Here is a 144,179-nt window from a genome sequence, read left to right as displayed (position 1 = left end):
AAATTTTCTCAAGTATTTATTGAAAGTTTTGTTTCAAACCAGTGGTACTTAAGGCATGATTCAAACGTATGTAAAACGCAATAGCACCTCCCGCTGGCCAAATTTTTTCACATTTTGCACAGGCCTATTGGGCCAAGGGACAAAAAGGCATACCAAGTTTAGTTCTGATCGGCTTTATTTAACCCTTTATAAAAGCTGCTGAAAGTTTTTACATATGTTTTTAAAGATATACGACTGTCCTCATTGACCTTGATGGCACCTTGGACAAAGACACTGCATGCAAAATTTTAAGTCGATCAGACCAACAGTTCCATAGTTAGAGCCTTTTATTTTTTTATTAACATTTTTTATTGATTCCAAGACAGACAAAAATAAATTTAACCACAAAATTATGCATTAGGAATCAACTTTTAACCCTTTATACCATTAACCTTCCCAATCATCGATAAGTGTAATGAAGCCCATCTGTCCACATCATATGAAAACCTTTTTATTAAGGGATCAAAATGAACTCTGACTAAATCAGACAAATTTGCTGGGAATAAAATTCCCAAATACTTAATGTCCTGTTTGGGCCACTGGAAGGTGCCCGGCTGGAAGGCCATTACTGGACAGTACACCGTCAAAGCCAAAGCTTCGGATTTAGACCAATTGACTTTGTACCCTGAGAACTTGGAAAAGGAATTAATAATTCTGTGGAGGCAAGGCATAGATCTAGTGGGGTCGGAGACGAATAATAAAATATCATCTGCGTAAAGCAGAAGCTTATGCGCCACACCTCCTGAAATCACCCCTGGAAAATCATCCTCCTTTCTTATCGTGGCTGCTAATGGTTCCAGGGCAAGACAGAACAATAATGGGGAAAGAGGGCAACCCTGCCGAGTGCCCCTATTCAGAGTAAAATAATCTTTGTGATTGTACCACTGCTACAGGGTGTTTATAAAGTAACTTAATCCAACCAATAAATGTACTCCTGTACCCATACATTTCCAAAATCTTAGAAAGATAATCCATTCTACCATATAAAACGCCTTTTCGGCATCAAGTGAGATGGCAGCGACCGGAGACTGATCATTCGCTACTGACCACATGATATTGATGAGACGCCTGATGTTATCAGAAGAGCTACGGCGCCGAATAAACCCTACCTGATCTATATGTATAAGAGATGTCATAACCTTACTTTATCGGTTAGCCAAAATTTTTGACAACATTTTTACATCTAGTTGGATCAGGGAGATTGGATGGTAACTTTTACACTCACTTGGATCTTTGTCCTTTTTAAGAATCAGACTGATCCGGGCTTGTGTCATGGTTGGAGGAAGCTTTCCATTCTTTAATGATTCAGTATAAACTTCTAACAAAAGTGGAGCCAGTTCTGTAGCATAGGATCTAAAAAATTCTGTGGCAAAACCATCTGACCCCGAAGCCTTGCCAGTAGGTAGGGACTTAATTACCTCATCAAGCTCCTCCAAGGTTATCTCAGAATCAAGAGAATTATTTTGCTTAGTTGTCAGTTTTGGGAGATCTAATGGTTCCACAAAGTTTCTAATATCTTCATCAGTAGACGAAGACGTGGAACTATAAAGATCAAGATAGAATTCTTTAAAGGCTTTATTAATATCAATGGCTGTAGTAAAAATTTCACCACCAGCAGATTTCACTGAGGGAATGGTAGAAAAAGACTCTCTCTGCTTTATATATCTAGCCAAAAGCTTCCCTGCTTTGTCCCACGACTCAAGGTATGACCGTCTTACCCTGAATAACCAAAACTCCACTTTCTGCGACAAAATAGTATTATATTTATATTTTAATCAGGTCAATTCTCTGAGGCCATCAGATGACATACGGCGCTTCAGCTCTGCCTCTGCACTTTTAATATTTCCTTCCAACTCCACGAGTTCTCGTGCTATGGATTTTTTGATGAATGAGGCATATTGTATGATCCGACCCCTGAGAACCGCCTTAAGTGCCTCCCAAGCCATGCCAACAATGGATACCGAGGACCAGTTGGTCTCTATATAAACACTGATTTCAGTCTTTAACATTTGTTGGAAATCAGGATTTTGCAAAAGGGATACATTAAGGCACCGACTATATGATTTATTTTTCTCTATATGTGGCAACACTTCTAAACTCACCAAGGCATGATCCGAGACTAAAATGTTTCCAATTGAGCAATCAACAACAGATGAAATGAGGGATTTGGATAATAAAAATAAATCTATTCTAGAATAAATCTTATGGACTGATGAAAAAAATGTATAGTCTCTACCAGATGGGTTCAAAAGTCTCCAAAAATCTGTAAGAACAAGATTTTTACACATCCTGTGAAGTGTCAATGTTGCTCTAGGGGTTTTCACTATGATCAAGGACTGAGTCCATCAAAAGATTAAAGTCTCCTCCCAAAATTATATCATGAGGGGTGCCAGCGGCTTGCAACATCCCTTCAAGATCTATAAAAAAGCCCTGATCATCAGCGTTAGGTGCATAAATATTAGCCAAAATCAGACCTTGCCCCTGAATTTATGCTAAAACAATAATGACTCTTCCTAATTTATCATTAAACTGTTTGAGAAATTTGATTTGTAAATGTTTATTTATCAATATAATGACTCCCTTGCTCTTACTTGAGCCAACACTAAAGAAAACATGTCCACCCCATATCTTCCCAAATTTTTCAGCTTCCTGCAGGGAAAGATGCATTTCTTGAAGAAAGACTATATCATATTTCTTACGTTTAAGAAAAGAAATAACCTTCCATCTTTTTATGGGGTGCCCCAACCCATTCACATTCCACGTGGAGAGAGATAGTACACTCATATTAACATTTGACAAAATTATGAAGACCACATTTCAACATTAATGCAACAATAAAACCCTGAACTTCCCCCCGAACAAAACAAACAGAAAAAAGAAAAACGTGCGCATTAACCCTTTAAACTCAAACAGTCCATGTATGCCTACGAGAGCCCCCCTGACAACTTTGCCATCGGATTGCTCAATTTTGCCTCTCAAATTTGTAAGGCAAAATTACATAACATCAAATATTTTGTAAAACAAACCCCAGCCAATAGGCAGAATAAACACAAAGAACGTGTAGACTCATTCACAGAACTGTCTCAAAGGTGTGTTCCTTCACAAAACAAATTCCAGCCGATATAAAGCCGTTCAGTTTCCTCGGACAGACAAACGAATCTTCAGTGAGCCAGCTGATGAGTGCAGCAGATGACATAATCATTCCAATGTCCCATGATAATACTCCACAAATCATACTCCAGCCAACAGGAGGCATAAGCACAAGGAACTGACTGATTCATCCATAACTGTCCCGAAGTAATGTTATTTAACAAAACAAGCTCCAACTGCTAGGCGGAACCAGCACAAAAGGAAATGAAACGCGCATCCCGGTTCCTCGGATGGTCAAGAGTCAATTCACTCGGAGGCCTCATAAAATTATATCCCATGATTTACACAGTCTGCCAACTTTATAAATAACATCCTTTTGTGTGGGCATGTAGATATTTTGTGGTCATCCGTTCATTGTAAAAGTGATCTTTCGTAAATGCAAAAGTTTTTTAAGGAAAAGTGTTAATCCACAAAATAAATCAAAATCCAACCACTCGGCAGAGCCAACGCAAAAGGAAACAAAAATGGCGCCCAGCTTCCTCTGAAAGCCAGAGTATGTACAGTGAGTCAATCCACTCACAAGAAAAACACCCAATGGTTACTCACCCATTGTTTCAATAAAAGACATTGCCTGATTGGGACATGTAAATACTTTGCTGCCGTCCTTGGTGTTTATTCTCAGTCTGGCTGGAAACATCAGAGCAAAAGTGATCTTCAGCTGATGTAAGAGTTTCTTGCATTCCCTAAACCGATCGCATTTTTCTCTTGTCGAGTTCGCAAAGTCCGGGAACAAGAAAATATTGTAATTCTTCCAAGAAAGCTTTCCTTTACTCCTCGCCTGGAGCAACACAAGATCTTTATCGGATGATCTCAAAAATTTGGCCAGAATCGATCGGGGCCTTCCTCCCTCAGCAGATCTGTGAGATGGGACTCTGTGAGCTCGCTCGATTTCCAGCTTGTGGCCTGTTATGTCGAGCAGACTCGGGAAAAGCTCCTCTAGGAATTTCACCATATCTCTGCCCTCCTCATGCTCAGGAATTCCAACAATTCGAATGTCATTCCTGCGGCTTCTATTCTCAAGATCTTCAAGCTTTTCAAAAATACGTTCCAAATCAACTTTGTTCACGGGCGGATTAGCGGCTAATTCCCTCTCTGATGACTCCAAAAAATCAATTTGTTTTTCGACATCTGTCACTCTTGTGACTAGCTCAGAGAATTTATTTCCATCGCCGTAATCAATCAGCATAATCGATCGGCGTATTACAGCGAGATCCTCCAAGTCTGCAAGTACCTTCGTCAACATCACCGACATGTTGGACAGTTGACGCTGGATTCCTTCTCCCACCGTGCCATCAAAATCAAGTCCCCGGTCCACAAGCCTCTCTGGGCTTTCATCTTGAACCTGTAAGTGTCTTTTAATGTCTCCAGAACCCGAGGATTTTGACTTCTTTGCCATGTTTACCTCAATCAGTAAATGTGTAATTGGGTTTATCGAATTTCACTGGATTATATCATGAAAATAATTGTAAAAAATTAGCAAAGTGCGCAGAGCTGTCTCGCACACGTCTGCCCTTCGCATCACCGTAGTCTCTAGTTAGAGCCGTTTTTAGTTTTTTTATTATTATAGCACCACCAAGAGGCAAAGGTGTGCAATATTTTTTGTGTGTACTCAGAATGAGCCCATACATACATGTACCAAATTTGGTGATAATATGTCAATCCGTTCAAAACAATTTTAGTAAAATGGACATGCCCACTACGAACGTTTTGGCGTACCGTTTGATGATAATCAGAATTTCAACTCTGCTGAATCTTTCTGCCCTAGTTTGGTTCTGATAGGGCAAATGACCTAGGATGAGTGCGTTTTGAAATTTTTTCAAACAATCCAAATAGTGGGAAAATGAAGGGGTAGAATCAGCAGCAAAACCCTTTGGCATGACGCAAGGAATCAGAGGAAAAAATTATTTTGTTCCTAACCCTTACGGCCCAAGAGTTATGGCCCAAAATGTAATTTTGGTTTGTTTTGTTCACAATATCACCACCTAGTGTCCAACAGATGTCTGTCTGTAGGCCTGAGTAGTGGGGGAAATTTGGAACCATCCTGCCAAGTTTGGGGTCTCTACGACCTACGGTCTCTGATGGCCAGACACTTTTAAGGCAGAAAAAGAATAATAAAATGTAATTTGTGTAACTGAAACATGGCTTCAAGAGAAACATCCTGACTGATTAATCTTCCAGGATTTTCATTTTACAGCAAACTAAGAAATCATTCTTATGATCAGTGTGATACAAATTTGGCTAACTTTAAAATGCAGAAACATGGTGTTGTTGTGTGTCATATAAAGGAACTTGAATGTTGCATCATTGATTTGCCGTGTGTTAATATTGAATGCTTAAATTTTAATGTACCTTCTTTGAACACAGTAATAGCAGTATTGTACAGACCAACGTCTTACAAACTTACAACTTTTCGTCAAAAGCTGACAGAACTGACTGCTTTTCTTGACTCATTTACAGGCGGTAAAATGATCATGGGAAACTTGAAATGAAATTTATTTCACAGTGAAGCACTCATGTCATTCATGGAAAATTATGGGTTTACCCAAGTTGTAAAATGAAGCAACCACTGAAAGTGGCACATTAATTGATCATGTATACATAAAAGATATTGACACAAATTAAATTAGCATTAATATATTACCAATTTATTTCAGTTATCATCAGTACTTGGCAATTACCTTACAATAAATTACCACTAAAAACCTATTGTACACTAATCTGTTAATGAATGCATTAGTTACAATTAGATAACTTTCAAAACATGCAATGAAATTTGTCCACTAAATGTGTGTGTGTGTGTGTGTGTGTGTGTGTGTGTGTGTGTGTGTGTTATTTTTTTTAAATAATGTAAATATGTATTTGCTTTATGATTACTTTTTTATGTTTACATTTCATTTGTTTTCCCCCTTTTAGACTGTTTAAACATCTTTCAAAAAACTCAAATTTATCCACCACTTTTCAGTGCAATGTTTTAAAAATGTTACTTGGAAGTATAAACTTGAAGTATCAACAATACAACTCTACTGCTTTATACTGCTATACATTTTCATACCCACAATGAAAACCATGTATTTTCTGGAAATCCAACATCTTCTTTGATCAGCCACACAGCTTTTCTGAAAGGAACTTCTATAATCAAAAGAACTGTCAATGAAACCTATGCTCTTAAATGGCTGTAGTTTGGTAAGTGCCTTGTCTAATAAAGATCATGATAATTTTATTAGTCCCTTATTTTGTCTATTTATAAACATAATTTTATACTACTTGATTAATATTTACTGTCATCAGGTAATTACTGCCTGTATATCTGCATATGTCACACAGACTCTTGTGAATCATCAAGTGTACGTCTCTTCTACAAACCCAACATCTCCTCTCACCAGGCACACCTCTATAATCAAAAGACCTGTCAATGTCACCTTTGTTATTGCCACTGATCATAACTGGGCAGGTGTCAGGTTATATAACTTCGTGATATTGCTATGCTGTAAATAATATTTTGTACCAATAGATACATTTTTCAAATGCCATCAGGTAATTCCTGCCTGTATGTTTTAAAATGTCACCTGGGCTCATGAGAATGGCCATTGTGTGGTAAGTGTATTCCTGTCCTACCAGATTATAATATTACTAGGAGTCCCTGTATGTTTTTCTTGCATTACACATTATTTTGCACTAACCTTGAACTTATATTACTATTTTCTGTCACCAGGTAATTGCTGGCCATTTGACTACAGATATGTAAATGAAAAAAAGAAAGAAAAGGAAATTAAGAATATATCAATAAACTTGGAATGACATTACACAGACTAGCAAAAAAGAAAAAGAAAAGAAAGAGAACTCTGGAGAAGGACTGTCCCACTAATTTGGATTCCCTTTTGCTTGCCTCAACCCCATCTCGTCCTACCATTATATATATGTGTGGCAGCGGGGGCATGGTCAAGCATCTCTCCGGAGAGACAGAAAGCGGTAAGGGCGCTTACACCTGAGCTAAATTATGTCTAACACCTGTCTCTAATTTCAGTGAGCACGGGGAGAGCCACATGATATTGTTGACGTGAAATGTTAAATGAATGTTTGATTGTAAAGCTGTGGACTGTGAAGCTGTGAGCATTAACGTGAATAATAAAACTCCTACCTGAACCAGGAAATCTTGCTTCTCGCCTCCTCCTTTCCACCGAGCCCCCCTTACAATATGGTTGTCATTGTAGGTATGAAAATGGATAGTTTGCTCAAGCATAAATTTATTTAGGCTCTGCATATATGTTCTATGCTAACATAATTACAGTTTTGTTCATTGGTAATATTAGATATCTATATAGCTAAAAGTTTGTGGACATCCCCTTTCACTTAACATGTTTCGCTGTTCCATTAATTCCTGTGAAGACAAATCTTAATGCTAAAATATACAAAAAAAATTTTAAATGTATTGCTTCCAACTGTGTGGTAACAGTTTGGAAATAGTCCTTTTCTGTTCCAGCATTACAATGCCCCTGTGCACAAAGCGAGATCCACACAGAAATTATGTAATTAATCAAAATTGGCCACATGCAAAAGCATGGTAGCTTATGTCTTTTGACAACTTAGAGTCAAAAGGTTTTCATAATGTTTTGTCAAGGGGGTGTGCGCATGATGTATACCAAATTTATGGGGAATCGGACAAACAACCTACAACAATTTCAAAGCACATTTTGAAATTAATTGTTCAAAAAGCACATACAGGTGCATCTCAATAAATTAGAATGTCATGGAAAAGTTCATTTATTTCAGTAATTCAACTCAAATTGTGAAACTCGTGTATAAAATAAATTCAATGCACACAGACTGACGTAGTTTAAGTCTTTGGTTCTTTTAATTGTGATGATTTTGGCTCACATTTAACAAAAACCCACCAATTCACTATCTCAAAAAATTTGAATATGGTGACATGCCAATCAGCTAATCAACTCAAAACACATGCAAAGGTTTCCTGAACCTTCAAAATGGTCTCTCAGTTTGGTTCACTAGGCTACACAATCATGGGGAAGACTGCTGATCTGACAGTTGTCCAGAAGACAATCACTGACACCCTTCACAAGGAGGGTAAGCCACAAACATTCATTGCCAAAGAAGCTGGCTGTTCACAGTGTGCTGTATCCAAGCATGTTAACAGAAAGTTGAGTGGAAGGAAAAAGTGTGGAAGAAAAAGATGCACAACCAACCGAGAGAACCGCAGCCTTATGATTGTCAAGCAAAATTTATTCAAGAATTTGGGTGAACTTCACAAGGAATGGACTGAGGCTGGGATCAAGGCATCAAGAGCCACCACACACAGACATGTCAAGGAATTTGGCTACAGTTGTCGTATTCCTCTTGTTAAGCCACTCCTGAACCACAGACAACGTCAGAGGCGTCTTACCTGGGCTAAGGAGAAGAAGAACTGGACTGTTACCCAGTGGTCCAAAGTCCTCTTTTCAGATGAGAGCAAGTTTTGTATTTCATTTGGAAACCAAGGTCCTAGAGTCTGGAGGAAGGGTGGAGAAGCTCATAGCCCAAGTTGCTTGAAGTCCAGTGTTAAGTTTCCACAGTCTGTGATGATTTGGGGTGCAATGTCATCTGCTGGTGTTGGTCCATTGTGTTTTTTGAAAACCAAAGTCACTGCACCTGTTTACCAAGAAATTTTGGAGCACTTCATGCTTCCTTCTGCTGACCAGCTTTATAAAGATGCTGATTTCATTTTCCATCAGGATTTGGCACCTGCCCACACTGCCAAAAGCACCAAAAGTTGGTTAAATGACCATGGTGTTGGTGTGCTTGACTGGCCAGCAAACTCACCAGACCTGAACCTGGTATTGTCAAGAGGAAAATGAGAAACAAGAGACCAAAAAATGCAGATGAGCTGAAGGCCACTGTCAAAGAAACCTGGGCTTCCATACCACCTCAGCAGTGCCACAAACTGATCACCTCCATGCCACACCGAATTGAGGCAGTAATTAAAGCAAAAGGAGCCCCTACCAAGTATTGAGTACATATACAGTAAATGAACATACTTTCCAGAAGGACAACAATTTACTAAAAATGTTTTTTTTTATTGCTCTTATGATGTATTCTAATTTTTTGAGATAGTGAATTGGTGGGTTTTTGTTAAATGTGAGCCAAAATCATAACAATTAAAAGAACAAAAGACTTAAACTACTTCAGTCTGTGTGCACTGAATTTATTTAATACACGAGTTTCACAATTTGAGTTGAATTACTGAAATAAATGAACTTTTCCACGACATTCTAATTTATTGAGATGCACCTGTACTGTATGAATGCTGGTGTTCAGTTGTCCACAAACATTTGGCCATATAGTGTATACTTCCATAAAACGTGTGTGACCCTCTAACATATGGATAATTTCACTACTCTTTTGAACTTTAAATTGTTTGTCAAAATGTTTCAAATGTTTTAAAATGTAATAGTAACTACTAGTTAAACACAACAGTTTTTGCTGTGTGTATATTGAAACTCCTTTAATACTGTTTAAAAAGCATCCCAGGGTCATACCTCAGAAAACTGTTTGAGAAAATGCCAAGAGTACATTTCTGAAAATTCTAGGCAAAGTGTGTCTACTGTGAAGATGCCAAAATATAAAATTGTTTTGATTTTTGTTGGATTTCGTTTTGGCGCCCATATTAACAGATGACACCATTTACACTACAAGCTTGAGTCACGCAGTGAAGTATCCCGGAAGCATCCCAGACACAGCAGTGAGCGGATAGTTTCGGCATTGAGCCTATTTTTGCCGCACGGCTCACGCGGAGCTCAGTGGCTCTGGGTGCTGTACAACACTAAAATAATAAGGAGTTTATTGAAAAGACACAAAAGCAAATCAAAATTTTTAAAACTGAACCTATAGTACACTACAATTTATATGTTTGCATGCAAGTAAACTCATTAAAATATAACATAATAAAGGAAAGGATTAATAAACTGCAGGACCCTTTTCCATTTTGTATATATGTAGATGTATAGTACAGACAAAATATTAACCAATCAGGACCAAGTGTGTTGATAAAGATGAAGTGCACATGACTGCCCACTTTTTTCCTTGAAGCAGCAATAACCTCAGTTTTGCGAGGCTACTGTGATGGACGACGCCAGACTGATTGTGGAAGTGGAGAAATACAAAGTGCTTTACAACCCTCAGCATAAATACAAACTAAAAATAAACAAGGTCTCTGTCATTACTTGCCCGTGTTCATCTGTATTGCTCCTAAAATATTTTTCACAACCTTTTAAATATGTTGCTAAACCATAAATAACTCGTGCACTACTCACCCACTGTTTGAGAAAGGTAGGCTGGATGCAAACTGTAGACACAGGGACACAACAGTTTCTGTTCTCTGAATGCAGAGACGAATGCAGAATCACCCTGTGTGTGTTGTGGGTCTATGTACTTTATTTAGCAAATGTGCTCCTCCTACTCATCAAGTACATACAAGTTCATGGAGAACACATTTATTTACAATTACCCCCTCTCAAAAACATATTTGTATATAATTTATGAACTTATTTAAGGAAAAATTGGTTTAGGGACCCAGAGATAAAAATTTTCCTGCACAGAGGCACAGCAGATGCGGCCAATGTCAACGCGACTGCCCCGCTCACGCACAGCTCACGGAGGATGTGTGAACCCGGCCTTACACTTATATGGTTGTAATTAGGCACACAAGTGTTTATTTTATTATTCCTATCACAGCACTAAATAAGTGTCTTTATGGAAACATTATTTTATATATTCTATTCATAGAGACAAATAATATTGTAACGTTCACGTCCTACGACACCTGGTAACACTGTACAGTTCAGATATCTTGATATAAAAGTGCAATGATAGTAATGGATGACAGACACAGGAAGGTAAAACCCACAACCTTTGGTTTATTGAATCAATATAAGTCCTTGAGGGTTTTATATATACACAACAAATAAACATAAAACTAACCACCTGCTTCAGAGTGTCTCTCTGCATGTTAATAAAGTGTTTGCTGCAGGGTTCCACTTTTATATATATATATATATATATATATATATATATATATATATATATATATATATATATATAAATCTCAGTAAAAAAAAGAAACGTCCCTTTTTCAGAACACTGTATTTTAAAGATAATTTTGTAAAAATCCAAATAACTTTACAGATCTTTATTGTAAAGGGTTTAAACAATGTTTTCCATGCTTGTTAAATGAACCATAAACAATTAATGAACATGCACCTGTGGGATGGTCGTTAAGACACTAACAGCTTACAGATGGTAGGCAATTAAGGTCACAGTTATAAAAACTTAGGACACTAAAGAGACATTTCTAATGACTCTGAAAAACACCAAAAGAAAGATGCCCAGGATCCCTGCTCATCTGCGTGAACATACCTTAGGCATGCTGCATGGAGGCATGAGGACTGCAGATGTGGCCAGGGCAATCAATTGCAATGTCCGTACTGTGAGATGCCTAGGACAGCACTACAGGGAGACAGGAAGGACAGCTGATCGTCCTCGCAGTGACAGACCACGTGTAACAACACCTGCACAGGATCGGTACATCCGAATATCACACCTGCAGGACAGGTACAGGATGGCAACAACAACTGCCCGAGTTACACCAGGAATGCACAATCCCTCCATCAGTGCTCAGACTGTCCGCAGTAGGCTGAGAGAGGCTGGACTGAGGGCTTGTAGGCCTATTGTAAGGCAGGTCCTTACCAGACATCACCGGTAACGACGCCGCCTATGGGCTCAAATCCACCTTTGCTGGACCAGACAGGACTGGCAAAAAGTGCTCTTCACTGACGAGTCGTGGTTTTGTCTCACCAGGGGTGTTGGTCGGACTCGTGTTTATCGTCGAAGGAATGAGCATTACACCGAGGCCTGTATTCTGGAGTGGGAATGATTTGGAGGTGGAGGGTCTGTCATGGTCTGGGTCGGTGTGTCACAGCATCATCGGACTGAGCTTGTTGCCATTGCAGGCAATCTCAATGCTGTGCGTTACAGGGAAGACATCCTTCTCCCTGATGTGGTACCCTTCCTGCAGGCTCATCCTGATATGACCCTCCAGCTTGACAATGCCACCAGCTATACTGCTCGTTCTGTGCGTGATTTCCTGCAAGACAGGAATATCAGTGTTCTGACATGGCCAGCGAAGAGCCCGGATCTCAGTCCCATTGAGCACGTCTGGGACCTGTTGGATTGGAGGGCTAGGGCCATTCCCCCCAGAAATGTCCGGGAACTTGCAAGTGCCTTGGTGGAAGAGTCTCACAGCAAGAACTGGCAAATCTGGTGCAGTCCATGAGGAGGAGATGCAGTACTGCAGTACTTAATGCAGCTGGTGGCCACACCAGATACTGACTGTTGCTTTTGATTTTGACCCCCCCTTTGTTCAGGGACACATTATTCCATTTCTGTTAGTCACATGTATGTGAAACTTGTTCAGTTTATGTCTTAACATGTGTAAATATTTGTATGAACATAAAAAGATTCAACAACTAAGTTTCTTTTAAAAAGACGTTTCTTTTTTTGCTGAGTATGTATATATATATATATATATATATATATATATATATATATATATATATATATATATATATATATATAACAATACTGTCTTTCTGGAATGATCTCACCATTGAGTGAAAGCCTGAGAGCGATATTCCATATATTCCTCTGGATCTTCATGAGTTACAATGTTATGTTGGATCTCAACATGAAGGTTAATCCACTGAACAAGCGTAATCCAAGGTAAGGAAGACAGTTGTTATAAACAATGAGTGAGCTGCTATTAATGTCTGCGTTTGTAAAGAAAATATTTTTTTTTCTTTGTTGCAAACACTTTCCTTATAAACATTCTTTAGAATAGCCACGTTATACCTTCAGGATAACGCAAAGAGATGATGTCATCAGGCAAGTACGGAGTCTTTGCAAAGACAAAATTCAAACAACAGGTGCTATACACATTGGCTGCATCCGAAACCTTAGGCCTTGTTGCCTCGCTGCCCTAACAGTCAGTGACTTCACAGGCAGTGTTTTGTGTATGAAGGTACCTCATAAGGAAACTGCTTTCAGACAGGTTTCAAAGGCACCATAACATCACATCTAATGATCTAAAACAAATTCAAGTGAGCTTTAAACAAAATCAAGTGAATATTTAGTGACTAAATGCTTATTTCTCTGTGGAAATTTATTCATTAGATTAAAAAAAATATTAAAAGGACATTTATGAATGAAATTACTCTTTTCAACTGCTCTTTCAGATGCCATTTAATTTTTTTCCACCAACCACCATCCTGCGTGCACAGGATTGTGGGATATCATAGGCAGTGAAGGCCTGTTGGCACAATTCTGTCCACTGGACCGGATCGGGAGCCCCGTTTTTAGTAAGATCAGTCAGCGGGCTGGTGACATCAGAATAACAAGGCACAAACCTTCAGTAGTAGCCAGCTAGCCCCAAAAACTGCCTTACCCCCTTTTTGGTCTTGGGCGCCGTGCAGGCTGCGATCACTGTGGTTTTGTCAACCTATGGACGCACTTGCCCATGACCCAAGTGGAACCCCAGATACCTAACTTCCACCTGCCCAATTGCGCACTTCTTCGGGTTGACCGTGAGTCCCGCCTGTCTCAGCGCTCTCAGGACCGCCCTCAGATGTTGCATATGTCGCTGCCAATCATTACTGTAAATGATAATGTCATCTAGATATGCGGCGGCATGTGCTGTGTGCGGTCTGAGGACCTTGTCCATAAGGCGCTGAAATGTGGCAGGGGCTCCGAACAAACAGAACGGAAGAGTCACAAATTGGTGTAATCTGAATGGTGTGGAAAAAGCAGTCTTTTCTCGGGACATTGGCATTAAAGGGATCTGCCAATAACCCTTCGTTAAGTCCAGCGTCGAGTAAAATTGAGCTGCGCCCAACTGATCGAGTAACTCATCAATTCACGGCATTGGATAAGCATCAAATTTGGACACCGCATCAACACAGAAGAGGACTGAGCCGTCACTCTTCGGTACCAAAACTACCAGGCTGGCCCAATTCCTGTGCGACTCTTGTATTACGCTCATTTCAAGCATTGCCTCTAATTCTTCCTGAACAATCTTTTTCTTGTGTTCAGGAAGACGATAGGGGCGGCTACGAACCACCACCCCCAGAGTGGTCTCAATGTGGTGCTCTATGAGGTTTGTGCGACTGGGTAGGGAAACACATCTGCGAACTCCGCTTGCAACCTGGCAATATCTGTAAGCTGCTACAGCGAGAGGTGGTCTCCGCAAGGGTGAATGAACTTGATTTGGGAAATACCTCTGGCCCGAGCTCCGCCCTCTCCGGAACTACCGTCACCAAGGCTACAGGTACCACCTCCCTCCATGGTTTGAGGAGGTTGAGGTGGTAAGTTTGACATGCCCCTCTCCTATCTGTTCGCCTAACCTCATAATCGAGATCTCCGACTCGTCGTGGGACCTCAAAGGGTCCTTGTCAATTGGCAAATAATTTGGAGCTCGAGGTGGGCAGCAATACAAGCACTTTATCTCCCTGTGCAAATTCCCGTAGTCGAGTGCCCTTGTCGTACAGTCGGCTTTGACGTTCTTGCGCTTGGAGCAAATTCTCCTCTGTTACCTGCCCCAAAGTGTGGAGTTTTGCTCTAAGGTCAAGAACGTACTGAATTTGATTTTTACTACTCGAAGGTCCTTCCTCCCAAGCTTCCCATATGACGTCAAGCACGCCGTGCGGCCGGCGCCCATGCAGTATTTCAAATGGGGAAAACCCGGTGGAGGCTTGCGGGACCTCTCGTACTGCAAACAGCATGGGTTCGAGCCACTTATCCCAGTTTTTAGCATCTTCGTGTACAAACTTACGAATCATGTTTTTTAAGGTCTTATTAAATCGTTCGACCAACCCGTCGGTTAATGGGTGATAAATGCTGGTGTGAATCGACTTAATGCCTAATAATTTATATAGTCCACGTAGTGTACGTAGGGTACGTGACATGAATGTTGTGCCTTAATCAGTGAGGATTTCCTTTGGAATCCCCACTCTGGAGATAATTTTGAAGAGTGCCTCAGCAACACTACATGCTGAGATGTTGCGCAGGGTCACTGCTTCCAGATATCGCGTTGCATTGTTCACCAGAACTAATACAAAGCGATGTCCGTGTGCAGTCAATTCTAATGGCCCGACGAGATCCATGGCAATTCTCTCAAAGGGGATCTCGATCAACGGCAATGGGCGCAATGGCGCTTTTGGGGTGGCCGGTGGATTTACCAACTGACATTCATGGCACACCGCACACCACTTGCGAACGTCCCCGTGAATGCCGGACAAAAGAAACGGGCCATTATACGGTTCAAAGTCTTTTCGTGACCTAAGTGGCCAGCCACTGGATTATAGTGAGCCACCTGGAAGAGTGTTTCCTGACAGCTCTTTGGTACTAACAGCTGAGTTGTATTCTCTTTGGTTTGAGTTTCCTGCATCACTCGATATAACCACTCTTTAATAATAGAAAAGTACAGGTATGTGAGCGCAACACCGGGCTGGAGATGTTGACCATCAATTACTTTCACTTAGTCGAAGGCGTGCTTGAGGGACTCATCACGCGACTGCTCCAGAGGGAAATTCCCCTCAGGTAAGCCCCTGAGAACGGGAATTCCCTCGTCTGCATCATCCTGACACGGAGCCGATGTTGACGGCCCTGGCACCGCCTCACCAGCCATAGTATCACACATCTCCGAGGTGCCGGAACTGGGCGGGAGTGAGAGGAATGGGGGGAGGGGTGGGAATATGTGGCACAGGGGGTGGAGAGAGAGACGAGAGAGAAGAGACTGCTTCGCCACCTCCTGGGAACGCCGCCATGTAGTCCTCTGCCAGCTGGACGGCTCCCTCCAATGATGCCGGAAGGTGGCACTGGACCCACTCGGACATGCCTCGGGGGAGTTGGGAGACGAACTGCTCCAGTACCACCAGATTGACCACTTCCATGCCACTGTGGGTTCCCCCAACAAGCAGCCATTTCCAGCAGGCGTCATGGAGCTGCTGCGCAAAAGCGAATGGGCAGCCGTCCTTCCCGAAGCTCAACGAGTGGAAGAGCTGCCGACTCTGCTCTGGGGTCTGACCAACCCATTTCTGGATGGCCTTCTTCAGGTGATTGTAATCCAGGAGGCTGGCTGCAGGGAGTTGTTGTGCCGCCAGCTGCGCCTCCCCGGAGAGCAGGGGCAACAGGCGGGCCGCCCACTGATCGGGAGGCCACCTCCAAATCTCCGTGGTTTTCTCAAAGAGGTCGAGGAAGGCCTCCGGATCGTCGTTTGGTCCCATTTTGTAAGGGCCACAGGTGGGACGGGCTCCGAGGAGGTCGCAGCGCCAGCCCCTCCCTGGTGATCAGGCTCCGGAGCACTTGCCGGTCCTCCCCTTGTGCCTGGAGCAGGACTTGAAAGCATTGTTCCTGCTCCTGGCGTACCTCAGTGAGGGCATGGTGTTGGGACTGCTGGATACTGGAGATGGTCTTGAAGACTTCGCCCAGCGGTGAAGTCTCCATAGCAGCGTTCTCCTCCAAAGCCGGGTTCACACACACATACGACGTAACTGTCGTTATAAATGTAAATGTAACACTCTCAGAAGCTCTGACTGCTGTAGCTTTCTGGTCACTCTCTCCCTCTCTGATGCTCTGGCATGCCTTTTAAGTCGTCCTCCGCCATCACTATATGAGAGACAGGTGTTAGAGATAATTATGAACCAGGTGACGAGCCTTACCGCTCTCTCTCTCCCACAGACTGACACATGACCATGCCCCCCATGCCACATAAACACATAATATAATTCCAGACATATGTAAACATATCCCTAAAATAATGTGACATTTAATCATATCTGGCAGCTTCACAAATATGTTTTCAATATTTTAAGGATATGTACAAATTAAGGTGACATTTGATTATCTATAATAATTTTGGAAATCACAGATTTATTTGCAAACTAATATTATAAAAGTCAGAAGACAATGTCAGTGTGCCACGTTTCTTCAAATAAATGTATATGCATCCATTTCTTATACTGTGGCTCCCTCCGATGGACAAAAGAATATTATTACAGCTTTCATTGGTCAGTTGAAATGGCTGATTATTTAAAATTTGCTGTTAGCCCCCGTACATCATAAATCCATGAAATTTCGTATGATTCCTCAGAATGTCCTGTTTTCCAAATTTACACAGTTTTGTGAAGTTTGACCTTTGTGCACACAACATACAGGAATATAAGTCATAATGGGCCACACTAGTCAAATATATTGGATTGTATCTTCGAGAGGATTTAATGGATCAAAATTATTTTGATAACTTTTTGCCTGCATGGTCTAGCGCTGACCTGGGCCAAGTTTGGTGAATATCTGATTAATGCCCTAGGAGGAGTTCAAAAAAGTAGGGTTTTCAGATAATGAATGGCAGAAACATTTTATAAAATGAAATAAAACTGAGATATACATTTTGTAGGACTTGACGCAAGGATTTAGAGGAAAAAGCATTTTGATTTTAATATGCTCAGATGCTGAGTTATTAGTAAATATTTAAATGTTCTTGTTATAGTGCCACCCTGTGGCCGATTCTTACAAAACTTGGTACACAACCTCATTTTGACACTGTTTCGTCATTCAGATTTGATGTTATTAACTGCTGAAATTTGATTGGCTACTGGCGGCCATGTTCGTTGATTTTTCCAAATGATATTTGAGTGATATTTGAGCTTTTGGGCCATAGAAGATGCATACCAATTTTCAACATCATCGATCAAACAGCTGTGGAGTTATGAGCATTTTTCAGTTGTAGCGCACCTTATAGTCAGAATTTTATGTGACTTGGAGTGCAGCCTCAAAATATCTTATTGTCTATATGTATAAAGTTTTGTTACGTTTGGACTTTTAGTTTGGTAGATATAGGTCAATTTCGATTACATGGATGACACCTGACCAGTTTGTTGGCTTATATCTTCGTAATGCTTTGACAAAATAAAATTATTTTGATAACTTTTTGTCAGGAGGTGATGCATACCAAATTTCATGCGAATTGGACATACGGCCTTGGAGGAGTTCGAAAAAGTAAATTTTCCTGAAAATTCAAAATAGCGGAAAGATTTTATAGACCGAAATCAAATCAGAGATATACGTTTTGTAGACCTTGACTCAAGGATTCAGAAGAAAATAGAATTTTGATTTCTGACCATCCCATCAAGTTTGGTGTCTCTGCGACTTACGGTCTCTGATGCCCAGACACTTTTCAGGCAGAAAAAGAATAAATAATAATAATAATAATAATAAAAAGAAAATCAGAACAAATACAATAGGTTTCCAGCACTTCATGCTTGGACCCCTAAATATAGCCACAAGCGGCAATCATTGGGGTTCAAGCACATTTGAAGAAATAACCAAAATAATCAGAATTGACAGAAATGATCCAGTGAATGCCAAATAATACAAATTAACAGAACACATCCTGCCTAAATTAAATTTGTTGAAAATTGTGTACCAAAATTTTTAAGCTGTAAAAACCACATAAAGGTAGCATAAAATTAACCCATACGACTCCAGTGGTTGAATCCATATCTATAGGTTTGGTCTGTAGGATCAGTTTTAGGGCAGAAAAATAATAATAATAATAATAATAATAATAAACATCCTTACAAAAACAATAGTGTTTCTAGCCCTTCAGGCTTGAACCCTTAAATATAGCTGCAAGCAGCGATTAACGGGGTTCAAGCCTTTAAGGTCCTTTAAGTTCACATGCAAACAATATTAAGTATCAACTAGATTGAAAAGTTTGTGGACACATTTTAGGTTGGCTTGAAAAAGCCTAGTCTGAATGTTTATAGACAGACAGATAGACAGATAGATACATAGACAGATAGATAGACAGATAGATAGGCAGGCAGGCAGAGACAGATAGATAGATAGATAGATAGATAGATAGATAGATAGATGTGTTTCTGTACTTGGTTGCTAGGGTAACTCCATTTGGTTGCTAGGCAGTTTCCAATGTGATAATCAAAAGGCACATTGCTACCCAGAGTAAAATAAACAAAACCGGTTGAATCTACGATGTTCTGGTGCAGATATATACACACACACACACATACGACATAACCATCGTTATAAACGTAAATGTAACACCCTCAGTAGCTCTGACTGCTGTAGCTTTCTGGTCACTCTCTCCCTCTCTGATGCTCTGGCGTGCCTTTTAAGTCTCCCTCCGCCATCACTATATGAGAGACAGGTGTTAGAGATAATTATGAACCAGGTGACGAGCCTTACCGCTCTCTCTCTCCCGCAGACCGACATATAACCATGCCCCCCATGCCACATAAACACATTATATAATTCCAGACATATGTAAACAAATCCCTAAAATAATGTGACATTTAATCATGTCTGGCAGCTTGACAAATATGTTTTCAATATTTTAAGGATATGTAAAAATTAAGGTGACATTTGATTATCTATAATAATTTTGGAAATCACAGATTTATTTGCAAACTAATATTATAAAAGTCAGAAGACATTGTCAGTGTGCCACGTTTCTTCAAATACATTTATATGCATCCATTTCTTAGATAGACAGATAGACAGACAGACAGACAGGCAGGCAGGCAGGCAGGCAGGCAGAGATAGATAGATAGATGTGTTTCTGTACTTGGTTGCTAGGCAGTTTCCAATGTGATAATCAAAAGGCACCTTGCTACCAAGAGTAAAATAAACAAAACCGGTTGTATCTACAATGTTCTTGTGCAGATATATGTGATTTGTTACTCGGTTGCTAGGGTAACCACATCTGGTTGCTAGGCAGTTACCAATGTGATAATCTAAAGGCTCCTTGCTACCCTGAGTAAAATGAATGAAACTGGAAGTCTCTCTGATATTCTGGTGCAGAGATATGTGATTTGTTACTTGGTTGCTAGGGTAACCACATCTGGTTGCTAGGCAGTTACCAATGTGATAATCTAAAGGCTCCTTGCTACCCTGAGTAAAATGAATGAACCTGGAAGTCTCTCTGATATTCTGGTGCAGAGATATGTGATTTGTTACTGGGTTGCTAGGGTAAACCCATTTGGTTGCTAGACAGTTACTAAAATGATACTCAAAAGGCTATTTGGTACCTTGAGTCAAATGAATGAAACAGGAAGTCTCTACGATATTCTGGTGCAGAGATATATGATTTGTTACTGGGTTGCTAGGGTAACCCTATCTGGTTGCCAGGCAGTTAATAAGGTGATACTCAAAAGGCTCCTTGCTACCCTGAGTCCAATGAATGAAACCAGAAGTCTCTACATTGTTATGGTGCAGAGATATGTGATTTGATACTTGGTTGCTAGGGTAACCCCATCTGGTTAATAGGCATTTACCAAGGTGAAACTGAAAAGGCTCCTTCCTACCCTGAGTCAAATAAACAAAACCAGTGTATCTACGATTTTCTGGTGCAGAGATATATGATTTGTTACTTGGTTGCTAGGGTAACCCCATCTGGTTGCTAAGCAGTTACCAAGGTGATACTCCAAAGGCTCCTTGCCAGTCTAAGTCAAATGAGCCAACCCAGAAGTGTCTACAGTGTTCTGGTGCAGAGATATGTGTTTTGTTACTCGGCTGCTAGGGTAACCCAGTCTGGTTGCTAGGCAGTTACCAGGGTGATACTCAAAATGCTCCTTGCCAGCCTGAGCCATCAATGGAGTCTCTACAACATTCTGAGATCACCATCTAAGCATTTTGTATGGAAGGCAATAGGGTTTTTTTTTTTTTTTTTTTATAATTTTCTTTATTTATCACACATTATACATTTGCACATATACAGTGAAATTCTTCTTTTTCACATATCCCAGCTAGGCTGGGGTCAGAGTGCAGGGTCAGCCATGATACGGCACCCCTGGAGCAGATAGGGTCAAGGGCCTTGCTCAAGGGCCCAACAGTGGCATCTTGGCAGTGCTGGGGCTTGAACCCCCAACCTTCTGATCAGTAACCCAGAGCCTTAACCGCTGAGCTACCACTGCGGTTTGGTTGCTAGGGTGCTCTAAATAGTGGCTAGGGCATTGCTAAGTAGTTTCCATGATGATACCTGAAGTCTGATTACTCACCCAAGTAAAACAAGCCAACTGTCATTTCTCTAGTGCATTCTGATCCAAAGATATCACTCTCAGCCTTTTTGAATGGAAGTCAATGGAGTTTGGTTGCTAGGGTGCTCTAAATGGTTGCTAGGGCATAGCTAAGTAGTTTTTCAAGTGGATACATGAAGTCTGATTGCTCACCCAAGTAAAACAAGCCAACTGTCATTTCTCTAGTACATTCTGATCCAAAGGTATCACTCTCAGCCATTTTGAATGGAAGTCAATGGGGTTTGGTTGCTAGGGTGCTCTAAATGGTTGCTAGGGTGTGGCTAAGTACTTTCCATGATGATCATTAAGGGATGTAGAAATGAGATGTGAGGAATCTGTTGTCACGGTCTCAGTGGGTCCACTGGTTTGTTTTTGTTTGTTATCAGGTTCTCTGTTGAGTCATGTGTTGCTGACTCACGTATTCTGCGTTGCCATGGAAGCCCTGATTGTTTCCATAATAATGTTGATCATGCCAGCTTGCTGCCAACGAGCGGCACCTGATCGCCATTAGTTCCCTGGCTATATCTACCTCCCTCATATCAACACGGAATTAGTGCAAAATACAAAAGCTCACTTAAAATGGACTCCAACTGATATTAATAATCCATTTGAACATGAATAAATTCTTGCAAAATACAAGAGCACTTGAACAGACTACAAATACTTTTAATAACAATCCATGTGAACATGAGATGAATTCATACAAATAATACAAACATTCATGTATTTATATAAATAGCTAAATGGAAGTGCATGTTTTATTTTTCCAAATGTTTTTAAAATGAAAGGAACACGAGCATGGATTTTACACGTGCAGCTACAAAATAATGAACAAATCACTCTCTGAGACTACTCGTTTTCCAAGTCATATAAAAGATTCGTTCAAAATTAACGAATCGTTCATGAATGACCCGTCACTAGGAACACATTATAAATTAATATCACTTAAACGTGATGTAGTAATTTGGCACTTATGGTACTCCACTACTTGTTGAAAAAGCTGCACAACTTTAAGAGTATAGATGTGTCACACTACTACTGCACCCACAGTATTAACTTAACTGCTCCGTATTCTTACCTGTTCTCTTGCAAGTGATAGAGGTCCCATGAAGTCACGAATTGAAGACGATCCAACTTGAGAAACTGCCGCCAAATGTTTCGACCCCTTCATGTGGCTCTTCAGTGGCCTTCTACAGGTATGTGAGCGCAACACCGGTCTGGAGCTGTTGACCATCAATTACTTTCACTTGGTCGAAGGCATGCTTGAGGGACTCGTCACGTGACTGCTCCAGAGGGAAATTCCCCTCAGGGAAGCCCCTGAGAATGGGAATTCCCTCCTCTGCGTCATGCTGATGCAGAGCCGACGTTGATGGCCCTGGCACTGCCTCACCAGCCATAGTATCGCACGTCACACCCCGTGCCACTACTTTGCAGGACCCATCCACACATATTACCCTCAATAGATTTTTAAAACCGGGCCAATTGGTTCCCAGAATTAGTGGATGGGTGAGGCGGGGATTAACCGTGGCCTCGACTCTATGCCTTTTTCCCCTGAATCGTATCTCAATGGTAACCACCGGATACCTGTGAATGTCACCATGCACACACATCACCCTCACCAGTTTATTTTTATCCAATGCCCCGCCTTGCACCAAGCGTTGGTGGATCGAGGTTTGAGAAACATCCTGTATCTACAAAAGCTTGATATGTATCCCCTTTTACCCTTACCGGTATCCGATCCGCCCCTGCCCGATCGGGGGCAGCCTGTGGAGCATCGGGGATCCGGACCAGTGTCCCCACCTCCATTACTGGACACCGCTCCTGGCTGTGTCCAGTTTCCCCGCAGCTCCAGCAGACCAGCCCAGGTCTTCCTTCCACACTCATGGGGGCGGTCTCGCCAAACTGGAGGGGATAGCAGAGAGAGATGGGTGGTAGGAGAGACAGACAAGAGGAAGGGACCTCTGGACCGGGGGCAGGGTTTGGGCAGGCCTCCCCACCTCAGAGGAGCCGGAACTGGGCGGGAGTGAGGGGAACGGGGGGAGGGAAGGGAACATGAGGCACATGGGGTGGAGAGAGAGAAGAGAGAGAAGAGACTGCTTAGCCACTTCCTGGGAATGCCGCCATGTAGTCCTCTGCCAGCTGGACGGCTCCCTCAAACGATGCCGGGCAGTGGCACTGGACCCACTCGAACATGCCTCGGGGGAGTTGGGAGACTAACTGTTCCAGTTCCACCAGATCGACCACTTCCACGACGCCACAGATTCCCCCCACCAGCAGCCATTTCCAGCAGGCATCATGGAGCTGCTGTGCAAAAGCGAACGGGTGGTTGTCCTTCCCGAAGCTCAACGAGCGGAAGAGCTGCCGACTCTGCTCTGGAGTCCGACCGACCCGTTGCTGGATGGCCTTCTTCAGGTGATTGTAATCCAGGAGGCTGGCGGTGGGGAATTGTTATGCCGCCAGCTGCGCCTCCCCGGAGAGCAGGGGCAACAGGCAGGCCGCCCACTGATCGGGAGGCCACCTCCAAACCTCCGCGCTTTTCTCAAAGAGGTCGAGGAAGGCCTCCGGATCGTCGTTTGGCCCCATTTTGTAAGGGCCACCGGTGGGACGGGCTCCGAGGAGGTCGCAACGCCAGCCCCCTCCCTGGCAATCAGGATCCGGAGCACCTGCCGGTCCTCCACTTGTGCCTGGAGCAGGACTTGAAAGCATTGTTCCTGCTCCTGGCGTACCTCCATGAGGGCATGGTGTTGGGACTGCTGGATACTGGTGAGGGTCTTGAAGACTTCGTCCAGTGGTGAAGAATCCATAGCAGTGTTCTCTTCCAAAGCCGGGTTCTTGGCAGCATTGTAGCAGATCTCTTAGTTCAGGCAATGGAGGAGTCAGGAGACAACGAAGCAGATTCGAGGTCAGTCTCTTTAATTTGCTGTTTTTCACACACAAACATACAACGGTAACCGTCGTTATAAACGTAAATGTAACACTCTTAGAAGCTCTGACTGCTGTAGCTTTCTGGTCACTCTCTCCTTCTCTGATGCTCTGGTGTGCCTTTTAAGTCTCCCTCCGCCATCACTATAATGAGAGACAGGTGTTAAAGATAATTATGAACCAGGTGACGAGACTTACCGCTCTCTCTCTCTCCCGCAGACCGACACATGACCATGCCCCCCATGTCACATAAACACATAACATATCCCTAAAACAATGTGACATTTAATCATGTCTGGCAACTTGACAAATATGTTTTCAATATTTTAAGGATATGTACAAATTAAGGTGACATTTGATTATCTATAAACATTTTGGAAATCACAGATTTATTTGCAAACTAATATTACAAAAGTGAGAAGACATTGTCTGTGTGCCACCTTTCTTCAAATAAATTTATATGCATCCATTTCTTATCCTGTGGCTCCCTCTGGTGGACAAAAAAATATTATTACAGCTTTCATTGGTCAGTTGAAATGGCTGATTATTTAAAATTTGCTGTTAGCCCCAGTTCATCATAAATCCATGAAATTTCATATGATTCCTCAGAATGTCCTTTTTTCCAAATTTACACAGTTTTGTGAAGCTTGACCTTTGTGCACACAAGATACAGGAATATTTGTCATAATGGGCCACACTAGTCAAATATATCGGATTGTATCTTCTAGATGATTTAATGGATCAAAATTATTTTGATAACTTTTTGCCTGCATGGTCTAGCGCTGACCTGGGCCAAGTTTGGTGAAGATCTGATTAATGCCCTAGGAGGAGTTCAAAAAAGTAGGGTTTTAAGAAAATTAGAATGGCAGAAACATTTTATAAAATGAAATAAATCTGAGATTATACATTTTGTAGGACTTGACACAAGGATTTAGAGGAAAAAGCATTTTGGTTTTAATATGCTCAGATGCAGAGTTATTAGCAAAAATGTAAATGTTCTTGTTATAGTGCCACCTTGTGGCTGATTCTTACAAAACTTGGTACACAACCTCATTTTGACAATGTTTTGTCATTCAGATTTGATGTTATTAGCTGCTGAAATTTGATTGGCTACTGGTGGCCATGTTTGTTGATTTTTCCAAATGATATTTGAGTGATATGTTAGCCTTTGGGTCATAGAAGATGCATACCAATTTTCAACATCATTGATCATACAGCTGTGGAGTTATGAGCATTTTTCAGTTGTAGCACCCCCATAGGCAGAATTTTATGTGACTTGGCGTGCAGCCTCAGATTGTCATATTGTCTATGTGTATCAAGTTTCGTTACGTTTGGACTTTTAGTTTGTTAGATATAGGTCAATTTCGATTACATGGCCGACGCCTGACCAGTTCCTTGGCTTATATCTTCGTAACGCTTTGACAAAATAAAATTATTTTGATAACTTTTTGTCAGAAGGTTCCATAGATGATGCATTCCAAATTTCATGCGAATTGGACATGCGGTCTTCGAAAAAGTAAATTTTCCCAAAATTTAAAATGCCGGAAAGATTTTATAGACCAAAATGAAATCAGAGATATATGTTTTGTAGACCTTGACTCAAGGATTCAGAGGAAAATAGAATTTTGATCCTAGCCCTTACGGCCCCAGAGTTATGACCACAAACGCAAAGGTGCTTATTATAGCACTACCTAGTGTTTGACGGGTGTGTGTGTGTGGGTTCTGAGTAGTGGGGGGGATTTCTGACCATCCCACCAAGTTTGGTGTCTCTGCGGCTTACGGTCTCTGATGCCCAGACACTTTTAAGGCAGAAAAAGAATAAATAATAAGAAGAAGAAGAAGAGGAAGAAGAAAAAGAAAATCAGTACAAATACAATAGGTTTCCAGCACTTCGTTGAACCCCTAAATATAGCCACAAGCGGCAATCATCGGGGTTCAATCACATTTTAAGAAATAACCAAAATAATCAGAATTGACAGAAATGATCCAGTGAATGCCAAATAATACAAATTGACAGAACAGATCCTGCCTAAACTAACTTTGTTGAAAATTGTGTACCAAAATTTTTAAGCTGTAAAAACCACATAAAGGTAGCATAAAATTAATCCATATGACTCCAGTGGTTGAATCCATATCTACGGTTTGGTCTGCACAATAATAATAATAATAATAATAATAATAATAATAATAATAATGATAATAATCCTTAAAAAAACAAAAGGGTTTCTAGCCCTTCGGGCTTGAACCCCTAAATATAGTTGCAAGCAGCGAGGTTCAAGCATTTAAGGTCCTTTAAGTTCACATGCAAACGATATTAAATATTAACTAGATTGAAAAGTTTGTGGACAAACTTTAGGTTGGCTTCAAAAAGCCTAATCTGAACGTTTATAGACAGACAGACAGACAGACAGATAGGCAGGCAGTTTCCAATGTGATAATCAAAAGGCACCTTGCTACCCAGAGTAAAATAAACAAAACCAGATGTATCTACGATGTTCTGGTGCAGAGATATGTGATTTGTTACTGGGTTGCTAGGGTAACCCTATCTGGTTGCTAGGCAGTTACCAAGGTGATACTCAAAAAGCTCCTTGCTACCCTGAGTCCAATGAATGAAACCAGAAGTCTCTACATTGTTCTGGTGCAGAGATATGTGATTTGTTACTTGCTTGCTAGGGTAACCCCATCTGGTTAATAGGCATTTACCAAGGTGATACTCAAAGGCTCCTTGCTAACCTGAGACAAATGAATGAAACTGGAAGTCTCTGTAATTTTCTGGTGCAGAGATATGTGATTTGTTACTTGGTTGCTCGGTTAACCCCATATAGTTGCTAGGTATTACTGGGTTGCTAGGGTAACCCTATCTGGTTGCTAGGCAGTTACCAAGGTGATACTCAAAAAGCTCCTTGCTACCCTGAGTCCAATGAATGAAACCAGAAGTCTCTACGATGTTCTGTTGAAGAGTTATGTGATTTGTTACTTGGTTGCTAAGGTAACCTCATCTGGTTGCTAGGCAGTTACCAAGGTGATAATCAAAAGGCTTCTTGCCAGCCGGAGTCAAATTAGCCAACCTGGAAGTGTCTACGATGTTCTGGTGCAGAGATATGTGATTTGTTACATGGTTGCTAGGGTAACCCCATCTGGTTGCTTGGCAGTTACCAGGGTGATAACCAAATGGCTCCTTGCCTGCCTGAGTCAAATGATCCAACCTGGAAGTGTCTACGATGTTCTTGTGCAGAGATATGTGTTTTGTTACTCGGCTGCTAGGGTAACCCAATCTGGTTGCTAGGCAGTTACCAGGGTGCCAGCCTGAGTCAAATGAGCCATCAATGAAGTCTCTACGAAATTCTGATCCTAAGATCACCATCTAAGCATTTTGAATGGAAGTCAATGTGGTTTTGTTGCTAGGGTGCTCTAAATGGTTGCTAGAGCATGGCTAAGTAGTTTTCATGATGATACCTGAAGAATGATTGCTCACCCAAGTTAAACAAGCCAACTGTCATTTCTCTAGGACATTCTGATCCAAAGATATCACTATCAGCCATTTTGAATGGAAGTCAAAGGGGTTTGCTTGATAGGTTGCTCTAAATGGTTGCTAGGGCGTAGCTAAGTAGTTTTTCAAATGGATACATGAAGTCTGATTGCTCACCCAAGTAAAAGAAGCCAACTTTCATTTCTCTAGGACATTCTGACCCAAAGATATCACTCTCAGCCTTTTTGAATGGAAGTCAATGGGGTTTGATTGCTAGAGTGCTCTAAATAGTGGCTAGGGCATTGCTAAGTAGTTTCCATGATGACACCTGAAGTCTGATTGCCCACACAAGTAAAACAAGCCAACTGTCATTTCTCTATGACATTCTGATCCAAAGATATCCCTCTCAGCCATTTTTAATGGAAGTCAATAGGGCTGGTTGCTACGGTGCTCTAAATGGTTGCTAGGGTATGGCTAAGTAGTTTCCATGATGATACCTGAAGTCTGATTGCTCACTCAAGTAAAACAAGCCAACTGTCATTTCTCTAGGACATTCTGATCAAAAGGTATCACTCTCAGCCATTTTAAATGAAAGTCAATGGGGTTTGATTGCTAGGGTGCTCTAAATGGTTGCTATGGCATGGCTAAGTAGTTTTTCAAGTGGATACATGAAGTCTGATTGCTCAACCAAGTAAAAGAAGCCAACTGTCATTTCTCTAGGACATTCTGATCCAAAGATATCACTCTCAGCCATTTTGAATGGAAGTCAATGGGGTTTGGTTGCTAGGGTGCTAGTAGTATTAACTTAACTGCTCCGTATTCTTACCTGTTCTCTCACAAGTGATGGAGGTCCCATGAAGTCATGAATTTAAGACGATCCAACTTGAGAAACTGCCGCCAAATGTTTCAACCCCCTCATGTGGCTCTTCAGTGGCCTTCACCATACTTGACAGCCCGAAGTCTTTTTTGCATAACTTACAATGAGCTCTATGTACATTGCTCGTGTCTGGCAAGAGCCAACCATAATAAAGTGTCAATGTCCAGCTATGCTGGATTGAATTTACACTGATCAGGCATGATAGTTATCAAAACTATGACCATTACTAAGTTTCAAATTAGCTGATTCACAAAAATGAGCACACAAAATCAACTGAATCTGAGCATGAAAATGTCACAAAATTTTATAAAATTCATCAAATGCAGTGGTAGTTGTAAAAGGATGGGGGAGGGGGACTCCACTGTTAACACTAATTCAAGCTAGAAGGCAGCTGTACTGTCAGTCACACAGCTCTTCCAATCAAGGGCGTTTTTTGTCCTGCCTGCGGGGAATATTACAAATATCATTATAGACTTTAATGACTTTTTTATAATTTGTACAAATCGCATACACATTCAATTTTTAATTTCAAGCACTTTTAAGCACTTTTCCACAATCTAGTCGATTTTTCAGGTTTTCCAGACCTTACATTTCGAAAAGCTAAATTCAAGCACTTTAAGGACCTTGTGCGAACCCTGTTATTACCTTTTTTCATTAAGCAGACACTTTTATCCAAAGCAACTGACAAGCAGATGCTATTCTTCCAAAGAAGATATTAAGAATAAAAATGCTGTTAATTTAATAATTTATTTGTCTGATTTACAAGGAGTGGCTGAATGGCAAAATATTTTAGTATTAACTGTTAGTAATCTTTGAAGACATTTCTTGTCGTGGGGCTCCCTCTGGTGGACAAAAAGTACAACAGCCTATTTATGTACAATTACAGCATTATTACAGTTGTAAAAAAACAGCTATTTCTTATGTTATAGTTCTGCCAAATTGATGAAAATTGGCATGTTACCTCATAATGTTCTCAGAAAGTTTTGATAAGTTTTGAATTTTTCACTCACAAGATACAGGCCACATCCAAAAACATATTCGCTTATATCTTTAAAATGATTTGACATATCAAAATTCTTTTTATATATTTTTGTCAGGAGGGTCTACAGATGATGTATACCAAGTTTTGTGCAAATAGGACAAACGGCCTAGGATGAGTTCGAAAAAGTATGTTTTTCAAAAAAATCTAAATGGTAGAAAAGATTTCATGTGGAAACAAAAATCCATGTGATCATATCCTTTAAGGGCACTATCGGATTTGGAGAAACAAATATATATATATATATATATATATATATATATATTCTAGTCTATACAGTTCCGAAGTTATTAGCAAAAATTTAAATTAGCATATTATAGTGCCAACATGTGGCCGATTCTCACAAAATTTAATATACAGCTTCCTGTAGAGACCCTCCTTGTGTATAATAAGTTTCAGGACCATCAGCCGTTCACAATTCAAGTTATTACATGTTGAAATTTGATTGGCTGCTGGTGGCCATTTCTGTTAATTTGTCGAATGGATTTTTTAAGAATATGTTAGTACTTGAACCAAAGAAGATCCATATTTAATTTTAACTTTGTCGCTCAAATGGCTGCAAAGTTATCACAGTTTTTTAGTTGTAGCGCCCCCTAAGGGTGGAATTGTACAAACTTTGCTGACATCTTCTAAACGTCCTGTTGACTATGTGTCCCGAGTTTGGTTATGTTTGGAGTTTGTATTTAGTAGATATTGATCAATTACTCAAATCGCATTTAAACTAAGGAATTTTATCGTTAATATCTTTGGAAAGATTTTACATATTGAAATTCTTTTGATAACTTTTTGTCAGGGGGGTCTGCAGATGATGTATTCCAAATTTTGTGCTGATCGGACCATTCAAAATGGCGGAAAAAAATTACAGACGGAAATGAAATCGGATAAAATTAAGGAATCAGAAGAAAAAATAATTTTGATTCTAGCCCTTATGGTTCCAAAGTTATGAACACAAATGCAAAGGTGCTTATTATAGCACCACCTAGTGTCTTATGGATGGGTGTGTGGGTGCCTGAGTATTGGGGGTGATTTGGAACCATCCTGTGAAGTTTGGAATCTCAACGACTTATGGTCTCTGATGCGAATAATAACAATAAATATAAGAAGAAAAAATATAGCCGCAAGCGGCAATCATCTGGGTCCAAGCACATGTGAAGAAAGAACCAAAATAATCCGAATTTACAGAAATGATCCAGTGTATGCCAAATTATACAAATTGACTATATAAAAACTGCCAAAAGCTGATTGGTCGATGACGGCCATGTTTTTCAAAATATGCAACTGTCCTCATAGACCTTGATGACACCTTGGACAATTAAACTGCATGCAAAATTTCAAGTTGATCGGACCAATGGTTCCATAGTTAGAGCCAATTTGTTTTTAACCATTATAGCACCACCAAGAGGCAGAGGTGCACAATATTTGTGTGTGTCCTCGGAATGACTTCATACATAAGTGTACCAAATTTGGTGATAATATCTCAGTCTGTTCAAGAGTTATAACCATTTTAGTAAAAGTGGCCACATCCATTATGAACGTTTTGGCATACCGTTTGATGATAAATTACAATTTTAAAATTCCTTTGATAACTTTTCATTTTGGGACTCTAGAGAACGTTTTTGCACTGGTCTGGTTCCAATCGGGTGAATGGCCTATGACTAGTTTGAAAAGTATTCTTTTAAAATAATCTCAAGTATTTATTGAATGTTTTGTTTCAAACCAATGGTACGTAAGGCAAAGTTGTTTAGAATGAGGAGGTTTACAGCATGGTCTGAATAATGTGTTATACAGCAATATATACAACAATTTACATGCATGTAAAAATGGCCCGCCCTTTTTGAAGGTTTTGGCATCCCTTAGCGACCATGAGTCGAAGTTTCAACTTTTTTTTTATAATTATTGATAAACAGACGCCAGAGTATATTTCTGCACTGGTTTGGTTCCGATTGGGCAAAAAAACCTAGGACTAGTTTGCAAAAGTAGGTTTTTAACATTATCTGAAATATTTACCGAACGGTTTGACAGACACCAATGCTTCTTGAGGCAAAGTTGTTTAGAATGAGAAGTGCTATCAGGTGATATATGTTACTTGTGTTTTTTCACAACACTGCATTATATACAACCATTAACACCTACACAAATCGTGATAGCACCACCTAGTGGCCGATTTTTAAAAAATTTGCACAACCATCTCAGACCAAGAGTCAAATAGGTCCACCAAGTTTCGTTCCGATCGGTCATTGTTAACCTTGTGTAATAGCTGCTGAAATTTGATTGGCCGATGGCGGCCATGTTTTTCAACATACGTTAATGTCCATATAGACAATGATGGCAGCTGAGACAAAGACAATGTATGCAAATTTTGAAGTCAATAGGATTAACGGTTTCATAGTTACAGCCAATTTCATGTTTTTTTGGTATTATAGCGCCACCATGTGGCAAAACCACGCCAACTTTTCTGGACTACCAAGATTGACCTCTTACATAAGCATGCCAAGTTTGGTGAAGATATCTCATTTCCTTCAAGAGTTATAGCCATTTACATAAAATTGGCCACTGCTACTTCCGATGTTTTCGCATACCATAGCTAGCTCAAGTCAAAAGTTCAAACTTTTTTTGATAACTTTTGATATTAAAAAAAAAGTTTCAAGTCTCTAGGCCTTACGGTTTGCTCTACCCAATTAGTTTTATGGCGAAATAATAATAATATATAGCTGCGAGCAGCAATTAACAGGGTTCAAGCGGTTTAAGGCCTTTAACCACATGCATAAAAAGGTATTATGTTTTATTTAGCAAGCATGTAACCACCTAGATCATAGATGGAATAGACCATTTATAGCCAATACAGGCTATTTACTAAGGAAATACATGGTTTTTAAAGCTTTTGAAAGCTCATAGCGCCACCTATGGTCCAATCTCCAGAGAAGTCTGCATGCTTGTTTAGAATCATATGTCAGATGTGCTCACCTAATTTTGTGAAGTTCTGAGTTTTTGTTTAGAAATTATGGGCTTATTTCTACAGTTGACCATGCCCATTTTCTAAATGACACTGTTATAGCTACCCAAAAGGTAAAGTTCAACATTTTGTTTGTGGATAATTATTGACCTAGAGACTCCAGAGAATTGTACTGCATTGGTTTTATTGAGGTTGAGCGAAAAACCTAGGACTAGTCCACAAAAGTAGGTTTTTTACATAATTGTGAATATTTAATGAACAATTTGATTGACAGCAGTGGTTCTTGAGGAAAAGTTGTTCAGAATGAGGAGATCTAACATATGATATGCATATTGTGTGTATGTGTGAAACTCAGCGTGATTACTCATGTATTTCTTTCAAATTTCTCACAGACCTCTAGGGCTAGGAGTCGGACAGGTCCACTGAGTTTTGTGCCGATCGGCCTCCGGTAACCTTGTCTAATAGGTGCTCAAATTTCATTGGCCGATGGCGGCCATGTTCTTTGAGATACGCCAATGTCCTCATAGACAGTCATGGCACCTTGGACAAAGACACTGCATGCATACTAAATCAGACTAACAGTTGTGTAGTTAGAGCTGTTTTCATGATTTTTTTCCTTTTATAGTGCCACCAAGTGGCCAAACTCCACGTTTTTTTTTTACTGTCATGTCAGATTGAGCTCATACACATGTGTACCTAGTTTGGTGAAAATATCTCATTTCTTTCGGGCGTTATAGCCATTTTAGTAAAAATGGCCCGCCTTTTTGAAGGTTTTGAAACCCCTTACTGACAGTGAGCCAAAATTTCAACTTTTTTTAATAATTATTGATAATCAGACTCCAGAGTATATTTCTGCACTGGTTTGCTTCCGATCAGGTGAAAAACCTAGGACTAGTTCGTAAAAGTAGGTTTTTAACATTATCTGAAATATTTACCGAACGGTTTGACAGACACCAATGCTTCTTGAGGCAAAGTTGTTTAGAATGAGAAGTGCTATCAGGTGATATATATTACTTGTGTTTTTTCACAACACTGCATTATATACAACCATTAACACCTACAAAAATTGTGATAGCACCACCTATTGGCTGATTTTTTAAAAACTTTGCACAACCCTCTCAGACCAAGAGTCAAATAGGTCCACCAAGTTTCGTTCCGATCGGTCATTGTTAACCTTGTGCAATAGCTGCTGAAATTTGATACCACTGGGAGGGTCCCACTCTGGCCAAATGGTCATCATCAATTGTAGAATGGGTGCAGAAATGGGCCATGGAGAACCATGTTAGACAATGGGGTGCCTGAGCTTCATTAACATACAGACAGTATCTTTAAGGGTTCTTCATTTACATGAAGAGTACAGCCTAATTTACATTGTGGATGGCAAACTGTTTCACAAACTGGTTAAAAGGTTTGAGTTTACAAAGATACCTGAAGTCTGATTGCTCACCCAAGTAAAACAAGCCAACTGTCATTTCTCTAGGATATTCTGATACAAAGATATCACACTCAGCCATTTTGAATGGAAGTCAATGGGGCTGGTTGCTATGGTACTCTAAATGGTTGCTAGGGCATGGCTAAGTAGTTTTTCAAGTGGATACATGAAGACTGATTTCTCACCAAGTGAAACAAACAAACTGTAATGTCTGTAGTCCATTCTGATCCAGAGGTATCCCTCTCAGCCATTTTTAATGGAAGTCAATGGGGCTAGTTGCTAGGGTGCTCTAAATGGTTGCTAGGGCATGGCTAGCCAGTGACCAGAGAGATTCTTATTGGCTGATTACTAACCTAACTCAAAAGATCCATTCTCCAAGTGTCTACAAAATTCTGTTCTGAAGATATCTTTCTGAGACATTTTTAATGGAAGTCTATGGGGGTGGTTGCATGGGCAAGAGCCTTGCCATAGTATGCCTATGGGGCATTTTTGGACTGGTTTTAAGGCAGCATTTTACAGTTTTTGGACACAGCCATATAGAACTGAGGTGAGACAGAAACAGGGATAATCGAAAAATAAACACATAACATAATTCCAGACATATGTAAACATATCTTTAAAACAATGTGACATTTAATCATGTCTGACAATTTGACAAATATGTTTTCAATATTTTTAGGATATGTAAAAATTAAGGTGAAATTTGATTATCTATAATTATTTTGGAAATCACAGATTTATTTTCAAACTAATATTATAAAAGTCAGAAGACATTGTCAGTGTACCACGTTTCTTCAAATAAATGTATATGCATTCATACACTCATGAAAGCCTTGGACTTAAAAGGATTTCTTATCCTGTGGCTCCCTCTGGTGGACAAAAAATAGTATTACAGCTTTCATCGGTCAGTTGTAATGGCTGATTATTTAAAACGTACTGTTTGCCCCCTGTTCATCATAAATCCATGAAATTTTGTATGATTCCTCAGAATGTCCTGTTCCCTGTCTGTCACTCACTCGATGTTGTGTCGATGTAGTGACACTAGGGGTCACTCTTGGGAGCTCGAGACACCTCTGGTCTTTGATAAAAGGCCAATGAAAATTGACGAGTGGTATTTGCATGCCACTCCCCCGGGCATACGGGTATAAAAGGAGCTGGTATGCAACCACTCATTCAGATTTTCTCTTCGGAGCCAAACGGTCATGCTCATTGAGCTGAATTCTACTGTTCATTCACCTCTGCTGGATCTGATGGTGCATTTCAGCGGCTTCTCCCTCCTCTGCACTGGTACACTGCAGAGAACGCCCCTGGGCACTTCGGCAGAAAACAAGAGAGTATATTTTCTGAAAGAGCTTTTTTCCTCTAAAAGAGTATATATTTCTCTAAAAGAGCGGCACACACGGAATGTCTTTTTAAAGACGCATCTTTTTAAAGATGCCCTTCCGATTGTGTGTTATTCCTGGTTGCGGTCGTTATCTCTCAACTTCAGATGGTCATGATCGCTGTCTTTCATGCCTGGGCGCGACCCACATGGAGGCAGCGTTTGTGGATGGTTCATGTTCTCATTGCAAGAACATGACCATGGCAACGTTGCGGTCGTGGCTTGCTTTCGTAAGAAAGTAAGCCACCCCAGCGTCTCGCCACCTCAGTCCTTCTACCTACGGGTAAGAGGCCAGCGCGGCTAGCACTGGGGGCGATTTGGGGACCCTAATGGGATCGCCTCCGCAGGGTATCCCCCGCGGACCTCCCATTCCCCAGCACGCTTGTCTGCCCCAGTTGGGCTTCTGGATGAGTTCGCCGGCTCGTCTCACGGCGAATCTGGCTTCTTGTTTGGAGCCCGCGAAAATGATGAGCTCTCGAGCGCAGCATCGGAGAGCGGACTTGTCCAGTTGGACGCAGAAGCCTCAGTTGGGCTTCCCCCCTCGGGGACGATTGCCCAGTCACAGGCCGATGCCGAAATTACGGACATGCTTTCCTGGGCGGCCACGAGCGTCGGGTTAGAGTGGAACCCTCTGCTCTCCCCTGAACCCTCGTGGCTTGATGATTGATTCCTGGGCTCGCGGCACTGCTCAAAGCAGCCACGCCCCGCTCCAGTACCATTCTTCCCGGAAGTGCACAAGGAGCTGACGAAATCGTGGGAGGCACCTTTTACTGCCCGGCCCTGATTTTACAGTTCCCCCTCTTCACAACACTCATTGGGGGGGCGGCCAGGGGCTATACGGCGATTCCCCCGGTGGATAAGGTGCTCGCGGTGCACCTATGCCCGCAGAGCGCCGCCACTTGGCACGGACACCCTAAGCTCCCGTCCAAGCCCTGTAGACTCTCGTCATCCCTGACAGCTAAAGCCTACAGCGCTGCTGGACAAGCCGCCTCTGCCCTGCACACCATGGCTCTCCTGCAGGTTCACCAAGCCAAGGCGTTGAAAGAACTGCATGAGGGTAGTTCTACCCCAGATTTGATGCAGGAACTGCACTCGGCGACCGACCTCGCTCTCCGAGTGACGAAGGTCACACCGCGGTCTCTCGGGTGGAAGATGGCCCACAACTGGCCCCCTAGCCTATGCAAATATGCGTTTCCCCCAGTAAGCCTACTTGCACAGACCCTGTGCAAGGTCAGGGAGGATGAGGAGCAGGTCATCCTGGTAGCACCCTACTGGCCCACCCAGACATGGTTCTCGGACCTCATGCTCCTCGCGACAGCACCCCCCCCTGGCAAATTCCCCTGAGGAAGGACCTTCTTTCTCAGGGACGGGGCACCCTCTGGCACCCACGACCAGACCTCTGGAATCTCCATGTCTGGCCCCTGGATGGGACGTGGAAGACCTAAGCGGTGGTAGACACGATCACTCAGGCTAGGGCCCCCTCTACAAGGCGCCTGTATGCCTTTAAGTGGCATCTGTTCGCTAATTGGTGTTCTTCCCGATGGGAAGACCCCCAGAGATGCGCAGTCAGATCAGTGCTTTCCTTCCTGCAAGAGAGGTTGGAAGGGAGGCTGTCCCCTTCCACCTTGAAGGTGAACGTTGCCGCCATAGCAGCACACCACGACGCAGTCGATGGTAAGTCCTTAGGGAAGCACGACCTGATCATCAGGTTCCGAAGAGGTGCCAGGAGGCTGAATCCCTCCAGACCATGCCTCGTCCCCTCATGGGACCTCTCTGTAGTTCTTCAGGGTCTACAGAGAGCCCCCTTTGAGCCTTTGCAGTCATCCGAGCTTAAGGCACTCTCTTTGAAGACTGCCCTCCTAACTGCGCTCACTTCCATCAAGAGGGTAGGAGACCTGCAAGCATCCTCTGTCAGCGAAACGTGCCTGGAGTTCGGTCCGGGTTACTTTCACGTGATCCTGAGACCCCGACTGGGCTATGTGCCCAAGGTTCCCAACACCCCTTTTAGGGACCAGGTGGTGAACCTGCAAGCACTGCCCCAGGAGGAGGCAGACCCAGCCCTGTCGTTGCTGTGTCTGGTGCACGCTTTACGCATCTATTTGGATCACAAGCAGAACTTTAGAATCTCTGAGCAGCTCTTTGTCTTCTTTGGTGCACAGCGGAAATGAAGCGCTGTCTCCAAGCAGAGGATCGCCCACTGGCTCACTGACGCCATAACTATGGCATATCATGCCCAGGACATCCCGCCCCCAGTAGGGCTATGAGCCCATTCTACCAGGGGTGTAGCGGCTTCCTGGGCCCTGGCCAGGTGTGCCTCTCTAACAGACATTTGCAGAGCAGCAGGCTGGGCAACACCCAACACTTTTGCAAGGTTCTACAACCTCCGGGTGGAACCGGTTTCATCCCAGGTAGTGGCACGCAATACAAGCGGATAAGTCCGGGATAGCCGGCCGGGTGTATCGCTTGCACATAGCGCCTTCCACCTCTTTTTGAGAAGAAGACGTGCGCCATTAATTCCCAGTAGTGTTCACAAGTTTGTTCCCTGGTTGACTTCCTCCGAGCCCTGTGGCAGTCTAATTTTTGGAGAGACTCGCTGCTGGCCCAGTACACGTGCTAACTAAGAGTCCTGTTCTGGGGTAGGTGCTCCACATGTGGCGGTTCCCTTTAAGGCTCACACCATGCGATATATATCTTCCACTAATTCGTTTCCCTGTTGGCAAACTGAGTCTTCCTTGGGCAGAGTCCCTCTGCCCCAGTCTCCATGTTTATAGTAACTCCTCCCCCATTGGGTAGGATCTACCTTGAAGACACTCCACATGGTTGGAAAGACCATGTGACGTATTCTTCCACTTAAATATCCCCTCCTCTCTTTGGGCGAGGTGTGGTCTCCGCGGTGTCTTCCCCTTGGGAGGGACACCCCCCGACTAGACCTGGCGGCCCAGTCGGATTAAGCCTGTCTCTATCTTTTGGGTAGTCAACTTGTCCCCAAAGGGCCATTCGACACTCATAACTATGTTGGGGGAGGTTATGTGTTGACCTGGTGTGCTGGCTATGAGGCACACAGTAGTCTGCCCACCACACACCGCCAGTTCACGTAACACAGTTCAGCCAATTGTGGCATTTCGTATAGGGACCCCTAGTGTCACTACATCGACACAACATTGAGTGAGTGACAGATAGGGAACGTCATGGTTACTTGTGTAACCTCCTTTCCCTGATGGAGGGAACGAGACGTTGTGTCCCTCCTGCCACAACGCTGAACTACCCGCTGAAATGGCCGGACCTTATATCGGCTCCTCAGCATAAAACCTGAATGAGTGGTTGCATACCAGCTCCTTTTATACCCGTATGTTCGGGGGAGTGGCATGCAAATACCACTCGCTAATTTTCATTGGCCTTTTATCAAAGACCAGAGGTGTCTCAGGCTCCCAAGAGTGACCCCTAGTGTCACTACATCGACACAACGTCTCGTTCCCTCCATCAGGGAATGGAGGTTACACAAGTAACCATGACGTTTCCATATTTACACAGTTTTGTGAAGTTTGGCCTTTGTGCACACAACATACAGGCATATTAGTCATAATGGACCACACTAGTCAAATATATCAGATTGTATGTTCTAGATGATTTAATGGATCAAAATTCTTTTGATAATTTTTTGCCTGCATGGTCTAGCGCTAACCTGGACCAAGTTTGGTGAAGATCTGATTAACGCCCTAGGAGGAGTCAGAAAAAGTAGGGTTTTCAGAAAAGCAGAATGGCAGAAACATTTTATAAAATGAAATAAAACTGAGATATACATTTTGTAGGACTTGACACAAGGATTTAGAGGATAAAATAATTTTGATTTTAATGTGCTCAGATGCGGAGTTATTAGCAAAAACGTAAATGTTCTTGTTATATTGCCACTTTGTGGCCAATTCTCATAAATCTTGGTACACAGCCTCATTTTTACACTGGGTACAAATATCTCAAGTTTCGTAATGGTCGGCCATTCAGACTTGATGTTATTAGCTGCTGAAATTTGATTGGCTGCTGGCGGCCATGTTTGTTGATTTTTCCAAGTGATATTTGGGTGATATGTTAGCTTTTGGGCCATAGAAGATGCATACCAATTTTCAACGCCATTGATCATACAGCTGCGGAGTTATGAGCATTTTTCAGTTGTAGCGCCCCCTATTGGCGGAATTTGATGTGACTTGGCTTGCAGCCTTAGAATGTCGTGTTGTCTATGTGTATCAAGTTTCATTACATTTGGACTTTTAGTTTGGTAGATATAGGTCAATTTCGATTACATGGACGACACCTGACCAGTTTGTTGGCTAATATCTTCATAGTGCTTTGACGAAATAAAATTATTTTGATACATTTTTGTCAGGAGGGTCCATAGATGATGCACACCAAATTTTGTGTGAATTGGACAGACAGCCTTGGAGGAGTTTGAAAAAGTATGTTTTCCCAAAAATTCTAAATGGCAGAAAATTATTATAGACGGAAATGAAATCGGGGATATACGTTTTTTTTTGTTTATTATTATTATTATTAGGGGTCCAAGCACGAAGTGCTGGAACCCTATTGTATTTGTACTGATTTTCTACTGGACTTCAGGTCAACTGGGAAAAGAGCAAGCTCTCCCCTGCGCAGAGCATCTCTTTTCTCTGTATGGAGTTGGACTCGGTCACCCTGATGGCACGCCTTACGAACGAACATGCACAGTCAGTGACTGAGAACCTACAGGCAGAAGGTAGCGGTCCTGGTGAAATAATTTCAGAGGCTTCTGGTGCATATGGCATCCTCGGCGGCACTACTCCCCCTTGGGTTGATGCATATGAGACCGCTCCATCACTGGCTATGGACTCGAGTCCTGAGATGGGCATGGCGCCATGGCACCCAGCATGTGACTATCACACCACGGTGCTGCCAAACTTTCAGCCCTTGGTCAGACCTGGTGTTTCTATGGGCAGGGGTTCCCTTAGAGCAGGTCTCGAGGCACGTCGTGGTCATGACGGATACCTGCGAATTTGGGCTGGGGTGCTGTGTGCAATGGGCAGGCAGTATCGGGGCTCTGGACAGGGCCCCGCCTGCAATGGCACATCAACTGCCTAGAGTTGCTGGCAGTATCGCTGGCCCTGTGGAGGCTTTGGCCATTGATTCAGAGCAAGCACATGTTGGTCCGGACAGACAACACAGCAACTGTGGCAAACATAAACTCACGTTGCATGTCGCAACTCGCCTGCCGCCTCCTCCTTTGGAGTCAGCAGACGTTGAAGTCTCTGCGAGCCACTCACCTCCCAGGCATCCTCAATCATGCGGCGGATGTGCTCTCATGGCAGGTAATGCTCTACAGAGAGTGGAGACTCCACCCCCGTGTAGTCCAGCTAATTTGGGAGAGATTCGGGGAGGCGCAGGTGGACCTATTCACCTCCTGAGAGTCCTCTCACTGCCCTCATTGGTACGCCCTGTCCGAGGCTTGGCACAGATGCCTTGACGCACAGCTGGTCTCGGGGGCTGCGCAAGTACGCGTTTCCCCCAGTGAGCCTCGTTGCACAGACGTTGTGCAAAGTCAGGGAGGATGGGCAACAAGTCCTAATGGTTGCACCGTACTGGCCCAACCGGACTTGGTTTTCAGACCTGATGCTCCTGGCAGTAGCCCCTCCCTGGCGCATTCCCCTGAGGCAGGACCTTCTCACTCAGGGGCAGGGCATGCTCCAGCACCCATGGGCAGACCTCTGGAATCTCCACGTCTGGCTCCTGGACAGGACACGGAGGACCTAGCAGGCGTTCCGCCAGCAGTGGTAGACATGATCACTCAGGCCAAATCCCCCTCCACAAGGCGGCTGTACACTCTGAAGTGGCATTTCTTTGCGAATTGGTGTTCTTCCCATGGGGAAGATCCACGGAGATGCGCAGTTGGGTCTGTGTTGTCCTTCCTACAGGAGGGGCTGGAGAGACAGCTGTCTCCCTCTACCCTGAAGGTGTACGTGGCTGCTATAGCAGCATCATGATACACTAGATGGGAGACCCTCCCGGCAGCACGACCTGATCACCAGGTTCCTCAAAGGCGCGAGGAGATTGAATCCCCCTAGACCGCACCTGATTCCCTCTTGGGATCTCTTTGTGGTCCTACCTGCCTTACAGAGAGCCCCCTTTGAGCCCCTGGAGCAGGCCGAGCTCAGCACTTTGTCACTGAAGATGGCCCTCCTGGTGGCGCTCACTTCTATCAAGAGGGTTGGGGACCTGCAGGTGCTCTCTGTCACCAGCGAATGCCTGGAGTTCGGGCCGGCACACTCTCACGTGATCTTGAGACCCCGGCCCAGTTACGTGCCCAAAGTTCCCACCACTCCCTTCCAGGATCAGGTGGTGAACCTGCAAGCGCTCCCTTCAGAGGAGGAAGACCCGGCCTTGTCATTGCTGTGTCCAGTTCACGCCCTGCACATCTATCTGGACCGCATGCAGAGCTGGTAGTAAGACCACTCCATCCCCCAGTGGAGGGCTGGATGGGGAATCTTTTGTTGCCAATTCATTTGATTTCGCTGCATGCCCAAGTGGCTGTTCATCAAAAGAGTGGTTTTCTCCTTCCCTGGGTCACATACCCGGTGTGCATGGTCGTCATCACGACCACCTTCTTCCTTTTTTCCCATGTAGGATTGGCGCTCCAGCGGTGGTCTCCCCGCCCCTGCACCCAGCTGTGGCACACATCTGCCCCCAATGTGACAGTCTCCACAGGTTGTGAGGACAGGCCTCTTCCTCCCCCGTCCCAGGCTGTTCCAGGGGTGGTCACAAGGAGCCAGGTAAGTGCTTCAATGTCCCTAGACTCATCACGGCCATGACATGGTGTGGCACCTCGAGCTCCATCCTGCCGCGAGGCCCCACCTGCCGGTACGTCCGATGACGTTGTCCTTTTGGTCCCCTACATGCGGAACTTGGATGCGTGGCTTGCGCTTTCCAATCCGTCGCGATGGCTGGTCCGGACCGTCCGACTCGGCTATGCAATTCAGTTCAACAGGCATCCGCCCAGGTTCAGCGGTATCCACTTCATCTTGGTGAAGAACGAAAACACTGCTGCATTGCAAGCTCCTACACAACATGGTAGTGTTTTGTTTGTTTTGTTTACAATTCTTATGGTTTTTGTCTTGGATGTTGTCTGCCTTATTGTCTATGACAGCCATTGAACCCACGGGGTTCTCCGTGCACCAAGCGGACAGAGCGAAAGACCTCTCAGGTAAAAGCAGAGGTGGTGGTGTATGTTTTATGATCAACAAATCCTGGTGTGATCAGAGGAACGTACATTCTATCAAGTCTTTCTGCTCTCCTGATCTGGAATTTCTCATGCTTCTGTGTCGACCATTCTGGCTACCAAGGGAATTCACAGCGGTCATTATCACTGCTGTGTACATCCCGCCACAAGCCGACACAGACCGGGCACTCAAGGCACTGTATGGGATTATAAGCAAACAGGAAACCGCGCACCCTGAAGCCGCGTTCATTGTGACCAGGGACTTTAATAAAGCCAGTTTCAAATCAGTCGCACCAAAATACCACCAAAACATTAGTTTCAACGCACCAGGGGACCGGTTTTTGGACCATTGCTACTCTCCCTTCCAGGATGGCTACAAATCCCTCCCCCGCCCACCATTTAGCAAATCGGACCACTCTTCCATTCTGCTTCTGCCCGCTTACAGGCAGAAACTGAAACAGGAAGCACCCACCCTTAGAACGATCCAGTGCTGGTCAGACCAATCAGACTCTACGCTACAAGACTGTTTTGATCACACGGACTGGGAGATGTTCTGGTCCGCCTCTGATGACGACATCAAGCTTTACGCTGAAAGCGTAATGTGTTTCATCAGAAAGTGCGTAGAGGACGTCGTTCCGACCAGAACAATACGGATCTATCCAAACCAGATGCCATGGATTAATAGCGATGTTTGTGCGGCACTTAATGTGCAGACCTCTGCTTTTAATTCCAGGAATGCGGAGGAGCTTAAACAAGCCAGTTATGCCCTCCGAAAAACTATTAGAACAGTAAACACCAGTACAGGAACAATATTGAAGGACAGTTTAACACCACCAACTCTTGAAGCATGTGGCAGGGAATTAACATCATCACGGACTTTAAAGGGAATAAAAACTCCGCTGCCTCTCTCCCGGATGAGCTAAATAATTTTTATGCTCGTTTTGAGGGAAATAACACTGTCCTCACGGAGAGAGCTCTCGCGGCCGAAGCTACAGAGGTTAGTTCACTCTTCGTCTCTGTAGAAGATGTAACCCGATCCTTCCGACAGGTGAATATCCGCAAAGCCGTGGGTCCAGACGGCATTCCGGGCCACATCATCAGAGTGTGCGCGAACCAGCTGGCTGGTGTTTTTACGGACATTTTCAACCTTTCCCTCTCTTTGTCTATAGTCCCCACATGCTTTAAAACATCCACCATTGTGCCTGTACCAAAGCAATCAAAAATCACTTGCTTAAATGACTGGCGTCCTGTTGCTTTGACCCCCATCATCAGCAAATGCTTTGAGAGACTAATCAGAGATTACATCTGCTCTGTGCTGCCTCTCTCTCTAGACCCATTGCAGTTTGCTTACCGCAACAACCGCTCCACTGATGATGCCATTGCATCTACAATACACACTGCTCTCTCCCACCTGGAAAAAAGAACACTTATTTGAGAATGTTGTTTGTAGACTACAGCTCAGCATTCAACACCATAGTGCCCTCCAAGCTTGATGAGAAACTCCGGGCTCTGGGCTTAAACAGCTCGCTGTGCAGCTGGATCCTGGACTTCCTGTCAAGCAGACGCCAGGTGGTTAGAATAGGCAGCAACATCTCCTCATCACTGACCCTCAACACTGGAGCCCCACAGGGCTGTGTTCTCAGCCCACTACAGTATTCCTTGTACACACATGACTGTGTGGCAACACATAGCTCCAATGCCATCATTAAGTTTGCTGATGACATGACGGTGGTAGGTCTGATCACTGACAATGATGAAACAGCCTACAGAGAGGAGGTGCACACTCTGACACACTGGTGTCAGGAGCACAACCTCTCCCTCAACGTCAGTAAGACAAAGGAGCTTGTGGTGGACTTCAGAAGAAAAGACAGAGAACACAGTCCCATCACCATCAATGGAGCACCAGTGGAGAGAGTCAGCAGCTTCAAGTTCCTGGGTGTCCACATCACTGAGGAACTCACATGGTCCATCCACACTGAAGTAATTGTGAAGAAGGCTCATCAGCGCCTCTTCTTCCTGAGACGGCTGAGGAAGTTTGGAATGAACCACCACATCCTCACACGGTTCTACACCTGCACTGTAGAGAGCATCCTGACTGGCTGCATCTCTGCCTGGTATGGCAATAGCACAGCCCACAACCACAAAGCACTGCAAAGGGTGGTGTGAACTGCCAGACACATCATCGGAGGTGAGCTTCCCTCCCTCCAGGACATATATACCAGGCGGTGTGTGAAAAAAGCTCGGAGGATCATCAGAGACTCCAGCCACCCGAGCCATGGGCTGTTCTCACTGCTACCATCAGGCAGGCAGTATCGCAGCATCAGGACCCGCACCAGCCGACTTCATGATAGCTTCTTCCCCCAAGCAATCAGACTTTTGAACTCTTGATCTCCCACGATCAAATACATCAGCACTGCACTTTATTACTCTTACTCTTATATCTCACACTGGACTGTCATAAATTATATTATTATTATATTATATTCTCTCTTAACAACTTACTATCAACCGACAGCCTGAATGTCAATACAGTACAATACAACCTACTGTACATTCTATATATACTATATATATTTTTTTTTATTGAAATGTGTATCTATATTGTGTGTTTTGTATACTGTACAGTGTATGTTATTATTTGTATATTGTGTTGTGTGTAATTATGTGAATATTAGACTTTAAATTGTGCTGTGTAAATTTGATGTTTATTGTAAATTGGTATATGTCTTATCACTGTCATAACTGCTATGTTGATCGGAACTGCACCCAAGAATTTCACACACCATTGCACTTTTGTATATGGCTGTGTGACAATGAAAGTGATTTGATTTGATTGATTTGACATTCACACTCTCACTCACACCTACAGGCAATTTAGAGTTTCCAATTCACTTGACCTGCATGTTTTTGGACTGTGGGTGTCAGGTTTATGTGTAGGAAGAGGCAAGGACTCAAATACAGAGTGTGATATGGACTAAGTAGACAAAAAAACACCCCATAGGTGAAAAACACAGTCCAAGACAGGCGAAGAGCAGACTGGCTGGCTGGAGGAACAGGACAGGACAGGACCAAGGACAGGACTAGAACCAACCAACAAGACTGACACCTAACAGGGTACTAAACCACAACAAACTGGCACAAGACAGAGTACACAGGAAGATTAAACAGAGGGAGAAATGAGGAGGGTAACGAGACAGGGCAGATGAAACAGATAAACTAATAACAAGGCAAACAAGGGGGTGGGGTATCCCTTAAGACTGAACTGACACAAGTGCACATGGCAATGAGAAAACACAACAAGGCAGTGTGCACTCACACAACACTAGTGTCAGAATCCAGCCACAAAACTATAAACAAGACCAACTGAAGTGGCAGTATCCTGACACTAGATACACAAGACAGGCACAAAACACAGACAGGTGACAGGATCCCAACACAACAAAAATTCAACTAGAGAGTTGGGATCCTGATGGTGGGGGAAACTAGAGACCCCAGAGGAAACCCATGCAAACATGTGGAGAACATGCAAACAGGGAGGCCCTGGGTAAGCTGGGACTTGAACTAGGGACCTTCTTGCTATGAGGTGACAGTGCTACCCACTGAGCCACCCCCCACCAATAGTGTCTTTTAATGTAATTCTATTATCCAATCATCGGCTTGACAATGTCAAGTTCATTACCTGCATTACAATTGGTCAGACCTACAGAGTAATAGGACATGCTGCTTGTTTTACATGTTAAGGTAATGGTGACATGCTGTTGCCGTAAGCTCCTATTAGGCCGGGTTTTGGTGATATGCTGTTGCCGTAAGCTCCTATCTGGCCGGATTTTGGCGACATGCTGTTCCAGTAAGCTCCTACCTGGCCAGGATTTGGTGACATGCTGTTGCCATATGCTCCTATCCAGCCGGGCTTTAGCAACATTCTGTTGCCCTAAGCTTCTATTTAGTTTTTATTAACAATCAGATAATGGCAACATGCTGTGTTTTTAGCTAGTGTATGTCTCTGCATGTGGTGTATGCTTCCCCTAGTTGGTTCCTCAGCATTCATAACAGGAACAATCTGCTCATTTTGATTCCTTTTCAGTTAATGTCAACGTGTGTTGCTTTAAGCTAGTTACTGCCTCTGGTTGCTGTTGCATGGGTTGTATGCTTCCCTCAAATAGTTTCTTCAGTGTTTGAAACAGGAATATGCCGCCTGTTTTCATACATATCCAAGCATGGCAACATGCTTGTTGCCTTAAAACTATCTCATGCTTTAGCTTCTACTCAGGGGTAAGCTTCCATGATCAGATCTCATCTAAGGAATTCTGATATCAACACACTTGTTGCTTAAGCACAGTTTTGCTCGGCCAGCAGATACCCAGGTGTATGCTTCGCTGAAAGGAGCTCACAAATTAATTTTGTAACAAGCTTGTGCTAAGCCTAACTTGCAATTACTTGGGTGTATGCTTCCCCGATCAGAGCTAATTAAATGATTTACTATGACAATATGGCACGTTAGTAGGATATTTATCTGTTGGTCTGTGGCTAAACTCAAGCACTTTAATTTGTTTACAGTTAAGATACAAGTTTTATATTTTAGAGCCAAGTACAAGGTGATGTAGCCTACATTTAAAATAATTGTATGAAACACAGGTTAATAGATACTGTAACAAGACATTCAGGTTCGGGTATGGAAAAGGAGGAGACAGGGAGCAGTGACACACGGCAGGTACAGCTTTTATTCTCTTGCCTTCTGTGCAGCAGATACACTCTTTTGGGTTTTCACTCAGTTCAATAATTCAAAACTTTTTAATAAACACTCAATGGCTTTGGAGGGAGTCGAGGTTGAGATGGTAAACTTGATGTGCTCCACCCCTATCCGTTCACTTAACCTCATAATCGAGATCTCCAACTTGCCATGTGACCTCAAAAGACCCTAATTTAGAGCTTAAGGTGGGCAGTAATACAAGCACTTTATCTCTTGGTGTGAATTCCCATAGTCGAGTGCCCCTGTCTTGCAGCTGGCTTTGATGTTCCTGAGCTTGGAGCAAATTCCCCTGTGTTAATTGACACAAAGTGTGGAGTTTTGGTCTAAGATCAAGAACGTATTTAATTTCGTTTTTACTGTTTGAAGGTCCCTCCTCCCAAGCTTCACATATGACGTTCAGCACGCCATGCAGCCAATGGCCATACAGCAGCTCGAATGGGGAAACCCTGTGGAGGCTTGTGGGACCTCTCGCACTGCAAATAACAGAGGCTTGAGCTACTTATCCCAATTTCTATCATTCTCATGTACAAACTTATAGATCATGTTTTTCAGGGTTTTATTAAATCGTTCCACCAACCCATCAGTTTGTGGGTGTAAACATAGGTGCAAATCAGTTTAATACCTAATAATTTGTGTAGTGTTCATGACATAAATATAGTGCCCTGGTCAGTGAGGATTTCTTTCAGAATCCCCACTCGGGAGATTATTCTGAAGAGTACCTCTGCAACACTACGTGCTGAGATGTTGCACAGGGGCACTGCTTCCGGATATCGCGTTGCATAGTCCACCAGAACTAATGCAAAATTATGTCTGCATGCGGTCCGTTCTAATGGTCCGATGAGGACCATACCAATTCTTTCAAATGGTACCTTGATTAATGGTAGAGGGCGCAATGGCACTTTTGGGGTGGCCAGTGGATTCACTAACTGACATTCATGGCACTCCACACACCACCTGCAAATGTCCCCGTGAATGCCCGGCCAAAAAAACGTAAATGTTCTTTCCTGTTCTTAATGGCCAGCCATTGGATTATGGTAAGCCACCTGGAAAAGTGCTTCCCGACGGCTCTTTGGGACTAATAACTGGGTTGTATTTTCTTTTGTTTGAGTGTCTTGCATTACTCGATACTACCTATCTTTGATAATTGAAAATATGGGTATGTGAGCATGACGTTAGGCTGAAGCTGTTGACCATCGATTATTGTCACTTGGTCAAATGCGTGTTTGAGGGACTCATCACGTGATTGCTCTAGAGGGAAATCCCCTTCAGGAAATTCCCTGAGGGCGGGGACCTCCACCCTTGCGTCATCTTGACGCAGAGCAGATGTAGACGGCCCTGGCACTGCCTCTCCTGCCATAGCATCGCACGTCACACACCGAGACATTATTTCACAGGACCCATCCGCATAAATTTCCCTTAACAAATTCTTAAAATCAGGCCAATTCTTCCCCAAAATCAGCAGATGGGTGAGGCGAGAATTAACTGCGGCCTCCACTCTATGTTTTCTCCCCCTGAATAGTATCTCAATGGTAACCAACGGATACGTGTGAATATCCCCGTGCACACATCGCATCTTCACCCAATTATTTGTGCCCAATGCCCTGTCCTGTACCAAACATTGGTGGATGGAGGTTTGAGAACAGCCAGAATCCACCAAAGCTTGATATGTATCCCCCTGGGTACTCACCGGTATCAGATACGCCCAAGCTTGATCGGGGGTGGCCTGTGGAGCGTCGGGAATTCGGCACCAGTGTAACAAGACCTTTAGGTTCGGGTATGGAAAAGGAGGAGACAGTGAGCAGTGACACACTGCAGGTAAGTACACTCTTTTGGGTTTTGACGAGCCACACCACTCCCTCTCTCCCGCAGACAGACACACGGCCACGATCCCATCACCACAGATATGTTTTTATTTTACACAGTTTATTGGTCATAAAATGTGATCTCATCTTCATCAAAGTCACAAGTATAGACAAAGCACAATGTTCTTAAGCTAAAAACACATACACAATTAGAATCTTTCATGTTTTAATTAAACACATCCCATTAAACATTCACAGTGCTGTGGAAAAAGTAAGTGAACACTTGGATTTAATAACTGGTCGATCCTCCTTTGGCAGCAATAACCAAGCATTTCCGGTAGCTGCAGATTAGTCCTGCACAACATTCCGAAGGGATGGACCATTCTTCCTTACAGAACTGCATCAGCATAGCCATATCCTTAGGATATCTGGTGTTAATGGCTCTCTTGAGGTCATTCCACAGCATCTCTATCGGGTCTGACTGGGCCACACCAAAAGGTGGAATTTCTTCTTTTTTAAACTATGTGGATTTAGTTTGATGTTTAGGATCATTGTCCAACCGCATCATCCAACTTCAACTGAGAATTAGCTGGCGCACAGCCACCCTGACATTATCCTGTAGGATATCTTGATAAACTTGGGAATTTATTTTTCCCTTGATGATAGCAAGTGGTCCAGGCCCCGAAGCAGCAAAGCAGCCCCAAATCATGATGCTCCTTCCACGTTACTTCACCGTTCAGATGATGTTTTCATATTGGTATACAGTGCCCTTTTTATGCCATATGTAGTGCTGCGTGTTCTTCCCAAACAATTCACCCTTAGTTTCATCAGTCCACAAAAAATCTCCCCAGAAGCATTGTGAAGTGTCAAGGTGGTCTTTGGCAATCTTCAGGCATGTAGCAATGTTTTTGTTGGAAAGCAGCAGCTTCCTGTATGGTGTCCTATGGACACAATGCCTGTTTAATGTTTTCTATATAGTAACTCATGAACAGGGATGTTAACCAGTTCCAATGATTCCTTAAAGTCTTTAGCTGTCACTCTAGGGTCTTTTTTTGTCCTCACTGAGCATTCTGCTGTGTGCCCTTTGAGTCATCTTGGCTGGACGGCCACTTCTAGGGAGAGTAGCCACAGTACTAAATCGTCTCCATTTATAGACAATTTGTCTAACTGTGGATAGATGAATATCTAAGCTCTTTGAGATAACTTGTTAGCTTAAGCACATTGTGTTTGTCTATAATTGTGACTTTGATGAAAATGAGATCACATTTTATGACCAATTAAGGCAGAAAACCAGCTAATTCCAAAGAGTTCACGTACTTTTTTTTGCCGCTGTATTAATGAAACCAAACTTGGAATACAGTAAATGTTAACTGGTGTACTGTATAGACCTTTTTATTCAGTGTAAAATAGATAGTGGATAAATAGGCTTACCTTTCTATACGAGAATAACTGAATGCTGCAACAGGTAATTTTACAGTTAAATCATTGCCCTTTTAACATTATCTGCAGCAATTTTTTTTTTTAATATTTATTTTAATTTTAAAGCAGAACTTAAATTATATCCACTTTATCAGCAATAGTGCATGAATGTGAATCCTATGTGTGGAGGTTGGGGCGTGGTTGAGCATTCGTCCAGAGAGAGAAAGTAGGAAGGGTTCACACCTGAGCATACTCTTGATGATTAACAGCTGTATCTCATTGCAGAAATGCTGGGGAGAGCTATAAAGATGGAAAGAACAGCAGAGGTAGAGAGCGAGAGACTGACACACATGTCCTGTGTGTTGGCGTGTTAATGTGTTTGGAAAGAATGTGCTGAAAAGCAGTATTTATCTATTGAGTGTGAAAATGAAACCCATCGTTTGAGTTGAATTTTCCGTCCTCCACTTTCTCCTTGGCAACATATATAGAACCTTGTTACACCACGATATCTGCCTTTGATCTTGAAAGTGTCTGATCCACTATTAGAAGTGAGAACTGTCCAGCTTGACAGCACATATTTCACTCCTCCCTTGACTGCAGCCGCCTACTCTCATCTACTTTCAAGTAGTGGTCAACCGATATATCGCTGAGGCCGATAAATTGGCCGATATATTTTCCTGTTTGGCCGATTTGTTTCTTGAGGGCTCTGAGAATTGCCTGCTTGCATGTAAAGTGACTGAGACATGTAAAGACCAGTCACGATTCGTTTTGTTGTTACATGCCATCGTGTTACTACAATAATAGACCAGTGTGCAACACAGTGTCATTTAAATGGTCCGCATATCAGAGCAGACACGTTTGAGCTTATAATGTTAAGTGCTCACCTTTTTCATTCTCACTCTCTCACCTCAACAACTTTTTAACTGTCTTGTCTGATAATAAAAAGGCAAATATCAATAAAACTAATATCATACACCGTCTACAAATATGCACATATCTCATTTAAACAGATGTAATAAACCAACCTCACTCAACTTGAGCAGATCCAGCATCCTGTTCAACGCTCATAAATATTCCTCTGAAGCACATATTCGAACAGTCTCTCCTCAACAGTTTCCTGTAACTTTTCTAATGATAAAAGGCAAATATCAATAAAACTTCTATTATATACCATCTGCAAATATGCAGATTTCATGTTTAAACAGATGTAATTCACGAACCTCACGATTTGAGCACTCAACTAATATCTTCCTCTGAAGCACATATTCTATTAGCCAAAACTTCAGTATCAGATCAAAAGTTCCTCTGATTCACAAAACAAATCCGTGACAATCCAAGTAGGTGATCCAGGCAGTTTAAACTGTCAGGAGATTGCTGCTCGCGCTGGATCTGCACGAGTTTGTGAGTGCAACTTCAAAGTAAAAGCGCTTCACGTGTGCTATAAGTAAATGTCGTATTAACTATGCACTGAATGTACAGTTGGTTTGATTCTGTATTTTTGGAGAAAATGCGATTACTAATGTGGACATGCCATCCATGGTTGCTGGACTACTGTGTGTGCTGTATTTCTTTCTACCTAATATATTAACAATTTCTTCATGGGCAAATAAATTACTAAAATTTGATGACTAAACAGAAATCAGAAGAAACTGCTATCTACCATTTAAAATACAACATAATTTTTTTTAGATTCTTTTTTACAAAGTTAAAGTTTTGTGTGAAATGGAGTAAATCTAGTGCTAAATAAGAGTTTATTCAATTTTTTGCAATTTTATTTTTGTTATTTACTATATTAAATTGTGTGATACAGTATATCGGCATTGTATCGGCCTATCGACCACCCTGCTCTCTGGATATCAGCATCGGCCATTAAAAAACCCATATCGGTCGACCACTACTTTCAAGGTGAGGCGTTTGGCATCTCAAGATATATTTGTAAAATGGAGTGTCCTGCTCACTCACTGCCACTTCATAGAGCCATCTATGCACAGCTGCATTACCTTTGAGCGCTTGCCTTTATGTTATTGAAAATTGATTAATTAATATTTTCATTATAAAGCCTAATAATTCAAGATTCTTAGTTAAAGTCTGTGACAATTATTTACATTTACATTTATTCATTTGGCAGACGCTTTTATCCAAAGTGACTTACAAAAGAGGAAAACATAAGCAAATCATCTTAGGAGACAGTGGTATGAAAAGTGCTGTATTACAAAGTATCACTAGCATCATAATAGTATTCAAAACAGAATTAAGTGCAACAGGAATTTTTTATTTTTATTATTATATTTTATTAATTTATTAATTTATTTTTTTAATGACTGGTTAAGTGCTCATGGAAAAGATGTGTTTTTAGTCATTTTTTGAAGACAGAGAGTGAGTCAGCTTCACGGATGGAGTTGGGAAGATCTTTCCACCAACGTGGTACGATGAAAGTCGTTCCACCAATGTGGTACGATGAAGCTGAAAGTCCGGGAAAGTGTTTTGGTGCCTCTTTGTGTTGGTACAACAAGGCGACGTTCCTTAGCCGACCGCAGGCTTCTGGTGGGCGCGTAGCTCTGCATACAATTAATGGTTTATATAAACTGCAAAGGTGAAACATTAATTAAACTGGTTGTGTCAGATGTGAAGGTGGAGGAGAATTTATGTGTGCCTCAGGTGCTTCGGCCCAAAAGGCTTATGCATAGGATGCAATTGTGCTCGCTCAAGCATCCTCTGGAAGCTTCCTCCATCCTCGGTCCTCGCCTCCTTGCGTTGTATTTATTTTATTAATTGATACGTCCTTCACGATGTCGGACTTTGATCGGTTTCCAGGTCATGGGCTCGAGGACAGAGGAGCGAGGAAATGAGGATGCACAATTTAAGAAATGAGAAGCACCCTGTGGCGGGGCATTAGTCGCCATTTGCAAATACCATACAAATGAATGGGAAGAGCCGTAAGCTGACACCTACCTGTTGCAAAATTGTCTGTGACTTTTTTTATAAAACAGCAATTTTATCGTAGTAAACTCCACACATAGTTCATCCCAAAAGGACTGTTTAGTGTAAAACACGTTGAAGACTGGCAAATAGGCAGTCAGTTCATTAAATGATGAGCTGTTTACTCCAGGGGTGTAGCACCAAATTTTGGGCCCCAGGCAAAGAACTATTTTAGGGCCCCCCTGACCAGTTTGGGTTTGTGGTGGGGATAATATCCAGTGTAAAAATTTTAGATGGATATTTATCAGTGCTAATTCATAACTTTATATTTTCAAATGCAAGTATTATTGGAATCAAGAAATACATTATGAAAAAAAAAAAAAAACCCTACTAACAAAATAAATAATACATTTAAATTTATGAGTTTTCTTGTTGGCAAAGTCACCATAACATTTCTGAATTGTGAAGAGTGCCAGGTTGTTCAGTCTATCCTATTCTGCTCTCAGGTAGTTTTAGAAAGTCTTAACTTGCTAACTGATATTTACACAGGGTCCAAAGTTAAAATTAGTGCTGGGTCTAAAATATAAAATAAATTATATCTCAGCTCATGCTGTTAATTATGAAGGCCTTCTAGGTAACCCTCCTAGGTACAATTTGAAAATATAAATTTTACAAATTATATTTTGTCAGTTTTTCATCATATTGGTTGCATTTTAACTTTTTTAAAATTGTCAAATTAATTATATTCCATCAATAAATGTGTAGAAACTGTTTATTATTTTGCATATATATTTGTTAAATTTGTATTGTTTACATGCATAAATTGTCCTATTTACAGTTATTTACATTGATACTCAGAACACATGCGGTCTCTTTAAATAGACAACGCCATATGAGCGCAAGGTGATTTTGAGGGTGTGTCTCAATGAGCTCCCTAGTTCAGTAGTCAGGGCACTGATCAGGGAGTTAGATATTTTAAAGGCTGGCTCAAACGTGAAATCGCTCCAGTGCACTGAAACAGTCGCTCCCTAAAAAATCCTACAATGCACCTTAAAAACCAGGGAGCATCGTTGCTCAATATGTTCCCTTACCGGAAGCGTCCTTATGTCTTCTGAAGTCTCTCAAGTCATTAGAAGACAAGCAAAAGTGTAAATATATGAAGTCAAACCCTTATTTTCTCTTTAAAAGAGATGTTGTTTGTAATGTCTTTCATTAAAATAATGAATAATGAAAGGGAAACAATCTTTAAATATTAGAGTTGTTAAAAGTAGGTTTAAATACACTCCTTTATATTTTTATTTCTTTATTTAATTTAATTTATCATTCATAATAACACTGTACATTTAAATATCTTCAACGAAAATGTATGATATTGTCATTCATACAGCGATGTTATTGATTAATAACAGCTGCGCTTGAATGCACAAGCTCATTATCGTGTCGCAGGTAATTGAGTCATAAGTGTCCCAGTGTTCAGTGGATGAACATGTGTTGATGATATACTGATTCCCAACATAGGGAGCTAGGGAGCTGATTCTTTTGGTGGCTTAATGTGAGGAAAATTTCACATGTACCTCATGGAGTTCTGGAAAAAAATTACATTTAGGCATCATAGATAAAACATCTGTTGGTAAATTTTGCACTGAAGTTAAATATGTTTATACAGCAGATGCGTGAGTAGCAGCAGATGCATGTCACTTTATTAAGCAAGCATCTGATTATTGTTCACTGTTTAATGAAAAGCCAAGCATATCATGATGCAGTTGCTAATAATGTTCCCTACCAACTGATGAATATTTCTGTTTTATTTTCTCACAAAAATATATATTTTTTTCTTGCAATTGACGCATGTGAAGTGCTAATATTGGACCATGTTTACATGAATATCAAACAAATATTCACCCAAGTAGCTACGTTGACAGGTATGGCTCACTTTTCTTCTGTAAAAAAACGCATAAATTGTTGACTACCTCCCGCTCCTTCTCCGCTCCTTTTTCTTTTGAATGTCCGATTTTGGATTAATTTCTGTAGATACATTAATGGACTAAGCAAATGACATCATGACGTGTCCTCAGTTTAGACCACACATGGCTGATGGACCAGACCACTTGTGCTTTTGTTGAGGGAGGTGGGGGTCATTAACATTTTACTAATACTGACGTTTTATTCCAACCAATAACATGTTATTACTATACACTGATGAGAAAAAACATTATGACCACCTGCCTAATATGCTGTTGGTCCTCTGCGTGCTGCCAAAACAGCACCGACCTGCTTTGGCATGGACTCTACAAGACCCCTGAAGGTGTCCTGTGGTATCTGGCACCAAAACATTAGCAGCAGATCCTTCAAGTCCTGTAAGTTACGAGGTGGAGCCGCCGTGGATCAGACTTGATGGTCCAGATTGAGATATGGGGAATTTGGAGGCAAGTGCAACACCTTGAACTCTTTATCATGTTCCTCAAACCATTCCCGAACAATATGTGCAGTGTGGCAGGGCACATTACATGCTGAAAGAGGCAACTGCCATCAGGGAATACCATTGCCATGAAGGGGTGTACCTGGACTGCAACGATGTTTAGGTAGGTGGCATGTGTCAAATTAACGTCCACATGAATGGCCGGACCCAGGGTTTCCCAGCAGAACATTGCCCAGAGCATCACACTTCCTCCACCAGCTTATCGTCATACCACAGTGCATCCTGGTGCCATCACTTCCCCAGGTAAACGGTGCACCCGTACACGGCCATCCACATGATGTAAAGGAAAACGGGACTCATTAGACCAGGCAAACTTCTTCCACTGCTCCAAGGTCCAGCTCTGACACTCACATGCCCATTGTAGGCGCTTTTGACGGTGGACAGGGGTCATCATGGGCACTTTGACCGGTCTGCGGCTATGCAGCCCCATATGCAGCAGGGTGCGATGCACTGTGTGTTGTGACACATTTCTCCCATAATCATAATTAAAATTTTCTGTGATTTGTGCCACTGTAGACCTTCTGTCAGTTCAGACCAGACGGGATAGCCTTCGTTGCCCTCACGCATTGATGAGCCTTGGAAGCCCAACACCGTCGCTGGTTTGTGGTTTGTCCATCCTCAGAACACTGTTGGTAGGTACTCACCACTGCTGAGCACCCCACAAGCCTTGCCATTTCAGAAATTCTCTGACCCAGTCGTCTGCCCATAACAATTTGGCCCTTGTCAAAGTTGCTCAGGTCTTTACTCCTGCTCATTTCTCCTACATTCAACATGTTGATTATGAGAAATGATTGTTCGCTTACCATCTAATCTACCCAGACCTTGACATGTGGCCTTGTTAGGAGATGATCAATGTTATTCGCTTCACCTGTGAGTGTGGTCATAATGTTTTGGCTCATCAATGTATATACCAGTGGTACCCAACACTGCACATTTTGTATATCTCCCTTTTCCGACACACCAAATTCAGGTCTTGGAGACTCCACTAACGAGCTGAGGAGCTGAATCAGGTGTGTTTCATTAGTGAGATTTCCAAAATGTGTAGGGTTGGGGGGGCTCCAGGAACAGGGTTGTGGACCACTGGTATATATAACAAATTAGACTATAATGGAATATCAATGAAGCCTTTCTGTGGGCCCCCCTCCAGCGAGGGCCCCTGTAACGCAGGTCCATCATTACCCATGGTCCGACGCCCTTAGGTTCCTTACAAAATATCCATTAAAAAAACTGCATTTTGTCTCCTTGCCAGTGTACCGCCCATAGAATGTCTATGGGACTGCTGCGTTATGCATTGCTATGCTAACCCTGTAGGCTCAACTTGATAGAAGGGCTTTGGTAGATGGGTACCCGTGACAGACATGACATGAATGCAGCATAAATCCCCATAGTTACTAATAGATTTGGCTATTTAATTAAAGAAAAACATGCCCAAAAGTAAACTAAAACACACACACACAAAAAAAAGAAAAACCTTACATTTTCTAACAGTCAGCTGAATAAAAGAAGCTAAAGCTGTGGTGAATGCGAGCAGTTAAGTGATTGTGTATGTTGTATGTCTGCTGCAGACTTTGCACAATTTAAGGTACAATATGTAAGTAAATGATAAATCAGCAGTGCTGGGTAGATTAGCCTACTGCTGAATTACAAATTATATGACTAAAATATCAATCAGTTATCTTTTGGATTATACAGTATATCTTTATATTTGGTAATCTATACTATTTATAGGATAATCTATAACATTGTGACATAATGTTGCTTGAATGCATTTAAAAAAATTTATTGAATCAAAATATGAGGATTTTGTGTGAAAAATAATTGTGTGAATTATTCTTATTTAGAAGAGGATTTGAGCAACTGTCTTCTAGGTTGAAGTGTTTTTGTCCCAACTTTCAGAATCAGTAATTAGTGAAGGCAGAGACTATTAAGCAGAGATGGGCTTCTATTAAAATGAATGAGAGAAACTGGAATGCCCAACAGTCAACAGATGTAGAAAGGAAGTCCTACCTTACAGTTAAAAGAGCCTATCACCTATTAGATACAGACACCATCTGTCAATAAACTTGAGAACGCACATGCGCATTAGCTATACAAGCCTGGAAAATTTTGTTTTTTAGCATAATCTGAGGAACAGAAGCACAATTTATGATACCAGTGTTGTCAGATTTTACTGCTGATTTGAATTCTTTAATTGTAATCTTGACCAATCGTTTTGGAGATTTCAGTCTTTCCCCATTCAAGTAGATAGGAGCTGCACTTTCATGACTGGAAATAGCTTTCGGGGAGCATTCCGAAGATGGCCGCCAGTGGACTGACTTGCTAAAAAGACTTTGGTGATGGTCACTGCATTTGATGTAGACATTTTTTTCACAGCTATACTATCAGCAGTGTTTAGTAACTTGCAGATCAGTTCGTCATGAGAAAGCATGGTCTAATCGTTTAAGTTGTGCTTTTGGCACAAATCCAGAAACATGGATTGCAAATGAATTTTACATGCTGTAAAAATAGGAAGAGAGTTGCATGATGTTGATAGAGCTTTAGGCCCTCAATCAATGAAAGACTCAAATATGTTTGAGTTTTACAGGTAGCTATTTTTATGGGAGGGTTTAAAGAATTATGGATAGGTACCCTGGGATCCTTTCAACAAATGTGGTCTTACTTCGGCATTACAAACACCATGGGTGCTTCTCAATCGGAAGGCTGAAGCCTTGTTAGGCTGGATATCTCGGCTGCCACGTCATCAAGCACCATCAGAGACCATCTCAATATTGAGGAGCCATATTTTGGAGGATGCATCAAGTGCATTCTTCACAGCCTTTAATCACCCACAATCCCTTGCACATGTCCCAAGCAGGGCCGTAATCACCATAGACATTGAGGGGGACATATCCCCCCCCCCAACCCTCCCCCAATAATAGTGGTCTACTGATATGGGGTTTTTCCATAGTTGATTATTACATTTGGTCCACCCTAATCCTGAATATGTGGTTACATCCTTTTCCCAATGTATTAATAACATTTTGGGAAAATGAGTCCTTCCACGTGCACGACCATCCTGGTTTGTTCCTCCATATCTACAAAGAACTTGTTGAGGATCAGCACAATTTTCACATCTGTCATCTTCGATGCCGCTTGTTCTCTCTTCAAAATTTTCACACCTTGATTGCTGAGGGGAAAACCTTTATGACGTAGCCATGTGCACTTACTAGACTGTCTCATTCTCATACTGAATGCTGAGGAGGAGCATAGCCTACAGCCTCAGTAGGACTGGTCTAGGAAGGACACAGGCTAACTAGGCTGCAGACTTCTGACTGAGAAGCACCTCATGTGTGCTAACAGATTAGACCAGTCATATTAGTGAATCAACGTCAAAACAACAATCTCAAAAGTTATCACAAAAGCAAAAGTGCATTTTTTAAGCAAAGTACAAAATCAGTTTGTAAAACTAAAACTAACTTTACTGCACAAATGCAATAAGTTCAGCATTTTTGTGTGGATTACATTGTGAATATAAAAGATGTGTATTTGTGCATTTTGATGCATTTGTTGGACAAAACCCTTCCAAATACATAGCGACACATGGTTATATGATACATTTTAATTATTATTTGAATTATCAATCTGTGTGTTCATCAGGTTAGATATGCAATGTAAACTTGAGAAAACATGCAAGCACACCGCCAAATGCTTCTTTAGGTTTAATGTTGAATTGTTTGCAGTGGATAGGATAATCTGCTAGCAAACAGACCAAAAAGACCAATACTTCAATAAAGACTGAACAGGCAGGTCGAAAAAGCCTGAAAGTGAAAGATGATGTGTGAAGTGCATTTTTAAATGGCATAAAATAAACAAGAAACAAGAATAAATAAAAATGTCTGCAGATTGTAATATTTTGTCCCTGTCCCCATTCATATTGCTCTCATTAAATACAAAGATCTGATATCATTCAAGAGCAGATTAAAATATTATTGGGTTTTCTACACTTCAAAACATTGCTTAACTAGATGTGAAACTATTTTTCTTCAAAATGTACACTACAATTGAAATACTTCGGGGTGGAAAAAACTGAAAAGCTAATTTGTTTGTCAAGTCAGCCTAAAATTGAATTGCATTCTCACCATTATCAAGTGAGACATTGGTAGACCTGTACTACACAGACACGCATTAAAACGTGATTATTGTGTATGTATGTACAGTATGAGTCTTGTCATGTCATGTAGAACCTGGAAATTTCAATCAGAGACTGTCTCGTGGAATGCTGGTTACACATCTTCATGCATTTCTTTTAGCTCGGAATGTGCCAGATTTGTCTTTGGACCCATAAACAAAACCTAAACAAGAATGGATATTGCCAAGTTAAATAAATCTGTCCTCCTCAGGCCATTGAATTACAAATGATGAAGCATGCATACTAGCTGGAACTGCTTCTATTTTTTGAGGCCGACTTAATTTGGTTGTATTTTTGCCACATCTCCAAAGGCACACCAACTGTTGACATTCACAGCCAAAGGGGGAATTACTTCTTAAGCTCGTCTTGATGCCAATGGCTAATTTTTATTATTTTTTTGCCAGCTAGTTTTTGAATGAAAAAGAAAAAATGGTTAATGAATGTCAATGTCAATACAACGTCCTCATGTTTTGGTAATAGTACTATTACATGGAGATGTTGCTGTACAGTTGCTCAATCTCTGTCTTGAAATACTCCTTCAGCTCTGGTCTCTTGGCTTTTAAAGTGGGGGTCAGCAATCCATTTTGTATAGAGAACATTTCTTTATGAATGTGTATGTCTTTAACCTGGGAGAATAAAAGGATAAAAGGTTTTAAAATCAAGTTGTCAAGAAGGACCCTGCATGAAAGCATAAAATCTAGGTAAGTCTAGGTGTGTGATTTCTGCAGCACCAAACAAAATTGCATTCTGTTTGTTTGCGACCTGACTTGGCCCAGTATAACAACATAACAATATTTGCTCAACCAGTTAGGTTATTTTATGATTGGACTATTTGTTTGACCAACCAATGGCAGACACGGGCAATTTAGAGTTCCCTATCTGTCACTCACTGGATGTTGTGTCGATGTAGTGACACTAGGGGTCACTCTTGGGAGCCCGAAACATTTCTGGTCTTTGAAAAAAGGCCAATGAAAATTTGCATACCACTCCCCCGAACATACGGGTATAAGAGTGCAACCACTCATTCAGATTTTCTCTTCGGAGCCGAACGGTCGATGCTCACTGAGCTGAATTCTTACGGCTGTTCATTCACCTCTGCTGGATCTGACGGCGCATTTCAGCGGCTTCTCCCCTTCTGCACTGGTGCACTGCAGAGAACGCCCCTGGGCGCTTCAGCAGAAATAAAAGGGTATATTCTAAAAGAGTATATTTCTCTAAAAGAGCGGCACACACGGAACGTCTTTTTAAAGATGCCCTTCCGTTTATGTGTTATTCTTGGTTGCGGTCGTTATCTCTCACCTTCTGACGGTCACGATTGCTGTCTTTCGTGTCTGGGTGCTACCCATGTGGAGACAGCATTCGTGGATGGATCATATACTCATTGTGAGAACATGACCATGGCAATGTTGCAGTTGCGGCTTGCCTTCATAAGAAAGCAAGCAACCCCAGCGGCTCCCTGCCTCGGTCCTTCTACCTACAGGTATGAGGCCAGCGTGGCTAGCACTGGGGGCGATTTGGGGACCCCAATGGGACCACCTCCTCCGGGTATCCCCCCACAGACCTCCCATTCCCCAGCACGCTCGTCTGCCCCGATCGGGCTTCCGGATGAGTCCGCCGGCTCGTCTCATGGCGAGTTCGACCTCTTGTTCGGAGCCCGCGAAGGTGATGAGCTCTCGAGCGCAGCATCGGAGAACGGGCTCGTCCAGTCGGATGCGAAAGCCTCAGCTGGGCTCCCCCCCTCGGGTACGGTCGCCCAGTCACAGGCTGACGCAGAGATGACGGACATGCTTTCCCGGGCAGCCGCGAGTGTTGGTCTAGAGTGGAACCCTCCACTCTCCCCTGAACCCTTGCGACTCGATGATTGGTTCCTGGGCTCACGGCGCCGCTCACAGCCATGCCCCGCCCCGCCCCAGTTCCTTTCTTCCTGGAAGTGCACGAGGAGCTGACAAGGTCGTGGGAGGCAACTTTTACTGCCCGGTAACGATCTTTCAGCTCCCCCGCCTGAAAGACTACCCTTGATGGACTACGCAAATATGCGTTTCCCCATTGAGCCTACTTGCACAGACCCTGTGCAGGGTCAGGGAGGACGAGGAGCAGGTCGTCCTGGTAGCACCCTACTGGCCCACCCAGACATGATTTTCGGACCTCACGCTCCTTGCGACAGCCCCCCCGGCAAATTCCCCTGAGGAAGGACCTTCTTTCTCAGGGGCGGGGCATCATTTGGCACCCGCGACCAAACCTCTGGAATCTCCATGTCTGGCCCCTGGATGGGACACGAAAGACTTAAGTGGCCTATCACCTGTGGTGGTAGACATGATCACTCAGGCTAGGGCCCCCTCTATGAGGCGCCTGTATGCCTTGAAGTGGCATCTGTTCACTAAGTGGTGTTCTTCCTGATGCAAAGACCCCCAGAGATGCACAGTCGGATCGGTGCTTTCCTTCCTGCAGGAGAGGTTTGAAGGGCGGCTGTCCCCCTCCACCTTGAAGGTGTATGTAGCCGCTATAGTGGCACACCACGACACAGTGGACGGTAAGTCCTGAGGGAAGCACGACCTGATCATCAGGTTCCTGAGAGGCGCCAGGAGGTTGAATCCCTTCAGACCATGCCTCATTCCTTCGTGGGACCTCTCTGTAGTTCTTCAGGGTCTACAGGGATCCCTCTTTGAGCCCCTGCAGTCAGCTGAGCTTAAGGCACTCTCTTTGAAGACTGCCCTCCTGACTGCACTCACTTCCATCAAGAGGGTAGGAGACCTGCAAGCGTTCTCTGTCAGCAAAACGTGCCTGGAGTTCGGTCTGGGCTACTCTCATGTGATCCTGAGACCCCGACCGGGCTATGTGCCAAGGTTCCCATGACCCCTTTTAGGTATCAGGTGATGAACCTGCAAGCGCTGTCCCAGGAGTAGGCAGACCCAGCCCTGACGTTGCTGTGTCCGGTGCACGCTTTACACATCTATTTGGATCGCACGCAGCGCTTTAGAGTCTCTGAGCAGCTCTTTGTCTGCTTTGGTGGACAACGGAAAGAAAGCGCTGTCTCCAAGCAGAGGATCACCCACTGGTAGTGCCTTTCACCTCCCCTGAGCTGAAGACGTGCGCTGTTGTCTCCCAGTAGAGTTCACAAACTGTGTTCCCTGGATGACTTCCTCCGAGCCCTGTGGCAGACGAGTTTGCGGAGAAACTCGCTGCCGGCTCAGTACATGTGCTAACTAAGCCCTGTACTGGGGTAGGTGCTCTGCATGTGTTTGTTCCCCATAGGTAACCCCATGCGACGTATATCTTCCGCTAATTTGTTTCCCTGTTGGTAAACTGTGTCTTCCTTGGGCAGAGGCCCCCCTGCCCCAGTCACCATGTTTGTAGAAACTCCTCCCCCGTAGGGTAGGACCTACCATGGGACTTCTCCACATGACATACTTCCGACAAAGCTTGGCAAGACCATGTGACGTATTTCCACTCAAAATCCCCCCCCCCCCCGGGTGGGGTGTGGTCTCCACGGTGTCTTCCCCTTGGGAGTGACACCCCCCCCCCCGACGTAGACCTGGTGGCCCCAGTTGGTTAACAAATTTCACTCTTTTTTTGGGGAGAGAAAAACAAAGAGAGGATAAGAGGCCACGACTGGGCTAGCCTGTCTCTATCTTTTGGGCAGTCGACTTGTCCCTGAAGGGCCGTTCGACACTCATAACAGCATTAGGGGAGGTTACATGTCGGCCTGGTGCGCTGACAACGAGGCACACAGTGGTCTGCCCGTCACACACCGCCAGTTCACGTAACACAGTTCAGCCAGTTGTGGCGTTTTGTATAGGGACCCCTAGTGTCACTACATCGACACAACGTCGAGTGAGTGACATCCTGGTTACTTTCGTAACCTCCGTTCCCTGATGGAGGGAACGAGACTTTGTGTCCCTCCTGCCACAACGCTGGACTACCCGCTGAAATGGCTCCTCAGCACAAAACCTGAATGAGTGGTTGCATACCAGCTCCTTTTATACCCATATGTTCGGGGGAGTGGTACCACTCGCCAATTTTCATTGGCCTTTTTTCAAAGGCCAGAGGTGTTTTGGGCTCCCAAGAGTGACCCCTAGTGTCACTACATTGACACAACATCTCATTCCCTCCATCAGGGAACGGAGGATACAAAAGTAACCAGGACGTTTCCAGTCCACTTAATTGTGCATGTTTTTTGGACTGTTGGGGAAATTGAAGCACCCAGAGAAAACCCAAACCAACACAGGGAGAACAAACAAACTCCACACAGAAAGGCCCAGGGTGAGCAGGGGCTTGAACCAGGGACCTTCTTGCTGTGAGGCGACAGTGCTACCCACTGAGCCACTTCTAAAACTGCCTAAGAGGTTAACTAGTTGTTCACTTTGAGACTTATCAGGTTATTGCTGAAGTAATGGTAAATTCTATTAAAAGTGCTAAATGACACAAAGGTAATTTACTGTACCTGCTCGAATGAGTGGAGGCCACTTGCTTTTCCCAAGCGCACCATGTCATCTAGGATGGCTTTCTTCACTTCCTACAGACGTAACAATGGGGAAATTAGGAAACAAATGTTCATTTATTCATAATGAAATTAGCAAATGGACTCATATTTTATTAAGTATTAATTCTGTTTGTTTTTAACCATACTTTTTTATCACATAGTTCTCCAAAGCATCCCCCAAATCCTTTCTTCTGAGCCCATGAGGGAAAAACCTCTGGATCTGGGACAACAATTCCAACCAGACACGACTGCACACAAGATAAATGAACAGTTCTTAGGATCATGTATGGTAAAACTTCGTTTTACATTTTGGACAAACATCAGTGACTAACCTGCAGACTGTCGCCATGGACATAGAGCTGAGACACGGGTTCACTACGGATGTAGATGTTTTCTATTTTCTCTGGAGAAATATATTCACCTTGAGCTAATTTAAAGATATGTTTCTTCCTGTCAATGATCCTCAATGTGCCATTCTGATGAAAACAATAGAAAAACACAGGATATTCAGATAAAGAGTCAATAAAATATAAAGATTTTATTATTGAATCCAGATAAAGATGAGAATTAGACTAATCTATCTATTATCTGTCTCTCTCTCTGTCATATCTGATCATCTGTATGTCCTGTATATCCATCCATCCAAAGAACTATAGCAGTCTATACTGATGACCACAAGATTTGGGTAAAAAAAAAAAAAAATTGTATTCCTATTCTGTTATCTTCTTTTCTGTTTGCTCTATTTAAGCTTCCTTACTTTACTCTGCTTCTTGCACCTTTGAGTTGTTTTTGACCTGTGCACTGTGCATTGTTATTAAAAAAATATATAGTTAACTTTGTACACTTATCTCTCTGTACTTTGGTGGTTCAAACCCATGAGCCTTACTGGATAGCCTAGACTAGTAGTTCAGTCCTACTTAGCAAGCCTACTTAGCAACTATCTACCAGATTTCTAGGTGGTAATCGTTAGTCATTATTAAATGTTTATAATGTTTATTGGTATGATTCTGCAAAATGTTGACAAAGAATAAGGAGATATAGTGGGCATATGGAAAAGGACAGCAATGTCACTTATTTGTGCTTTCTAAGTGTCCTCAAACAATTCTAAGTAGACTCAAATAAACAAGCAGAATGTTTTCAGGCTGACATACTGGTAGCCATTTTCCAATGTCTCCTGTGTGAAGCCATCCATCTGCATCCAGCATCTCAGTGGTCCTCACTGGATCTTTCAGATAACCCTTAAACACGTTTGGGCCTTTTACACAAATCTGACACAGAATAAAAAACAAGACAACAGTATGATGTTGCTGAAACCTCTTGTTCTCTCAGTACATTTAAGGCTCAGTGTGTCATTAAAGGCCCCATAAAATCAAAAGTATAGTTTTGTGGCTTTCAGTCCATATCTGCTTTGAGGCCATTTATTTGCTAGTGTACTCCTAAAAATGAAAAAGTCAACTTTCAGCAGATACTGTATACCATTTTAAAATGTACTTTCTTTTCCTCTTCCTGAAGATGATCCGGAAACTTAATGACTCATCTTGCACTCACTCAGAATATGTCCCTCCTCTTAATACCACCTGCCTCCAACTAGCAAGTATCAAATCATGGTTCATGGTTGTGGCACAAACTAAAAGCTATTGGTTGTCTCAAAAAAAGGGACAAGCCAAAATCCCACCCCCAACTTCATGTTTTAATAGGAAATATGTAAATACAGGAAAGAAAACTGTGCTCGTCAAGCAACTTCATGGGTTCTTTAACCTAACGGTAGCACATGCAGTTATACACTATATACAGAATATAACACACCTCTCCCTCTCTTTTAGCAGCAAAGTAGTTCTTCTCTGCCACATCCACAAGTTTGATGAGATTACATGGCAGAGGTGCACCTACATGACCTATAGAAAGAAAAAGAGAAAATATTTTTAGAAAATTAATGGAGAAGCTTTTAGTAAGCTTTTAACATACTAACCAAGACTACATAACAGGTTATTTACAGCATTTTCGCTTTTGTTACCTTTTTTAATTATTCTAAAGGAAAGGCCCTGCCTTTTTCAACCCATACCGTATTTGAAGAATGTGCATTAGTTTAAAATGTTAAAACTCCCTAAACAATTAAACATCTCTTTTGGAAATAGGCCACTGTTTATTCAAATGTGACAATGAACAAGGAGGAAATATAGAAATTATTTGAAATCTGTTACGCAAAAAAGCTCACTTGTCTTAAAACTCCATTGTGCTTTGCAAATGTATGAATAGGCAAATATTGTGGAACCAGTGTAGCCAAAGACTTCCAGAAATACATATGGAAATGTATATGTGCTTGTAATGTATTACAACAGCTGGAAACAAGTTTTCAAAACAAGTTATCAATAAACTTTATATATAGGAATAAATATTTGACACTGAGATTTGAAGTCTTTTAGTTAAAAAATAAAAGTCTGGAAAATGTATCTCTGCAGCTTCAGGTACACTACTGGTCAAAAGTTTTGAAACACTTGACTGAAATGTTTCTCATGATCTTAAAAATCTTTTGATCTGAATGCGTATGCTTAAATGTTTGAAATTAGTTTTGTAGACAAAAATATAATTGTGCCACCATATTAATTTATTTCATTATAAAACTAAAATTAAATAAAATAAAAATACAAAGTTTTTGAAATTGATGACTTGGACCAAATAATAAAGAAAAGCAGCCAATAAGTGCCCAACATAGATGGGAACTCCTTCAATACTGTTTAAAAAGCATCCCAGGGTGATACCTCAAGAAGTTGGTTGAGAAAATGTCAAGAGTACATGTCTGCATATTCTAGGCAAAGGGTGACTACTTTGAAGATGCTAAAATATAACACAGTTTTGATTTATTTTGGATTTTTTTTAGTCACAACATAATTCCCATAGTTCCATTTATGTTATTCCATAGTTTTGATGACTTTATTATTCTAAAATGTGAAAAAAAAAAAAAAAAATTACAATAATGAATAGTAAGTGTTTCAAAACTTTTGACCTGTAGTGTATGTGTTACAGGTGATAATACATGATCATAAACAACTGTTTGAAGGAAATACAAAACATAAATACACAGTTTAATGTCTTAAATGTCTTAACTATTTTGACCGAAACTGAAATGGAGTGTTAAGCGCAAACAATCCACAAGGGTGAATAGCTGGAATCAGTCTTTACAAATGATTTACAGCTCCAATATCATCATTTCGGGAACTCTGTGTTGCATATTAATCATGCATACATCACACTGAGAAGAGGTGTTCACTTCAGCCCACAAGATGAACTTACAGAAGAATCCTTAAAGTTTTTTTTTTTTTTTTTAACCACACCATGTGTTTGTGTGAAATGATGATGTGGGGTAATAATAGTTTAGATCATTAAAACAGTCTAAACCACAGGTTTTGAGTCATTTATGGACTGTGAAGGTGTGAGCTTTTTAATTTATTACTGGTGTTTAATGTTGAACACCTCTAACTCCAAGTATTAAACTTTAGTGCACACAGACTGTAACTTGTTGTGAATAATTTGTGCTCCGGACAGGAATGATACACAAATCTTGCTGCTTGTTGAGGAGTGGTGTGCTATAACATTTTTAAGCAATCAGACTTAATATTTATGCTTGACTGATGATAAAATGGGCCAAAAAATCTCTGATACTTATATTGAAGGAGGGAACCGAGCCATATCTAGAGACCACAATATCATAGTGAATTTGTGGTGGGAAATTTTGACGAGCCCTTAAGCAACCACCTAGCAGCCATCCAAAACACCCTAACAACTGTTTGGTAATGCCCTGGCAAACACTTACACCAGTATTGTGGTGGCAACTTTTGCATAGGCAAACAAATCTCAAATTTTACTCAGAACATGTACAAATCTAGTTATTATGTTATGGTTTTATGATTGTTTGAAGTCATACCAGATGTCCAGTCTCCAGGAGTGGTAAATGTGCAACCAGCAGTGCACTCTTTCTGACCGTAGGCCTCATAAACCTGCAAACACACCAGGTGAATACAAGTAGAAAACCATCAGAAAAAAAAGAGGAGGGATTATTATGAGAAACTAAAAAAAAAAGGTTTGCTGGCCTTCAACCAGTTTAGCTGGTCTCCTATCCTGACCAAGCTGGTCTGCGGCTAGTTTCCCAGCCGTTCTTCAGAAGCATCGGCCATTCAGCTGACAAGTGTCCAAAACCTCTCTAAAACCAGCAAAAAGTCCAGCCAGCAAACCATCTTAGGCTGATTTAAGACTAACCTGACACCCCAGAGCTGCTCTCAGGAAGCCCAGTACTGATAGGGAGGCAGGGGCCGCTCCAGTGATGATCATACGTAACCTCCCACCCAGACTGGCCTGTAACATGATCATTTCAAACAGTCAAACATCAACACGCCTTTTATTTCAGTACACATACTGTACTAGTACTGTATGTCTCACTGGCTTTAGATCACACACCTGGATCTTATGGAAGAAGATCTTGTCCCATATGCTGTCGCTGCGGATGACACCTCTACTCACTTCGGCTCCTTTTCTCTTGGCTGCAAAATTCAGCAGCCAGCATTTCAGTGGGGTGTTGGCCTGACTAAAGATCTGAACAATAATTAATGCATTTAATTAGTGGTGCTTGCTAAAACAAGCATCATTATTATTAATATTGCTCATACTTTGGGTTAAGGATTTGAGTAAGCATAAGAGTTAAACTTCAGCAATTAACTTAGCCAACAACGGCTTATTGAGGAGAGGTGTTCCTACTTTTCTAAGTGATCGGACTTACAGTTTTCACCTGGTGGAAAATAAATAAAAAACTCTATGGTAACACTTTTCAATAAGGTTCCATTTGTTAACATTAGTTAACAACATTAGTTAACATGAACTAACATTGAACAATACTTATAAAGCATTTATTAATCATAGTTCATGTTAATTTCAACATATACTAATACATTTTTTAAATTAAAAGTTGTATTAGTTAACATTAGTTAATGCACTATGAACTAAACTAACATGAACTAACAATGAACAGTTGTACTTTTATTAACTTACATTAACAAAGATTAATAAATGCTGTAACAAATATATTGTTAATTATTTATTCATGATAATTAATGCATTTACTAATGATAACAAATGAAACCTTATTGTAAAGTGTTACCAACTACATTGACTTACACTGAGTGAGCCATATTTAGAGACTAAAATGTCATAGAGACTTATGAGTGGGCTCTTTTGACTTGGGCCAGAAAGCAACCACCTGGCAACAACCCCACCCATAACACCCTAACAACTGTCTAGCAATGCATCAACAATCACTCAGGACTTGAGCAACATAATGACAAACACCCAAAACATCCTAGCATCATGACAGTGACTTTTGCTCGAGCCAACACTTTAAGAAAATGTAAAAATCTAGCTATTATAGTAATTGACATGATTTCTCTTAAAGAAATCACTTCATATATCCAAGATTAACACATATAAGGAAAACACATGATGAATAAACGGAAATTGTCTTATAGAGCGTTGTGAATGTGTCCATTTCTGTATGAATAGCTTGCATACACATTTTTGTGCATGGTAAGTGCATAAAACTGTGGGAAGGATTTCATTTGATTGGTGCTTTGGCTCACCTTGTCATACATACGGTTTAGGAGACGAGGCACCACAGGGAAAATGGTGGGTCTGAGAGTCTTCATGTCATCCGGTAGAAAATGAATATCACCTTGGAAAAAGCCAATCCTCCCACCATGACAGATAACAGCTGACTAGAATACAGATAATACATGCCATCATGCATTTTTATAAAACTGCTTTAATAACAGTGTACCATTCACCATAATAAAAAATCTGAGAGATAATAAAGTTGATAACCATGTCCAAACTTTTTTTTTTTTTTTTTTTTTTTTTTGCAGCTAGACAGACCAGTTACTTTCATTATATGGAAAAGAATGGCTATTAGATATTTTCAAAAATTCAACTTTTGTGTAACACGAAAGAAAGAAAGTCATACAGGTTTGGAAAGACATGAGGGTGAGTAAAAAATGACAGAATTCAGGTGAACTCTTCCTTTAATAATATCCAATTATAATAATAAATATAGCTGCAAGCAGCAAACCGGGGTCAAGCCAATTATCGGCAGCATGAGCAGCGAAAGAAGCATTGTGACACATTTTAAGTTAGAATTCTGATGAATGCTGTAGGAGTTAAAGATAAAAAAACAAACATCTATGACCATGTTTCTCAAGATACACTACTGTTCTATTTGCGTGTACTAGTTGCACATTAAAACCTCTTATCATCGGCAGAACAAAAGTGCTTGCTCTTTTGGCTATTAGTACATTGATAAAGAGCGTTTACTCAAGGTTGTGCAGAGGGTGTTAAGTGCAACATTCCACACTATACATTGTTTTGTGCATTCTCAAGCACTTTTGTAAGATTTTTTTGGAATAAATTGGAAAAGTCAGTTTTTACATCCATAGAGTTATATGCAATACATTTATAGACATCTATGCAATATTTAGTTTAATCCAATTTAAACTAAAAAAAAAAAAGTTGTGATTATTTCCATGACACTAACTTAATTGAAAACAATTTGTCTAATTGATTGAAATATTTCAAGCAAGCACATTTAGCTATTGTTTACTACAGGGCATCCAGAATTCACAATGACCCCCCAGGGCAAGGTCATAAAATATTTTCAGTTCCTATTTTTTATAAATTTGGTACTTTCAAATTTGTTTGTGAAACAATTCTAAACAACAAAAATCTATTTTCTAATATTTTCAGGCATGGTCTGCAAATAATCAGCAGATTTCATATTGATTGGACAAATGTTATAGGAGTAATAGCAACAACAAAACATTTACATAAAATCAAATCACAGCCAACCATGGTATCATTGTTCTCTGCATGACCCACACAATCTAACAAGACCAATCTCACAAAAATGCAAACATACAGCCTCAAGTCCATTTTGGTGTGCTCATTGTCAAATTTATTGATGATTGGCCAATGGCTGCCATGTTTCTCAATATATGCAACTGTCCTCATGATCAATGATGGCAACTCCCACAAAGACACTGAATGCAAAGACACTGCATGCAAATTTTGAAATTAATCAGACCAATGTTTCTATATTTAGAGCCACTTTCATATTATTCCCTGTTATAGCGCCACCAAATGGCCAAACCCCACAACTTTTTCTGTGTGTTCTCAGATTGAGCCCTTATATAAATGTGTCAAGTTTGGTGAAAATATCTCATTTCACTTAAGAGTTATATCAATTTATGTAAAAGAAGAGACCACTTTTAAAATTCATCGGTCAGTTTTTGGCATTTAAGGCATTCTCTTTTAACTTAAATTTACTAATGATGCTTCTTATTTTGGTGGTTTCGTTCCGATCGGATTTGAAACAATTCGCTAAAGTAGTTTCGGAACTATTTTCGAAGTGGCAACAGGCCGTAAGGTGAACCATAGCAAATATGGTACCGTTGCGCTTGGCAAACTTAACGAGACCAGTCCTGTGAGAATAGACCAACGGCACTAAAAGTTATAAGCTCACAAAGTTAAAAAAATTCATTTTTCCACCACTAGGTTGCGCTGAACCCAAAGTTCTTAGGCACCTTCAGGGCACGGTCCTGATGACACATACAAAGTTTCGTAACGATACGCCAATGCGTTCATAAAATACAGCATTTTGCGACAAAATTCTAAATGGCTGATGCCCAAAATGGCCGACATGGGAAAATTGGGTATCGTTTGACTCGGAATGTTTCACTGAATCTAAAGAGACCAGTTGTATAATTTATGGCCAAAGCGTTCAAGAGTTATAAACCAAAATAAAGTTTTTTCTATCTCCTGACCAGTAGGGAGCAGTGTGGCGAAACGCTGCAGGTGACCTCAAGGCATGATGACGATGACACATACCAAGTTTTGTCACAATTTGTCAAAATGTTGTGGAGATACAGCATGAAGTCCATTTTGGCGTGCTCGCCGTCAACTTCGTGAAGCCATTTCTCAGGAACGATTTCAAACATCGGAAAAAAAAAGTGATAACTTTTGTGTAGCTCTATCTCATGATCGCTTTAAAACAATTTTGGTGGAAAGTGGACAAAAATTGTAGGAGGAGTAGCGATAAAACGTGTTTCCTTAAAAAATGGTGGAAATCGAAACCAAGGTATGCATTGGACTCAGCCTAAGCTCAGGAATCAGTTGAAAATATAATTTTGTCTCTAGGACAGTTCAAAAGTTATTAGCGTAAACACGAGTGAACTTTTCACCTGTTGGTGGCGCTAAAGGGTTTGAGTTACAGACTCCAAATTTGCTGTGGTATCAGTTCAGTCCTCTAGCTGTGTGCAAAATTTCATAACTTTCCTGCAAACGGTTCTATGGGCTGCCATAGATTCCCATGGCAGAAAAAAAAAAGAAGAAGAAGAACACCAACGATTACAGTAGGGGTCTTCACCCTTTCAGGGCTTGACCCCTAATTACAATTAGTTTAATTAAGCCTCCAACACTGCCAAGCATGCTTTTTTTTCTTCAGAAAACTTTTCTTTCACATTCTTTCTGCATTATGGAAATAATATTTTCAAAGAAACTGCAACAATCTGTGGCTTATTTAAGATATACAGATCAATGGGTCATATTAGGACATGGCACTTGGTGTCAAAGAAAGAGGGAGTGATATCTGCATGCTGCATGTGTTTATGGGGCTTTATGCCCTTGTTTGTGCTCACAGTTGATACAGAGCCAAACTGTAATTTGAGACAGCAGAGCTGAATGAATAATAAAAAAAAAACTCTGCTGGTGAGTGTGTGTGAGACTTTTTATTACTAGCAAATTTTTGAGACTGAATGAGCATTACATATTTTGCATAATAAAAGTGGACTTCCTAGGTAGACACTGAGGAAACACATGCAGACAGACATTTTCTCAAAAAGGTCTCACACAAGTCTCACCTCAATCAGCCTCTCAAACATGTGGGCAAGAGGCAGGAAGGAAATGAGAACATCATCTTGGTTCGGAAAGATCACTTTCTGCAGCGGCGACCAACAGATATAGACACACAGACATACAGAGGGGCTGTGTTAGGCAAATAAGTGTCTGTGAACACAACATACCAAACTCCATTAGCTAGCTGATTCTCACTCAGATAGCACAAATGGCATCAATTATTTGCAGAATCACTTGCATCTGTCACTTTCAAAAAGCCACCAAAGTCAGCAACAACATTCCCGTGGGTCAGCATCACCCCCTTTGGATTTCCTAAGGACCAAAACACACACAAGAGTAACACAAGAGTCTTGTGTGACCTATCTGTCACAATGTATACAAATTCAAGTATTGTGTATTAAGGTTCCAAAAAACTAATAAAGAGTTGCAAAGGGCTTTTGGACACTTAAGTCCCAAAAACACATAAAAATGTTAGAATGTCATTGCATTAGATAATATCAAAGCAAATTTCATTCACTGTATTTTAAAGAAAGATAGCAAAAGCACAATTTTAAAGCAAAACATTTTAGAAAAATAAGTTTTTCTACGATAAAATAACAGAAATACTGTTAAACAAGCCACATTTAAAAATGTAGGAATGTCTTGCATTAGAAACAGTAACAAATTATAAAAGCAAGTGTCATCTGAGCTACAATGCTGCTAGAGCTTAGAGCACACTTTGCTTTTCTGAGCCATTTTCTGTCACTTTCGAGCAACTAGTGTCAAGGTGATTTTAAGTGGATGTATGAAGTAAGTTCCCCTAAAGTTCACACAGGTGTCCTACTGTAACAGACCCTTAGCAAACTTTTTGGCTAAATGATTTACTTAAATAAGTGTTCTTGTGCTCTCTTTCTTAAAATAAATGACACTTAGTATGATATAGGTAGGATAATTAACTCTCTTGCTTCCTGGTTTCCTCCCACTACTGTAGTTCTTCAGAAAAACGCTTTGATTTCTTAAATGCTATTGAGATAAACAACACATCCAGGCAGAAAGACAGGAAGGGAGGAATCTACACTTGACCCACTATTCAGAAGGATCGAGGCCCATTAGTAGCCCAAGGACATTTCTTTGTTCATGGCTGTTAAGATTAAAAATTCTGGGCAAAAATGTGTGAGACTGGAGATTTATTTACAGGTCAAGATTGCTAAAAGTATTATAAAAAATAAAATTGAAACGTTTATGAGCTAGCTGTTGTCCTGAACAGTGTTTAAGAGCCCTTTGTAAACACGTATGCATATATACTCAGTGGCGACCTTTCTAATACAGTTCTGGGCAGGACCCCTTTGCCCCCTAGACAGATTCATTTCTTCATGGCATGGAATGGTGCTGAAAATATTCCTTACAGCAGGGGTTGGCAACCTTTTTAACATGAAGTGCTATTTTTTTAATATATTTTTGTTAGCTTAAAGGTGCACTCTGTAAGATTTTAGCTGGCTCTTACTTGTCCCATCGGACACAGTAGTACTTGTGGTTTTGGACTCTATACTGACCCCCATCCTCCTGGATACTGGTAGTTTGTTTATTAAACGCTGCTGCTTTACAGTGAAGATGTTTATGTTTTGTTACTTTTATTCTCTGTTTTTCACCATCTCATAATACACACATCCCTATTATGGACATTCTTGTATTAAATCCAAACGAATTTCCTCGTGTTTTTGGGCACTGGACTGTAACCGTGCAGCTGCGACTCGATCACAAGCTCTCTGCCGGCTGTTGACCGCAGTGTGCTTGCACTTGCCCTTATCATGTCATTTATCCATGTTCCGGCCCATGAAAGCTGCAGGACGTACTGTTTTTTTTTCATGTTTGGAAATGTATCTTTTCATTTGCACTTATTCTGTTTGGACTGTCTGTTGGATCACAATCCTGCTGATACCATCACTCTGGACTATACTGTTGACTCTGGCTCCTTTATTGTCTGTATAGTAAGTATATTATGTTTTTTGATATATTGTTTGGTATGCTTGTTTTGTTTACATTAACTTTTATGTTTGAGCATTGGCTGAAAGCGCTGTATAATGTAAGCTTGTAATTATTATTGTCATTATTAGTGGTAGTATCTCATGAGGGAGCGACCTGCTCCATGTAAAATTAAACAGCTTTTATTTAATTTCTGATATGACTTGAGTTTTCATCTCATGTGAGTGTATATCATTTTCAACATATACGTATATATTAAAAAAATGCTATTCAGGTCTTTATGTGTAAAACATTTAATAAGCAAAAACTTAATGCACCTTTAATCACTATGCCATATTGAGCACTCCACAAAAAATAATATGCGCAATCCCCAAACTTCAAAATAATGCTTGTGATTAGAAAAGTAACAAAAAAGCAGACCAAACTACATCACAGTTGTTAGTGTGAGTACAGCCTTGCATAGTGACCCACTGATAGCCAGAGTGAATCAATTTATTTGCCTGACTAGCGCAGACCAATATGTGTCCAAACTGATCTGATCTGTAATCTGTGCCTCACTCTCAGTAGGTGGCATATGTAAAAGAATCTTCTCTATAAATATTTCAATCTGTAATATAATTTTTTGTGCTTTATTTTATAATGTTTAATGTTGCTTTAAAAAATAAGTAAGATACAAATACAGAGCTATGTTGTCTTACCTGTGGTGCCACTGGTAAAACAGACAATGGACAGGTCATCAGGCTGAGGTGGCTGTTAGAACAAACATATAAAACTGTTGTTGCAGTCATTGTCCAGTAAGCCAGTTGTTGCTTAAAAGGATAAAAATACAATGTGAATTTAATTAACTGTTCAGCTTTGGTGTTTTGATCGAAAGCTTCTTATGTCTAAATAAGTTTGTGGAAGGCATGGGGCCAACTTGAGGAATACTGGAAAAACTCATTTATGACACAGAAAAGCTTTAGCAATACTTCATGATCCATTGCAGGCAGAACTTCAAAAAGATTGCCATCCATCAATCCATCCATCCATGTTCAATACACGTTTATTCTATGTAGGGACCAAAGGCAGGGAAACACCCTGAACAGGTGGCTAGTCCATCACAGTCAAAAGACTGCCATATGATTAAACATTGTTTATTAATAAATTTAGACACATTTTGTGCTATTAAATATGCATGCAGATTTAACCAAGCAGACAGTATTGACTATAAAGATTATAACAAGAATGTTTACAAGGCACATTATGCAATTTTACAGCAATACTGCATGCCATGTTACAGTAGGCAGCAGTGCAGTATCTGAAATCATGCTTAAAATATTTCTTTTATTAAACTGAACAAAAATTGCTCAAATAATTTTATGAAGTCAGACTATATTGGGATAAAATATATATAACTATTTACACAACATTTTATAATATGTTGATTGAAGAAATAAGAACGGATTAGCCCTATCCAAACACAAAAGGATACATTCTACTTTGAAAATTTTTGCACTCAAAATGAGAGCAACAGAACACTTCTTAAAAGGTAAGCAACGTCGTAAAATATGAGGTATTAGCGTAAACTCTGAGTCATGATTGGTTGTAGAGTGTGCTACTACGTCATTCGATTCTAAATGTTTCTCCACATTATTCATGAGAAGGAACACTTCTGTCCAATCACTCCACTGCCTCATGCATGAGTTCACATTACAGCAGAGAATTCAAAATTACATGTGGTTGTGACAGCAGTTCCTGGTCTGCACAAGTTCAACAGCACTCACAAATATGAGAGGGACTTTTGCACTATACACTGTGGTGAGACCGCATAACAGCAGAGAATTCAAAATCACATGTAGACGTGACAGCGGTTCCTGGCCCAGATATGATAGCGGACTTTTATACTAAACACCATGGTGAGCTTGTAATAATTTGTCAGAAAGGATCACAGTTGATAACTGGGCGGGAGCGAGCATGTTTGTTGGCCAAAATTCTACTACTCACGCTCCAAACATGAAGCAGCTGTTTGTTTAGAGATGCACACAAACCATCGCTTCTTCTCCATGTGTCTGGTCTTGGACAGGATAACACAATGGCTTGTTTAAAAAACAGAAGACAATGATGAAAACCGAAATCTCAAAGTCATGTCAACACTCTTTTTGGTTTTCTTTACATTAAGCGAAAGATTTAGGCCTACAGGGTTTACAGACGCTCTGTCGTCAAGACAACAAAGTTGAAATACTGGATAACTTTACACAGACAAGGTTAGTAAGCAATTTATCACACTAGAGTCATGTTAACATTCAAACATAAGCATGAGTTCGCATTACAGCAGAGAATTCTAAATTACATGCGGATGTGACAGCGGTTCCTGGTCTGTGCAAGTTCAACAGCACTCGCTGAACAAATATAAGAGGAACTTTTGCACTATACACTGTGGTGAGATTGCATAATGGCAGAAAATTCAAAATCACATGTGGATGTGACAGCGGTTCTTGGTCCAGATATGTGAGTAGACTTTTACATTAAATATGTCTGATCATCGACAGGATAAAAAACAGAATACAATGATGAAAAGCATTGTTCGGGACTCAGACACACTATCTCAGTTTAATCCTAGACTAAAGACTCATATATATTCAGCCAGGCATACACCTAATTTATCCATCAACTCATAGTTATGCTGCATTAGTTAGGTCTGCCAGCATCTATGCTAATATTATTAGGGGGCCAAGCACCAAAGGTGCTAGAATCCTATCGTATTTGTTCTGATTTTCTTGTTTTTCTTATTATTTTTCTGCCCTAAAAGTGTCTTGACATTAGAGATGGTAAATCGTAGGAATCCTAAACTTGGCAGGATGGTCCTAAATCCCAACCGCTACTCAGGTGCACAGACACACCCCATCTGACCCTAGGTGGTGCTATAATAAGCTTTTTTACGTTTCATTTCATGACACTTTTGTAAGTCTGAGATGTGAACGACATGACATATTGCTGAACTAGGGGGGTTTCATGACACTTTAAGCCAGGCCACACTAGCCGAGTTTTCCGCCGATTTTCAGGTGTGAGCTTTATTTACAAAATCACCGGCCAGGAGGGAGACAGAGTACACTTTAGTGTCTGCCAGTTGGAGGTTGTTAATCATGTGACTGTCGGGACTCCCTAAGTTAATAGTTACAGCAAAGGGGAAAAAGAAAAGAACATGACAGGAAAAAATCATTCTATCGCAGGGGCAGGCTCTTGTGTTCTCATTAAATGACCAATGAGCTCTTCTTTAACTGAAGAACTGACAAGGCGTCAAGCTGATCTGAACATTTTCATCTGCGATCACACTCAGCTGCATATCACCACAAATGCAGATTGTAATCCATAGTGTTTCTGTCACCAAGCATTTTTCCTGCATTTTTCTCCAACATTAAATTGAATAATGAAATCAGAACGCGGAGGCACTACAGTCTGTTTTATTGAACGTAATTTCTTTACTTACTGAAAGCTGCATATGTACAAATACACAATCAGATACTTTCACAAGATAAAGTTACTCCATGAATCGCATTCTAAATCACTCTTTTCTAACAGTACTCCTGTTGTTATTTTGTGGGCTCCACGTGACAGGGAATTAGAGAAAGAGAGTGTGAGGTGAGTTGATATGTATGACACCCCTCCACCATTCTTAATTGGCAAGTGTGTCATACCTCCGACTGAAGAGAGCGAGATCTCAGCAAAACAGTCGGAAAGTGTGACATGCTTGGCCAAAATCTAGTTTTTTTGAGTCTGCTTGTGTGATGCCAGCTTTAAGAAACAAACCCAAAATATGCAGAGTAAAGGCATTCTTAAGTCAAAAAAGGAAATTAAATACCAGCTGAATTCCATAGTTTGACATTCTTTTATCTTTCAGCATAACCTAATAAATGGAGTTTTAATGCAGACTGCTTTGTTATTACAGTCCAGAAAAAGATTCTAAATGTAATTACCAAGATTGTCCTTAATGAATGTTAGCTATGACAAATGTGGTCTGTTTCAATTTCATTAAAAAATGTGTTGTTAAATACAAGTTCCACACTTACCACTGGCTTCCTACAGTGCTCTCTACCCAAAGCCTAAAGATGACAACAAACAAACAACATCCTGTGTTATTATTCAAGTACACAATATTCAAATTATTATTAAAACATTTACACAATATTCACAAATTCAGATGCAACAATGTACTCTCCATGGTTATTGGAGTGTAAACAGCTGTAATAAATAGATGTTATTGGTTGGTTGAATCGAGAAGTATGCATTGTAGCAAATGTAAAGATTCAAGAGCTCTATGAAGCAAGCTTGAGCATGACTGTGTAGGGCTTTACTGGTTGTTTAGATCAGTGTTACTATCAGAAATAATTGATAATTATTTCTTTAGTTATTAATTAATATTTAAATTAATTAATTTAATCTTAACTCATTAAAACCTCATATGGGGCTCCAGTAAATGTAGTGTGCTACATTTAGGAGCGGGTTTGGTTATTAGCAATAATTAATAATTATCAAAGATAATTATTAATTATTCAAATCAATAGAACATTGATGAGAATCAATGTTAGCTTTTTTTTAATCCTTTAAATCAACAATTATCAAAGATAATCACTAATCATTAACATCTATGATACATTAATTAAAATTAACACTAGCTTATTGATCATTCAAATTCAACAATCATCAAAGATAATTATCAATTATCAAAAATCAATAGAATATTAATAAGGATTAACATTGATGGGGCACCACCCTGGAATCAAGGACTAATAACCAGATAGTATAACAGTCTCAATATTAGATTCTTTTCTTAGGAAAATCGACATCCGAAGAATATAGATTTTCCAGAGAAAAAAAACAATGAATGAAGGCTTGAATCCGAGCACTGACATCCCGTCAGCATGACATAGGTGTATGCAAAACAAACCAAAACACTTCTCTTTGTAATATAACAAAGTTTATTTATGCAGTAATATCAATTAATAATTAATACAATGCAGTCAATAAACTTCTGACTTACAACTACAAACTAAATAGTGATATGATTAGATATGGAAACTAAAATAATCCTATAAGACATAAGGTGTGTGTGTGAGAGTGTGTGTGTGTGTAAGGAGGGACGCGCACAAAATGGCGGGCGTGACTCTCGTGGAGAGTATGTCATGCGAGACTTCCGGCCAGGGAATATGGGCGGAGAGATGTGGGCAGAGAGAAACCAGTCAATGGTAGCTTAGGCACAAAGCTGAGCTTTATCACGAAGCTATCTACTAGCCAAAAATGTGTGCCAGAACGTTTGTGAAGGGTCACGTGTGTGTGTGTGTGTGTGTGTGTGTGTGTGTGTGGTTAATACAAGAGAGAGAGATAATTAAATGACGGCCCCAAAGCTGGTTTCGTGATCGTGGGAGAGAAAGCAGCTGTTAGTTTATCACTCAAAGACGCGGTGGACGGCTCGTAAACCGTCCCGCGGTCTTTGATTCTTTAATGGATAAACTCAGTTTGCCGGTCTCACACGCGATGGCGGAAATGCACAACAGTCCAATGTGGTTGGACTACAATACAGCAAAACAAATTCGTGATAATTAATACCCTGAGTATTAATAATTAGCGGACATGGCTTAAATAGCTTGCATCACCTTTAATGTGGTGGTTTTTGAGCCAGACTGTTCAACAGCAGATAGGTGGCATATTCAGAAAGCTGTTTAAAAACAATGTTTATTTTTTTGCAATTCCATTCAGTGGTACTAGTGGTGCAGAAATAACACTTTAGCTTTAAAGAAGTTAAACTACAGACAAAAATAGTAAAAAATAAAAAATATAAAAAATAGTCAGCTTCATTACTAGCCAGTAATAAAAAGTAGCTAACTACATTGAAGCTATTGAAGGTATTAATATATTTATATATATATATATATATATATATACACTATATTGCCAAAAGTATTCTCTCATCTGCCTTTAGACGTATATGAACTTAAGTGACATCCCATTCTTAATCCATAGGGTTTAATATGACGTCGGCCCACCCTTTGCAGCTATAACAGCTTCAACTCTTCTGGGAAGGCTTTCCACAAGGTTTAGGAGTGTGTTTATGAGAATTTTTGACCGTTCTTCCAGAAGCGCATTTGTGAGGTCAGACACTGATGTTGGACGAGAAGTCCTGGCTCGTAGTCTTCGCTCTAATTCATCCCAAAAGTGCTCTATCGGGTTGAGGTCAGGACTCTGTGCAGGCCAGTCAAGTTCTTCCACACCAAACTCGCTCATCCATGTCTTTATGGACCTTGCTTTGTGCACTGGTGCGCAGTCATGTTGGAACATGAAGGGGCCATCCCCAAACTGTTCCCACAAAGTTGGGAGCATGGAATTGTCCAAAATCTCTTGGTATGCTGAAGCATTCAGAGTTCCTTTCACTGGAACTAAGGGGCCAAGCCCAGCTCCTGAAAAACAACCCCACACCATAATCCCCCTCCACCAAACTTCACAGTTGGCACAATGCAGTCAGACAAGTACCGTTCTCCTGGCAACCACCAAACCCAGACTCGTCCATCAGATTGCCAGATGGAGAAGCGTGATTCGTCACTCCAGAGAACGTGTCTCCACTGCTCTAGAGTCCAGTGGCGGCGTGCTTTACACCACTGCATCCGATGCTTTGCGTTGCACTTGGTGATGTATGGCTTGGATGCAGCTGCTCGGCCATGGAAACCCATTCCATGAAGCTCTCTACGCACTGTTCTTGAGCTAATCTGAAGGCCACATGAACTTTGGAGGTCTGTAGCGATTGACTCTGCAGAAAGTTGGCGACCTCTGCGGACTATGCGCCTCAGCATCCACTGACCCGCTCTGTCATTTTACGTGGCCTACCACTTTGTGGCTGAGTTGCTGTCATTCCCAATCGCTTCCACTTTGTTATAATACCACTGACAGTTGACTGTGGAATATTTAGTAGCGAGGAAATTTCACGACTGGACTTGTTGCACAGGTGGCATCCTATCAAAGTACCACGCTGGAATTCACTGAGCTCCTGAGAGCGCCCCATTCTTTCACAAATATTTGTAGAAGCAGTCTGCATGCCTAGGTGCTTCATTTTATACACCTGTGGCCATGGAAGTGATTGGAACACCTGAATTCAATTATTTGGATGGGTGAGCGAATACTTTTGGCAATATAGTGTGTATATATATGTAGGGCTTTACTGGTTGTTTAGATCAGTGTTACTATCAGAAATAATTGGTAATTATTTCTGTAGTTATTAATCAATATTTAAATTAATTAATTGGATCTAACTCATTAAAACCTCATATGGGACTCCAGTAAATGTAGTGTGCTACGTTTAGGAGCAAGTTTGGTTATTAGCAATAATTAATAATTATCAAAGATAATTATTAATTACAAAAATCAATAGAACATTGATGAGAATCGATGTTAGCTTTTTTTAATCCTTTAAAATCAACACTTATCAAAGATAATCGTTAATTGTTAACATCGATGAAACATTAATTACAATTAACACTAGCTTATTGATCATTCAAATTCAATCAAAGATAATTATCAATTATCAAAAATCAATAGAATATTAATAAGGATTAACATTGACGGGGCACCACCCTGAAATCAGGGACTAATAACCGAATATTAAAACAGTCTCAATATTAGATTGTTTTCTTAGGAAAATCGACATCCGAAGAATATCGATTTTCGGGAAAAAAAAACAATGAATGAAGGCTTGAATCTGAGCACTGACATTCCGTCAGCATGACACAGACGTATGCAAAACAAACCAAAACACTTCTCTTTGTAATATAAACAAAGTTTATTTATGCAGTAATATCAATTAATAATTAATACAATGCAGTCAATAAACTTCCGACTTACAACTACAAACTAAACAGTGATATGATTAGATATGGAAATAAAAATAATTCTATAACACATAAGGTGTGTATGTGACAGTGTGTGTGTGTGTGTGTGTCAGTGTAGTTAGTGAGAGAGAGAGAGAGAGATGATTCAGTGACAGCCCGAATGCTGATTTCGCGATAGCTGGAGATAAAGCAGCCGTGTTCATCACTCAGAGACGCGGTTTTACGAGCGGGGCTCGTAAAAGTCCCTTGTTATTTGACTCTTTAATGGATGAACTCAGTTGCTGTCTCACCCGCGATGGCGAAAATGCACAACAGTCCAATTTGGTTGGACCACAATACAGCAAAACAAATTCGTGATAATTAATACCCTGAGTATTAATAATTAGCGGACATGGCGGTCCGTAAACTGTACAAGCAAAAACCTTGAAACACAAGAATAACACACTATAATATTCTATCTCTGCCCAGACGTAAACCTCTTACTTGAATCGCATGAGGACACAGGTAGAATGTGTTTTCCTCCGTCCTTTAAGGCTCGTGTGATGACGAGAGGTCGTTTCCTCGCGCTGTCGGCGGGCGGTACGGCTGTTGATTGTCGGCGGCCGGTACGGCTGTTGATTGTCGGCGGCCGGTACGGCTGTTGATTCTCAGAGGGCGGTACGGCTGTTGATTCTCGGCGGGCTGGCGGAGAACTCAGAAATGTCGACTTGATTGAAGATGGAAGAGAAATCTTTAATCTCTTCACTTCTGTAGGCCAATGGATGAAGATGCGAATTGCTCGGCGGTCTCCTTCGGATCCGTTAAGAGTGTTCGGTTGAACACAGAGTAATCTCAATTCGTCCAGCGGGATGGAGATTGTATGGCTACAGTTTCAAGTCGGACATTACTTCCTTATGCCACGAGGCTGCACCGGAGAGCAGCAAAAAGCTACGTCCGTATTCGGTGAACAAAGTCGCTGGAAGCCACTTTGGAAGCATTTCAGAATTATTTGAAGTCCTGATGATGTCATGTTTGAGGGACGTTCTGTTGTGTGCCTCATCCAATAGGAGTTGAGAGCTCGATCCTTTAGAGGGCAAGGCTTCATGGATCTGTAGTCTGTTTTGGACTCCCTTTGTTTGATTTTGGCGCGATTTTTGTCAGTAAGATTTACGACTTAGAAGGTGGGGGCTTGAGGAATGTTTTTGACTGTTAGGCCTGCCTTTGTCTTCTATCTGAATACATGAGGCCCAACATTATATATATATATATATATATATGATGATATTTAATCAGAGCAGTATTTATCTAGTGCAAAAAGCTATGACACATGAAATCAAGCTTGTGTAGCTAAAAGCGTTTGTTCACATACATGTGAAGATTATATTTCAGGCCTAGGACATAAATAAATAAAATGAGGGGGTGTCTGTAAGGGAGGCATGTGTCCTACCTGTGTTAATGATATACCGTATAGCATCAGGTCCTAGAGTATCATAAAGTGGCACCACCACCATTGAATATGTGTAGCATGCCAGCTCAGAAATGATCCACTGACACATGGAGAGAATGAAAAAGAGAAGTTCATGAGTTTCCTTTTATGGCTTTGAACTTTGGCATGTTTATGTTTTTGTTTCGTTTACCTCTGGCCTGTTCTGTGCAAACACCCCAATGAACTGATCAGTGTTGGGCTGACAACCGTGAGACAGCAAACCAGACCCCAAATGCTCCGCCCTGCTGAAGACCTGCAGGAAACAATCAGCAGTCAATGAGGAAGTTAGGCATCTACAGAATTATTGCAGCTCAACTGGTAGAGTCAAGTCCAGTCAAGTCATATTTATTTGTATAGTGCTTCTCACAACACATTGTTTCAAAGCAGCTTTACAGAAAATTATGCTATAACAGAAAATGAAGCTGTAATGTCTATAATATCTTAAGTCAAGTCATTTTTATTTGAATAGCACCTTTCACAACACACATTATTTCAAAGCAGCTTTACAGAAAATCATGCATTAACAGAAAATGAAACCGTGATATCTATAAAGTCATAGAGTCATCATTGTGTAGTTTGATTAAATATTATTATGGAGTGTGTATAAAAATAAGTAATTAAATAATAATTGTATTTAGAAACCCAGTGAGCAAGCCGAAGGCAACTGTGACAAGGAACACAAAACTCCATAAGATGTTGGTTAATGGAGAAAAATAACCTTGGGAGAAACCAGGCTCACTGTGGGGGCCAGTTCCCCTCTGGCTAACAGCATGAATATAATGCCAATATTACTTATTTATGTGCAGTACAAGTCATGCTTTAAAATTAGTAAACTAAGTAAGTGTTAAGGGCCAGTGTTTAAACAAAGATTTTGTAAGAACTGTAAGATTAATGACTAATGTCTTTGAAGTTCATCCTGGATTAACTGCAGAAGTTCATATAGATGCATTGTCCTTTGTTAGTTGGCTGATGAAGGCTTTTGTTAGCAATTTATTGATAGTCTATGTATTCTGTTTTAAGAGTGTAGTCCATCATTAGACCAAGATGATGCAGGCCGAAATCACTGAGGTGCTTCGCAGTTCATCCGGCCGGTAATTTCGGTGAGGTCTATTCTAAGTCCAAGGTTCAGGCAATGGCATATGAAGTATCCCATGTCTCATGGTTGGATTTGGCATCAGTTCATCCTCTGAGGTCCATCGTAATAGACTGAAGTGATGTCTGGCTGGCACCAGCTGCATTTTGTCATCAGCACTCAGAGACACGTTGCAGTGGAGTCCGATACCAAGCAGGAATGGAGCTGGATCCGGCCGGATCTGGTGACCTCGGGATAGGACTCCTAATAGAATAATATTAGCGTAGATGCCATTCAATTTTTGCAGAGTTATAGATCATGATCAATGTTTCAGGTTCCGGCAGACCTAACTAAAGCAGCCTAATTGTGTGGTGAAGAATAAATTAGGTGTATGCCTGTCTAAATAGATTAGTCTTTAGTCTAGACTTAAACTGAGTGAGTGTCTGCATCCCAAACAGTGTTAGGGAGACTATTCCATAGTTTAGGAGCCAAATAGGAAAAGGATCTAACTCCTTTTGTGGATTTTGATATTCTAGGAACTATTAACAGGCCAGAGTTTTGCGATCGTAATGCATGGTAGAAGGTCACTTAAGTACTGTGTGAACAAGACCATTCAAAGCTTTGTATGTAGTTAACAGAATTTTAAAATGAATACGAAATTGAACAGGTAGCCAATGTAACAATTCTAAAATGGGGCTAATATGATCATATTTCTTGGTTCTAGTCAGCACTCTGGCTTCTGCATTTTGAACCAACTGAAGTTTATTTATTGAACTTGCTAGACATCCTCCCAGGCATGGCGTGGTCCCTTTTTATCGCTCTCCCCAGTGCTTATTGCAATCAGAAAAAGGTGTTAGACATTATAGCGCTCAGGTGTGTGCACCCTTACCACTTTCTCTCCGGACGAACCCTCGACCACTCCACAGACATATTGGTATCAAATATAACACCTAAATTCTTCGCTGTTGAAGACAATGTAACAGTACATCCATCAAGAGTCAAATTATATTTTAGCTGCTTATTTTTAGAGGTTTTTGGTCCAATAACTAGTACCTCTGTTTTGTCAGAATTGAGTAGAAGAAAATTTCTGGCCATCCAATCTTTAATTTCACTGATACAATCTGCTAGTTTGGAGAATTGTGAAGTTTTGTCAGGTTTCGAAGAAATATAAAATTGGGTATCGTCGGCATAACAGTGGAAACTTAATCCACGATTCCTGATAATATCTCCCAGGAGAAGCATATACAAGGAGAAAAGCAGAGGCCCTAAAACTGATCCCTGTGGCACTTTTGTTTGATTTGACAATTCCTCGTTTACAGAAACAAAGTGGTAGTGGTCTGCTAAATAGGACCTAAACCATGCTAATGCAATCCACAAATGCCAACATAATTCTCTGGCCTATTCAAGAGAATATCGTGATCTATCGTGTCAAAGGCAGCACTAAGATCTTAAAGCACTAGAAGAGAAATGCAGCCACGATCAGATGATAAGAGCAAGTCATTAGTAACTCTAAGTGAAGTCTCTGTACAGTGGTGTGGCATAAATCCTGACTGAAATTGTTCATATATACTATTTCTCTGTAGAAATTAACATAATTGGGAGGACACAACCTTTTCTAGTATTTTTGACATAAATGGGAGATTTGAAATCGGTCTATAATTAATATAACTTGACTCCAGGTTCAAGTTGTGGCTTCTTAATAAGTGGTTTGATTACTGCCATTTTAAAGTTTCTTGGGAAATGTCCTAATGATAGCGTGGAGTTAATAATATTAAGAAGAGATTCTGAGATTATAGGGAATACCTCTTTTAAGAGCTTAGTTGGTATTGGATCTAACATACATGTTGTGGCTTTTGATGTTTCGATAAGTTTTGTTAGCTCTTCATGACCTATGACAGCGAAGGATTGAAGTTGCATGCGAGGAAAATTATGATACAATGGTTTCTGAGGTACTGTGACAGATGATTGCATAATTCCAATTTTATTTCTGATTGCTTCAATTTTATCAATAAAGAAATTCATGAAGTCATTACTATTGTGCTGCGATGGAATATCTGATTCAGTTGAGGCTTTATTCCTAACCAATTTTGCCACAGTACTGAATAAACACCTAGGATTGTTGCGGTTATTTTCTATGAGTTTGCTCAAATACGCTGACCTGTCAGCTTTTAGTGCCTGTCTGTAGCTACAGACACTATCCTTCCATGCACCACGAAATACCTCTAATTTTGTATTCTTCCACTTGCACTCCATTTTCCGAGCTGCTCTCTTGAGAGCATGAGTGTGATCATTGTACCATGGTGCGGGGCTTTTTTCTTTAATCGAAGGGGTGCTAGAGAAGACTGTATTTATATTTTCTGTTATTTCATCAAGTTCTTCTAGACTTTGGGGCTTACTGAGTGTATGAGATAGATCTGGAAGATTATTAGTGAAGCTAACTTTAGTGGTCGAAAGAATTGTTCTACCTGAACGATATCGTGGTGTAGATTGAGTAACATTAGCTGATCGCAGCATGCAAAAGATGAGGTAATGATCTGAGATGTCATCACTCTGCGGTAGAAGTTCTATAGTATCAACATCAACTCCATATGACAGAATTAAATCTAGCATATGATTATGGTGATGCGTTGGTCCTGTCACATTTTGTCTGACTCCAAGTGAGTTGAGAATGTCGATAAATACTAATCCTAATGTGTCATTTTCATTATCTATGTGAATGTTGAAGTCACCAACAATTAAAGCTCTAGCTACAGTAAATACTAGATCTGATAGAAAATTTGCAAATTCACCAAGGAAATCAGAATAAGGCCCGGGTGATCTATATACTGTAGCAAGGGCAAAAGACAACAGAGATTTTTTATTTATATCTGATGGTGTTACATTAAGCATTAATAGTTCAAAAGACTTAAACTTATATCCTGTCCTCTGAGTAACACCAAAAACATCACTGTAAATTGTAGCAACACCTCCTCCTCGACCCTTCAGATAAGGCTCATTTTTATAACAATAACCTGGGGGAGTAGATTAATTTAAACTAATATATTTATCCGGTTTGAGCCAGGTTTCAGTCAAACAGAGCACATCCAAACTATGATCTGTAGTAATTTAATTTACAATTAGTGCTTTGGTTGAAAGAGATCTAATCATTAGTAGCCCTATCTTTATATGATGTTTATCTTAAAAAATGTTCAAGTTTGACCTTAATAAAATTTGTCTAAATTATTTATTGAGGGGTTTGTGTTTGGTAGTTCGGGGAACAAACACAGTCTTTATATGATATCTAGGTGATACAGTCTCTATGTGTTGTAGTTTATGTGACCTGCGTGATGTCTCAAGGCAGCTAGCAGATGTTCGGATTAGCCAGTTTGTCTGCTTCCTGACCTGGACCCCAGTTAGTCAAATACTATCACTATTAAGACTATGAGTCAAATTACTAGAGAGGAGAGCGGCACCTTCCCTGTAGGGATGGAGTCTGTCTCTCTTTAGCAGGTCAGGTCTACCCCAAAAACTCTTCCAATTGTCTACAAATCCTATGCTATTCTCCAGACACCACTCACATCCATCTCAGAGTCATCATTGGGCAATTTGATAAAAACTTTATTTTAGATTGTGCGTGTTACAACCCCCAATATGCCTAGGGGTATAAAGGGTGTAACATTAGGAATAAATGATTGTCATGGATATTACAAAAAAAAAAAAAAAAAAAACACAACAGAACTACAGTATATTCCCAAACAAAGTGATTTATTTATATACAAATGGTAGATGCAGTGAATAGTGAGTAATGTGCAACAGGTGAAAATTTGAAGTATTTACAATATTTACAGTACCGATAGAAAAAATGCGGAAAAGGGACGTGAGCGGCACCAAATCAAAGAACAAAACAAAACAAAAAAACTAACTTTACCCCAATCCCTCTAGACTGACTAACAAAAGAAAGCATCAAGATGCCCTTCTTCAGCATCTTCTCTGCCTAACACAAACACAAAACTTACAAGGGATGGTACTCACTTCTTAACTAGTGTCTCTAAAACAAACATTGTCACACTAGTGCACCATGTAAGTCACGTGAAATACTTACCTCTTTTCCCCATTTTAACACACAAATGTAGCAATTATGGAATGAGCAATGAACAACAACAACAAGTGACAAAATGCAGAAACAACAAGATAGCATGATGATACACAGTGAACGTTTTAGAATTTAAATAAGAGCAGATAACACACACAATGGCGTTGTAGAAAACTCCCGACATTTAGTTTTGGACGGGCTTTTAAATAGTCAGAGTGACGGCGGATTTGCGGAAATAGGGTGATAACGTCAGACTGATAACAATGATTGGTGCTTCGATGATCCAATGTTGAGTGTCTGTGAGCATGATAGGAGGAGATGGGAGAGAGAGACAGCTCAACAACGAACCAAAACACAGACACATGTACGTAACGTAACAGTGTGTTAACAAAATAAGTAAATAATATTTGTATTTAGAACCCCAGTGAGCAAGCCAAAGGCGACTGTGGCAAGGAACACAGAATTCCATGAGATGTTGGTTAATGGAGAAAAATAACCTTGGGGGAAATCAGGTTCACTGTGGGAGCCAGTTCCTCTCTGGCTAAACAGCATGAATATAACGCCAATATTAGTTACATATGTGTAGTACAAGTCATGTTTTAAATGAGTAAACTAAGTAAATGTTAGGGGCTGATGTTTAAACAAAATGATTTTGTATGGACTGTAAGATTAATGACTAAAATTCTTTGAAGTTGCAACAGGTAGAATTTGGTACTGCCCCTTTAAGAGCAGCGTGCTTTTTACTGTTTTTCTTTCCGTTGACTGCTCAGTCTACGTAAGGAACACACGCTGTGCACGCCGCATGTATGCGGGGCACAGGAGCCTTTCCACTTCTTTTGCTCTTTTTTAGTTATTTTGTTTATGAAGTAACACTGTTGACAGTGGAGCGCTTGCTAACAGCAAATTTCGTGTGAGGCTGCAAATAAATGCCACCTGTGGAATACCAGCCACGTTGTGAATCTCTGTCTAACTCTGCTACAACTAATTGTGCGAGCTATCCCCATTAAAAGTGCGTTATAGTTGTGCCCGAACATTTTATCTCTGGCCTTGGATCTGCGGACGTGTCTGCATGGATGTACAGTGTGTTTGAGGCGGCCGCTGTCTGCAATGCTGCGAGACTCGTGCTGGCAATGTACGATGCTGCCCACTGCTGATTTGCATGCTTGTGAGCCTGGCTACACAGCACTAGAGGACATTTTGAGCTTCAGACATGAGACACCAGACACGTGAGAAGATTCTGAATGAAGGATTCGTCTGGATATGGGAACCGATTACAAAAGGTTTACTGAACACTTCGGTTCGTTGTTCGTCGAGGTAAAGGAAAATGTTCCTGTCTTTGAACTTAAACTTTGTTTCTAGTGATTTTCCTGCTCTTTTGTCCATTTGCCCTTGGGAATTGCATTTATTGAGCCAGCGGATTAAAAACGAACGAAAATTTTCTAGACCATTCTGGTACATTGCCTGGAAGTAAACGATTCATCTGGATTTAACTGGGTTTCAAAATGAAATTAAGCCGTTGCTTCATCATTTGAACTGTTCAATGCATTTAATTGTTATTATACTGATAAAATGTAATAAAAATCCGACATTTTCTTCTGCCCGGACCAAAACTGAAGCTGTCATATGCAACGAACTCGCTTTTGTGCAGCTGGACTATTAGAAATTACTGCAGCATGGCAACACACGTTTCCTCTCTCTTGGTCCAGCTCTTGAAAGAATACTACACATTTTCAAAGATCTGCATGCATACTTTCATAATCAAGAAAAAAGGCCAAAGAATGGAATGGAAACAAAATAATAGGGACTTTAAGCTACATCTGCGGACGGGACGCTACGCAATATCACTAAGCAATAATGATGGCGGAACAGAGCATTTAATCATTCAAGGAAAAAAAAAGTAGGCTATTTAAAACAGCAAGAGAAGGGATGCTTGCAGTGTTAAATAACTGTCAGAAGAAGAGTTTTACTCATGTACGATACAAATAGCCTACGTCTATATTAACCTAAATATTATTATTAATAGTCTACCGATATTTATGAGTTTTTTATTCAAAGCCTAATCGTGTGTAATTTAACATAATTTGGAGGAGGATATTTAGGCTATTTACTGTGTTCACTTTGCATCATATCTTGTAAAACGTATAATAACATTTACTTTCCTAATCTGTCACGTACGATCGATTTATGGCAAAGAAGAAATGCTTTAGAAATGATGGTTTCGACGTCAGGAAGTGAGTGATGTCGCGTACACGCAATGGAACAGAACACCGTAACCGCACCTGCTGCTTAAAGTCCCTATTAAGAATAACCATATTATGCCTGCCTGGGACATCTGTTCTGATTAATTAATGCAGCATGGACACCGGATAAATCTCAGTTCAGTGTAACATTCATGAAGGCAATGCTTTTCATACGTCTTAATTTTGGACTGGACTGTTCTGCATTTTATGCTAAACTCTTGAAAGACAAGCGCATACTGAGAAAAATTGCTGCCAGCAAAAAGTACTAGGTGACAACAGTTACAGATGCGGATGCACCCTCTACTTCGCATTGATCTGCACCTAGGTAAGGATGCAGCGAAGCCACATAAGGGGATTAATCAGTATAACCACGGATAAACGTGTCCATATGTGGTAAATATAATTATGCTGTTTATTCCTGTAATTTTCTGTTTGCCCTAATATGGTGTTTGGTTCCTGTGTTACTTTCCGCGAGACTTCAATCACGTGCAATCATGTGAGGGAAGTTAACAAGGATATAAAAGAAGCTGGAAAAGCAGCCAGGAGCAAGTGGTGTTTACATTCACGAGTGATTCTATGTATGTTCGAAGGATTATTGTTTGGCGCATTCGAGTTGAAGGATAGAGGATTCTATTCGTCTCTTTGTGGAGTTTTCTTTAGTATTGAATTACTTACCTGAGAGGAACATTCAACACCGCGCTGGTTGGATTTCGTGCTCCCGGGACATAAACTGTCATTACGGTGAGACCAAAACTAACTCGCCTTGTATATATTGTGCACTGGGACTTTGGAAAGCTTCACACACACACACACACACACACACACCCTCGCACTTTGTGTACAGTATTAGTAATTGTTGTGATCACTGTTTGTTTGATGGTATTTACATGTTTAATACACCTTGGATTTTTCGTACTGCTTGTGTCTGGTCTTCTTTGTACTTTTTAACATTCATTCACAGTAGGAAAGATAAGTCCCTTATTTCTCGTGTAGCTACGCTAGTGAAGCGGATCATTACATAGTGGTGGCCCATACGGGAACAAACTTTTTCCCTTACTGTGTTTGAATGTATTTGTTTATTTTTGTTTTTGAAAACATGGAGGTTGCAGGCACAAACACTCCGGGTGATGTTGTAAATACTGATTACTGTGTTCCTGTTACCAATAACACAGATTGTACTAATCTGGATTTTACAGCAGGCCCGTTTGTTACAAGACGGAATCCTGCTGTAGAGTTAACATCTATGATTAGTACATTGTATAACTCTGATGATGACACATCTGATGATGATAAGAGATGTATTATGAATGTGTGCGAATTACAATCTATGCAAACTGAGGTTAAGCAAATGAAGGTGAATTTATTGGCCTGAGTAAAAAACTAAGCTCTTTAGATGAGGGATTTAAACATTCCATGGCCAGTATGATAAACCGCAAAACTGGTTTCAGGGAGGCTGTGGACGCTAGCTTAGCGGGGTTAGAGGAGTACATCCAAGGGTCACTTGAGAAGTTGGAGAAGGTCATCATTGACTGTTTTCTGAGGAGAGATGCTAAGTGGGAAGGGCAAATGAGGAAACTCGGGCTCACCAGCACACCTACGTTCTCTAGACTACAGGCCTATGCCCCAGTTACATCCAACAGTTCATTAGTCCCGGGTTATAATACTCTTACACCCGTATCTAGAGGAAGGATACCACCACCCATCACTCTCAGTGTTACACATGACATTCTTTCCCCTGCTGGTGCCATCCCCCCACCAAATGTGATCAACTCTGCTTTTATGGCAGAAGTCTCATCATTCTGTGCACGCCCTCCAATCCGACTAGAATTTCCCACCTTTGGCGACTCCTGTGAGTTGACTGAGGTGTTTAACTTCATCGAACAGGCTGAAAACTTGCTCTAGATCATGCCACTCCCCAGCATAGAACTCATTGGAACCCTGAGCACTGTGCTAAAGGGACCTGCTCTTAGCTGGTGGAAGGCAGAAAAGTCGAAGGTAAAAAACTGGGAATCTTTCAAGGAGGCGCTTATGGCTGCTTTCCTTCAGGAGGATTATCTCACTGAAGTGGAGGATAAGCTGAGGTCACTGGTGCAGCACCCTGGACAACGCCTGAGAGATTCCACATACGACTAACGAGCACTATGCCTGAAGTGGAAGCCCGATATCTCTGAGGAAGGACTCGTAAGCCGCATCCTCAACAGCATCAGCCCAAGGGTCGCTGGCTGTCTGAGAGCGACACTGGAGAAAAGTTCCAGGTAATAGTTCCACAATCTCTAATACCTGAATTTCTGAACTATTTTCATGACACCCCGCTTGGAGGACATCTTGGGAGGCTGAAGACTTTTCTAAGGCTGTTGGAAGTCACCTGGTGGCCCACTGTCTGGAAGGATGTCTGGGCATATGTGAAAGGTTGCAACATCTGTCAAAAATATCAAGCCTGATAACACTAAACCCAGTGGACAGATGCAAAGCACCCAGGTGACAGAACCAGGTCATACATTGGGGATTGACCTGATGGGACCATTCCCCCTTAGCAAGAAACAAAACAGCTACCTACTCGTCATCGTGGACTATTACACCAAATGGATGGAGATGTTCCCCTTGAGAGATAGTAAAACGCCGAAGATCGTTAAAGTCTTAGGGAGGAGATCTTTACCCGATGGGGCGTTTCCAAATACCTCATATCAGATCGAGAACCACCGTTTACCTCCAGCATACTTTCTGAACTCTGCAAGTCACAAACTAATCTGACTGAAAGGGTAAACAGGACATTAAAGACAATGGTTGCATCATATGTCGGTCAGCAACACAACACCTGGGAATTTTGGATACTGGAGTTTCGTATGCCATCAACACAGCACAACAGGAGACGACTGGGAAGACACCTGCGGAGCTCATGATAGGCAGGTAGCTTCAGGGGCCGCTGGAAAGGCTGATCTACAGAGCGCCTACTCCAGACCAGTCGTCGTACAACCTGCTGGAAAGACAAACCAACTTGGAGGTTAAGCGTAGAGTGGGTGTACGGCAAGCCAGACAGGCTAGATACTACAATTCCCAGAGGAAAGATGCACACTTTCAACAGGGTGATCTAGTCTGGCTCAGAACTCATATGCTCTCCTCGGCCACAAACAAATTCTCCGCTAAGCTAGCACCCAAATGGGAGGGTCCAGCTGAAATTAAAAAGAAAATGGGGCCAATAAATGATACTGTTTGTTGGGGCAACCCAGCTAAAACGGAAATATACAATGTGGTGAACTTAAAACGCTGGTATGGACAGTCTCCTATGCCGCTTGCTGGGGGGGAGGGGGGTCTATGCATTGAAGCCACATAAAGGGATTAATCAGGATAACCACGGATAAATGTGTCCATATGTGGTAAAGATAATTATGCTGTTTATTGCTGTCATATTCTGTTTGCCCTAATATGGTGTTTGGTTCCTGTTTTACTTACCGCGAGACTTCAGTCACATGCAATCACGTGACGGACTAAGCCCCGTATGCGGAAGTAAACAAGGATATAAAAGAAGCCAGTAAAACTTAAAAGATGGCAGCATGTTCAGATGCAGCGGCCCAGCGCTCCTCAAGTTTTGGCAGCTATTTTGGGATTACAGTGGTTTTTCGTGTGTTTTTGCACGTGCATTAGCAGCCATATATGTACAGTACAGTAGAGCTGAACTGTTAATGGTTGTAGATCACAATCACCGCACTTTGGACAATAATAACTGGGACTTTATCCCGCCGGATATCCGGCATTCTCCCGCGAGCAGAGAGCTCACCATCCCCCCGCTGAGATGGTGCAGACAGCGGAGGCACAGAAGAGGGGCAAGAGAGGGGGGTTACAAGCTAAGCTAAAGGCTAACCCCTACAAACCGGCCATTCCAAGTGTTTTTTTTTTTGCCAACACCTGGTCGCTTCACAACAAAATGGACGAGTTACGACTGCGGATTACTTCGCTTAGTTTGGATTACTGCGTGATGATCATAGCAGAGACACCCTCCGGTGCTATCGAGCTGGCGGGTCATGCCCTCTTCAGAGCAGATAGGACTCATCATTCTGGTAAGAGCAGAGGAGGGGGACTTTGTATTTACACAAACAACAGCTGGTGTGTAGATGCAATAATCAAAGTTAGTCACTGCTCCTTGGATATTGAGTACGTAATGTTACAGTGCTGAACTTTCTACTTGCCTAGGGAGTTTACTTCGGTTGCTATAACAGCTGTATACGCACCACCGCAAGCTAACGCTATGTAAAGCTATGGAGAAGCTACACCACTCAATTAGCCAGTATCTGTCGGCACAACCAGACAGCAGTGTTATAGTAGCAGGGGACTTTAATCATGCCAACTTGAAGTCTGTTCTGCCCAGATTCCATAAGTATGTAAACTTCCCAACAAGAGGAAAGAACACGTTAGATCAAGTCTACTGCAACATTCCACATGCCTATAAAGCCAGCCATCTGCCACATCTGGGGCTCTCAGATCATCTGTCTCTGTCCCTAATTCCAGCATATGTACCATTCAGCTGCAGACAGTGACCAGTCATGAAGACAGTCAAAATATGGACTAAGGGAGCCACCTCAGCCCCGTAGGACTGCTTCGAAGACACGGACTGGGGAATTTTTGCTGAAGGGACAGACCTGGAGGGGCACACATCAGCTGTCCTGTCATATATAAACGTTTGTGCTGAGAATGTGTCTGAAACAAAAGCTGTTAAAGTGTTCCCTAACCAGAAACCGTGGTTCAACAGCTAGGTGAGGGCCCTGCCAAGAGCACGGGATTCAGCATTTAAATCTGGGGACCTGCAAGCCTATAAAGAGGCACAGAGAAGCCTGAGGAGGGGCATCAGAGAGGCCAAGCACAGGTACAAGCAGCCCATAGAGGAACACTTTACTAGTAATAACTACAGATGTATGTGGCAGGGAATAAAGTCTCACACTGGCTACAAGGGCAGCTAAACAGTCACAAATTCCACAGACAGCACACTGACAGACACTCTGAACTTTTTTTTTTCTCTCGTTTCGACCACCGGGACAGAGAAGCCAGCATTCATCCTGTACTACCAGGAAAGGACGATCCCATTTAGCTGTACCAACATCAGGTCAGGTCAGATCTACCCTATGCAGATTCAACGCGAGGAAAGCAGCTGGTCCAGATAGAGTTACCGGAAGGATCCTCAAGGCATGTGCAGACCAGTTAGCAGAGGTATTTACTACCATTTTTAACTTCTCGCTACTAAAGTCTGAAGTTCCCACCTGCCTTAAGTCAGCTACAGTTATTCCGGTACCAAAGAATAGTACAGTGAACTGCCTTAATGACTATCGCCCAGTTGCTCTAACTCCCATTATCACCAAATGTTTTGAGTGACTCATCCTTTCTCACATTAAAGCTGCCATCCCTGCTGACCTTGACCAACATCAGTTTGCATATCGAGTAAACGGATGGACAGAGGATGCAGTCATCATAGCTCTCCATACAGCTTACACACCTGGACCAGGAAAACACCTATGTAAGAATGCTGTTTGTGGATTTCAGTTCAGCTTTTAATACAGTTATTCCCCATAAACTGGTTCAAAATCTGAGCAACTTGCACTTAGGCAGTTCACTGTGCACATGGATTCTGGACTTTCTCAGTAACAGACCCCAGAACATCAGGGTGGGAGATGACACATCATCTACTCTCATCCTGAACACTGGCACACCCCAGGGGTGTGTCCTCAGCCCCCTCCTCTACTCCCTCTTTACCCTTGACTGCTTACCTATTCAATCTACTAACACCATAGTCAAATTTGCTGATGATACCACCACAGTAGGGCTGATATCGGACAACAATGAGATGGCCTACAGGAAGGAGGTTCAGCATATGATAGAATGATGTTCTTTCAATAACCTGGACTTAAACATTACAAAAACCAAGGAACTGATAGTGGACTTTAGAAAATCGAAGCGCATTGAGCACTCTTCCTTCTATATACATGGTGAGGAGGTGGAGAGGGTAGAGAGCTTTAAGTTCCTTGGTGTGCACATCTCAGCTGACCTCACCTGGACCACACACATCTCTCATCAGGTGAGGAAGGCCCAACAGAGGCTTTACTTCCTTAGGAAGTTAAAACACGTTCACCTTCATCATAACCTGCTGACCAACTTCTATCGAGCAGCTATAGAGAGCCTCCTAACCTACTGCTGCACAGTGTGGTTCACCAGCTGCACAGAGGAGAATAGGAAGGACCTGCGGCAGGTGGTAAGGGCGGCAGAGCGTGTCATTGGTATGGCACTACCTCCCCTCAGAGACATTTACACTGGCTGACTCCAAAAGAAAGCCAGTTGCATTGCAATGTACCACACTCACCCCGGACATCACCTGTTCTCTCCTCTGCCCTCTGGGAAGAGATACAGATTATTCAGGACCAAAACCAACAGATTAAAGAACAGTTTCTTCCCACAGGCAATTAAATGCATAAATCCTCCTCCCCTACCCTAAGACTGAGGTGCAATAAACCGTGCAATTCGTGCTCCCGGGACATAAACTGTCATTACGGTAAGACCGAAACTAACTCACCTTGTATATATTGTGCACTGGGACTTTGGAAAGCTTCACACACACACACACACACACACACACCCTCGCACTTTGTGTACGATATTGGTAATTGTTGTGATCACTGTTTGTTTGATGGTATTTACGTGTTTAATACGCCTTGGATTTTTCGTACTGCTTGTGTCTGGTCTTCTTCTTTGTACGTTTTAACATTCATTCACAGGAGGAAAGATAAGTCCCTTATTTCTCGTGGAGCTATGCTAGTGAAGCGGATTGTTACAAGGATATGTCAATTTAATTTTTGCTGGGAGGGGGCTGTCCCGTTTTCAACAAGCAGGAATCTGGTCACCCTATTAATTACAGACTCTCAGAAATAGACACTTGTGAAGATGCTGGCATGTTTCATGTATTAAATCTACAGCCATTTCACTCCTGGGATACAGCCTTGTCCAAGAAAATTTTCCATGATGATGACGATGAGCCACTTTCACTGAATAGAGATGTCAGTTTTCAGACCGACAAAGGAGAATCTGTAAATGCTGACCCTAGTGTAAGTGAAGACTGCTCACATGAACTCTGAAATGAAAATTCACATGAACTCTCAAATAAACACATACCTGAACATTCACTTGAAATGACACCTGATGGTACTGATATTGTTATAGACTATGATTCCTGTGACATGATACCTGACACTGATACTCATGAACTAGTCTCTACTGACTCTGTCCAGGGTACTGACCGTTACGCACTAAGCCCAAGACGGATCCCTCTAATTACTCCTGACTGGACGGTCAATAGGTGGACTAACCCCTACCATGTGCAAAAGATTGACTTGAAATTAAGACAAATGGCACAGTAATGTTGGTGTTCATTGTTGATGTTTATTAACAAATGTTCAAGAGTTGTTTGATTTGTAAAAAAAAAATATTCTATATTTGCATCACACAGTCATGTGTTTTGTTTTGTTAAACTACTGTACACTGTACTGACATGTATGCCTTTACTGTTTGTGCAATATTTATTCCTCTACCCTAGTAGATTTTCAACTGTAACTTGTATGAATGGTTGTTAAGTTTAGGCCTGTTCCTTGGTTGTGTACAGCTGAGGTCAGCCATTATTTAGCAGGGGGAAATCTGTAACAGGTAGAATTTGGTACTGCCCCTATAAGAGCAGTGAGCTCTTTAATTGTTTCCTTTTTCGTTGAGTGCTCAGTCTACATAGTGAACACAAGCTGTGCACACCGCATGTCTTCAGGGCACAGGAACCTTTCCCATTTCTGTTGCTCTTTTTGAGTTGTTTTGTTTATGAAGTAATGCTGTTGAAAGATGTGTGCTCACTAACTGTAAATTTCATGTGAGGTTGCAAATAAATGCCACCTGTGGAATACCAGCCACGTTGTGAGTCTCTGTCTAACTCTGCTGCAACTAATTGGGCAAGCTATCCCCATTAAAAAGTGTGTTACTAAGTCCATCCTGAATTAACTGCCGAAGTGCACACAGATGCATTGTCTTTTGTTATTTGGCTGATGAATGCTTTAGTTGGCATTTAATTTATTGACTATGTATTCCATTTTAAGAGAATGTAGTCCATCCTTTGACCAACTGGAAACACATGGTTGCTAACAATACCAAGGCTGTGGGTTTGATAACCAGGGATCACATCCTGAATGCACTGGAAAAAAGTGTCAGCTAAATGCATAAATGTCATTAGAAATGCTATACTTAATTTCTATACTCACCTCTTTGTAAGACAGCCATTTGTAGGGCTGACTGGGGAGTCTGGAGCCTAAAAATGGCCCATCACCTGATCAAAATATAAAATGTGTCAGCGAGATATCAAAAACAGATCAGCATACAGTTTGGTCCACTCAGCAGCTTATTCTGACCAAGAACCGAGCACTTAAAAAAGTGACTGACTAACTGACATGTAAAGTGCCTGACCAAAGTTCACTTTTTTACTGGACATTTAGAGGTGGGTTTATCTGAAATGGGATATAACTTTGAAAACAAAGTTGTGCACAAGGTGTGTTCCCTTATACTTGCTATTACTGTAAGTGCCTCAAACCAAACGTCATGGTTACTTGTGTAACCTCCGTTCCCTGATGGAGGGAATGAGATGTTGTGTCGATGTAGTGACACTAGGGGTCACTCTTGCGAGCCTGAGACACCTCTGGTCTTTGATAAAAGGCCAATGAAAATTGGCGAGTGGTATTTGCATGCCACTGCCCCTGGACATACGGGTATAAAAGGAGCTGGTATGCAACCACTCATTCAGGTTTAAGCTGAGGAGCCGATATAAGGTCCAGCCATTTCAGCGGGTAGTTCAGCGTTGTGGCAGGAGGGAAACAACGTCTCGTTCCCTCCATCAGGGAATGGAGGTTACACAAGTAACCATGACATTCCCTATCCGTCACTCACCCGGCGCTGTGTCGATGTAGTGACATTAGGGGTCCCTATACGAAATGCCACAACTGGCTGAACTGTGTTACGTGAACTGGCGGTATGTGGTGGGCAGACTGGTTCCACCCGGAGGTTGTAGAACCTTGGGTGTTGCCCAGCCCCCTGCTCTGCAAATGTCTGTTAGAGAGGCACCCCTGGCCAGGGCCCAGGGAGCCACTACACCCCTGGTAGAATGGGCTTGTAGCCCTACAGGGGGCGGCATGTCCTAGGCGACATATGCCATAGTTATAGCATCAATGAGCCAGTGGGCGATCCTCTGCTTGGAGACAGTGCTTCCTTTCCGCTGTGCACCAAAGCAGACAAAGAGTTGCTCAGAGATTCTAAAGCTCTGCGTGCGATCCAAATAGATGCGTAAAGCGTGCACCGGACACAGCGACGACAGGGCTGGGTCTGCCTCCTCCTGGGGCAGCGCTTGCAGGTTCACCACATGGTCCCTAAAGGGGTGGTGGGAACCTTGGGCACATAACCCGGTCAGGGTCTCAGGATCACGTGAGAGTTACCTGGACCGAACTCCAGGCACGTTTCGCTGACAGAGAACACTTGCAGGTCACCTACCCTCTTGATGGAAGTGAGCGCAGTCAGGAGGGCAGTCTTCAAGGAGAGTGCCTTATGCTCAGCTGACTGCAAAGGCTCAAAGGGGGCTCTCTGTAGACCCTGAAGAACTACAGAGAGATCAATGAGGGAACGAGGTGCGGTCTGGAGGGATTCAGCCTCCTGGCGCCTCTTAGGAACCTGATGATCAGGTCATGCTTCCCTAAGGACTTACCGTCGACTGCGTCGTGGTGTGCTGCTATGGCGGCAACGTACACCATCAAGGTGGAAGGGGACAGCCTCCCTTCCAACCTCTCCTGCACAAAGGAAAGCACTGATCCGACTGTGCATTTCTGGGGGTCTTCCCGACGGGAAGAACACATAGCGAACAGACGCCACTTAAAGGCATACAGGCGCCTCATAGAGGGGGCCCTAGCCTGAGTGATCGTGTCTACCACCATCCAGGGGCCAGACATGGAGATGCCAGAGGTCTGGGCATGGGTGCCAGATGATGCCCCGTCCCTGAGAAAGAAGGTCCTTCCTCAGGGGAATTTGCCAGGGGGGAGCTGTTGCGAGGAGCGTGAGGTCCGAGCACCACATCTGGGTGGGCCAGTAGGGTGCTACCAGGATGACCTGCTCCTCATCCTCCCTGACCTTGCACAGGGTCTGTGCAAGCAGGCTCACTGGGGGAAATGCATATTTGCGCATGCCAGGGGGCCAGCTGTGTGCCAGCGCGTCTATGCTGAGGCGGGCCTCGGTCAGGGCGTACCAGAGCGGGCAGTGGGGAGGATTCTTGGGAGGCGAACAGGTGCACCTGTGCCTGTCGAATCGACTCCAAAGCAGCTGGACCACCTGAAGGTGGAGTCTCCACTCTCCCCTGAGGGTAACCTGTCGTGACAGCGCGTCCGCTGTAGTGTTGAGGTTGCCCGGGATGTGAGTGGCTTGCAGCGACTTGAAGTGGTGCTGACTCCAGAGGAGGAGATGGCGGGGAGTTGTGACATACAACGAGAGCGCAGACCGCCTTGTCGATTGACATATGCTACCGATGTCGTGTTGTCTGTCTGAACTAACACGTGCTTGCCCTGGATCAATGGCCGAAACCTCCACAGGGTGAGCAGAATTGCCAACAACTCGAGGCAGTAATGTGCCAATGCAGTTGCGGACCCGTCCAGAGGCCGGCGGCTGTGTACCCGTTGCAAACAGCGCCCCAGCCCGTTTTGGAGGCGTCTGTCATGACCATGACGCGGCTGGAGACCAGTTCTAGAGGAACACCTGCCCATAGAAACGAGAGGTCGGTCCAAGGGCTGAAAAGACGGTGACAGACCGGCGTGATGACCACGTGATGTGTCCCGTGGCGCCATGCCCACCTCGGGACTCGAGTCTGGAGCCAGTGCTGAAGCAGTCTCATATGCATCAACCTGAGCGGGGTGGCCCCCCCGAGGATGCCATATGCCCCAGGAGCCTCTGAAAAAGTTTCAGTGGAGCCGCTGTTTTCTGTTTGAACACCTTCAAACAGGCCAGCACCGACTGGGCGCGCTCGTTCGTAAGGCAAGCCGTCAAGGAGACTGAGTCCAACTTCAAACCGAGAAAAGAGATGCTCTGAACCGGGAGGAGCTTGCTCTTTTCCCAGTTGACCCGAAGCCCTAGTCGGCTGAGGTGTGAGAGCACCAGGTCCCTGTATGCGCACAACATGTCTCGAGAATGAGCTAGGATTAGCCAGTCGTCGAGATAGTTGAGAATGCGAATGCCCACCTCCCTTAATGGGGCAAGGGCAGCCTCTGCAACCTTCGTAAAGACACGAGGAGACAGGGACAGGCCGAACGGGAGGACTTTGTACTGATACGCCTGACTCTCGGATGCAAACCGCAGGAAGGGTCCGTGTCGAGGAAGGATCGAGACATGGAAGTACGCATCCTTCAGGTCTACCGCCTCAAACCAATCTTGATGCCGGACGCTCGCCAGAATGCATTTTTGCGTCAGCATCTTGAACGGGAGTCCGTGTAAAGCCTAGTTCAGAACTCACAGGTCCAAGATTGGCCGCAACCCACCGCCTTTTTTCGGTATGATGAAGTAGGGGCTGAAAAACCCCTTCTTCATCTCGGCTGGAGGGACAGGTTCTATCGTGCTCTTCCGTAGGAGGTTAGTGATTTCCACGCAAGGTAGCAGCGTTTTCGTCCTCCACCAAGGTGAAGTGGACACCGCTGAACCTGGGCGGATGCCCGGCGAAGTGAATCGCGCAGCCGAGTCGGACGGTCTGGACCAGCCCTCGCGACGAATTGGAAAGCGCAAGCCATGCGTCCAAGTTCCGCGCAAGGGGGACCAAATGGACAACGTCATCGGACATACCGGCAGGTGGGGCCTCGTGGCGGGCGGAGCTCGAGGTGCCACACCACGTCGTGGCCGTGCTGAGTCTAAGGACATCAAAGCACTTACCTGGCTCCTTGTGACCACCCCCGGAACAGGGGAGGAAGAGGCCTGTTCTCGTGACCCGTGGAGACGGTCACATCGGGGGCGGATTTGTGCCACAGCTGGGCGCTCGAGGGCTGGAGCGCCAAACCTGCCAAATAGAGTGGTGGACGGTGGTCATGATGACAGCTGTGCACACTGGATATGTGACCCAGGGAACAAGGAAACCGCTCTTGCTGAGCTCTTGAGTACTGCAGCCACTTGGGCATGCAGCGCAATTAAATGCAAAAGGTAACAAAAAGATGGAGAGATCTGCTTACCAGCTCCAGAGCAGCGGGTTTCGTTGTCCCTGGGTCGCCCGTCTCAAGGGCGCTTTAAAGCCTTTCATGGGTTCTGGGCGGCCGCGAGACGGATGGCGTCTGCTTCCTGCAGTGGGCTCCACGCCGGGGCCAGGCCGAAGGGGCGGGCTGCGGCAGAGCCGGTGCAGTCACCGCAGGGGGACGCCCTTGGCGATGAGTAGATGGGGTGCGGGATCTTGAGCTTTGCTGGGGCAGGATAAGCCGGCTAGCATCCATCTACTGCTCCACCATCGAAAACTGCTGGGCAAAGTCCTCGACGGTGTCGCTGGATAGGCCCGCCTGGGAAATGGGGGTAGCAAGGAATCGTGTCTTGTCGGCCTCACCCATCTCGACCAGGTTGAGCCAAAGATGGCACTCCTGGACCACTAGTGTGGCCATCGTCTGCCGGAGAGACCGCGCTGTGACCTCCGTTGCTCGGAGAGCGAGGTCGGTCACTGAGCGCAGTTCCTGTATCAATCCCGGGGCGGAACTACCCTCGTGCAGTTCCTTTAGTGCCTTGGCGGATTTGCAGGAGAGCCATGGCGTGCAGGGCGGAGGCGGCTTGTCCAGTGGCACCGTAGGCCTTGGCCGTCAGAGACGACATAAACCTACAGGCCTTGGACGGGGACTTTGGGCACCCGCGCCAGGTGGCGGTGCTCTGCGGGCATAGGTGCACCGCCAGCGCCTTTATCCACCGGGGGATTGCTGAATAGCCCTTGGCCGCCCCACCATCGAGGGTAGTGAGGGCGGGGAAGCTGAAAAGATCGGGACCGGTCAGTAAAAAGTGCCTCCCGCGACCTTGTCAGCTCTTCGTGCACTTCCGGGAAGAAAGGAACGGGGGCGGGGCGTGGCTTTGAGTAGCACTGCGAGCCCAGGAACCTTTCCCAGGCTGCCCGGGAAAGCATGTCATCATCTCCACGTCAGCCTGTGACTGGGCAATCGTCCTCGAAGGGGGCAGCCCAGCTGAGGCTTCCGACTGGACGAGCCCGCTCTCCAATGCTGCGCTCGAGAGCTCATCACTTTTGCAGGCTCCGAATAAGAGGTCAAACTCGCCGTGAGACGAGCCGGCGGACACATCCGGAAGCCCGATCGGGGGCAGACGAGCATGCTGGGGAATGGGAGGTCCGCGGGGGTATACCCGGCGGAGGCAGTCCCATTGGGGTCCCCAAATCGCTCCCAGTGCTAGCCGCGCTGGGCTCATACCCGTGGGTAAAAGGACCGAGGCGGGGAGCCTCTGGGGTGGTTTGCTTTCTTACGAAGGTAAGCCGCGATCGCAACGTTGCCATGGACATATTCTCGCAATGAGAACATGACCATCCACGAATGTTGTCTCCGCGTGAGCAGTGCCCAGACACGAAAGACAGTGATCGTGACCGTCAGAAGGCGAGAGATAACGAGCACAACCAGGAATAACACACAATCGGAAAAGCATCTGTAGAAAGACGCATCTTTAAAAAGACGTTCCGTGTGTGCCGCTCTTTTAGAGAAATATACTCTTTTATTTCTGCTGAAGCGCCTAGGAGTATTCTCTGCAGTGCACCAGTGCAGAGGGGGGAGAAGCCGCTGAAATGCGCCGTCAGATCCAGCAGAGGTGAATGAACAATATTCAGCTCAGTGAGCATGACCGTTCGGCTCCGAAGAGAAAATCTGAATGAGTGGTTGCATACCAGCTCCTTTTATACCCGTATGACCAGGGGAGTGGCATGCAAATACCACTCGCCAATTTTCATTGGCCTTTTATCAAAGACCAGAGGTGTCTCGGGCTCCCAAGAGTGACCCCTAGTGTCACTACATCGACACAACGTCGAGTGAGTGACAGATAGGGAACTAGTATTTTGAAAGGTTGATTTTATGAACCTCTCAAACTTCCAGCAATTAGTTATTCCTCAGAAATGCTCATTAAATCACTGTACAGATACCTTGTAAACACAACTTTGCTTCCTAGAGTACTGATAATAACCTGTGCACACTGACTTCTTTAATGATGCTACTGCCAGCAAATCAAATTGAAACTGTTGATTTCCAGCCAGCTCTTGCCATTTTAGTGTGTACTATGCTTCAGACAGTGAATGGATTAAGGTCAGTGAATAGTCAAGGCTTGAATTTCAAATAATATGTGAAAAAAGTGTCTAAGCAGCTCTTCACAGCATACAACACCAATCTGGATTTGAAAGGTAAAGATCCAAGTGTTCCCTTTGTGTTTGACTGACACTCACCAGTTATATGCAGCCCTCGCTGGAACACCTCATACATTGTCTTGGCGTCTTCATGGTAGTATGAGAGCAGCTTGGAGCTGTTGCTTATCATGGACTTGTGAGCACCATCTTCCATCTGGAAAAAGATGAGGGAAAGAAAAGTTGAAATAGAATACTGGACTTAAAACGGTGAACAAAGTCTTCAACAAATAGATGTGCAGCCCTCCACAGTTAAAACACATCAAGGTAATTTGCAGAATTGAAATCTTGGTCTTGAGACCCTTCAAGACCACATAAACACAGTTTTGGTCTGGGTCTCATTATATTCACTTTTGGTCTAGGTATCAGAACTTAAAGTCTTGGTCTGGTCCGGATTTTCGTGTCAGACAAGACCGCAGTCTAACTTCAGCGTACTAAAGGTGATAATTCCCTCAACCACTAGCTGGTGCAGTATCTTCACAGTTAAGGAGATTTCACAAAAATCCAATGGCTCTGAACAGCCATTTAGTCACTGTTCAAAATGCTCTCTGTTTTTTAAATTAATGGTACAATAAATTCACCATTTCACCTCTATTGAGTTAATTAAAATTGACAGCCTAGTTCTTGTACCATCAGGTCTTGTTCTGGATCTGGGCCTTCAAAGGTCTAGTCTTGGACCGGGTCTGGGTTATAGTTGGTCTAGTTTTGGTCTGGGTCTTAGAGGATCTGCTATTGGTCTGGGTCTGGATGTTAAGGGGTCTGGTAGTGGTCTGGGTCGGGGAGGGTCTGGTCTTGACTCCAACTCTGGTCATTTGTGCTGTACGTGTAGGTTTATGAAACCAAAATCTAAAGACAGAGCTGCACACAGAAACATCTTTCGAAGTTCTATAAAGATGATGAATTAATCAAGTTTTAATAATTGTGTGAAAAAAGTATTGTCAAATTGGTTGTCAGATACATGTTTACATTTGCATGTATATTTGCATTAGACTAGACTATGTAGGATGTGCTTGAAATGTCTTACATGAGGTTGTTCTAAACCTGCAGATACAGACAGCATTAGAATAACACAAACAAAGTGAAATCTCTCCCTTGCCATCTGAGGACACTGCAGGTTTTTACAGGGTAGAGAGGCTATAGGGACATGTACACAGGAACGGATTATGACTAGCAAGGGCCCCGGGGCCAATTTTCTTTTGATGAATTTCTTTTGAAGTGCTGAAAGGTGTGGGGCTCAAAAAATAGTGGTCATTTGGTCATTGTTTTTGGAAATTCTGTTTGGAACGACCTTACAGCTTGGTGACCATTATTATTCTTCCATCGAAAAGCCCTGCTAAGACATCATTTAAGCCTTTTTAAAGTGTCCAAAAATCCCCTTGACCAGAGGTTTTCAATTGGTGAGGCACGCCTCCCCTGGGGGGCGCCAGAGAGCCCTAGGGGAGGCGCAGCGCGGGGGAAAAAAACATTAACTGTTCACGTCTGTACACATCTGTCCTGCTAGCTTGCGTGTTAAAGTGCGTGTTATGCATATGCGTGTTGCAAAATTGATCGCTTTGTAGTGTCTACAATACAAAAGTCTACAGTAGAGGAGGCAGATTCCCTTCACCTCCACTTACTTATGTGAGTGCGGGTTTTCCGCTTTGACCCTGCTTAAAAGCAAATACCGATCAAGGCTGCAGGTGGAGGACGATTTACGTTTATACCTTTCTACCGTGCAGCCCCGCATCGATCACCTGTGCACATCAAAAAGTCGGACTCATTGTTCCCACTGATGTAGGGGCGATGAAAATGAAGAGGCAAAATCGGCAATCAGATTTTTTTTTTTTTTTTTTTTTTGCTTTGCTTAACGTAGGCCTATATGGAAGTGATTTTTATGCATTTTATACCGTGACAAAACAGCGTTGTCCATCTTGCTGATGTTGTTTGATGCCTGATGTTGATGTTGTAGCCTGAAATCTCCAATATAGCTCTTATTCAATTGAGATAACATTAGTAGCCTGTGGCTGTTAATGAACATGTTTCAAGTTTAGTTATTTGACCGTTGAGGGTTATCTGTTCAGTGATTAGAAAATAGAGCTGTCCATCGTGCTGATTTCGTTCTATGTCTGATTTTGTTGGCTCTTTGGTTTTAGGGCTATTGAGAATACTTTTAGTTTTTTGGCTGTGGAGGATTCTGTTTAGAAGGCTAATTTTAACAGTTTCCCAATTGCTTGAATGTGGTAAGAATGTGTTGCAAAGTATGTGTTCACAATATGTTTTAAAAAGAAAGACAAACGTGTTTGAAATGTTTTGAAAAAATATAACCTATTTCAAAATTAAACTGAATTTAAAATGGAATGTTGATAGCTTAATAAAAAAGATCATCTTACTCTTTGTGATTAAATTTTAAAGAGTTAAACAAAGAAAAGCAAAACATATACAAACAGAATCAATATTTTTCCCTCACTATTGCCCCCAATCCCCAATGCCAGCCCGACCCCCAACAACACCCCAGTGGTCACATAATTATAGACACACAAACAAACAAAACAAAACAAAAATCACACACATTCACTACACCTCTCTCTCCACTCTCCCTCCCCAAGAGCCCTCCAAAAAAGCCAGATAGTTGCCCCATTTCCCCACAAACAAGTCTAAATTCCCCAGTTTTCTGGATGACCCCTCTTCAAAAGCTGCCACCCTGCCCATCTCCGAACACCACTCCTGAAATTGGAGCGCTCCAGCTGACTTCCAACCCCTTAAAATTATCTGCCTGGCAATCATAACGCTAGTTATGACCCAGTTTTTTATGTGCTCATTCGCCATATTAATGACCGCCCCATCACCTAAAATACAGAGTCTGGGGCAAAATACAATTTGAGAGCCCAATACCTCACACATAAAACTCTGAATCTTCAACCAAAATTCTTGGATCTTAACACATCCCCAAAAGACATGGGTTGAGTCTCCATCTTCTGATCGACATCGCCAGCAGGTGGGTGTGTCTTTAAGACCAAGCCTATACAATCTAGAGGGGGTCCAATAGACTCTATGTAAAATCTTGAATTGCATAAGGTACACCCTTGCATCTCTAGATGTAGACTTGATGTTATTTAGAATCCTAGCCCACACTCCCTCCTCCAATACCAAGTTTAAATCTTTCTCCCATAATCTCTTAAGAGAAGTTGAAGTTCCATCCCCCAGACTCTGAATTGGCAGGGAGTAATACACTGATGCCTCATGACCTTTTCCAAAAGCAGTAATCACCACTCCCAGAGTATCTGCCGCTTTAGGGGGGTGTAAACTACTCCCAAAAACAGTACAAAGCAGGTGGCACAGCTGTAAATACTTATAGAACTGAGATCTGGGAATCCCAATATGTTGAACCAAATTTTCAAAGGATCTCAAAACTCCACTCTCATATAGGTCACCGAGTGTAGTAACCCCCCTCCTAATCCACTCTGACCAGCAAAAAGGGGACTTGTTAATACATATTTTGGGGTTCAGCCATATGCTCAAGGCAACATTTAAATAAATGTCCGAATTAAACACTCTGGACACTTTTGTCCACACCGAGTGCAAATGAGAGACAACGGGGTGTAACTTAACTGCTCCGGTTAGTTTAATAGAAAGGATTTGCAATGGCAAAATAGGGGCAAGAACTTCCTGTTCAATACAAAACCAGGGGGGGGCTCTCTCAGGTGGAAGAGACCAATGAGCCAAATGTCTGAGACTGAATGCATAATAATAAAACAAAATCTTGTGTAGGCCTAGCCCACCTTTGTCAATCGGCCTGTGTAACTTATTGAAATGTAATCTGGGACGCTTACCATTCCAAATGAAGGACTTCGCTATGCTATCAAATTCCTTGAAATAAGAGAGGGGGACATCTACAGGGAGAGATTTTAACAGGTAGTTACATTTTGGAATACAATTCATTTTAATAACATTAAACTTCCCAATAATAGATAAATGTAAAGAAGCCCACCTGCCCATATCGCTCGAAAACCTTTATTAAGGGGTCAATATTAACTAACTAAATCAGACAAATTTGCTGGGAATAAAATGTCCAAATATTTACTTCCCTGTTTGGGCCACTGAAAGGCACCCGGCTGAAAAGCCGTTACTGGGCAGTACGCTGTCAGAGCCAAAGCTTTGGATTTAGACCAATTGACTCTGTATCCTGAGAACTTAGAAAAGGAATTAATAATTCTGTGGAGGCAAGGCATAGATCTAGTGGGGTCAGAGACGAATAATAAAATATCATCAGCATAAAGCAAAAGCTTATGTGCCATACCTCCCACCACCACCCCTGGAAAATCATCTTCTCTTCTTATCGTGGCTGCTAATGGTTACAGGGCAAGACAGAACAATAATGGGGAAAGAGGACAACCCTGCCGGGTGCCCCTATCCAGAGTAAAATAATCTGAAATTAATCCATTTGTTTGTACCGCCGCTACTGAGTGTCTATAAAGTAACTTAATCCAATAAAAGTATTCCCGAACCTGTATATTTCCAAAATCTTAAAAAGATAATCCCATTCTACCATATCAAATGCCTTTTCGGCATCAAGTGAGATGGCAAGGACAGGAGTCTGATCATTCACCACTGACCACGATATTGAAGAAACGCCTAATGTTATCAGAAAAGCTGCAGCCCCGAATAAACCCCACCTGATCTGTATGTATAAGAGATGTCATAACTTAACTCAGTCGGTTAGCCAGAATTTTGGACAATATTTTAACGTCTAGCTGGATCTGGGAAATTGGATGGTAACTCTTACAATCGCTTGGATCTTTGTCCTTTTTAAGTATCAGACTAATCCGCGGTTGTGTCATGGTTGGTGGAAGCTTTCCATTCTTTAATGATTCCATGTAAACTTCTAGCAAAAGTGGAGCCAATTCTGTAGCATAAGATCTAAAAAATTCAGTGGCAAAGCCATCTGGCCCCGGAGCCTTGCCTGTAGGCAAGGCCTTAATTATCTCGCCAAGCTCCTCCAAGGTTATCTCAAAATCAAGAGAATTTTTTTTGTTCAGTCGTCAGTTTAGGGAGTTCTAATGGCTCCACAAAGTTTCTAATATCTTCATCAGTAGACAAAGACGTGGAACTATAAAGATCAAGATAGAATTCTTTAAAAGTATTATTAATATCAATGGCCGAGGTAAATATTTCACCACCAGCAGATTTCACTGAAGGAATGGTAGAAAAAGACTCTCTCTGCTCTCTCTAGCCAAAAGCTTCCCTGCTTTGTCCCATCGACTCAAAGTATGACTGTCTTGCCCTGAATAGCCAATACTCCACCTTTCGTGACAAAATAGTATTATATCTGTATTTCAATCGGGTCAATTCTCTGAGGCCATCAGACGACATTCGGTGTTTCAGCTCTGCTTCGGCACTTTTAATATTCCCTTCCAACTCCACGAGTTCTCAGGCTATGGCTATGGATTTTTTGATAAATGAGAAATACTGTATGATCCGACCCCTAAGAACCGCCTTAAGTGCCTCCCAAGCCACGCCCACAGAAGATACTGAGGACAGTTGGTCTCCATATAAACATTGATTTTGGTCTTTAACATTTGTTGGAATTTAGGATTTTGCAAAAGTGATACATTAAAGCGCCATCTATATGATTTCTTTTTCTCCGTATGTGGCAACACCTCTAAACTCACCAGGGCATGATCCGAGACTAAGATGTTTCCAATTGAGCAATCAACAACAGATGAAATGAGGGACTTAGATATAAAAAAAATCTATTCTAGAATAAATCTTATGGACCATTGAAAAGAATGTATAGTCCCTACCAGATGGGTTCAAAAGTCTCCAAATATCTGTAAGACCAAGATTTTTACACATCCTGTGAAATGTCAGTGTTGCTCTAGGGGGCTTGCACACTATTGCTTCACTATGATCAAGGACTGAGTCCATCAAAAGATTAAAGTCTCCTCCCAATATTATATCATGAGGGGTGCCAGCGGCTTGCAACATCCCTTCAAGATCTATAAAAAAGCCCTGATCATCAACGTTAGGTGTGTAAATAATAACCAAAATCAACCTTTGCCCCTGAATTTCTGCTAAAACAATAATGACTCTTCCTAATTTATCTTTAATCTGTTTAATCTGACATTTGAATTGTATGTAGATGCTTACTTATCAATGTAATGACTCCCCTGCTCTTACTTGAGCCAGCACTAAAGAAAACATGTCCACCCCATATCTTCCCAAATTTTTCGGCTTCCTGAGGGGAAAGATGCATTTCTTGAAGAAACACTATATCATGTTTCTTTCGTTTCCTTCTTTTTATGGGGTGCCCCAACCCATTCACATCCACTCTTATTAACATTTGACATTTTGACATATTAGAAAAAAGAGATTGTCAAAAACAAGATTATAAAGACCACATTCCAACATTAGTGCAACAGTCAAACCCCAAACTTCCCCCCCGAAACCAAACAAACAGAAAAAAGAAAAACGTGTGCATTAACCCCGCACACGACAGCGCCAACCAGCATCCATCCCTCTAAACTCAAACAGTCCATGTACACCTACAGGAGCCCCCGCAACAACTTTGCCATTGGATTGCTCAAGTCCGGTGCTTCTATACAAAGTTTTTGAGACAGAATTACATAACAGAACAAAATGTATAAAACAAACTCCAGCCAATAGGCAGAACAAACACAAAGCATGTGTAGATTCATCCACATACTGTCCCGAAGGTGTGTTCCTCCCCAAAACAAGCTCCAGCCTCTAGCGGAACCAAAACACACACACACAAATAAATAAATAAATAAACAAATAAAATAAATAAATTGTATGTAAAAAAATATATATATATATAAAGAAATGTTCAGTTTCCTCAAACAAATGTTCAGTGAGCCGGCTGTTTCATAAGTGCAGCAGATGACCTAATCCTGCAAAAAAATATTCCACAAAACAAACTTCATCTAATAGGAGGCATAAGCACAAAGAACGAGCACACTCATTCACAACTGTCCGGAAGGAGTGTTATTCCACAAAAAAGACTCCAGCCGCTAGGCGGAACCAGCACAAAAAGAAACAAAGAAGGCGCCCAGTTTCCTCGGACAGTCAAGTGAATGTTCAGTGAGTCAGGTCCGCTTGGCTGCAAAGCGAGTGCCACACAATGACTTACTCATTCCCTTGACTTTATAAAGTACAATGCTTGTTGGGGACAAGTAAATACTTTGCGGCCATCCTTAGCATCTATTCTCAGTTTGGCCGAAAACATCAGTGCAAAAGTGATCTTCCATTGATGTAAAAGTTTCTTGCATTCCATGAATCGATCACGTTTCTCTCTTGTTTAATTTGCAAAGTCTGGGAACATGAAAATGTTGTGGTTCTTCCAAGAAAGCCTTCCTTTACTCCTTGCCTCACGTAACACGAGATCTTTATCGGATGATCTCAGAAATTTGGCCAGAATTGATCGAGGCCTGTCTCCCTCAGTGGATCTCTAAGCCGGGACTCTGTGAGCTTGCTCGATTTCCAGCTTATGGCCTGTTATTTCGAGCAGACTCGGGAAGAGCTCATCTAGGAATTTCACCATATCTCTGCCTTCTTTGTTCTCAGGAATTCCAACAATTCGGATGTTGTTTCGCCGATTATGATTCTCAAGGTCTTCCAACTTTTCCCAGACACACTGCAAATCTGCCTTGGTCGCTAGCGGGTTAGCAGCTAATTCCCTCTTCAGTGACTCCAGATAATCGATCCGTTTCTCGACGTCCCCGATTCTTGTAACCAACTCAGAGAATTTTGACTCCATGGCCGTAATCAATCGACGTATTACAGCAAGATCCTCCAAGTCCGCTACGACCTTCGTCAGCATCACTGACATGCTGGACAGTTGACGCTGAATTTCTCCCGCCACACCGTCCAAACTGAGTCCCTGGTCTGCGGCCCTGTCTGGGGTATCAGCTTGAGCACGTAAGTGTCTTTTAATGTCTTGAGAGCCTGAGGATTTTGAATTCTTTGACATATTATCTTCATAGAACAATTATGAAACAGAGTGTATAGAATCTCACTGGTTTATGACACAAAAAGAATTAAAAACTAGCAAAGTGCGCAGAGCTCGCGGTTCACACGTCCGACCCTCGCATGGCACCACGTGACTCAAGATCATCTTACTCTTAAAGTTTAAGTAATTTCTGCATCATTAGAGTTGCCAAATGGAAATAAAAAAAGAAAATGTAAAACATGTTTCCTGGCCAATCCCCCTGTCATCCATTGGTCAGAAAACAGATAGTCCCACCCCTCATGTCATTGGTTGAGCCAATGTTGCTATGTTGGGCTGATCAGGAAAAAAAAAGAGTATTGTTTTTCCACAGTGTTTTCGGGGAATCTCTGCACATTAAACTATAATAGGAGAAAGTATTTTAACTTGGAAAAAAATGACACTCTTTAGCTTTAAACTACTCTTGAAAAGAGAGTAAGGCTCATCATGAATATATCACATGTATATTCTTCAATTGTATCATCTTCATGTTTTTAGGATAATCAAATTGGCCACCTGTCTTGAATGTTATGCTTGCAAAACATTGACCAGAAATCAGGTCATAGCCAGATTCAAACACACAGGGTTCAGGATGTGAATGCAAACATTTTAAAAGGTAAATCCTTACAGACATCAAAGAAGAAATTAGTCTAAACATTAATCTTTTTTTCTTTCTCTTTTTGCATTTTCTCCCCAATTTGGAATGCCCAATTCCCAATGCGCTCTAAGTCCTCGTGGTGGTGTAATGACTTGCCTCAATCTGGGTGGCGGAGGACAAATCTCAGTTGCCTCCACGTCTGAGACCGTCAAGCCGCACATCTTATCATGTGGCTTTTTAAGCATTTCCACGGAGACCTAGTGCGTATGGAGGCTACACGCTATTCTCCGCAGCATCCACGCACAACTCACCACGCGCCCCACTGAGAGCGAGAACCACATTAGAGCGACCACGAGGAGGTTAACCCAACGTGACTCTACCCACCCTAGCAACCGGGCCAATTGGTTGCTTAGGAAGCCTGACTGGAGTCACTCAGCATGCCCTGGATTTGAACTTGCGACTCCAGGTGTGGTAGTCAGTGTCTTTACTTGCTGAGCAACCCAGGCCCCACATTAATCTTATTTTAATTAAACCTCAAATCCTGAAACTGGATTATTCAGGTGATAACACAATAATGTTGTAGCGAAATGAAAATCCCCTTGCCATGTGCTCTACCAGTCAAAAGTTTGGACACTACACATTTTTTTATTATTACTATTTCCACACATAAAAATTATACTTTTAAAAAGTAAAAGTCTTTAAAACAATAACACTAATGGAAATATAGGAAATATCTAAAGACCAAAAAAATGTTAACCAAAACAGAAAAACTCTGTTGTTTTTGGGCTGCACACTCTGATCATTCTCCAACCAACTTCATGAGGTGCATCCTGAAATGCTTTTTAAACAGTACTGAAGGAGTTCCAATACTTCCAGTGTAGGCCTATGTGCTTTCATGGCTGATTTTTCTTCACTATTAACTCCAAAAATGTAATTGAAATTTTTTTATTTTTTGTGAAGTAATTCATATCAAGGGACAATTTAACACATAAGCCTCTAGATTAAAAGTTCCTTAAGATCATGTGATAAATTTAGTCAAATGTGTTCAGTCAAACGTTTGACTGGTAGTAAATATAATTTATTTTAGGCTATTCTTCATTAGAACATTAGAGTTTGAAAGTGAATGATACAGGCACCCTGTATCAAAACATATTAGTTGTAGCTGTGGCCTACCTCTACTTCCTGTGACTGGTGCCAGAGGTCACAGGGTGGAATAATAGCACGAGGGCGTGCCACGAACCAGTATGCTAGCACAGTGGTGAGCACACCTAAACCCACCAATGTGGAGGTGGGCAGGGATTGTATGAACTGACCCAGATCATCCAGCTCAGGGAGCTGAAGACTAAGCAGCAGATCCCGTGACAGCATCTTCTCTATAAGCATGGAACTGAGCTCTGATGCATAGTGAGAGAAAGAGAGAACAAGAGAGAGAGACATTAGCATGCGCACAACAGACTGCAGGTGCATTTGTTGACAGTTTTACTATGAATACAAGCTATGGCACATCATATGTAGATCAGCACTGACTACCAAGGATGTAACCAAATATTCAAGATTTAGGGGGTTGGGTGGGTGGGTGGGTGGGTGGGATGGGTATGGGCACCATTGTAATGGAATTGCAAATGCATTGATGTAATGAGTGTTTCCCAAATACTGTCCTTGCCTTCCATTGATCAGCCAAACAGGTAGTCCTGCCTCAAATTCATGCCATTAGTTGAGTCCATGTTACTGTCAGAGGCTCAGTCACAAAAACAGAGCAATGCTTTGATAATGCCAAGTATTTATACTTTTCAGGGGAATCAACCTACAAGTGATTTACTAAATTTGACTTCATTTAATTTGTCTCTATTTTAAACTGGGATAGAAGAAATTATTTTAACATTGAAAAAACTACAATTTATACAATTATATACAATTTACATTAACATCATCTAAACCTTCCATTTGTAGCGAGGCTCAAGCGATTGTGCAGCTAAACGAGGGTGGCAAAAAATCTGGGCAGAGAGAGTGCTTGTGAGAGAGAGAAACACACAGCTTTTCATTTTAATTTATCACTGCCAATCAAACCAAAAGTCAAATACATCAAACCAATTTCTAACCAAACTTCATCCTACCCGTCCTCTCCCCCACTCTTCAGGAAGCTTTACATGGTACACAGTAACTATGAGTTCCCAATTTATTTGACATATTCAGTGGGAGAGAAGCGGCAGAACAGAGGCACTGAGAGCATCACAGAACTGAAACTGCTCCCTGCATAGTGCATTATGTGGTATTCACTATATAGGGAAGTGAATGATTAAGTAATTTCAACACGGCAAATGTCTGACCACCAATCACATTTAGGCTGAGTTCTATTCGCTATAGTTGTGAGCCTACAATATCTTACAATATCTACAGTAGCCTTATTGCCTCATTGAGAGATACATGTTTTTATTCTCTAGTATTTACATTTTCATCAAAATGAAAACTCATTTTAAATGTTACCATTATAAATTACTAAAGTATTATCAGCAAGCAACATAACACAGACAGCGAACATTGACTAATCTCATTCAGCAGAACAATTCCTTGTTGTCACGATACACCTTACTAAAATGAATAAATTAATGAATTAATGCATGATGCTGTACTCGTACATAATACATTTACACTCTCCTTCAAATCGCAATGTAAAAAGAGCAGTAACTAATAATGCCATATAAAACATCTACAGTATAATTTGTTTTTTTTAAATCACAAAACATCATCTAAATTATACAAATAACAGTATAAACAATACCTTATAAAATATTATAAAGACCCATCAAACATAAGATACTGTATATCTCCCAAAATATATCCATTTTACCTCTGCACCATATTATATAGCATTTATATTGAAGAGGGTATAAAAGATTTCCTAAAACGATTGTACCTACAATTACAGTGTCTACCAGAGGTTACAGTATTTAATGGATCTGAAAGTTTTTTGTATGGACTCTATAAAATCACAAATGTAATACTTGTCTTCTTCATGGCATCCATACAGAGCAGAAGTTCTCCAAAATCCCCAGCGTTATAATAAACTCTTACACTTTACTGGCTTTACTGGATGGTTGAAGATTTAGATGATGCACTTGTAAAGAAATGCGAACCATAATAGCTACCACTTATGAAAGAACTGTTTATTCATTACCAATTCCTGAACAGCCTGAGTGAAATTTTTAACACTAGGGACATGTTTACAGTTTGTCATGAAAATAAAATTAGTAATTCTGTGGACTTGCATTGCTACCCTAGAAGCAGTGCAGTGTTTGTTTATATGTTGACATTTGACATAATTTGACTTATTTTGTAAACACAAACAGGAATAAGATTTATTTAAGAGTTTTCTCCATGGCAAGTATGTCTAGAAGCTGCCTTGAAAAATGTATACTATAGGTCTAATTCATAAACAATCTAGGCTCTATCCACTTTGTACTATAAACTTTGGACAGGGGCAAAGAGTTATACATATACTGTAGTATAAATAGCAAAGCAATCCACAGTGCATAAAATCATAGAGGCTATCAACAACCACAGTGATTAAAGCATAACCATTAAAGTACTGTAGGTGCACTAATTTCATAATGCATAATTCATAACTTACTAGTATTTAGGATCTCCAGTGCCCTTTTCAGCAGAAAACTCAGAATATTGACACATCAGATGTGTGCGGTTTAAAGTTCACTCTCTAAACTCTCTGGTGTTTGGTTAAAATACTTGCCAGTAATCAAGTAATCAAACACACAATTAGTAGGCTAAAGACCTGGAAAAAAGTGATCGGACAATTTGTGTCTGAATTTGTTTCACAGCAGCAAAAGCAACTGATATTGGAACAGATTTCTGGTATTTCACAAGACAGAATGATATGAAAGTAATTAAATATATTTTTAATTATAAAGTAATGCATTAAGTATTATTATTATTTTCAAATAATTGCTCTTGCTATTTCTTTAATGATGTAATATGTTTAAAATACATGCCATCTGCATTCTGGTGTGTAATGTTACACTACACACTATCACTCAAAAAAATAAAACAATTGTACAATTTTATGCATTTAATTTTCATTAAAAAATTTCATCAAATTGAATTGTGCAATGTTTAACTAAATGTAATTAATAAAACTTTAAATTGTATTTTATTTATTATTATCTTTTATTTTTATTTTTTTACTGATGTTAGTATGCATTTTATTTTTCACACAATATTTTCACACCAGGTTTTTGGTTAATTTTAGCAGAAGCAATCGCACAACACCAGAACATTGACTTTTCATAAGGTTCTGTTTTTTTAAGATGAACATTTTTATTGATTCATAGAAATGACAAACAAAAACAAAAACAATGAATCAACATTTAACTCCCACTACTACCCCTCCCCCTCCCCAATCAACAACCCCACCCCGACCCCCAACGAACATCCCCCTGGTCTCACATAAGTACACACACACAGAAAAACTAACTAAATAAATAAATTATATATATATATATATATATATTATATTATAATAATCATACACATCTAAAACTACGCCTCTCTCCAGAGTCCCTCCCCGAGAGACCCCAAAAATGCCAAGTAACTGCCCCATTTCCCATCAAATGAATGCCACATCCCCTGCCTTCTACACAACACCTCCTCGAAAGCTGCCACCCTCCCCATCTCCTCGAACCACTCCCAAATTGAGAGCGCTCCAGCCGACTTCCATCCCCTTAAAACAGTCTGCCTACCTTTCATAACACTGGTTACAATTTCTTATGCTTTTATATCTCCTATATTGATGATCGCCCCATCGCCCAAAACACAGAGTCTGGTGCAAAATGAAACCTGAGTGCCCAATACGTTACACACAAAACTTTGAACCGTCAACTAAAAATCTTGGATCTCAGCACACCACCAAAAAACATGGGCCATGTCTCCATCCTCCGATTGGCATCGCCAGCAGGTGGGTGTGTCTTTAAGACCAAACCTATACAATCTAGAGGGGGTCCAATAGAATCTATGTAAAATCTTGAATTGCATAAGGCGCACCCTTGCATCTCTAGATACAGACTTGACGTTTTTTAGAATCCTAGTCCACATTCCCTCCTCCAATACCAAGTTAAAATCTTTCTCCCATAATCTCTTGATAGACGTTAAAGCTCCAATCCCCAGACTCTGAATTAGTAGGGAGTAATACACTGATGCCTCATGACCTTTTCCTAAAGCAATAATCACCTCTTTTTGGACTCAGGATGGCGCCGAGTATGGCTGCTGCGTTGCGAGCTCCGACACAACATAGCAATGTTTTGTTTGTTTTGTTCACAATTCTTATGTTTTTTGTCTTGGATGTTGTCTGCCTTATTGTCTATGACAGACAAACACTTTTGGACATTGGTTCAGCAATCTCACACCGAAAACCGGACATCACATTCCTCAATGCCGACCCGCTGTTTACAAACACGCAAGCGGAGCCCTTTGTCTGGGCAGCACGGCCGCGGAAACGCAGGAGGAAAAGGGGAAACAGAGCCGGCGTTCTCATCAGAGTAAGACGCCATGCAAATCGACCCCCGCTACCCACTATTCTACTGGCAAATGTTCAGTCTCTGGATAACAAGCTCTGCGAGCTGAAAGCGCGGATCTCTTTCCAACGAGAGATGAGGGACTGCTGCATTATCTGCCTAACAGAAACTTGGATGTCTGCGGAGATTCCAGACCCAGCCATTGAACCCGCGGGGTTCTCCGTGCACCGAGCGGACAGAGCGAAAGACCTCTCAGGTAAAACTAGAGGAGGTGGTGTATGTTTTATGATCAACAAATCCTGGTGTGATCAGAGGAACGTACATTCTATCAAGTCTTTCTGTTCTCCTGATCTGGAATTTCTTATGCTTCTGTGTCGACCATTCTGGCTACCGAGGGAATTCGCAGCAGTCATTATCACTGCTGTGTACATTCCCCCACAAGCCGACACAGACCGGGCACTCAAGGAACTGTATGGGAGAATAAGTGAGCAGGAAACCGCGCACCCTGAAGCCGCGTTCATTGTGACCGGGGACTTTAATAAAGCCAGTTTAAAATCAGTCACACCAAAATATCACCAGCACATTAGTTTCAACACACGAGGGGACCGGGTTTTGGACCATTGCTACTCTCCATTCCGGGATGGCTACAAATCCCTCCCCCGCCCACCATTTGGCAAATCGGACCACTCTTCCATTCTGCTTCTGCCTGCTTACAGGCAGAAATTGAAACAGGAAGCACCCACCCTCAGAACGATCCAGTGCTGGTCGGACCAATCAGATTCTACGCTACAAGACTGTTTTGATCACACGGACTGGGAGATGTTCCGGTCTGCCTCTGATGACGACGTCGAGCTTTACGCTGATAGCGTAATGTGTTTCATCAGAACGTGCGTAGAGGACGTGATTCCGACCAGGACAATACGGATCTATCCGAATCAGAAACCTTGGATCAATAGCGATGTTCGCACGGCACTTAATGTGCGGACCTCCGCTTTTAATTCCGGGAACGTGGAGGAGCATAAACAAGCCAGTTATGCCCTCCGAAAAACTATCAGAACCGCAAAACGCCAGTACAGGAGCAAGATTGAAGGACAGTTTAACACCACCAAATCTAGAAGCATGTGGCAGGGAATTAACATCATCACGGACTTTAAAGGGAATAAAAACTCCACCATGAACACCGCTGCCTCTCTACCGGATGAGCTAAATACTTTTTATGCTCGTTTCGAGGGAAATAACACCGCCCTCGCGGAGAGAGCTCTCGCGGCTGAAGCTACAGAGGTTAGTTCACTCTCCGTCTCTGTAGCGGATGTAACCCGATCATTCCGATGGGTGAATATCCGCAAAGTCATCAGAGCGTGCGCAAACCAGCTGGCTGGTGTTTTTACGGACATTTTCAACCTTTCCCCCTCTTTGTCTGTAGTCCCCACATGCTTTAAAACATCCACCATTGTGCCTGTACCAAAACAATCAAAAATAACTTGTTTAAATGACTGGCATCCTGTTGCTCTGACCCCCATCATCAGCAAATGTTTTGAGAGACTAATCAGAGATTACATCTGCTCTGTATTGCCACTCAATCTTGACCCACTGCAGTTTGCTTACCGCAACAACCGCTCCACTGATGATGCCATTGCATCTACAATACACACTGCTCTCTCCCACCTGGAAAAAAGAACACTTATGTGAGAATGCTGTTTGTAGACTACAGCTCAGCATTCAACACCATAGTGCCCTCCAAGCTAGATGAGAAACTCCGGGCTCTGGGCTTAAACAGCTCGCTGTGCAGCTGGATCCTGGACTTCCTGTCAAGCAGACGCCAGGTGGTTAGAATAGGCAGCAACATCTCCTCATCACTGACCCTCAAAACTGGAGCCCCGCAGGGCTGTGTTCTCAGCCCACTCTTGTATTCCTTGTACACACATGACTGTGTGGCAACACATAGCTCCAATGCCATCATTAAGTTTGCTGATGACACGACAGTGGTAGGTCTGATCACTGACAATGATGAAACAGCCTACAGAGAGGAGGTGCACACCCTGACACACTGGTGTCAGGAGCACAACCTCTCCCTCAACGTCAGTAAGACAAAGGAGCTTGTGGTGGACTTCAGACGGAAAGACAGAGAACACAGTCCCATCACCATCAATGGAGCACCAGTGGAGAGAGTCAGCAGCTTCAAGTTCCTGGGTGTCCACATCACTGAGGAACTCACATGGTCCATCCACACTGAAGTCGTTGTGAAGAAGGCTCATCAGCGCCTCTTCTTCCTGAGACGGCTGAGGAAGTTTGGAATGAACCGCCACATCCTCACATGGTTCTACACCTGCACTGTGGAGAGCATCCTGACTGGCTGTATCTCCGCCTGGTACGGCAATAGCACCGCCCACAACCGCAAAGCACTGCAAAGGGTGGTGCGAACTGCCAGACACATCATCGGAGGTGAGCTTCCCTCCCTCCAGGAAATATATACAAGGCGGTGTGTGAAAAAAGCTCGGAGGATCATCAGAGACTCCAGCCACCCGAGCCATGGGCTGTTCTCACTGCTACCATCAGGTAGGCGGTATCGCAGCATCAGGACCCGCACCAGCCGACTCCATGATAGCTTCTTCCCCCAACCAATCATAATTCTGAACTCTTGATCTCCCACGATCAAAATACATCAGCACTGGACTTTATTACCCTTACTCTTATATCTCACACCAGACTGTCATAAATTATATTATTATTATTATATTATGTTCTCTCTTAACAACTGACTATCAACCGACAGCCTGAATGTCAATACAGTACAATACTGTACATTCTATATATATATATATATATATATATATATATATATATATATACTATATATATATACTTTTATATATTTTTATTTTTAATTTTTATTGAATAATGTGTATCTATATAGTGAGTATTGTATACTGTACAGTGTATGTTATTATTTGTATATTGTTGAGTGTAATTATGTGTATAACAGATGTTTAAATTGTGCTGTGTTTATTTGATGTTATTGTAAATTGGTATATGTCTCATCACTGTCACGACTGCTATGTTGATCGGAACTGCACTCAAGAATTTCACACACCATTGCACTTGTGTATATGGCTGTGTGACAATAAAGTGATTTGATTTGATTTGATTTGATTTCCCAGAGTATCTGCCACTTTAGGAGGGTGTGTCACTCCCAAAAACAATACAGAGCAGGTGGCGCAGCTGTAAATACCTATAGAACTGAGATCTGGGAATCCCAAAAAGTTTAACCAAATAATCAAAAGATCTCAACACTCCACTCTCATATAGGTCATCGAGTGTAGTAACCCCCCTCACAATCCACTCTGACCAGCAGAAAGGGGACCTATTAATACATAATTTAGGGTTCAGCCATATGCTCAAGGCAACATTTAAATAAATGTCCGAATTAAACACTCTGGACACTTTTGTCCATAACAAGTGCAAACGCGAGATAAAGGGGTGTAACTTAACTTCTCCAATTAGTTTGATAGAAAGGCTTTGCAATGGCGAAATAGGGGCAAGAACTTCCTGTTCAATACAAAACCAGGGAAGGGCTCTCTCAGGTGGAAGCGGCCAATGAACCAAATGTCTGAGACCGAATGCATAATAAATAATAAAACAAAATCTTGGGTAGGCCTAGCCCACCTTTGTCAATCGGCCTATGTAACTTATTGAAATGTAATCTGGGACGTTTACCATAACACATGAAGGACTTCGCTATGCTATCAAATAGCTTGAAATAAGAGAGGGGGACATCTACAGAGAGAGATTGTAACAGGTAGTTAAATTTTGGAATACAATTCTTTTTAATAACATTAAACTTCCCAATCATAGATAAATGTAATGAAGCCCACCTGCCCGCATCACTCGAAAACCTTTTTATTAAGGGGTCAAAATTAATTAAATCAGACAAATTTGCTGGAAATAAAATGCCCAAATATTTACTGCCCTGTTTGGGCCACTGGAAGGCACCCGGCTGGAAAGCTGTTACTGGGCAGTACGCTGTCAGAGCCAAAGTTTCGGATTTAGACCAATTGACTCCGTATCCTGAGAATTTAAAAAAGGAATTAATAATTCTGTGGAGGCAAGGCATAGATCTAATCAGGTCGGAGGCGAATAAAAAGATATCAGCAAAAGCTTATGCACCATATCTCTCACCACCACCCCTGGAAAATCATCTTCCCTTCTTATCACGGCTGCTAATGGTTCCAGGGCAAGACAGAACAATAATGGGGAAAGAGAGCAATCCTGCCGGATGCCCCTATCCAGAGTAAAATAATCTGAAATTAATTCATTTGTTTGTACCGCCGCAACCGGGTGTCTATAAAGTAACTTAATCCATCCAAGAAAAGTATTCCCGAACCCGTATATTTCCAAAACCTTCAAAAAATAATCCCATTCTACCATATCAAACGCCTTTTCGGCTTCAAAGTGAGATGGCAGCGACCGGAGACTGATCATTCGCTACTGACCACATGATATTAAGGAAACGCCTAATGTTATCAGAAGAGCCCCGAATAAACCCCACCTGATCTACATGTATAAGAGATGTCATAACTTTACTTAATCGGTTAGCCAAAATTTTTGACAACATTTTTACATCTAGCTGGATAAGGGAAATTGGACGGTAATTCTTACACTCACTTTGTCATTTTTAAGAATCAGACTGATCCATGCCTGTGTCATGGTTGGAGGAAGCTTTCCATTCTTTAATGATTCCGTATAAACTTCTAACAAATGTGGAGCCAATTCTGTAGCATAAGATCTAAAAAATTCAGCGGCAAAACCATCTGGCCAACAGTTGAAATGAGGGACTTGAAATTTGATTCTAGAAAAATCTATTCTAGAATAAATCTTATGGACTGATGAAAAAAATGTATAGTCCCTACCAGATGGGTTCAAAAGTCTCCAAATATCTGTAAGACCAAGATTTTTACACATCTTGTGAAGCGTCAGTGTTGCTGTAGGGGGCTTACACACTTTTGCTTCACAATGATCAAGGACTGAGTCCATCAAAAGATTAAAGTCTCCTCCCAATATTATATCATGATGGGTGCCAATGGCTTGCAACATCCCTTCAAGATCTATAAAAAAGCCCTGATCATCAGCATTAGGTGCATAAATATTAGCCAAAATCAACCTTTTCCCCTGAATTTCTCCTAAAACAATAATGATTCTTCCTAATTTATCTTTAATCTGTTTGAGACATTTGAATTGTAGATGTTTATTTATCAGTATAATGACTCCCCTACTCTTACTTGAACCAGCACTAAAGAAAACATGTCCACCCCATATCTTCAGCTTCCTGCGAGGAGAGATGTGTTTCTTTAAGAAAGACTATATTATATTTCTTAAGTTTAAGAAAAGAAATAACCTTCCTTCTTTTTATGGGGTGCCCCAACCCATTCACATTCCATGTGGATAACCTACTCATATTAACATTTGACATATTGAAATAATAAAATAAAAAAAATTGTGTGTCAAAAACAAGATTAGACAGACCACATTCCCCATTAATGCAACAATCAAACCCTGAACAAAACAAACAGAAAAAAGAAAAACATGCGCATTAACCCCGGGCACGAAAGTGCCAACTGCCTTCAATCCCTCTAAACTCAAAAGGTCCATGTACGCATATGAGAGTCTCTGCGACAACTTTGCCATCGGAATGTTTAAGTCCGGTGCTTCTGCACAAATTTTGTGAGGCAAAATTACACAACAGAAAATACTTTGCAAAACAGACCCCAGCCAACAGGCAGAATAAACACGAAGAACATGTAGATTCATTCACAGAACTGTCTCGAAGGTGTGTTCCTCCACAAAACAAATTCCAGCTGATATAAAGCCGTTCAGTTTCCTCGGACAGACAAACAATTGTTCAGTGAGCCGGCTGTTTATGAGTATGGCAGATGACGTTTCACTCAGAGGCCACGTAAAAAAAAAAAAAATTACATCATTACTTACTCAGTCCGTCAACTTTATAAAAGACGTCTTTATGTGAGCATGTAGATATTTTGCAGTCATCCATAGTGTCCATTCTCAATCTGACCGGGAATTTCAGTGTAAAAACGATCTTCCATCAATGCAAAAGTTTCTTGAAGGAAGTGTCATTCCACAAAACAAACTCCAGCCACTAGGCGGAGCCAACGCAAAAAGAAACAAAAAATGGTGCCCAGCTTCCTCAGACAATCGAGTGTATGTTCAGCAAGTCAAACCACTAATATAAGAAACATCAAATGGCTTACTCACTCCAATGTATTTATGAAGGAGAGTGCCTGTTTTGGACATGTAAATACTTTGTGGCCATCCTTCATTTCTATTCTCAGTTTGGCCGGAAACGTCAACGCAAAGCGATCTTCCATTGATGTAAATGTTTCTTACATTCCTTGAACCGATCGCGTTTCTTTCTTGTCGAATTCGCAAAGTCCGGGAATAAGAAAATATTGTGATTCTTCCAAGAAAGCTTTCCTTTGCTCCTCGCCTGGCGCAACACGAGATCTTTATCGGATGATCTCAGAAATTTGGCCAGAATTGATCGGTGCCTGTCTCCCTCAGCAGATCTGCGAGCCATGACTCTGTGAGCTTGCTCGATTTCCAGTTTATGGCCTGTTATGTCGAGCAGACGCGGGAAGAGCTCGTCCAGGAATTTCACCATATCTCTGCCCTGTTCATCCTCAGGAATTCTAACAATTCGTATATTGTTCCTTCGGCTCATATTTTCCAGATATTCCAGCTTTTCCAAAATGTATTCCAAGTCTGTTTTGGACGCGGGCGGATTAGCGGATAATTCCATTTCTGATGACTCCAGATGATCGATCCATTTCTCAACAACTGCCACTCTTGTAACCAACTCAGAGAATTTTGTTTCCATCGCCATAATCGATCAACGTATTACAGCGAGATCCTCCAATTCAGCAACAACCTTCATCAGCATCACCGAGGTGTTGGACAATTGACGCTGAATTTCTTCTCCCAAAGTGCCGTCCAAATCGAGTCCCCGGCTTGCAGCCTGTTCGGGGGTTTCAGCTTGAGCACGTAAGTGTCTTTTAACGTCTCCAGAGTCTGAGGATTTTGACTTCTTTGCCATGTTTACTTCAAAGAGCAAATATGAAATTGGGTGTATCGAATCTCACCGGATTATAACATGAAAATAATAAAAAAACTAGCAAAGTGTGCAGAGCTTGTGATTCACATGTCAGCTTCTCGCATGGCATCATGAGCACTTTGTGTCTTTATGTCAGCAAAACACCTCACATTTGAAGCACACAGCAATGCAAACTATATATTTATCTCATTTAAATCGCAGCTTTTGTAGCTGAATAATCTTACTAGGACATAATGTGATTTTAATTAGTGCGCTGAATGTTTACATAATGACATTCATACGGTTTTTGGTATAAGAGTATTTTTATGAGCATGAGTACAAGTACATGACCGCGGTAACGGACGCAATTTCGATACCGGTATCGGGACATCCCTAGTCATTTATAAATTATAATGTCTCATAGAGGGTTAAAAAACAAACAAGTGAAACACTTCACATTTCAAGACACTGCATTTCATATGCACCTGTATAACAAATGCAGAAATGTTATTCAACAGACACGTTGCACTATAAATGTATTACATCTGTGTGTTCTATCAAGAAATACACAGTAAAAAAGTGAAAAATGTGCAGTTGTTAGGAGCAAATGTACCTGATCTGACATGTAAAAATGTAGTCAGGATGATTCCGTCATATTAAATAATATTTCTGACACTTGATTTACCACAAGAAGCAGAATTTAAATTTACTTGACAAAAGATTTTTTGCAGTAGGAGAAATTCATTATGGAAAAGTCTGCCATGTAAAGAGGTTGTGAAGGTTTTACACATTATAATAAGAGGGATACTGTGAGTGTAATCCAAATGACTAACCCAGTTGGCATGTGGTGCAAAAGACGCCCTATTTACTCAGCACATTTATTCTGCTAAATAAGCAATATTTGAATTGTCCAAAAATCAATCTTACCATTTTAGCACATCACAAAACCCTGCAAGATGCTTGTAAGATTGCTTGTGGCCAAAATGTCCAACATTTAGACACATGACAGCTGCCATAAGAGGATCGTAATTGTAACATAAATGTAATTTTCCTATAAATGGGTAGTTATCTGTGCCCTGCTCTAAAGCAGAAGTGGTCTGGATGAAGATGTGAGCTACATTGAGCAATAGACTGGGAAATTTCCAAGACTTGGTTTTAGTGATCTCATGATTCAAGTCCTTTGTTAATTCAAAGTAACCCAAATTACACATTTTAACAGTTTGTGGTTTGGAATAGAACCCATGACCTTGACATAGTTATTGCCATGCTCTAACTAGCTGGTTGGAGCACTGAGATTTGTGGTATAGAGGGACATTGATTCAGATCAATTCAGGTCCATTCACATATCAGTATTGGATAGTTAATATTTCTTCAGATCTAATAAAGATCAACAAAGTTAAATAAGTTTTCTTTGTCAAGTTTTCCTCTAAACTTTCCTCTAAAGTCTATGTCAATCTGCCATGAAATCTGTCACAGAGTGCTTGTTATGATCACAAGCATAACAAGCATTTCAGTCAAAAAGACATGCACTCCATCGACCTGGTGTTGGTTAACCTAAATCTTTTAATTATGGAGGAAGTGGTAAAACATTAGGTTTACCCCTGTCTCTCATCAAACCTGACTCCCTGCATAATTAATGAGCGCCACATGGCAGTTGAGAGGCTCAGGTTAGACACAGTGCGCTAAGTGACCATGCGCTATTCGTTAACACATAACTATGAAAAATGCATGATGTGCTATGCGCAGGCAATGTTCAGAATGGAATAATAGAGAATTTTTTTTTTTTTTTTTCTTCAGAAAATGCGAATACTGTATAATCCACTGAATAAATAAGGAAATACTAAGAGCATTGTGTTGGTATGTGTGGCAGCGGGGGCATGGTCAAGCATCTCTCCGGAGAGAGAGAAAGCGGTAAGGGCGCTTACACCTGAGTTAAATTATGTCTAACACCTGTCTCTAATTTTAGTGAGCATGGGGAGAGCGGCATAAATAGAGCCACACTGCAGCTAGACGAGAGAGAGCCTGGGCACCAGAGACCCAAGTGTGAAGCAAAGAGTTTATTATTGCAATGTTGAGAGTTTATTTTGTGAAGTGGTTTGTGTATTTTTAGACTAACTTAGTGAACAACATAAAAGCCCTGAGAGTGTATATCTGCTACAGACAGTAAAATAAAAACCCTTACCTGAACCAGGAAAGCTGCTTCTCGCCTCCTCCTTCCACTGAGAAGTGTTACAGTATGCTTTTCCTAACAAATAGCCCCAAGCAGACTAATCGTGAGCCTCTCTGTCCCCTAAAGTACAGCAGTGTGCTTGCAAGACGACGAGGTGGAGTGAGTCGCAATGAGGTTTTTGAACCCTCTAGCTGGACAGCTCCCACCAATCAGGTGAAGCGGCTCTCGTTATGACGTCACTGGCCTGCACTGTGCGTGGAGCACGACACCGGCAATAACTAGCCGTTTTAATAAGATCTCCTTTGACATGCTGCCCTTGGACCAGCATTTGAACAAAAATATCTGAATGTAAGGCTCCTCTCCAATTCATGTCACTGTCCAACATCACAAATTATTTTAAAATAAAGTTATTCTCACGCATGAACGTCACATCAGCGCATGGCATAAGATCTTCATCACCATATATTTATGCCGCATAATGGAAAACGTCATGGTTACTTGTGTAACCTCCGTTCCCTGATGGAGGGAACGAGACGTTGTGTCGATGTAGTGACACTAGGGGTCACTCTTGGGAGCCCGAGACACCTCTGGTCTTTGATAAAAGGCCAATGAAAATTGGCGAGTGGTATTTGCATGCCACTCCCCCGGACACACGGGTATAAAAGGAGCTGGTATGCAACACTCATTCAGGTTTTATGCTGAGGAGCCGATATAAGGTCCGGCCATTTCAGCGGGTAGTTCAGCATTGTGGCAGGAGGGACCAACGTCTCGTTCCCTCCATCAGGGAACAGAGGTTACACAAGTAACCTGTCACTCACTCGGCGTTGTGTCGATGTAGTGACACTAGGGGTCCCTATACGAAATGCCACAACTGGCTGAACTGTGTTATGTGAACTGGCGGTGTGTGTTCCCCTTCTTTTTTTCCACTCCCTAAAAAAGAAGGGGGATTATCCGACTGGGCCACCAGGTCTAGTCGGGAGGTGTCCCTCTCAAGGGGAAGACACCACGGAGACCACACCTCACCCAAAGAGGGGGGGGGGATATTTAAGTGGAAGAATACGTCACATGGTCTTTTCAACCATGTGGAGAGCCTTCAAGGTAGATCCTGCCCAATGGGGGAGGAGTTACTACAAACATGGAGACTGGGACAGAGGGGCTCTGCCCAAGGAAGACGCAGTTTGCCAACAGGGAAACGAATTAGCGGAAGATATATAAATCGCATGAGGTTAGCCTTATAGGGAACCGCCACATGCGGAGCACCTACCCCAGAACAGGGCTGTTAGTTAGCGCGTGTACCTTCCGTAGGAGGGTAGCGATCTCTGCACAAGGTAGCAGCGTTTTCGTCCTCCACCAAGGTGAACCTGGGCGGACGCCCGGTGAAGTGAATCACGCATCTGAGTCAGACGGTCCGGACCAGCCCTCGTGATGGATTGGAAAGCGCAAGCCATGCATCCAGGTTCCGTGCAAGGGGGACCAAAGGGACAATGTCATCGGACGTACCGGCAGGTGGGGCCTCACGGCGGGGTGGAGCTCGAGGTGCCACACCACGTCGTGGCCGTGCTGAGTCTAAGGACATCAAAGCACTTACCTGGCTCCTTGTGACCACCCCCGGAACAGCCTGGGACGGGGGAGGAAGAGGCCTGTCCTCGTGACCCGTGGAGACTGTCACATCGGGGGCGGATTTGTGCCACAGCTGGGCGCTCAGGGGCGGGAGACCGCCGATGGAGTGCCAAACAGAGTGGTGGACGGTGGTCGTGATGACGGCTGTGCACACCGGATACATGACCCAGGGAACAAGGAAACCGCTCTTGCTGAGCTCTTGAGTACTGCAGTCACTTGGGCATGCAGCGCAATTAAATGCAAAGGTAACAAAAAGATGGAGAGATCTGCTTACCAGCTCCAGAGCAGCGGGTTTCGTTGTCCCTGGGTTGCCCGTCTCAAGGGCGCTTTGAAGCCTTTCACGGGTTCTAGGTACATGACTCCAGCAGGCAGCGATGACAGATCACGTGATTTAACGTTTATTTGACGTGGCTTTGGCTAAATTTTAAGATACAATGTAAAGTCTAACACCATATTTCAAATTTCGCATTTGCATACCCATATTGCTAAATACTGCAAAGTTCTTTGGACACTGAAAATAAATATGTTGGTATTTGAACCCATTACACCAATTAGAGGAAGACATTAGTAGACAGTGAACCTTAATCATATGAATTTAACATTTATATTTGTAACTTTGAGGGTAATCACCACAGTGCCTCTATGCCATTCTCTGGGCAAAACAGGTTTTCCTAATATATTTTACACTTTTATGCAATTAACAGACACTTTTATCCAAAGCTGCTTATAGTGCATTGTGCTCCCTGAAAACTGAACCCTTAACCTTTGCGTAGCTAAGCTCAATGCTCTACTAGTTGCTCCAAAGACGTTTGTCAGAATACTGCTATTGACTTCCATAATAATGCATTCCATGTCAGTGTAATATCCTGCCCACATCCAGTAGCTGTTGATGTATAAACAAACATCAAGTAAATTATGATGTTCAATGTGAACAAAGCACACTAATTATGAATAGTCGGCAAATGATGACAGTAAATGTCTGAAAACACAGAGGAATATAAAGACATGCAGATTTGTTGCGGGAAGTTGTCTGGAGACTAAAACAGTCTGACCAGTGACGCAGATGTGGTGGATTTGCTCCTCAATCCAGTGTCACTGAGCTGTCAAAGCAGATGGCCAAGCAGAGATTTAGCAGCTTACTCAAGCCATCCCTCTCTCCTTTATATACTGACATGCTAAACTTTATGTGTGTATGAATTGCTTCATACAATTTGATTTCAAAAGGAATCCATCCTTCATACCTAAATAATATTTCATAAACCAGTATAATTACAATACTGCCATTTTCCTAAGCACACGTTAAGTGTCAAAATTTCACATTCAAACGGACAGCGCACGACATAGAGAACAATTGAATGGATGGCTCATGATGGTGAAGGAAATGTCTATACACTGTGTGTAAGAAAGTCCAGAAAATAAGGAAAGCTAAATGGAATCAGACACCTATAACCAGGGAATAAAGTTGTTCGCACATCTCCTATATAAATATTTCCATTTGAGGAGAAGCCACAACTCTGCCTCCCATATCAGTCCTTGTCCCATGAGAAAAATAGGAATTTTGTTTGGTCATAAACAGTTAAATGAATAGTTCACCCCAAAATAAAGATTCAGTCATCATTTACTCACCCTCATGTTCTTCCAAACTTGTATGACTTCCTTTCTTATGCAGACCAAAACACTCAAAAAAATAACTGTTGGCTGAATTGAATTAAGTTTTGGACAGTATTTCCACACGTTTAAATGAATTTTCTTAAAAATATAATTACCATGTAATCTCAACACAAGTACTCAAATGTAGTGAGAACTGATTTGAGTGAACTCTAATACAATTAGAAAATTAGACAAGTAGCCTAACTCAAATGAATCTCTTAATTATTTAGCTAACAACTCTAAAGAGAGTCAATTTTTCCCTTTTGTGGTCTGCATGAGAAAAAAAGTCACATGGGTTTGGAATGACATGAGAGTAAGTAAATTATAGCCGCTTCTCCACCATCAGGCTATGAGCACGTTGAGGAACGGTTCCATTAGCATTTCCACTTGAACACGGTTCTGCACGGCAGGATTACAAACCATTTTGACCCGGATTTCTCGGCACGGTTAGCTAACCTTACTTAACCATGCTGGTGGAATGGTTTTAGTACGTGGCAACTCACAATTGTCAATTTGCCAACGCCAATGTAATTCATTTGTTTCTACACTAAAAAAAAATAAATGTATTTTTACAAAGAAAATACAGTATAATTTAACATTAATTTCACATTTTCCAATAAAAGTGTTAAATTCCCCCAAAATACATTTATTCACATAGAATTTACATTTTCCCTGTTACTTAAATGAATATATGTGTTTCTGAAAGAAAAAAAAACAGTCATTCTCCTTTAAATGAAGGTAAACAAATATGTCCGTTAAAAAGATTTCTTCCAGAGTAAAAAAGTTTATTTTTACAGAGAAAATACATAATTTAACATTAATTAAACATTTTTTAAAGTGTCAAATTCCCCTAAAAATACATTTATTAACACCACATTTAAAATTTTCAGCAAGTATTTCTTGTTAAAATAAACAGATTTTACTTAAAAAGTAATGAAGTTAATGCTACATTTGCGACACAAGATATTGCGTTTATGTTGTACTCATAATATGAAGATAATATGAATAATATGAAGAATGAGTGTCAAAATTATTCTGGAGTTTAGTAAACTTAAAATTAAAATTGACTTTTGCTGCTCATTTAGTTTACTTAATTAAAATGAAAGCAACACAATTTGAAATACACTAAGTTTTGTAAAATGTAAGTTTACTTAATCCATCTGTGTTGGGACAACATAAATATTCTTTTGTATTTTACATTACTGAGACTGGGTGGTGGATTTCTATAACTAAAAAAATGTCTGTCATTTTAAAAGAAAAAGAATAAAAAAAAAATGCTGCAGTAAAAAAATGCATTAATTGTCTAACAGGTATCGAGTTACCTCAACATATACAGTAAAAAAATTATAATATATTTAATAAGAAAATGCATGTAATTTTACAGTAAGATATTGTAAAAAATGTGATGTAAAAGTTCGATTTTACTGTATAATTGACGGTAAACATTTATATTATGTCAAATAAGAGAATGTACTTTTGTACTTTTACAGTAAACTATTGTTAAAACTGTGGTGAAAAACAATAATTGGGTGTTCCAAGAAGTCCCTGCATGACCCATCACATTTCATTATATTTTGTGAAATCAGTTATGTACATTGAGGAGTTCTGTTTTATATTTTATGTAGTTTAGTTAATGTTTATTGCATTATTTTAGTGTTTATGTGTTACCCTGATGGTATTTTGTGTTTGTGTGAGCAACACTGTGCTAATAGCTCCTGGAAGGGTCACTCCTGATTAACTAAGTCATCATGTGGTCTTTTGTAGTTACTATGATGTTTAACTTAACAGATAAAAAAAACAAAAAACAGATGAAGTGAAAAACCGATTTTTGTTGTCCAGAAGGATGATATATTAATTTTATAACATTTAATAATATGCAGTGATGAACTGTAAATTTACGGTATTTTACCACAGATTTTCCCCCAAAATGCTTTGCATGAGACTCGATGGGGAGAGTAAATGTTGAAATTAAGATTTATTTTATGTGTTATTTGTGAGTATGTAATGTTCTGTTATGTAGAAATTTAAAAGAGTTTCAGTGAAGTCTGAGTTTTGGGGGTTACAACTGTGGAGAAGAGCTGAGATTGAGTTTAAAATCTCTTTAAAATAAAAACTCTAGGTCTTAAAATAATGTCTAAATAAGCTTAAAATGCATGATAGAGTAAACCTTGATTCTTAGGGTTAAAAAACTGAATATACTGTACTTGTTGGCGAGGTACAGTAGTTACAGTAAATAATTTTTTTTTTTTTTTTAATGAATGGTCTAACAAGGTTATTTCTATTCCCAGTCAAACATTTTTTTTTTTTTTAAGGAACAGTCAAAACATATTTCATTTTATAGTTGAAATAAATTATTTCGAATTACATTGTAAACATGTAATTTCTACTTTGTGTTCACACCCTATTTGAGATTACAATTTAAATATGTTATTTCAGTTTGTGGTTGAAACACCTATTTCATTTAGCAGTCTAAACATGTTAATTCACTGCACGGCCTAAAACTGTCATTTCAGTTTATGGTAAACGTTTAGGCCCCCTGTGCTGCCATGCATTTGCCGTTGTTTTACATAGTTTGTGTGTGTGTATATGTGTGTTGTTTTCTTTTACAGTGTAGGTAGCTGGCAAAGTTCGCTAAGGTGAGGTTAATGAGCCCATCTTCCTCTGGCTTTACGATAAAAGTACATATGCCAGTATTATTTAGCAATATAGTATGTACTGTAATAAAAGTCATGTTTGTCAGTTTTTCAATATGTTATTTAAATACTACAAGATTGTATGCAATGTTTTAAACTGTAAGGGTAATAATTAAACTGTAAGCATAATGATTAGGATGTTAATGATCCATTCAAAACTGACAGTGATGCAGGCAGTGGTCAGTGAAGTGTCTCTTGCTGTCTGGGCCTGGCTGTCATAGACTGCAGATAGTAGTTTATTCTGTCTGGCTGGTAGCTGACAGTGGTTAATTTTCTGTGAAGTCCATCATTGGAGACCACAAATCGTGGGAGGTCAGCATGGAAGAGGCCTCAGCCCTCAAAAACAAAGAATTTAAAGGCAAAATGTAAGTTTGCCATCCAACACCTACATGAGGAACTTGACTTCTGGGACAATGTGCTCTTATGGAGATGTTCATCCATAGATCCAAATGTCAATTGCCAGGTCACTCCCGCTGCGACGCACTTCCAGCCGTAAACATGCTGGAGTCTATGCAAAAATGTCTGATAGAAGATGACTGTTGTCGGCATAATGTGGCCGATCCTAGGGTCCCGACTTCCTGTGTGATTTTGTTGCAGTAATCATAGTGTTGGTTGCAAATATTTATACTCCTAAATTCGGCACCACTGACTGAGAATTTAAAACACATACAAGAAGTGGAGTGTACTTATTTTTTCCTGCACTGCACATCTTGTAGAGCTACAATTGTAGTACAGACAGTTTAAGGTTAATATATAATATATTCACAAACAGTCAGTTTGGACCCACCTTGCACACCCATTACAACAAATCCCTTCATTCCCCCCATTTATACAAAACAATTTGTTGCAATATTACAGGTGTACAAGGGAATGGTGAACAATGGAACAAACACACTTAATAGAGTTATTTGCTGTGGTTTCTTTCTGTGCTCTCTTTCTTCTGTTTCCCTCATATCTCACATCTCTGTAAAACTTCACAGAATGGTTGATGAAGATCTTTGGCAGACCTTGGTGTAATTAGTTAACACATTGTATGACACCTTCATTTGAAATATAGATGTTAAAGGAATGCAACCCATGCAACTTTATGATAACACTTCTTTGCCTATTATGGCCGATGATAAGGATCCATTTTTGTTTTAAAGAATTTGCATGTCATTTGTATGTGTTGAATGACCTGATATAACGTATAGCTTCTTTTTGTTCACAACAAGCACAAATAAAAGCAGCTTCTTGTTCTGGTTATAATGGATCTTTATTAATAATAAATCATATTAAAAGATACATTTAGTTTTTAAATGTTTTTGCTTTTGCTGGCTGCCTTTTGGTGAATGTGAACTGCTATTAACCCTTGGCTAAGCCTGCCTTCAAAGCTTTCTGACCAATCCTCTCTTAGCAACTGTTGCCGTCTGCCATTTTGCTGACAAGCATTTTCTTTTTTTCAATGAGAGTCTATGGGAGTAGTGCGTTTTAATAGTTTTAAGCAGAATTTTAAAGAAATCCAAAAAAGTACAAAAAAATATATATATATATTTTTTTTGCTGGGTCACTTGTAATAGTGACACGAGGTACCTAGGGTACACTAAGTGATTTTTCTTTCTTTAAAAAAAATATTTAAATAAATCTCAAGAAGAGCATGCTATGGATTAAACTGTGTCAGCTCTGGGTATGTTATAAGACGTTTTGAGCAGTTTTGTTCACTTACACTAATGTTAACAGGTATGTAATCACCACCAAATTAAGCTTTCCTCTTTTAAAGTGACTGTGATAATTGTTTGCCTCAATTCTGATTCACAGTCCCCAAAGCTTTTTTAAACAAATTATTTTGTAATTTAACAATTAATTTTTCAAAAAACATCATCCAGGTGAAAAATAAATATACTTAAGTTGTGCTTTTTTCGATGCACTTATCATATTTTAATTATACTAAGTGCATATTAAATGTGTTATTTTGGAACTTTAAGTATGTTAAGTGTTCTTTTAGATATGTTTAAAACCAATTTTAAGCTAATTATAATATATTTTAATATACTTAGATGTGTTAAAATGGAACCACTTCAAGTACCTTTAGTGTACTTTAACTGTCCTTCTTTCAGTTTCATTTAAAATACACTTATGCTATTCTTGAACTACAGTTGGAATATATTTTACGCTTCACATTAATGTTTCCAGAACATTTTCAATAGCATATCAGCTCATTAGTCATTTATTATCAGTACACTACAAGAGCCACTATTAGTATATTAAAAAGCTGTTTTATAAAACCATTCAGTATGACAAAAATGTCTTATTGCTGTATTAAAAATACAGTGCAAAATGCCCCTTCAATACAATAAAAATCAGTAAAATAATATATTTTAAAACACACAAACACACACACACACACACACACACTTTGAAAACTAGAAACATTTAATGAACTATATCTTGTTGTGTACGTTACAAAAATAAATTCCTTGTGTGCATTATAAAGTACAGCAGCACAGATAAACTCTTGACCAAAATACATTAAAATAAAATAAAGATCAATGAAATGATATGACAGAGCTACTCTAAACAATTTGTAGCACATTACAGTTATACCTGTATTACTGAAAAGTACACTATGAATATTCCATCAATGTGAAATAAGAATGCATCACAATGCAATTTTCCGCACAAAAAAACAAAAGTTACTAAAACACAATAAAGTGCAGAAGTGAATAAAGTGCATTTTTTACAAACTCAAGTTGCAAATGGTTCAACCAAAAACGGAAGCTGAAAAAATTAAATGTCACCATCTTCATCCTTCATGCGGAGGGTAACTTTTCTTCGAGTACAACTCGTTGCATTTTCTGCGAATGGGGGCTTGCACTTCAGACACTGTGGTATTTGGAAACTGCTTTATCACAGTGTCTGTGGAAGGGAAAAAGAAACTTTTTTATATAAAAGCAAAATTAACCACTGATTAAGATTTTTGTACCCTTGTTTGAATATTTTTTTTCTTAAAAGTTACTGCAACACAATATTATGTTGTGAAATTTCTCTGACCGTTCTCAGTTTTTTCAGATGGTAAAGATTAAATATTTTTCCACATGGCACCCAACCCATTTAATGCTCAGTTATTCCATGTTAACATGATTAGAAATGCAATATAAAATGTTAATGTAAATTCAGCCATGGAGTTCATATATGATGAAATAGGTACAACAAATAACCAAAAACATTGAGTTTTGCTGAACCACTGTGCAGTCTACATGGCATTTCACAGTACCACAGCAATCAATTTGTGAAATAGTTTAACTGCGTTTAAGTACAAAAGTACCAAGCCAACAATTACTGTATAATAATGTATAACAATATTTTTAATACATTTATTTTTAACATTAATATTTGTTTATTTTAGTCAGACCCCCTTGACATGTAGGGAGAGCAAAAACAGTGATCATGTACAGGAGCCACACATACCTATGAGCACATTGATCTTGTCAGGGTCCAACTGGTCCTTTGAGGTTTGAATGCCAGATTTCCCTGTGAGTGTGGATTGTGCCAGTGTGTCTTTTCCAGAAATTATCATGGCCAGGTCTTGGGTGAAAAGAGAAAGTTGTGATTTGTTGAGTCTTTCAAACATCCTCTTGAGGACTGTAACATCAGGATCAGCAAGTGCAATCTGGGTAGAATAAGAAAGAAGCAGGGGTATTATAACAATGATTCACACAAAATAAAAAGCAGGCACTATGCTACTGGATTTTCTGAAGTAATCGTACATACACACAGACACAGCTAAAATAAATTCTTATTACAACTATTAAATTTTGATTATCATAAGGTCATTTCTAACCATTTCTGAGGATGCAGGAAGACACAGCTCGCTGGAATTTGGGCTTGAACTTGAGCTGTATGATGAGCCTCTTGATCATGGCCTCTAAGACATCTTTGAGAGAGGCAACGATCCCAGGAAGCTCTACAAGAAAAAATGCAGTTACAAGTATGTTATACAAAGTTAGGGCAGTACTAACACCTAGTTTGGTTTGTTCTTCATTTGCAGTTTACTGTCTCTTGAATAAATGCTGGAATGTATTTTGTAATAAAGATTTACTGTAACTGTAAAGCCTACTTTTTCAGTGTCTAGTTTTGTCTAATGTTAATAAATGTGGATAAAACATCACATGCTATTGTATGATCTGGCCAGGCCTTACAGGACAGAATAATAAAAAAGAATTCCATCTTAAAACAATACTCACATACACATATCTTACATTGACATAACTCTTATTACTGAGTCACCATGATGATTTCTCCTCTCCATGCTGGCTATGAAGAGATACCCTCTCAAAAAGACTGCAACTTAAAAAGATATCCACTTGACTGGTCTAACAGATGCTTAACTGATGCCTCAAATTAGCTTCAGCTGAACATTAGAATCAATCTATACAATAAATTACAATTGTGGTGAATTTTGTTCCCCATCACTTAAATCAAAATTACATTAGGAAGGCATGTCTTTACAGATGATACGGACGAGAGGAATGATTACAGTGACCAGTAACTTCCTCAATGTAAACATGGGCATGTGGGCATTCTATTAAAATAGACTACAAAAATGTAAACCTATTATTTAACATACACACAACAACATTTTAATTGCATTTATAGCATTTTAATTAAACCTCATTGGTCAGATTAACAACACAAAAACTAAGCTGAGTGGCCATACACACACTCGCACAGAAAATAAATTTGTAACATAAAAAGAGAAGCTGGTCCTGGATTCCTGACACAGGGCTTAAATCATTAAATAAATGTGTTTCGCATCTACATTTTAATGCTTATTCATTTACCTTTCAAAGCTTTGACTACATCGTCATCAAGCTCGACATGAGTGTTCTGGGGAGATGTTCTCTGCAAAAGACTGTTCTCAGATTCTTCACTTCCATTTTTATCATCTTTTTTGTCGTCACTGTCCAGCACAGCCTGTATATGTTACATTGAACACAAGGTTAGAAGAGGTTCAACAACACTGCTTACAGTAAGCAGAGTTCAATTACAAAGTCACTGATATTGTTGTATTATTCAAAGCAGTAAAGCAACCTGTGTGGATTACAGGGTATGTTGATAATTGTGGTTTATTTCAACCTAGGGTATTTCCCATTAATGTGTCTAATGTGGCTCTATGGGTCATGCTAACTTTGCACTCTTCACATCTGTTGCAGAGATTTAGGGAAATTAGAAGTCGCACAAAACAGAGTGCGAACAACGTATATTAGGGTGAATTGCCCAAGCTCCCTGCAGCTTTCCCAAAAAAAAAAAAAAAAAAACTGATTTTTACATGAATCATTTTAAACATTTGTTTCCAGTCTGACCGAAAGGAAACACAAAAATTAGCCACCTGGAACGGACATTTTGCTAACTGCATTAGGACAACTTGGCGGCTGACCTAATTACCCTCCATTAGGTGGAGAATCCAAAGTTAGCATGACACAGAGCCACAATAGTAATGGGAAAATACGTCAGCCTGATAAAACCTTTGAGACTCATAGATATGAGATTAAAACATTACTTACTACTCTCGACCTTGCTGGTCTCTGCTCTGTGTTTTCAAACAAGTTAATGTCAGTGTTATCTGAATCATCTGACATAGGAGTGGAGGTTACAGGTGCTGTCTTTTTTCTGCATAAGTTCTAGAGATCTCTTTTTTTGTTTGTCTCCCATTGCAACAGCAGCTGCACTTTGGGATCCACTTGTGATCTGAAAACAACACATTTTAATTAATATTTCACAAAAACTATTCAAAAAGCAGGCAGGAAACTTATGATTAGTGATTTGTTTTCTGTTTAAGAATAACAGTACAATAATCCTGAAGGGTAAGATAATCAAAAACCTTCACAGCCTCAGCAGTTTTTTCCCCTCTCTGTTGACAGGTCTTCCAGATGTCTTCTCCTCTCTTAAAAGCATCCCTTTTCACAATTAAATCTTTGTACACATCTGTAATTACAAATATATATTTGAAAACAAACAAAACAAAGGCAATAAGGTTGTCAAACTGGGCTGATCGAACATAAACACCAAATATAGCTGCAAGCAGCGATGACGGGCCCAAGCACCATGGGTCCATTTCCACCCGTTGGCTTTCAGAAAACAATGCATGATGGACACCTCAACATTCATGTAAACTTTGACCCTAATCATACAATGCGTAATAGATATATGCCACCATTTCAGTTTGACTACAACACCATGTAATTTAATCCATTGCCATGACAACACTTTTAAAGATATCAAGGATCCCTTCACAATTTTACATCAGCAGTGTTTGACATTATTCTAAAGAACTGTGAAGCAATTCATGTAAACACAAGAGGGCTATTTCAAAATCTGATAAAATTGCCTTACTTCCTGTTGCCATTGGTGGCGCTACGACCGTGACCCACAATAGCCACATCAATGTGATCAGCCTGCAAGGACAAACATTTGGCTCAGTTTTCATGTAAATCAAACCATGCACGCAGAAGATATGAGACATTTCCTTATTCCAATTTTTTGACATTATTTTATCGCATCGCCATGGCAACATCGTTCAATATATCAAAAATCCTTTCGCAATTTAGCATCGTCAATGTCTTGGCATGATGACACATTTGGTACCTGTAATGTCTGAGGAGTTTATCAAATTCTAGAGCATGCATTTTTCAAACAATCCAAAATGGCCAACTTCCTTTTGGGCAGAGCTTTCTTCAGCTATAATAATAAAAACGAAGGGTCCCCCTGTCACAGGGGGACGTAGGGCCCTTGCAAAATGTAGCCAGAGAAAACTGGCAAACGTTTGAGATGTGTCCTGAGCAGGAGTCAGAGTGCTTGGAATGTCAACAAGAAATTAGAGATTCATCAAAAGAACTTGATGAGCATGTTGATATAATTCCTGATATATCCATTCAAAATGAAAGAAGCAATCGATTTGAATCTAGTTTGAATGTCTTGTGTAGATCAGATGCTCTCAATCTACTTAGGTCTCTGAACTCCAAACAAAAATATATTTTCTATCAAGTAAGGCAGTGGTGCTTAGAGAAAGCTAGAGGTAAAAAGCCAGAGCCTTTCCATGAATTTTTTTCCAGGAACAGGAAAGTCACATTTAATCAGAGCTATTCATTATGAAGCGACCAGATTATCCCAAATTGCAAGTGCACCAGACAAAGTTTCTGTTCTATTGACAGCACCTACTGGAATTGCTGCTTTCAACTTGGGTGCCAAGACCATCCATAGTACATTTTCAGTCGGGACAGATGTAAAATTGCCTTACACACCTTGAGGAGAAGAAAAAGTAAATACAATGCATGTGGAATTTAGTGACTTGCATATACTGATTATAGATGAAATTTCTATGGGAAACCACAGCCTACTAGCCTATGTCCATAGTAGGCTTAGACAAATAAAGCAGACAGGTGACTACTCACCATTTGGTAAAGTTAGTATAATTGCTGTGGGAGATTTTTTTCTAATTACCACCTGTGAGAGGAAAACCATTGTATTTGCAAAATGCTCCATTGGACTTGTGGAACAGCACATTTGCACTGTCAGAATTAACAATCATTGTTAGACAAAAAGACTCAGCTTTTGTGGAAATACTGAATAGATTGCGTACACGTAGCAAGAGTTCCCCACTATCACTTAATGACTTAAATATGCTCAAAAGCAGAGAAACTGAGCAAAACTCTTCCGCTTTACACATTTTCCCAACAAATACGCAAGTGGCAGAGCATAACATCAAACAGATAATTGCATATTGCCCAGACCACATTTGTGTAGAGGCTCAGGATTTTCAACAACCTGTACAAATGCAACTTAAAAAGGGACACTTTTCCAAAGTATTTAATTCCTGTTTACCGGAAACTTTTCTATTAGGTAAAGGTGCACGAGTTATGTTAATTAAGAATATTGACATCGTTGATGGGCTTGTAAATGGTGTCTGTGGTACTGTAACAGACATGGCCTTAATACAAACAACACAATTGTGAATGTAGTATTTGTTCAGTTTGTTGATGATAAAGTTGGGAATGCCACTTGAAAGCATACACCACCACCTAGAAACATCATGAATTCCACTCCAATTACTTTAGAGGAAGAGCGAGTTATCAGCAAGGGTATGTTATGTAAGCAGTTCCCA

The 144,179-nt window shown here is 41.4% G+C and overlaps 1 protein-coding gene across 1 annotated transcript; it reads right to left on the bottom strand.

Annotated features, from left to right (window-relative positions):
• Positions 1 to 60,655: 60,655 nt before the first annotated feature.
• On the bottom strand, positions 60,656 to 116,668 carry LOC127428789 (long-chain-fatty-acid--CoA ligase 6-like). The gene is made up of 20 exons (XM_051677384.1): positions 116,456 to 116,668; positions 106,746 to 106,860; positions 100,534 to 100,598; positions 85,028 to 85,129; positions 84,838 to 84,937; positions 84,756 to 84,781; positions 79,605 to 79,637; positions 76,257 to 76,308; positions 73,835 to 73,908; positions 73,602 to 73,679; positions 70,275 to 70,409; positions 69,103 to 69,237; positions 68,905 to 69,000; positions 68,573 to 68,645; positions 66,457 to 66,545; positions 65,802 to 65,918; positions 64,983 to 65,126; positions 64,797 to 64,898; positions 64,612 to 64,683; positions 60,656 to 60,796 (listed from the first exon to the last, which is right to left on the bottom strand). Exons 1-20 carry the CDS (start codon positions 116,663 to 116,665, stop codon positions 60,656 to 60,658), a joined length of 1,959 nt encoding a protein of 652 aa, XP_051533344.1. The 5' UTR covers positions 116,666 to 116,668.
• Between the last annotated feature and the right edge of the window lie 27,511 nt (positions 116,669 to 144,179).

This window comes from Myxocyprinus asiaticus, chromosome 38 (genome assembly GCF_019703515.2).
Source record: "Myxocyprinus asiaticus isolate MX2 ecotype Aquarium Trade chromosome 38, UBuf_Myxa_2, whole genome shotgun sequence".
Taxonomy (NCBI): domain Eukaryota; kingdom Metazoa; phylum Chordata; class Actinopteri; order Cypriniformes; family Catostomidae; genus Myxocyprinus; species Myxocyprinus asiaticus.
Note: the sequence above shows the minus strand (reverse complement) of the source record. Positions and strands in the feature narration are given on the sequence as shown.

What these genes read in the sequence shown, in the direction of transcription:
- LOC127428789 (XM_051677384.1), bottom strand. Translation starts at nt 116,665, where the DNA reads ATGCTTATAGAGAAGATGCTGTCACGGGATCTGCTGCTTAGTCTTCAG. An exon ending in ACCAGTCACAGGAAGTAGAG is followed by an intron (nt 106,861 to 116,455) that starts GTAGGCCACAGC and finishes ATCTTTTTCCAG; the next exon opens with ATGGAAGATGGTGCTCACAA. An exon ending in GAGAACTATGTGATAAAAAA is followed by an intron (nt 64,684 to 64,796) that starts GTATGGTTAAAA and finishes TTACGTCTGTAG; the next exon opens with GAAGTGAAGAAAGCCATCCT.